Raw genomic sequence first — 130,436 nt, 5'->3', positions numbered from 1 at the left:
TGGTTGAAAACTTTCAACAAAATGAATGTGTGGATGATGTCATCCAAACACTCTCAGGGAGGTGCGGGCAGCATTTTACCTGTACAGGTGTGCAGACCGGCTCCAGAGTTCTCAGGCTGCTGGGTCAAGCTTGTTGTCAGGTTAGGGGAACAAGAGGTTATACACCTGTTAAATGAGCAGCATCTTGTATATTAACAGTTAACTCATTCTCTGTGTGTAGAACTTTAAATCCAGTGGACCTGGAGCATTGCTCAGTATGCTGAGTGTCTGTTGTGTGGAGGTGGGAATGGAAAACTGGGGAGAGGGAAGGGGAAATGCAGTGGAGTAAACTGCAAAAGGGGCTGGCTGGCCAGCCAGGGTCCTCAACAGGAGCGCCTCAAACGGCAGCATTCTGTGCAAGTTATGACTGCCACAATGGGGCCACGGAGAAACAAAAGGAAGTTATCAGCATGTTGAGGCGACCCCCCAGGTTTGCAGAAGTCCAACAGATATTTCGGAAGAGTGGGGGAACCTAAGGGGTTTCCCTAAATGTAGCCCAATGGAGACTGAACATGCTCAGTGGTCTCAGGGTGCAAAGTGTCAGAGTGGGAGGGAAATGGAGGAGGAGGTGAATGGAATAGCGTATTCTGGCGGGAACCCCAAACAAGCGCACTACACAAGGCTGCATGGTGTGGCAGGCGCCATGTCTTTCTCTTGGCTGTACTGTCATGTGCTTGCCTCAAGCGGGGAAAAGTTCAGTGGTTAGTGGTACAGGGTTTCCTTTGGCGGAGTACATGCTGGAGGACTTAGAGCAGAAGTGGCATCATGAAAACTAGGATCTACTCGTAGATTACTGGGCGACTGGGGAATGGGTGCTTTCTGACTACCATTGAAAAAAAAGCAAACACAAGGTAGATGTGTGTAAATCACATTGCTGAAATGAAGTGGGATTTGAAGTAGGTGTGTGTAAATTAGGTTGCTAAAATGAAGTGGGATTTCTGTGAGCCACAGTGTTCCACAACTGTAAAAATGGGAAGTTTATGCTTAAGACGGCTGACTATTTATTTATTTATAGCACTTTTATTCTGCCCTTCAGGAAAAAACACTTTTAGAGCAGCTTACAAAAATAAGAAATAAGACTCCCAGGCTTACAATCTAAAAGAAACAACACAAAAGGAGAGGGGAGTGGGAGGAAAGGGGGGGGAGGCGGGGGGAGGCAAATTCAGCCACTAGATTCTTAGCTGAAAAGCTCAGCAGGTCATGCAGCTGGATAGAAACACAGTAAAAGAGCTGCTGCTTCCTAACCCTCTGATGGTCCCAGGCTTAAGAACAGCAAGTTTAAAAACAAAATTCTGTGTCATGGTTGACTTTGAGAGTATGAGAGAGAAGCAATTAGCACAATGTTCCTCACCTGCAAAATGGGATAATTTCTCCATTGCCTTTGACCAGGTCTTTAAAAACTGGCCAGCAGAGCCACACAAAAGTTAGGGGCTGGAAGCCCTGCACAGGGCTCTCTTCACACGGAGCTTTTATCCTGCAATTGAGATTTGCAGGCTCTTTACATGAGGCTGTGACCCTCCGGCACTAAATGCCCTCTGTTCAGTTTTTAAATAGATCGCAGATTGTGAGCTATCAAATTACCCTGCTGTGTTCCACTTCAGTTTCCTCCATGAAAAGAGGAAAAGCAGCAAGAAGAGGAGCAAGATCAATGAAAGGTAATGGAAGACTTGGATACGGGGAGGGGGAGGGGGGAAATGAAGCACGTGAAAAAGGGAGTCGTTGTGATCCTGCATTTAAAATGGAAACAGAAAGTCCCATTTTAAATGCAGGATTTTAGGCTGGTGTAGAAATCCCCCAGGTGTAGATTTAGGGAGGCCATGTGTCCTCTTTTACAGAGGAGAGTTCTCTGTTTGAAGGGCTGCCAGAAGACCGTCCTCTATTTGAAGGGCTGTCCTCCTGTCCTGTTGTTGTTGTTCAGTCGTTCAGTCGTGTCCGACTCTTCGTGACCCCATGGACCATAGCACACCAGGCCTTCCTGTCCTGCGCTCTCTCCCGGAGCGTGCTCAAGTTCCTATTCATTGCATCCGTGATGCTATCTAGCCATCTCATCCTCTGCCGTCCCCTTCTCCTTTTGCCTTCAGTCTTTCCCAGCATCGGGGTCTTTTCCAGGGAGTTTTCTCTTCGCATTAGGTGGCCAAAATAGTTGAGCTTCAGCTTCAGTATCAGTCCTTCCAATGAGCAGTCAGGGTTGATTTCCTGTAGGATGGACTGATTTGACCCCCTTGCAGTCCAGGGGACTCGTAAGAGTCTTCTCCAGCACCACAGTTCGAAGGCATCAATTATTCGGCGCTCAGCCTTCCTTCTAGTCCAGCTCTCACAGCCATACGTTGCTACTGGGAAAACCATAGCTTTGATTAGACGGACCTTTGTCGGCAAGGCGATGTCTCTGCTTCTTACCATGGTGTCTAGGTGTGCCATAGCTTTCCTCCCAAGGAGCAAGCGTCTTTTAATTTCAGGGCTACAGTCACCGACGTGGTGATCTTGGAGCCCAAGAAAGTAAAATCTGTCATTGCTTCCATTTCTTCCCCTTCTCTGTGCCAGGAAGTGATGGGGCCAGATGCCATAATCTTCGTTTTTTTAATGTTGAGTTTCAACCCAGCTTTTGCACTCCCCGCTTTCACCCTCAACAAGAGGCTCTTTAGATCCTCTTCGCTTTCTGCCATTAGGGTGGTATTGATCCACACAATCAAAGGCTTTAGTGTAGTCAATGAAGCAGAAATAGACGTTTTTCTGGAATTCTCTTGCTTTCTCCATGATCCAGCAAATGTTGGTGATTTGATCTCTAGTTCCTCTGCCTCTTCGAAACCCCGCTTGTACTTATGGTAGTTCTCGGTTCACATACTGCTGAAGCCTAGCTTGTAGGATTTTGAGCGTAACCTTGCTGGCATGTGAAATGAGCGCAATTGTACGGTAATTTGAACACCCTTTGGCATTGCCCTTCTTTGGAATTGGAATGTAAACTGACCTTTTCCAGTCTTGTGGCCACTGTTGAGTGTTCCAAATTTGTTAACATATTGAGTGCAGCACTTTAACAGCATCATCTTTTAGGATTTTAAATAGCTTAGCTGGAATACTGTCATCTCCGTGTCAGAGTGGAAACTGAGCTGATAGAACCCCAGAGGAGTTCTGATTCTGAGGAGGATCAGTAATCCGTGGGAGAGGAGCCAGCTCATCCTTCACAGGCACAGCAGCTGGCAGAGATTCCTCCTGCCAGCATTCCTGAGATAGATAGTGATCCTGGCAGTGAGAGAGTGCGGGAGGGGGGCTTGCTAGATGCTCGAAGCAGACGCAGGGAGCGACGAGTGATGGAGGGTGTGGAAAGGAGGCATAGTGCCTGTTTGGTGCGCAAGCAACGGCCGCCTCCCGTGGACCCAAGGGAAAGAGGGAGGATCTCTCCCTAGCCCATAAGTTCAAGGTCTTCAAGTAATTCTCCTTCAAACGGGGATCAACTGCCTACCCAGAGCATAGGCTACTCTGCTGTTCATTGCTTAGTCACTGGTGATTAGCATCTGAAAGAGTCATTAAGTTGTAAAAGGATTAAAGCCTTGAAAAGAATCCTTTTGTCTGTGTCTTGAGTTGGCTATTGGAGTGTACTGAGAGAGGCCACTAGGGCACTCCTGAAAGCTTGATCCCCGTTCCTCTTTTCTCTCTCTCTCTCTCTCTCTCTCTTTCTTCTCCTACTGCCGAATGGAGGGTGCCAGGGACCCGGCGGTGCAAGCTTTGGTGCAAGAGAACCAGATTCTCCATGATCAAGTGGCTCAACTGACGACTGCCATACAGAATCTACAAGCTGCGGTTCAACCCCCACCACCTCCAATTCCCCCCCGCCACAAGTGCCCGGTGGCTTTGCCAGAGAAGTTTTCTGGTGAGAAAGGACTTTTTCAGATTTTCCGGGCCCAATCGGACCTGTGTATGCACCTTCTCTCAGGAATGCCTTGGCGGCCTCCCCCAGTAGATCCCAATAGCCAACTCAAGACACAGACGAAAGGGAGTTCTTTTCAAAGCTTTAATCCCATTACAGCTTAATGACTCTTTCAGATGCTAATCACCAGCAGCTAGAGCAAGGGACAGGAGCATGGCCTAAGCTTCAGGCAAGCAGTTGATCCCCGTTTGAAAGGGAGTCCTTTGAAGACCCTGAACTTATGGGCTAGGGAGAGATCCTCCCTCTTTTCCTTGGGTCCATGGGAGGCAGCCGTTGCTTGCGCACCAAACAGGCGCTATGCCTCCTTTCTGCATCCTCCATCGCTCGTTGCTCCTTGCGTCTGTGCCGAGCGTCCAGCAAGCCCCCCTCCAGCGCTCTCTCACTGCCAGGGTCACTATCTCAGGAATGCTGGCAGGAGGAATCTCTGCCAGCTGCTGTGCCTGTGAGGGATGAGCTGGCTCCTCTCCCATGGATTGCTGATCCTCCTCAGAATCCAAACTGCTCTGGGGTTCTATCGGATCCTTGCCCCCAGGCCTGAGTAGGCTGCCCCCCAAGCCTGTTGGGGGTCCCCAGTGTGGGGGTCGGCTCCACACCCGGTGGGTGCCTTCTGCAACCACCCCGCCCTCCCATCTGCTATTGCATGTTCACCTCTGCTCCTCCCAGTGGGGTGGGGTGGAGGCCCTGGCTTTAGTGGACTTGGGGGCTACGACCAGTTTCATGGATGAAGCGTTCGCCCTTTTCTAGAAGATTCCTACCCTGCCTCTTCCTGCCCCCTGGCAGTGGAGAGCATCGATGGGCGTCCCCTTTCTTCGGGCGTGGTGACCCGGATTACAGCTCCGCTCACTCTGCGTGCCCAGTCCCACGTTGAGCAGATTCAGTTTCACTTGGCTGGGTGTTTCCTGGCTCTCCAAGCATAATCCTCAGATTTCTTGGGAGCTTCAGCAAGTGGAGTTTGCGTCTCCCTACTGCCGGGAGCATTGCCTCCCGATTGAGGTGCCAGTCCCAGTCCAGGCCTTAACCCTTTCCTCCCCCTCCTCGTCTGCTTCTGGCAGTTCTTCAGCTACCATGATCCTCCCAGAGAAGTATGCGGTTTTTCGGGATGTTTTCAACAAGAAGGAGGCCGACCAGCTCCCCCCCACCACCGCCCATTTGACTGTGCCATTAACCTCATTCCGGGGGCGACCATCCCCGCCGGCGGCTGTATTCCATGTCGGAGCCGGAACTTTGAGCTCTGCGGGAGTTTTTGGACACAAACCTCAGATGTGGCTTCATTTGTCCTTCCTCCTCCCCCACCTGCACCCTTACCTTCTTTGTGGCCAAGAAATCTGGAGAACTCCGCCCGGTGCACGACTACAGAGCCCTCAATTCGGTCTCGATCCCTGAAAAGTACCCCCTCCCCCTCATACCGGAGATGCTGGCGTGTCTGGGGCAAGCCAAGATTTTCACAAAGTTGGACCTGCGTGGCGCCTACAATCTGATTCGCATCTGCGAGGGGGATGAGTGGAAGACCTGTTTCGGCACCTGGTACGGAGCGTATGAATACCTAGTGATGCCGTTTGGGCTCGCCTGCCCCCCCCCCCACATTTTCGCGTTTTATGAATGCCATCTTCTGGGACCATTTGGACTCTTTCCTCATTGTGTATCTCGATGATTTACTTATATTTTCTGAGGACCCCCACGCCCATCAGTGTCATGTCTCCGCCATCCTCCAGTGCCTCCGCGAGCACCATCTGTATGCCAAGCTGGAGAAATGTGCGTTTGACCTAACCTCTTTGGACTGTCTTGGCTACATTATCTCAGCTGATGGTATCAGGATGGATCCTGCAAAGGTCCAGGCTGTCCTCTCCTGGCAGGCTCCATCCACCAAAAAGGACTTGCAACGTTTTCTGGGGTTTGCTAATTTCTACAGAAAGTTCCCGCCCAGCTTTGCTCGGCTGACATCTCCTCTCACAGACCTCCTTAAGGGCAGGAAATCTCCTTTTTATTGGACGGCATCTGCCCAACAGGCTTTTGAGGAACTTAAGCAGCTTTTTAGTTCTGAGCCGATCCTGTTACATCCCAACCTGAAGAAGCCTTTTGTGGTGCAAACTGATGCCTCTGACTTTGCAGTGGGGGCGGTGCTTTTTCAGCCAGATCAGGCGGGCGGTGGGTTGCAACCCTGCGCCTACCACTCCAGGAAGCTGACCATGTCTGAAAGGAATTATACCATCTGGGAGAAGGAACTGTTGGCCCTCATGTCTGCTTTGGAGACCTGGCGTCATCTGCTGGAGGGGGCACAGCACCCAGTTGAAGTTAGAACCGACCATTGCAACCTCGAACATCTTCAGACAGCCCGTGCCTGAAACCAGCGGCAGATTAGGTGGTCGCTTTTTTCCCCCCGGCTCCACCTTAAGATTTGCCATGTGAAGGCCTCCGACAACCTACAAGCAGATGCTCTTTTTTGTAAGCCGGACCTCCAGCCAGGGGGTGAGGGAAATCCCCACCCCTCTCTGATTCTTCCCCCCCAGAGCCTGGCGGCAGCTGTGGTACCTCACTCTTTGGAGGAGCTCCTTCACTCTGCATAGGCTCAGGATGCTTTTGTTCACACAAAGGTGGAGGAATTGGGGCTAGCCTCTGCCCCCCCCCACTCTACCCCCTTCTCTTTGCGAGGTGGCCTGCTTTACCATTCCGGTCAGGTCTATGTGCCTTCTAGACCCCCCCGTGAGAAGGTCCTCCATCAGTGCCATGATTCCCCCACAGCTGGGCATTTTGGCTTCGCCAAGACCCTGCATGGAGTGACGCGGGATTTTTGGTGGCCTTGTGTGTGTTGGGACGTCAAGTCCTATGTCGCCTCCTGCTCAACCTGCCAGCGGGCGAAGGCCCCCTCAGGCAAGCCCACAGGCTTGCTTCACCCCCTGCCTATGCCCTCAGGACCTTGGAAACTGCTCTTCCTTGACTTCATCACTGACTTGCCTTGCTCACACGGTAAGACCACTATTCTGGTGGCGGTGGATTTGTTTTCAAAGATGGCCCATTTCATCCCCTGCTCTGGGTTGCCCACAGCCAGGGAGACGGTGGAGCTGTTTTTGCAGCAAGCAACGGCCGGCTCCCATGGAGCCAAGGGAAAGAGGGAGGATCTCTCCCTAGCCCATAAGTTCAGGGTCTTCAACTGATTCTCCTTCAAATGGGGACCAACTGCCTACCCGGAGCATAGGCTACTCTGCTGTTCATTGCTTAGTCGCTGGTGATTAGCATCTGAAAGAGTCATTAAGCTGTAATGGGATTAAAGCCTTGAAAAGAATCCTTTCGTCTGTGTCTTGAGTTGGCTATTGGAGTCTACATTGCATGTCATGTGCGCTCCAGACACTCCGCTAGCTTTGTTGTTAGTAATGCTTCCTAAGGCCCACTTGACTTCACTCTCGAGGATGTCCAGCTCAAGTTCAGTGAGCGCACTATCATGGCTATCAGGGACATTCAGATCTTTCCTGTATAGTTCTTCTGTGTATTCTTGCCACCTCTTCTTAATCTCATCTGCTTCTGTTAGGTCCCTGCCTTCTTTGTCCTTTATCATGCCCGTCTTTGCACAAAACGTTCCCTTGATGTCTCCGATTTTCTTGATATCTTCTTGAAATTTTATTTTTCCTCTAGTCTTTCCCATTCTGTTGTTTTCCTCGATGTCTTTGCATTGTTCATTTAAGAAGGCCTTCTTGTCTCTCCTTGCTATTCTCTGGAACTCTGCATTCAGTTGCATATATCTTCCACTTTCTCCTTTGCTTTTCTCTTCCCTTCTTTCCTCAGCTACTTGTAAAGCCTCATCAGACAGCCACTTTGCTTTCTTGCATTCTTTCAAATGTTGCTAGGTCTTCAGTCCATTGCGTTATAGGTGGTGGTCTTTTGACACAGTGTGATTTTATTTTTCCTATTTTTCTTCAAGTTGTCTTTCTAATGTCTCCTCATATCCACTTATATTTCCCTTATACCTTATATTATCGCTTTCATTAATTTCTCGCATTTCTTAAATCCACCTTTACTTGATTTTTGTCAATAAAGACCGCTTCCCTCTCTAACTTCTCTCCCTGCTCCTCGTAGATGACCTTGTAGACTTCAGATGCCACAATGAACTCTTGTCCTCTTTTGAAATGTAACAAATGTGGTGTGAACCAAATAGAATGCAAAGTTTGACCCTGAATGTTACATGAACTGTAAACATCCTGAATGTACCCTGTAACCCAAAACATTTAAGTGTCCATTGAGGACACTATGAAATGTGAAAGGGTTAACTTTTAACCATTCCATGTCATGTGCATATGAAGTATTCTAGCCCAGGTCAGGAAGAGGAGGTGTGAATGGAGAATGAATGGCTTTATTGCAGGAAGGCCAAATGGAGGTGCTCTGGTATGTGCTGATTGCCAAAGTATCAGTTACAGAAGATGGAAATGGGCCAATAAAAGAGCAAGACGGCACGTTATGACCACAGAAGCAACCTTGAGAAATGTTGGGGAGTCAGAAGGAGATGTCAATCTGTCAGTAACAAACGTCAGTCCTGGAAACTGGGAACATGATTATCAACAAAGAACATACTGAACCCCTCTTTGATCTCATGAGCCCCAACGGAGGAAAAAGGGTATAAAACCCACAAGCTCTCCAGTGTTCAGGAGGAGCGTGGTTGCCCCTCCTGAACACTGGATCGTTTGTATGCGCACATACCGACAGTACCCTCGATCCACGGGACACGTATCTGGCCAAGTACTTGATAGCGTGTGGTATGTATGGGGTAGAATTCAGGGAAAGGATTTTACTGTCCGGGGCTTAGATAAGGCACAGTTACCTTTGTTCTGACACATTTAACCATTTGGGTTTGGATATAAGACAGCAGGCTTGGGCCTGACTGACACTGTATCACCATTACCTCAGTGGTGTCAGGAGCGCCCTAGTGGCCTCTTTCAGTCTACTCCAATAGCCAACTCAAGACACAGACAAAAGGATTCTTTTCAAGGCTTTAATCCTTTTACAACTGAATGACTCTTTCAGATGCTAATCACCAGCGACTAAGCAAGGAACAGCAGAGTGGCCTGTAGCAGCCATATCGAGGGTCAGACTAAGTAGCCTCATGCAGTCTCATGCTTCATGTTCTTGCTGAGCTCTTGCTCTCTGAAATATATGTTTGTAAGATAACGAGACACAGGAATTTCTTATCTTGTCAACGAAGGCTAAGATCAGCATAGAATTGTATATCTTGTTCTCTGCTGTTTTCTTCTGTTCTCTGCTTATCATAGCTACCCTATAACCCATTTCTTGTATTATAAACAATGGTGCTAGGAGAAGAAATGTTGAGGACTGCAACCCCACACGGGAAGGAGAGGAGGAGCCGTTTCCTATGTGTCACAATATCTATAAAAACAATGTGCTGATGTGCCTCGGGGCTTCTGGCTCTTTGGAAATGATTCCAGCCTTAAGCCCGCGCGTTAAATAAAGAAACTCTTTTTCCTTCACTCCGTGGTCTCTCTGACTCTGAGTTCTGCAACATAAATGGTGCCGTGACTTGGATGTGGCAGGCTCTAAGACAGAGAGGTGGCAGTTGCCTGCTCTTTATCGCCGCACCGGGAGGGAGAGCTCGGCGCACGCCTCCCTTTCTTGGCGCCACTGACCTTTTTGTCGGGTAAACGGGAGGGAGCCTGCGCCGGGATCGCCCAAACGGCAGCGAGCAGCAAGAGAACCTTGGGAAGCAGAGGAAGGAACTTGAGCCCTGCCTGTATCGCAGCTGCAATTGAGTTGAAACCCACATTGGAAGCCTTCGGGAGAAAGGCAAGTATATGGAATAAAAAGAGGTCCCCGCCTTCGGGAGTAAGGCCACTGGGCAGAAAAAAAGAGGGCCCCGCCTTTGGAAGTAAAGTCAGTGTTAGTATGCGTATACAAAAGGTGACCCACCCGATTGGGGGTGGAAGGGGGGACTTGATCACTCCCCCGAGCAGGCACTAGTACTCAGCAAGGTGCTGAGGAAGCTGCTTCGCGCTAGTGGAAAAGTGGGAAAAGTGGGTGGCAGGGGCATATGAATGAAGTGGTGAAATTGATGATTGTGTGAGTGGCTACTGCGGTTTCTGTTGCATACCGTTGACCGTCCGGATGCCCAGGCCAGTAGCAAAGTGCGTGGTGTGAAATCCCTTTTGTGTCGGCCAGTGAGACCCCTTACTCACTGACCAATCCCCTTTCCCTCCTTGTGTCTGTCTTTATATTAGGAGGGAGGCTATGGGAGGTGGGGGAAGCAAGACTTGCACCCCCTTGAGATGTATGTTAAAAAAAGAAGGAAAAATATTTTTTTAAAAAGGATTCAGAATAGAGAGAGGAAACAGAAAAAGCTCAAGGTTGAGCTGAGAAAAAAAAGAACAAGATCTGAGGCTGTTAATTAGAAAAATGTTGCAGGACAGCCTGGCTTTTAACAAAGCGTGGGAGCGTGAGAGTGTGAGGCCGAAGAAGTAGCTGTTAGCCTAGCGTGCAGAGAGGGGGGGCAGGAAAATTGCCCACAACGTTCTGAGTTGTGCAACATCATCACCTCGCCTAATTGAGATAAAATCCCTAAAAAATGGAAACTGAAAATGAAGACCCAGAAGATGAAGGCGCAAAATGAAATAAAGGTGAAGAATCAGCCCCCAGGGCACAGGCTAGACCCCTCTTCGAGTGGAAAGTGTGCCATGCCCATAAGACGGTCCCAAGGCAAAATGAAGCGGAGAGACCATGATGAAGATCTCTGTCAAGGTAGCCGTGTTTAGCTTTGAACTGTCCTAGAATTTCATAGAGCCTGTAGACCATCAGCTATATGATTTCTGAAGAGCGTAACCATTAAGCTTTTGCCGTGGGATTCCCTGCAATGAAGAAATCTCACTGATTTGAGAGTCCAGTGTTACACTGCCTGAGTGTGTGTGCTGAAGAGACCGAGAAACCAGACAGCATGTTCCTGGCCAAGCCAAAATCACGCTACTACCATGCTCCTGGAAGCTGCAATAAACTGTGTAAGCTGGGAGACCCAACCGGATTGAGAAGAAAAGAAGATATTGGAGCAACTGTCTTGAAAAACAGTGAAATCTGTGTAGCTGGCTGGCTGACGCTGTCAGTGATGTTACAGCTTTAAATTAAGACTGTTTTCCTGTTTGAGACCCCAGCGAAGAAAGCTGACCCGAGTTATTTGTTGCCCGTGCCAAAGCAAAGATTTGGCTGCCCTGTTTTAAGCTTGGGATTTACAAATACAAACAAACTGAGAAGCTTGCCTTCGAAGTCCTGCAAATCACCCCACCGCCTCCCCGAAGAAGATTAATGGCTGCCTGAAAAATGCAAGTATAAGGCGATGCCCATCACCCCCCCAGTGTCCTGAGTTTCGGCACTTTGCTTTCATGTACCAAGTTGAAGAGGAAGAGAAGAAAAGAGGGGTGTGTGTGTGATACTGTAAATCCCTGGCTAGCTTGTCTAGTGATAGATAGCCCCGAGAGCTTTCTCCCCCCCTAATTGCTGGATCTGCTCCATCATGCCTTACCATGCAAAAAGTGTTTTCCATTCATTGTGTTAAATTGCAGAAAAAGTTTGTTGTGTATATCTTATGATTTCTTAGATATCATAAAATATATGTGATATTTGCAGATTAGTGTTAGTTGCAACTTCAAATGATACTGAGTGTGGTTCCCAATGGATGACAAGAGAAAAGACAAAGTCAAGTAGAGAAAGACAGAGGCAAGTAGAAAAGACAGAAATAGAGAAAGTGGCAGACAGATAGAGAAGGGAGAAAAAGAAGAAGAAAGAAAAGGCAAGAGGCAAAGAGAAAGAACATTTGTAGAGAAGAAGCATGGCCATAGTCGCCCCCAGGGTGAATTAGAAGCAGCTGATTGTGCCTGGAGCTTATTACCTGGGGTAAAGGAGCCACAATAATGTAATAGTTCTTTAAGATGAAGAAAATGTAACTAGAAGGAGAAGAAGAGCCTATCCCAAATGTGTGTCATTGGGACTAGTGTAGGGCAGAAAAGGTTTAAGTAAGTGAGTTTAACTTGAAAAAGACAAATGAAGAGACAAGGCTAGTGCATGGAGCAGAAAGTTTTATGTAAAAAGTTTAAAATATGATCTGCAATACAGGCAGATCAGCAAGAAAAAGAAAGCAAGAGAGAGATATTTCTGTTCCCATACTAATAAATGAAAGTGTTATCAAGCACCTTGTTTGGGAAGCGAAGTCTGTTTACAGGAAGCTGTGCCTGAGAACCAAACACTTCTAGCCTATGCTAAAAATGCTTGCTAGTGTTGTGCTGCCTCATGGGTAACATGTATGGTATAAAACCCATTTAGCCCAATAGCTCGTGGTTCAGAGAAGCTGTCTGATCCAACCATTAGGTACGCCTGTGTGCTGTAAGTTACCCAATAAAGTCTCCTTGTAAGTAACCCCCCCCCCTGCTGGAATCCCAAAACACAAGTTGGGCTAGAGCGCCTCACCCAGTATCAAACCCTGCTGTTAGAAGCCATGAAGGCAGGTATGATGAAGTCAGTTAATATGACCAAAGTGTCTAAAGTGCTGCAAGGTGCCACCGAAGCCCCCAGAGCGTACTTGGAGCGTCTTTCAGATGCCTATCGCCAGTACACCCCCCTCGATCCAGAGGCCCAAGAAGACGTGGATGAAAAAATAGAAGAAGACCCAGCAGAGGCAGAAGATTCTTAAGAAAGAACCAGTGTGCCCAGTGTGAACAAGATGGACATTGGTGGCATGAATGCCCAAATAAAATGAATCAAATACACAAAGGAGAAAACCAAAGGAGCCAGAACGGGTGAGGGAGGAGACAGTTTGAGAAGGGCCGTGACATTGACTTCATGATTGACACTGGAGCGGCATCAAGAGCAAGCAAACGTTAGCCTTAAACAAGAAGTCCAAACACTGGGCAAAGTTCTTCAAGCCCAGCGTCGCCTTGCCTTAGAAAATAAGCCCCCAATTCCCATCACAGAAGTTCATCCTTTCCAACCAGGAGATGAAGTATGGGTTAAAGAGGGAAAAATAACCCTTTAACTCCCAAGTGGAGAAGACCGAAAACTGTCATACTTTCCACCCCCACAGCTATAAAAGCAGCTAAAGTTAAACCCTGGATACATTGGCCACGAGTCAAAAAAAAGCAAAAAGGAAAGTGGACTGTAGCTGAAAATCCTTTAAAAATCATTCTGAAAAGGCAGTAAGAAGACTCAGGCTAGACCTTACTGTGGACACACCGGGAGACTGTCCCCCTGCATACGGTCAGACCTGCAACTGGAGAATTGAAGAAGGGGACTAGACCCTACTGCAGCTTGCCAGGTGAATAGCTGCCCGGCATACGGTCAGATCCCAAAGAAGATCAAACATGCGTGTTGTAGTGTTAATAGTGTTGCATTGTGTTTCCTTAATAAGGTGTGAAAAAGGGGGGTCTGCCCTAGAGAGGGAAATCTGTCCCAGCAATTCGCTGATAATTACTGACTTCACTTAGCTAACATCACTGGAGTAAAACATTTTTGTTTGCCAAGAGATATACCTGGTTTATTATCTTTTTCTCCTCCATCATTTAATTTAACTAATAATAGTAATGCTGTAGATGAACAGATCAACAATCTGCGCCATATAGTGGCTAACATAACAATGGGACAAAACAATTGGCTAAATTGGTTAACCCCTTGGCTTCCAGATCTTAGCTGGCTTAAGGCATTGTTCATCCTAATTCTACCAGTGTTGTTCATAGAGATACTGTTATGCCTTTGCATTCCTTGTCTTATGCGCTGTTTGATTACAGCTCCCACCATACCCAGTCAATGGTCATGCTGGCTGGGGATGATAGGAGTTGTTGTCCAATGCATCTGGAGGGCACCCAGTTGGGGAAGGCTAAATTAGATGGATATGGATCTAAGGAAGGCCTCTCTTAAAAGGTTTCTCTATAGAAAGTGATTCAGCTTAACCCCATTTCTTCCTCATTCTCTCTACAGCCCAGAGAGTCTGAACTTTACAAGTAAGTTTTCAAACCTAGCCCAGAATTAAGGCCACAAGGACTTTGACTGACCAACCCCTGCAGAGAGCCTAGTTGATTATTTCTACCACTTCTCATGGGCTTTCCATGGAAATAAGCCCCCCCTCCCCCCGCCCAACCTGGAGCAACCTCTGGTAGAATTTGCCACACCAAGTTGCAGCATGTCTTGTCCTCTTTTAGGTTTGAGGGAGGACTGGCTGCACAAAAGGCAATTCAGTTTTAGGTTCCATCAATGGAAGTATAGGTTCGAAGTTACGGGAAATAATAGTTCCACTCTGCTCTGGTCAGACCACACCTCGAATACCGTGTCCATAGTATGCTTTCAATATTAGGCTCTATTCTTCTCCCCAAACTAAGAACTTGGCTTGTCAATAAAACAAACAGGCAGTAGGTTCAGAAGATGGCAACTTTTCTCTTGTATGCAACAGAGTTTGCAGTGTTTACTGCCATGAGATACGGCCAGTGGTGGCTGGTGGCTCTGATGTAAGTGGGGTGGTGAATCTGCTCTGGGTTTCAGTCAGAACTCTAAAGGAGCTCTCCAAAGTGCGAAGCATAGAGCTCACCATGATGAGGTAAATGCTTCACACCTTGGAGAGCTCCTTTAGAGTTCTGACTGAAACCCAGAGCAGATTCACCACCCCACTTATGATGGAGCCACCAGCCACCACTGGATACAGCATTGGCCCCTGGCTTAGATGGTTTAAAAAGCAGATTGGACCAATTCATGGAGGAGAGGTCGACCTACAAGGGGCTAAACAGTGCCTAGCCCTGTTCAGAGGCTGACTGCTACTGAATACCAGCAGCTGGGAAACAAGGTGGCAGACGGCTCTTGCACAAAGGGGATAAAATGGCATTTTCCAGAGGAATCAGGTTGGCTTTGATGGGAATTAATAGCCAGGGTCTGATCTTGTCTGATCAGGGTCTGATCCACGGACAAACTGTGGGTCTGATCTTGTGGGACTGCTCTTCTATTCTTACCAACACTCTCCTGCAAGCGCTCCTAGTGAGGGATGATGGGTCATGCTGGTAAAGCCATCTTCAAGGAAAGCACTATCAGTAATGACTGGCTTTCCCCATTGAAAAAAATCCCAACTGGTGTTTTAAGAACTGTAAGTTTCTGTAGTTTTAATCTATTATATGTTGTATTTTCTGTTGTATTTGGGGGGTTTAATTTTGTGAACTGCCCAGACAGCTTCAGCTATTGGGCAGTATAAAATTAATTACTTAATTACATAAAAATAAGTTTCCCCTAAATAACCACTGCTTTAGAGTGGATTCCCTCACCACCACTTCTATTTTTAGAAGTCCTAACTTATGGATGGAAAACATAGCACAACCTTCCCAAAACTGGCACCCACCAGATGCATTGGCCTACAACTCATGCTGGCTGTGGATGATGGGAATTGTAGTGCAATACACCTGGCAGGTGCTGGGTAGGGGAAGGCTGGTGCAGTGCTTATTCAGGGAGAGAAACGAGAGATGGAAATTTGAGTGGGGAAACTCGGACCTCAGTTGCTAACAGCTTTTTGTGTATCCACTCTGTTCTGCAAGGTATAGAGAGCACTCTGTTGAAGAACTGGCTCAACATGATGGCCCTGAAGGAACTCAAGGGGGACATACCTATTATTCAGCTGCTGGCACCAATTTGCTGAATTATTTCTGTCACAAAAGAGCCAGATTTGACACATGAAATAAAATTATGGACATGACAAACATTGTTTGTCATCCTGCCAGTTATTCACACAAGCTTGCCACTGGTTCCATCAAGCTTTCAGCAGTGTGGAAAGGGGTTGTAGGTTGTTTGGGAATCAGGTGCTCCCTTTTTTTTTTTGTGCCTCCGGTGTTGAAAAGATTGGAGCCACCCTGTCTGAAGCACTCCACTGCCACAGTCCCGTCTCCCTGCTTGTGAGACTGTGATTTTCCCCTTTGCAAAATATAGGACACATTTTCCTCAGCCCAATCCACATCAGCACATAGGGGAGAGTGAAGAGGTGTTGATACTCAAAGGCCCTTCTCTGGATATCCTGCCACCAAGTTAGGGATCATAGAATCATAGAATAGTCGGGTTGGAAGGGGCTACAAGGCCATCGTGTCCAACCCCCTGCTCAATGCAGGAATCCAAGTCAGAGCATCCCCGACAGGTGGCTGTCCAGCCTCACCTTGAACTCCTGCAGTGTGGGAGAGCCCACCGCCTCCCCAGGTCATGGGTTCCATTGTCGTATTGCTCTTACAGTCAGGAAGTTTTTCCTGATGTTCAGCCAGAATCCGGCTTCCTGTCACTTGAGCCCATTCTTCCGTGTCCTGCACTCTGGGATGATCGAGAGGAGATCCTGGCCTTCCTCTCTGGGACAACCTTTCAAGTCCTTGAAGAGCGCTATCCTGTCTCCCCTCAGTCTTCTCTTCTCAAGGCTAAACATTTGCCTAAACCTTAGAGAGAACTAAGTTCTGCTGAGGGTTCTCAGGCCAAAGGCTCGAAAGCCTGGTAGAAGGAAAGGCAACCATGCCATCTTAATGGCTGAGGCAGAGCTTTAGCCAGTTTTGGAACCACAATGCCAGGGACCAGTATACCTTGAACTCCTCAGAGTCATGAGGCAATTCTTATTTTTTAAAACCATAGCTGTCTAGAGGAGCAAAGAGCTTCTGCTATTGTCCTTGGACTCCCGCTTGGCCTCTGAGGGCTCAGAAGAGTGAGGCAGCTCCCTAAACAGAACTGCTCCTCCTGTTTTAGTGGCTTCAGAGGAAAAAAGAGCAGGAAAGTCCTCAGCTAGGAGGGAATTTCCTTGTCTCAACCTTGACAAGCTCAGTCCCTTCCATTTCTAAGGGGAAGGGGTTTTAAAGCTCTCCACAGGAGAAAAGGGATTCTGGATTCACCAGAGAGTTCACCACCCCTTCTGTTTCCAAGCAGGGAGGTATCTGGCACAGTCAACCTCTTAATGTAGTGAGGTACAGACTTCACTTAAGCTGTACCAAACATGGGGTATCTTGGACTGATTGGCGCGTTTTGGTGGAATGTCCTTGTAACTCCCCAATTTTGTGGGAACACTGTGGGGTGATGTGTCAGAATGGGGAAAGAATGTTTATAGAAAATCTTCCATGATTCTGCTACCCATTTAGGTAGGCAGGTTTCTGCAACCCCTTTAAGCTCCAGGGATTTTAGCAGACAATTCAACATTCAGGCATATTTTTGCAACAAAGGCTATTTACAAATGTACCATCTGCACGAACATTAGCCATGATCAATGCCTTCTTAGCTGGGGAGTTTAACTTGGTTGAGAGCAAACCCTGGCTGCTGTCAGTGCAGATGTTAATGACTAACCATGGTTAAGGGATGGGGGAGTGAGTGTGTGTGTGCGAGTGCGTGTGTGCAATTATTTTCAAACCAATAGTAAAAATCAAATTCAGCTGGTTTTGAAATTTTATTGGATCGTCTTGACACAAAAAAATTGTTACAGCAGCTTTGTGCTATGTGTTTACTTCTCTTTTTTGGGGGGCAGGGAATGTTGACAGCAAATAAGATTTTTTTTAACATAACATATACATACTGTTTCTGAAGGTTCTAGAATTATGCATAGGGTTCTGTAAGAGAACAGATTCTACATGCTAAAGTGACAAGTTTCATCCAGGAATATATATTTAAATCCACTAATTCCAAGGAGCAGTTGCCCTTTAAGACGATTTCAAATATGCGCAGTTTCTCTCTCTCCCAAAAACACAACTCTTGACTAATCCACGACAGGGCAACCAATAACCCACACCCCAAATTTTTATCGCTTCATTAAGTAACAACACCTGCTGCAATATGGGGAAAGAGACTCAGATTCTTCTTGATAAATCAAATTCCATCAGAGTGAACACAGTGCTGCTCCCAATAGACACACTACTGCAGGTGTTCTTTAAAAACACCCCTAACCACAAACCACAGAGTACTGAGGCACCAAGTGTCTTGGAATAAAGAGGACATCAAAAGCAAGCAAGAGATGAAGGCTTTCAGCTTGTTCCACCCTCCCCTTCTTCCCCCCAATTTAGGATTGTAAAAGTGTGTGTGTGTGTGTGTGTGTTCGTTCAGCAATATTTGGCGATGGAAACATAAAAAAACAGCTAAGTGCTGAAGTGGAGAAATTTTTCATTTCCTTTTAAGAGCAGTCAAGCTGCTTGACCCAATTTTCAAATAAATAATCATTGATTAATTTCCGATCTTGTGGGAGGAGGAGAAGAGAGAAAGGTTTGTAGAGGGATAAAGTACAAGGGGGTGAGGGAGAGGAAGGGATGCTAAGGACTGAGTAGATTTTCAAAACACAGAGTTGTCCCCACATTTGTGTCCACCTGTTGATCTGAAGACATACTATTGCTTTAAACACCTGGACCTCTTCTGTGTACAGAGGCTTGAGGCACTGTAACAGGCATGGGCAATACACACATCAGGGCCCAGGGGAGAAGGGGGCTTTTTCGGGGGAAAACACATCCAAAGGAGTGGCGGATTCAGTCAGATCGTCTCTACCTACCCTGGGATTGGCTGACCTAACATGATAAGCCAAGTAACTGGCAAAAGAAAATAAAGACAGAGCCGCAACAAAAACCACACATGCATACACAAAGCCTTTGGATAGCCAGGTTTTTTTTGCTACTTTCTGTAGCTTCAGGAATGTGATATATTTCAGTGGACTTCACCAAGCAGAGATTTGCCAGGAGGGAAGGTTGATCAATCTTGCTTAGGGGCAGAGGGAGATGCACTGGAACAGTTATGGATTCCAACCTTGGGGGGGGGGGGGGGAGCCCAACTCAACCCAACCCAACCAGTTACGGGGGAGAGAAATTCTGACCAATCCTCATTTTGCTGCAGACAGATTAAAATTACAGGTTAAACCAGGTTGGCCAGCCACCAAAGGCAACTGAGGCTGTTGCCTGTGTTTACTCACAAATGCACCATGATGTCGCTGCTGATGAGAAGAGACTCCAACGTGGGTCCCGCGACTTCCTGAATAACTGTCCCACCCCACACACAAACCCTGCCAGGGTATCCATTTGGCAGGGACCTCTCTGGCCTGGAAATGGTCATCACCAAAAGTGGTCAAACAGTTCAAGATAGCGGGAAGGGGAGAGTACAGTTTTAGGATGTGTAAACTGCAACAAAAATAATAAAAAACACACAAACACCACAACCCAAGGTGGAGTGGAAACGAAATATATGTGCCCTGGGTACACTGTACATGCTCTCAGAGGAAGAGAGGAGAGAAATCTAATGCTCAGCTGGGTTCAGTCTGTGAGCCTCACATTGCTTCTCCCATAAAGGGTGGGGAAGGAGGGGGGACTGCGCCAGTTCCTAGGAGCATTCAGCACTTTGATAGGGTCTCCTTGAGCTCAGACAGTAGGTTGCCCAGTAAGGCTGAATTGTTGCATTTCCCATCTATGGACACTGAATTCTCTCCCTGAAAGAGAGAGGAAGGCGGTCAGGAAGCTCAGTAAATTGGGAGCAGCGTGGGGCAGGGGATGAGAGGAACCAACAGCCTACACCTTAGGGGCAGGCATGAGACCTCACGCCTAAGGGCAGGTGAAAAATTGGGCTTTTGCCCCTGCATCTCCTAGGAAACCGAAGTCATCACTGCGCCCCCCCCTCCCAGCCTCTCCTCTGAATGTGACAAATGGAGCTGCGACATCCCAAATAAATAATATGAAGTGTGGGCTGATGTACAAGGAAGTAAAGGACACCACCTGTGCCCTGCTGTTCCTCAACCCTTTGAGGGGCCCTGTCTCTTCCCCCTCACCTTTTTCACCAGCAGGCAGACATGATCACCCTGGATAGAACGGCTGTACATGGACGCGCAGTCCCCCACTCGTTCAACAACTGAAAGAAAGCTGGTGATTTATTATGAGGGTACCTTCCACTCCCCAAAAACAAGGCTTTCTTTTAGAGTGCGCATAAGTCAGAATTACCAGCTTTCAGAGGAGCCTGTTCCTCTGTCCATATCTGCAAGAGTCACTGATTTGGGTAGATCCTCCTGGCGGGAAGAAGGGAAGCCCAAAACAGGGACTCATGCAAAGAGGTGATGGCCAGCCTCCTCAAAGCAGGTGAATCCTGCTTGTCCTGGGGTGAAGGGACACCCCCCCCCCCACAGCTGGGACGCACCTGAGAAGTGATGGTGGAAACAAATTTTTGCCAGGAGGTGTTGGAAAGGGATGGTGATACTGTCGACTTTAAATGAGCTGGTGTGCAAGTCCCCTGACTCTAGTAGCTTGGCGAAAGAATCACTGCAGAAAACACAGGGAGGAAGCAGCTTGGATGAGCAGAAAGTGATGCTGGGAAGTGGGGGAGGACTGGCTTCCATCCTGCATTGCCCACTTCTGCCTGAGATGTGGCTTAAGCCTCTTCTGTTCTCTCAGTCTTACTGTGGTTACTTTTAATAGCCTTCAAGGTCTCTTAATCCCTTGAAAGACTCTGCCCTTCCTCCCCAGTATGCTGGGAACTACCTCCAAGAACACTTCATGATGTCCACTCTTACTTCCTTAAATTTCTCCTCAAAACCCTCCTTTTCGGTGAAGCCTTTGGCAGAACCCCCTACACACCCATACCCAACTGTAATCAAACGTAAGAGTTCATAAATGAAGTAACTGCATGTTCTTCCGCCACTTGCCCATGGGGCCCCCACTTCCCTTTCCCTCCTCTGTTTCCCCTGTGGTAGAATTTTGGATGGCAAGTTCATTGGGGCAGGGACCTGACCTCTTGTACTCTGCAAAGCTACATAAACTGATGGTGCTATAATAACGTTCATAGTTAATACTGCCTTTCTGTGCGAGTGAGGGACAAGTGCGGCATTTGCCAGAAGTGGCTCACCTGTAACAGGGCGTCATGATTAGGTAAGAGGCGCAGCTGAAGTGCAGCTTGAAGTCTAGCTTTTCGTGCGTGGAGCCATCCTCGTCCTGCGATAGACAGGGGGAGGGGAGATGGATGACAGCACCAGGAGCACCGCCCCAGCAAGCTGACAAAGTTGCTCATTTGAGGCACCCCTGAAAGAACCTCTTGCCATGTGCCCAAATGGGAGTGAGAGGGAAAGAAAGAGGATTTGGACTGACCCCCCTCCCCCCACCCCAAGTCTTTCAAATGCTTTTCACACAACTGGCAATCATCCCCTCTTGATATACACACAGCAAGGGAAAACCTACTCTGGCCTCCACCACTGACGCGAGGTTCAAAGGCCTCTGGGAGGTTGCACTCCCACTCTCCCGGGAAAAGCACCATGGCAAGGGGAAGCCCAGCCTGGCCCCAGATGGAGCACCTGCATGGAGTTTGTTTCCCACTTCCTTGACAAAGATCTCTGGTCCAACTGCCAGTTGCCTCAGGACTGCAGAACTGAGGATGGCACTCTGTCCTCTACCACTGGCCAGAGGAATAAGTACTCCTGGATAGTTGCACCACCTCTATCCAAGCAAAACCACTAGCAGATCAGCAGGTGCTCAGCTCGATAAATATATTTGCTGATAAAAGACACTTCTGTCTTGTAACGTCAAACTGATCCCCTTCCTCAACCTATTCCCTCCCACTATGCCTTATGGTTTTTATAGTTTGTAAGGTTGAGAGGGCAGGGCCTCTGCCTTTTAAAGAAGAACTGATGTGAGCTGCTTTGGAAGGCCATATTTGTCTGAGAAGCGGGATTAAAAAAAGTGAATAGTTTGGCAATCAAATAAAGCCCTTAACAGAAGGGCCAAGGCATGTTTTAGTATAAGCAACTATATGGAGTTTGCTATCACAAGGGCCACCAACTTGGACAGCTTTAGAAGAGGATTACACAAATTCACCAAGGCTCTCAATGGCTACTAGGCATGATGGCTATATACTACCTCCAGGATCTGAGGCAGTATGACATAAAAATGTAACGAACAGACAATACACACAGAGACAACATATATCTAAGAACAACTGTAAGTAATCAACCATAAAACAAATCAAATCCATAAACTGCATTCATTGGCGGAAGGTGAATGGGGCCCTTACTTTGACAATAAACGATAGGGTTCCTTTTAATTTCTGTGCCATCGCAATACTCTGCAGGATGAAGACAAACTGGGCCTCGTTTGAGACTCCTAAATTGAGAAAAGGGGGAAGAAATTAGTCCGGCACAGCAGGAGCATATGAACTCTTCTTATTTTAAAATGCCTTGCTTCTCCAGCTCAGATGATTTGTTGGTTGAAGACATTCAGCACACTTCTCCACTAAAGGCATCTGAAGTGGCTTGGAGGAGTTTAACAATAAGAAATCAAAAACTCAGCAGCAAGTTATTAAAAAGTTCGTTGCAAACTAAAAGCAGTAATGGCAGCAGCAGAACAACATTCAACAAGGTCACAAACCCAACAGAAAGAAGGCCCTACTTCTACCATCACCCACTTGGTCTCAGAAGGTAAGTAAACTAGAGGAATCAGAGCTAAGCCAAAACCCCTCCCTCCCATTTCACCAGTGGGGGTGCCATTAAATCCCACCCCCACACAAAAAGTATAATCAGTTGAATGAATCTATGCCGTGATCTCACATAATTCCAGGGGCATTTCAGGGAACTGACAAAGGCTTGCAGCAGCAAGAAGCTTGCGGGTAGTGGTGGGTTCTGCAGCCCCACCTTTGACATTCACCCCCACATTCTGAAATGCAAGAGAGGGGAGGCAGTTCCCTCCTCTCCCATACTGGATCCTTGAGATTTGGAGGAAATGTCTTAAGTTTGGCTGAGGCCCAATACAGACACATGGCCCCAGCCTATATCCTGCCTGGTAAAGATCCCTTAAAACAGGAGTGGGGAACCTGGGCCCTTGGCCTGGTTTCAGGAGGCAGAGTGAGCATGTGCATGCTACATAGTCCTGCAATGCTGCACACCCCACCCGGTGTTGGCTCTGGCCCCACTTGCTTTGGTATCTGACCCCTCCCCACATGGGTCTACTGCTTTCTCTACTGCTTTCTCCCCCAGACCTCCACTGCCAGGAGCCAGGTAGCTGTACCAGGAGGCAGCTGGAATGGGACAGGTATTCCGTTGTGACTTGAGGAGCCTTCTGGCCGGAGCATTGTGGTGTTGAGTGAGTCCAAGACATTCAGCTCCATGCTCTTCAGGAAGCTGCTGCTCTTGTTTTCAAAGATCACAGATGCGGCAACCTGGCTGTCATTCTGGAGGTTTCCCTGAATATCGTATGTCTGCAAGGAGACATTGGTAAGGGGGAGGAGAAGGAGGATCTGGAGCAGCACTGCTGTCGAAGAGACAGTCCTAGAGACACTTGTTCGCCATCACAGTTCAAGGCAGTCAAGGGGGGGTGGATGGGGAGGAACAAGAAAATACATACTGACACACTCACCATTTTAATGTACGCATTTTCAGCAAGAAGGCAGTAACTTGACATAGGCTGAAAGGGAGAAAAAACAAAAAACATTTCCGGGAAGGAAAGGAAATCCTCCATTTAGAGAAAACTGATAACAGTACAACAATGGAGCTACATACGTAACTAATGCAGGGATGGGGAACTCCTGGTCCATGGGCCAAATTCATCCCATCCATGTGGCTTGTGAAGGTCTCGGCTGAGGCCCTCCCTGTCAGATCAGGGAGCGGGAGAGCAGCTCCTGACTGAGCCCTGGTCTCGAGGTGCCAGCTTAGGGCTTTGCCCAACCCTGACTGGGCCTGTGCCTCAGGCGCCAGCTCACAGCTTTGCTGGCCCTTTGCCACCCTTGATCTGGGAAATTGAGGGATGGGCCAAGGCTTTGCTCCCGCGAGCCTTTCTAGGTGGCCCAGTCAGGAGCTGGATTGGGCCCTTTCCACTCGTCAGCTGACTGGCACAGGAATGGCTTTGTCAGAACTATGTGGGAACTATACACAGCTCTGCCATTGGGCTTCTGGCCCTCCCACCCACCCACCCACCAAAGCTCCTTACTGGCAGTGGCTCCTCCTCCAGCATCCCGTTCTGCACGGATTCCATCAGCGGCTCCTCCCTGCTGCCATGGTGCCTTTTGGACTTCTTTTCCTTGCATTTTTCTGCCTTCTTATGCTTCTTCTTCTTATGCTTGGACGATTTCCACTAGGCCAGGCAAACCGAGAGTCAGCCACTGGGACCCTCAGCTCCTTTCTGGCCCAGCCATTAAAGGCAAATGCTTGCCCTGTCCAAGACCTGAACCACCTGCCTGCCTGGGACAGCCATTAAAGCTCACCTCTTTCCACCCAGGTCAGCCTTCCCCCACCTGGCACTCTCCAGATGTATGGGGCCGCTAGCTAGCATGGTCGCACGCAAGTTGCAGTCCGATGCACCTGGAGGATGCCAGGTTGGGGAAGGCTGACCTAGAACCAGGTGGACAAAGGTGACTCAGGAATTACTGAATGCCTACAGCCATATTGATACCAGTCCAGGAGGAAAACACATGCCTCGCACCAATATTGGTGCTTGGCCAATGGGGATCTCTGCTCTGAGGCTGACTGGCAAATCCCACCTTTGGTGATCAGGACAGCAGTGCAGCCGCTCACCTTTCCTTTGTCTTCCTCCTCCAGCTCCTCCTCTTGGCCCTCCTTCTTGGCTCCCTCTGGTTCTCCATGTTCTGCTGTGTCTGTGTTCACCTCAGGCACACCCTGATGAAGAGGCAAATTGGAACGCTCAAAGCCAGCCAGGTCTAAGGAACAGGAGCTGGGAATATCTCCCCAGTAGGAGGTTCAGGAACAAGCCATCCCAGTGGGTCAGACCAAGGTCCTTCTTTCACACAGGCCCCCTTCCCCAACCCCCTTGGAAGTGGGGCACAACATTCTGAGGAAGGATCCTTCACAGCTGGTGAAGGAGCTTGCTTGCTTGTTTACTTGCTTTATTTATTTAAATTTATTAATCGCCCATCTGGCTGGTCACCCAGCCACTCTGGGCGATATACAACAACAAAACAGTTAAAACAATAAAATTCTACATTAAAAACATCATAAAAAATACCCTAACCCACCCCAAATACCTGCCTGAACAACCATGTTTTTAATGCGCGGCGGAAGCTCATTAAAGAGGGGGCATGGCAGAGTTCCCTAGGGAGGGAGTTCCACAGAGTGGGGGCCACCACAGAGAAGGCCCTCTCCCTCGTCCCCAGCCTTCAGCGCTGGAGTGATGTGATCTCGCCGGCGGCTGCCTGTAATTAGGCAAGCCGCCACGTTCTGTACCGGCTGCCGCTTCCGAACTGTCTTCAAGGGTAACCCCATGTAGAGCGCATTACAGTAGTCTAAACGAGAGGAGACCAGGGCATGTACTACCAATGGGAGCAGATGGTCGGGAAGGAAGGGGCACAGCCGCCGTATCAGATGGAGTTGATACAGCGCTGTCCGGTTCACGGCTGACACCTGAGCCTCCATGGACAGCTGGGAGTCTAAAATGACCCCCAGGCTGTGGATCTGGTCTTTCAAGGGTAGCCGTACCCCATTCAACACCAGGTCGACATCCCCCAACCTCCTCCTCGATGAACCACAAGTACATCGGTCTTGTCAGGGTTCAGCTTCAGCTTATTCCTCCTCATCCAGCCACTCACCGTCTCCAGACATTTGGGCAGGGATTCTATGGCCAACCCTGGTGAAGATTTGAACGAGAGGTAGAGCTGCGTGTCATCCGCATACTGATGACACCACACCCCAAACCTCCTGATGATCACCCCCAGCGGCTTCACATAGATTTTAAATAGCATCGGGGAGAGGATGGAACCCTGTGGCACCCCACAAGTGAGCAGCCACGGGTCTGAAACCTCCTCTCCCAGTGCTACCCTCTGGTACCTGCCGGAGAGGGAGGACCGGAACCACTGCAATACGGTGTCTCCAATGCCCATCCCCTCCAGGCGGTCCAGGAGGATACCGTGGTCAACGGTATCAAAAGCTGCTGAGAGGTCAAGGAGAAAAAGGAAGGAGCATTCGCCCCTATCCAGAGCCCTCCTCATATCATCCACCAGGCGACCAAGGCCGTTTCTGTCCCATGCCCAGGCCTGAAGCCCAACTGAAATGGATATAGATAATTGGCTTCTTCCAAGTGTGCCCTCAACTGCATCGCCACCACCCGCTCAATCGCCTTGCCCCAAAATGGCAGATTCGAGACTGGGCAAAAGTTGTTCAGAATTTGGGGATCCAAGGAGGGCTTCTTTAAGAGTGGTCTTATCACTGCCTCCTTGAGGGCTGATGACATCACGCCCTCCTCAAGGGAAGCGTTCACCACTGCCCTGATCCCCTCACCCAATCTCTCTCTGCAGCCCATAATGAGCCAAGATGGGCAAGGATCAAGTAAGCAGGTGGTCGGCCTTACAGATGACAGCACCTTGTCCGCTTCATCTGAAGGAAGAAGCTGGAACCAATCCCACAAAACTGGTTTGCCACAGACTGCCTCTTGCTCAGCTTATCTGGGTTGGGTGGGGCCTAGACCCATGTAGGGGCCCACTGAGAGTCTGTTCATTTATCCCAGCTCTCAACTGGCATGCATTCAAGGACAAGTTAAAGCACATCCTAAAGGCCTCTGATGTTGTATCTCTCTAGTGGGGGTCTCTCTAGGTCAGCTCTCAGGTATGTGGATCTACTTTGGGGTTTTTTAAATTAGGAACCTGAGATCTACCAACCAGAGCCTGGTGCAAAAAGAATCCTGAGCTCAAGAATTTGTTCTGGATACCAGAACTGAATGGAGCTCATGGCGTTTCTACACAAAAATCCATTCCCGGTTACCACTGGCTCTCTTCATTTGAGCAGTGCATTTGAGGGTGGTGATGGTGGGGAGTCATTTTGTTGCAGCTTTTCTTAAACAATTGGGAGCCAGAAATCCTTGCTGATCTAGTCACCAATAAGTCCACCAGTAGATCCACCCCCGCTGTAGTGTACTCAGCTTGCACAAACCATTCCATTCTACACTTCACTGGGCAGACCTCTACCAAGGGGCCCACAAAGAGACGCTCTGGCCTACAAGTCAGCCTCCATTTCTGCTCACCACCCCTATGTCCTTGGACACGTGTGGGGACAGAAACGAATTTCTCTCATTTGTGCCAAGGTTTGGAAAGAATACGAAATAGAAGACAGCAGGAAACTGTAGTGTGAGGGCCAACCTAGATGTGAAGTTAAGTGTATCTCTGCATATTTTTTAAAGCCTGTTAAATGGAAATAGCATCAGCTGAGGGGTGAGTGTGATAATTCTGGGGATTGCAGCAGGCATGTAGGAGGAATTTAACCCTTGCCCCCCTGCTGCAGCCCTGAGGAAAATCCCTCCTCCCTCACACTTGCTGGGGGTGGGGCAGGGGAGGAGAACATCTCCCAAATGGCATCAGCAGGGGATTTCCTCCCATTAGGAGTACCAGCTTCAGAAGAGGTATTTTCCTAGACTAGGAATTCAGAAGAGGTATTTTCCTAGACTAGTATTTTCCTAGACTAGGAATTCCTAAGACTAGAGCAGAGGAGGAAATGGTTCAATTCCGCCTGCATGCCTGCTGGGATCCCCATAATTATAGGCCAGTCCCCCCTCCCCCGCCAGCAATTTGATGCTATTTGCATTGGTTAAAATCTGCAGATTAAATGCAAAGACATATTTAAGAAGGGGGAAGGGGTGCTACTGGCCATCCTTCTCTCCAGAGGGCCGGAGTACCTGCCCCAGTGAGTGAATTTGTTGACCTCTCCCCCCTCCCAGTCTGTTTTAAGTGGATCTGCTTGGTAGAGCTCCAGTCCTCACTGCCCCAAATCTGGAACTAGACCCAGGGATTCTGAAGCAGCTGTGCCCCAGGTACCTCCCCCTGCCTCTTCGAAACACTGGGCATTTGTGAGAGATTTCATCACATGCTCTGTGATGGAGATACTCATCTTTGCCTCTGTAGTTACTGCAGGCGGTGGGGTGTCAGAAAGCCAGAAGTCCATTTCTTCAGCCTTCAATGAACCAGAGAAATAGCATTATGAGCCAACTGCAGCACATTTTGAAGCACTCAAAGCACATCAAACTCATTGCCTCAGTAATCCTTACAAGAGCCCTGTAAGGTAGGTCAGTATTACCATTTCCATATTGCAGATGGAGGAGCAGAGGCCAAGAGAACACAGTGGCTTGTCACCAAGCAGGTTCATGGCCAAGATGAGACTTTGGAAGTCCTGGGTTAGACTCTTAGCCCACTATGTCACAGGTAGCTCCTTGCCATTTTCTTTAATGCTGCTTTCACTGCCATGGCAGCAAAGAACATGAGATGGGATGTCCCTGGTTTAAGACTCTTACATGAACTCTCCTTTAGGGAAGCCCCATGTTCACCCACATGGCTGCAATATGGATACACTGACCTACCTTACTAAAACTCTAAGGATCACTAAGGTAATGGCTGCCTTCAGACCATATGTTTCTCATTTTCTAAACTAGGGTTGCAGGCCATGTTTTGATTATGGTTTGTTAGCCATTACATCCAAATTTGCAGAGAGAGGATGTGAGTAGGTGTAGTGCTCTGAGCGTCCCATGGATTTTTTCTTTAATGTTCCAAACATCTGCTGCCCACAACGCCTGCCTGTGATCCCAACTCCATAGGAACCTTGGTTTAAAGTGAGGAGGTATAAACTCTCCCGATTGTTTCCACAGATATATCTGTCTAGCTAGATAAGCAAGCTCATATGCTCAGGAAATTTCTCCACAAAAAGCAGGTATGTAATTTTAGGCTTCTCCAATTTTAGAGTTTTTTCACATCCTGCCAAACTTAAGCATTGTGCCCCTTTCAAAGTGCTATTGTCTATAAGGTGGTGAACTACTGTTCAAAAGACAGAACTATTGTACATCCCCCACCACTGCTGCTCTCCCCCCCCCCCGCCCCCCAACCTTTTTGGGAGAAGATCCATGACAATTCTCTGGAAACTTCTTGCTTTAATCCAGGAATCTTGTCTATAGCTGCAAATATACTATATATTTGGGGTATCTCTACTATGATGCCATCCACCTGAACCATTGGAACATGTCAGGCTACGTATCTTAAGATTCCTTGCAGGCATCTACATACATTTACAGGAATTTATGGCCCCTGTTAAGCTTCTCCTATTTCTAAACTGGTGCACAGAATCAAGGAGTTACCTTTTTGTATTCCTCCTCTCTTTTTCTCTCTTGCTCTTTCCTCTTCTCTTTTTCCCTCTCTTTCTCTTTGTGCTTCTTTTCCTTCTTTTTTGGTTTCTTGCTCTTCTTCTCAATGGGGGGAGGTTCTGTTTCTTGAGGTGACTTGAGACCATCAGCATTTTTATGCCTCTGCACAGGAAACTTCTCACTGTCTGCTAAAGGCCTTTTTTAAAAAAAAGAGGAGGATATGGGCTATTCTAGAGAACCATCAGTCTCGCACTAAGCTCATGCAGTGACCACCCAGGCTGCAAACAGCCCTTCAAGATCAGTACATCACTGCAACCTCAGTTGTTCCTACTACAATTTGGCAAAAACATGATTTTCTTCAATCACTTCAGCAGCAAGTAAACTTCAAACCTATGGAACAAATTGGTACGTGCCTAGGGTGTGATCCGAGGGTGGAGTAATGCTAGAGGAAGTTTTTTTGTGCTAGAATTAATGTATGGAACTAAGCACTAACCAACTGCTTATATTGTGCTGGAGGACCGTTACTGTGCACGTAACTAACTTTAAGATTGCAGCCTTGGGAAAAACAGCCAGGCGTCTGTGCTTAAGGATTGCAACCAGGTCTGTGTATGCATGCTGCAAATTCTGCACAAGTATGGAAAATGTAATTAGAAGTGGGCCTTTGCTGGCTGCATAGCTCCTTGCCCCCTCCCCCCCACCCCACATTACACAAAGTAGTAAAATAATTGCAGAATTGCACTATATACTACAATGAAGATTTGTTCGACCTCAAACCGCAAGCCCCAATTGATACAAGTTGAAGACGACAATCCAGCTTCTCTGCTTACAATTTAAGCACAAACAAAAAGTTCTCTCTAGCACAGAGTATACAGTACTCTGTCTATGGTCAACTCCACAGCTGAGCTACACTCTGTATAGTGTTTGAAAAAGCCCTGGGGAGACCTGAAGTTCCCTTGCATAAATGGAAAATATGAATTACAGCATGCTTCAGAATTATATAAACCCAAATTACTCCTTAAAAAGTCAAATACAGTTAAAAACAGTATGATCTCAGCTGTATATCACACATGGCTATTTTGCTAAATCACAGATGGACACCAGAGCAAAGTCAGAAGTCTTCTGAGCCGCTCATGGTATTGCCAAAGAAAGATTAATCATTCATGCTATTTCGAGAGCCCTTAGTTCTGATTGCAGCTTTTCTACACATATTCAGGAAAGTTTAGGGACTGATGCTTGCAGGCTTTTCATCTACTTACTTTCAACTCTACGCAGAAGTATTGCCATGCATTCACTTCAACTATGGTCCCCAAACTGCTTCCTGATGATCTGCCTTTTGACTAGTTAAGGCCAAATATAGTGTCTTTTAAAGAAGCCTTCATCACAGGTAGAGGAATGGGGCTCAAGACAAGTAGAAAAGGGAATGTGTAATTTGGTCACTGCTGATTCTGCAGCTTGCCAAGAGGGCCAAAGTCATCCCTGAACAACAGCAGCTCTCTTCTTTGTACAAGAATCTCATTTTACTGGGGGGAGTGAGAGGAAGCAGTCAAACACTGTAAAGCCCAAAAAGTTTATCAACCAAATCATATTTGGCTTCCTGCTCTAGAGTAACTTTGGGAGCACCTGGATGGGTAAAAGCAAGGCCACTGTTCCCGTGGCTCATATACAGCTACTCTCCTGGCCACCTATGGCCAAGGAGGATTGGATCCAGGCAACCAAGAATCATAAACTTGGTTCTTTTATTCCAGCCCACAAACACACAAATTTGGGTCTCTGTGGGCAAGGTGAGAGGTGTATGTTTTCTGGACTGTTTTGCAGGACCAAAGTAACAGGAGGTTTTTTGCTGCAATCTGGAGGCAAGCAGCTGGTTCTTGGCTGTGTTGTGGTTTACAGTGTTCAACAGAAGCAACTAACCCACACTGTTAGAGAGAGATCTTACCTGGCAGGCTTCCCTGAAACCAGACTGTGTGCGAAAGACAGAGAGAGAGAGAGAGAGAGAGAGAGAGACAGACAGACAGACAGACAGACAGACAGACAGACAGACAGACAGAAAACAAACCATGACGGCAGAATACAGCAACTGTGTATGAATGGAAAGAACAAAAGGCGAGTGAGAAAGAGAGATAAATGCTGAGAGGTCCCAATGATGCATTGTGGCACACACAGTGCAGAGAGACACACCTGCTCACATCTCCATCTGCACCAGCCAGAGGCTTCAGGGAAATTTTAAAGCAGGTGTGCAGAACCTCTGACCCTCCAGATGTTGCTCGACTCCAACTCCCATCAGGCCTAGCCAGTGCTGGTTCAAGATGCTTGCCGCTGCCTCCTCCACCCATGTTTTTGTGGGGCTGCACAGACGGTCTCCAGGGCCACCTCACTTGTGGGCTCTACAGAGCTCCTGCCTGACACCTTGCTCCAAGGGCTCCTTCCTTAGAGGGAGGTGCTGGGCTGGCTGGCCACCAGGCAGAAAAACACGCTGCCCTCTGGGCAGTGAATAAGGAGGTGCACAATCTGCTGCTCCTCACAATCCACTGCCTGAAGTGAGGGCCTCATAGGAGGGCCAGCTCTGGCCCTAGTCAGTAGGGCCAATGGTCAGGGATTATGGGAGTTGTAGTCTAGTTAGTGGAGGCCAGTGGCGCTGATGTCAGTGGGGCGGTGAATCCATTCCACGTTTCAGTCAGAACTGTAAAGGAGCTATCCAGAGACCTTGGATAGCTCCTTTAGAGTTCTGACTGAAACCAGGAGTGGATTGACTGCCTCAATGACATTGGAGCCACCAACCTCCTCTGAATCCCGTGGATTCCTCACCCCTGCTTTGAAGTGTACAGGGGAGCTACCAGCTTCCTGGCAGAGGATCAGTGCTTCTGAAAACCTGCTGTAATAATGGCCCACAACCCTGAGCATGTCTGTCCACCTACTTCTTCCTCCTGCACCGCTCTTGCCATCACAGGCAGGAGAGGTACTGCTAGAAAGCAGAGAGGGAGGAGAAGCTAACGGCCAGTGTTTGGGAAAGGTAGTGAAGAGCTAAGTTGGTGTGCTTAGAAATGCATTTGGTTTTTGTTTAATGGTGAGGAGTAGCTATGCCATATTGTGTCACACATGTGCACAAAGTCATGTTTCAAGCAGCTAAGAGTCCAATTCAGTTCATGTACAATGCAAGCCAGGTCACAAGCATTTTCCTGGTCTTAAGGAGGGGATGGGCAACTGTTTTTAAAAGTTATGAAGGAAGCATGCACATTAATGGCTTCACCCCAAAAAGGAGTGCTAGCTCCAGATGGTGAAGAACAGGTGGCTGTGTTTGCAAAAAAGTCTGAGGAATAATGTAGACACAGGAGCAAAAGATGGTTCACTGGGAAGGGGGTATGCTGCAAGGCACACACCCTGGTGGGGCTGCCCCCTTTAGGAAGTACTAGTGAGTAGGAACATCCATGTTCAACTATTGGCTGAGCCAAGACAACTTCCAGGCTACAGTTCTTGAGGGATGGATTTCACTATGGCTGGAATATTGCTTTAAGCCATGGGTGTTGAACCTCTTTCAGTCTGAGGGCCAAATTCCCATTTTGGGGAAGCTCTCGGGGGCTGCATTCCAGTGGTGGGTGGAGCAAAAGACAAAAGGCGAAGGGCCAAAAATATCAGCGTATTGTAGCTTAAAGCTCTTAGTGCCAGGAACAAAACCTTAGGAGAGGCATGTCAACCTTTTAGAATGGGGGAAAACTGCATAAAAGCCAGGAAACCACCAAATGATCGGTGGTTGGGTGAAAAGAGGTGGGGCCAGGGAAGGGGGTGTGGCCACCTGGGGAACCCCGGAGGGCCAAACTGGGCCCTCAGGCCTGAGGTTCTGCAGCCCTGGTTTAACCTCAAGGAGCTCTGCATTCTTACCACAGACCATGACATGGTACCACCTGTTTAGCTTTGGGAGGGACAGGGTAAAGATAAAAATCCCTAAATGGGACCCCTGCATGCCAGAGAGCAAGCTGTGTGGCCATCCTAGCAGTGTGTCTGGCCAGTCCATTGCCTTTAATTCTTGCATGTCCAAGAATCCAGACCAAAAGCTTGTTAAGTCCAGAGAACAAAAAGCCTCCAACCAAGAACACAAAGCAATGCCTGGAAGCTGAAGCCAACAAGTTCAAGGCTAGCCATGATCTGCATGGCCCAACCTTGGCCCTTTCCCATGTGAAGTAAAGCAGGAGCTCAAGAACCAAGGCCCAAGTCCTGTTCGCCTTGAGCTTAGCACTAGGCGCCTCCCTTGTGCCCTCTGGAAAAAAAAGCCAGGCAACCACCAGGAACAGAACAGCCGGCTCGGCTTCATGCTTACTTGTCCAGGTCGATGTCCAGCACCTTGTAGGGGTCATTGGGGTCCTTGTCATCCTCATCGCTGGGCAGAGCGTTCTGAAAGAAGCATAAAAAACAGAAAACGGGCAGGCATCAGAGGTGTCACCTCCCAAGGGAAAATCGAGGCCAAGCAAGGTCTGGCCTCAATGTTTGCAGGAACTGTTAGTGTTTTTTTTTTTTTTTAAATTATCTCAGCTAAAGAGTAGTGAGTTAGGATTTATCCTATTTACCCTGCCCTAAACCAACTTATGACCCCCCACTGCAGTTCCATTTGCCAGACCAATACTACCGAGTTACATGGGCCACTCTCCACCCCCACTTCGCTCTCCTCTGTATGTTCTGCAGAGCACTAGCAAACTATGAACACAAGAACAGCCATACTGGCTCAGACCAAAGGTCCATCTAGTCCAGCATTGTGTTCACACAGTGGCCAACCAGCTGCCTGTGGGAAGCCCACAAACAGGTCATGAGTGCAAGAGCACCCTTCTGCTCATGTTCCCCAGCAACTGGTGTACAGAGGCATACTGCCTCTGATACTGAAGGTAGCAATTAGCCATCAGGACTAGTTAGATAGCCGTATCCTCCTCAAATACCTGTATTATCTTTGATGGCAAGGCCGGCTGTGCAGAAGCTGGACTACTTGGCCGAGAAACCAACACCCTCAAACCATGCCACCCTGGTGAATTTATCTGTAACAGGATACGCTGTTGTCTCCTGTCTCCCATCTCCCCTCCGCCCTTTAAAATCTGCACAGCAACCCTGTAGAAGTAGGCTAGGCCAAGAGCTAGCGACTGGCTCAAGGGTCACAGTGAGCTTCATGACCGAGTTGGGGACCCTCCCATTTCCAAATCAATCCCCTACATTGCTGTTCCTCCCACCCCCCATTCTGAGAGGGAAGGCGTGCAGCCCTGCAGGCCGCCCAGCCAGGGCTCACCTCCGGCATCTCCTCTGTGATGATGTCCACATACTGGGCAGGCGCAATGTCCTCCTCGCTCTCCGTGTGCAGCGAGTTGTGGCACCAGTTCTTGCTCCGCTTCTCCTTCTTTTGCTTCTTCTTCTTCTTCTTCTTGTCTTTCTCCAGCTTCTGCTGATGTCTGCGCTCCTCCTCCAGCTTCACGTACTGGTCAGAGACTGGCATGCCTGTGTGAGGGACAGATGTCCTTCTCAGGAGGGGAAACTCCTGAAAATGCAAAACTTTGATGATGGGTGCCTGCATCATCCTAGAAGACGCACTCCCCCTTCTCTCACACAGCAGGGGAGTCCCCCTGTTGAGACGGCATTTGCCATCTGCAGGGTTCAAGGAGTACGTAAGCAGAGATTTACATCTCTAAAGCAAGTAAGCCAAAGCAAATTCAGTCAAGACATTTCCATCGATTAGTGGCTAAATGTCACAGTCCTCCGTTCCCCACACCTGTTTTAAACATCTGTGCCACTGCTGCCCCCATTCCACCAGATCATCTGCTCCACAGGCAGGTGCATGGAGATTGCAAGCATCTGTCTGTTGGGATAGTAACCTCACATGGGTGTTAGAAGACGACTTCTGACCCTCTCCTCATGCCACACACAGGGAGACGTGGAAACAAAGCAGCAGCTCCTTCTGAACCCCCTTCTCCCCACATCATGCTGGGCTCAAGGGGCAGCACAGGTGCAGACACTCTCAAAATCTAGTGAGGTTGCACTGCCAGGGGAAGTCCACGTACTGAGGTCCTAGCTGGTGGGAGAAGGGGGCTCCTGCCCCTGCCTTGAACTTTGTGTGCAATCCCAAGACAGCTGGAGCGTGTCATGTTGGGGCAGGCTGCTTTATATATTCTGTTGCGTTTTCTTTTAAATGTAGTACAATCTGAACATCTACAACCAGTAGAGAAGCAATCAGCTGCAGTAAAGCTTTTAAAAGGTACAAAATGACAATTGACTCATGCAGCCTTTCCCAACCTGGTGCCCTACTGGTATGCTGGACTACAATTCCCATCTTTGCCAGCTTAATTTTGTATGTGTACAGGGAAAGAGTATTTTTTATTGTTTCTACTGTTACTGGGAGTGAGAAATCCTTGCTGATATACGACAGATCACCCCGAGAACTACCAATAGATCCCAATCTATCTTCCGCCCAACCCTACCACAGAACTCTACTTGGAGCCACCGGGGACCAAGCCCACCCCACATAACACCACCACTCTGCCCTGCCCTGGTTCTACCTATTGGTCTAGAGTGGGTCAGAATGTCGGGAAATGGCTTTTGTGGAATGGGAAAAGTGGGACTAAACACAAAATTACCATGCAGAGTGCTGCTGCTCGGGTGTCCAGCTATCCCATTCCATTTCCCCTCCCCTCCACACTCATCTTCCGTCCCTCCACATATTCTCCATCCCCATCCCACTAGCATTACATGGCTAAGGAGCATGCTCAGTTCACAGGCTGTTTTGTCCCCCCCACAATACACTTTAAGGTTTTCCTCACCAGATTTTTTTGTACTTCTGCAAACCTTGGAGTTCCCAAGGCTACTGATACCACCCTCTTTTGCATGGGTGGTGCCGTTTTGGCTAAACACGGGAAACAGAAGGGACAACGATGTTAATTGTAGAATTCTCTTACCAGGAACTTTTAAGGGAACAGAGAGGTCGATCTGAACCACAGGTATATGCTCAACACCGGGGCTGTCTTGGTACCGCTGGGCAAGACAGAAAAACGGGGGACAGGGAAGAAAGCTTATGTACTAACAGTGACTGTTCGATTTGACAAAAAAGTGGGAGGGGAAAATCTTTGTAAATCAGCCATTAAAATAGTGCCTGGGAAGCCGCAGGCCGCCATGAAAGTGGCGAGTGGTCCAGTATGATTCCACTCCAAACAAGCCAAACTTACCTTCTGTGGGGAAGGAGAACTTTTAATATAAAAAGGATTGTTTGCTTGCTCCTGCTTCCGGACCTCTCGGCACTTTAAAGACACAAGAAAAACAAGAATTCCAGGGTAGGATTATCGGAACTTACTTGGTTTCATTGAAAAAAGGAGCTACCAAGGTGCCCCCCAACCCTGCACGAAATGCCCAACAAGTAGCAAGCAGCCCAACTGCACTGTTAAGCAACAGCTCAAGACGTGATCAAGACACAACCAGGAGGACACCTCAAGCTTCTCAATCACCCCTAGACGCGTTGGCTTACTCTGGCCAACTCCTCCTCATCCATTTCGGGCTGCCGGTGCCTGGAGTGCCTCTGCTCTTCATCGTGGAAAATGGTCTGGGGTTTCTTGTCCTCAGACTCGCTGTCTGAGGGAGGCTCATTGATCCAGGCATCAAGGTCCAAACTGTGGAAGTGAGAGAGCCTCTGTTTCAGGCGGTGCATTGAGACCACTGCCAAGCCATTTGCTCCCATCCTGCTCCTGCAACACAGACGTTGCAGAGGACCCTCTCCCGCATGGACCTCCTGGTCCTTTTAAGATCTATGGAGGAAGCCTTGCTCTGCCTTCCCTCGTCATCTTCCCTCAGACTGGCTGGGAGATGAGGGCAGGCCCTGGGCAACTGTCCCACACAATCCGAGATTTAACATTGTTACCCCTGGCAAAGGATGGGAAGAACCTTACCCTTCTGGAACTGGAACTTTCTTCTGGGCTTTGGGGGCCACGGGGTTGAGCTCCCCGGCAAACAAGGCAATCACTTCCTCAGCCACAGGCACCTCTTTGAACTGAAGCTTGTGGATGTATTTCATGAGCTGAAGGATGCAGGAAGCCTGAAGAGCAAAAAGAAGTTGTTTCAACAAGCGACCACCTATTTAGCCACAGGCCAGCAAACAGCAATCCTTAAGGCAGAGGTACTGAACCTTTTTCAGCCCAAGGACAGGATACAATTTCAGAGAAGCTCTCAGGAGCCACATTCCAACTGTGGGCAGGACTGAAGGCAAAAGGAGAGAGCTGAAGACCCCAAATACCAGCACATTGCTGCTTAAAGCTGTTCCTGCCAGGAACTTAGCCTTAGGAGAGGCATTTCAACATTTGAGAACGGGGAGAAATGGCACAAAAGCCAGGAAACTACCCAGTGATTGGTGGTTGAGGGAAAGGGGGTGTGGCAATTTGGGGAAAGGGGCATGGCCCTCTGGGACACCCCAGAGCGCCAAACTGGGACCCCAGGCAGGCCAGATTGGCCCTCGGGACTGAGGTTCTGCACCCCTGGCTTAAGGACTACTTCAGCCTGGAAAAACTTTGGACTGGTTTCACTCACCCTCTCTTGGACTTCGAGATCTGCGCTTTGCACAAACTGAGGCAGGTGCTCAATCACCATCTGCGTTGCCTCCTGGGCCACCTCCTTCTCCCCAGCCTGCTCCTTCTGCTGCAGGATTGAGGCATAAAGCTTTACCATGTTTTGAACGTAAACCGCCTGGATGTGGCCTGGAAGCATCGTCACTTTAGGCCGCAGCATGGCTTCAAGGGTCTGGTGCGGTTCCTCGAGGTGTCTGGAGGGAAGAAGATGCTTAGGGAGCCTCTCTGCTCTCAGGTCCCTTCCCTTCCAGAAGAGAAGGGGGCAACTACAAGAGATGTTCCAGGCATAAGGGCCAGCGACGGAGAACTCGTCCCCTGCCGCTGCAGCGCCTGCCTGCCTCAAATTGCCCCATGCTCTACCACTTACTCCGAGAACTCCCCGCATATCCAGGCGGCAGCATACAGCACCTCGCAGATCCCATTCCGCTGGGTGTTGCTGGCAAGCAGGTGGGCATTGTCCAGGAGCACGGCCATCTGTGACACGGCAAACGTGCGGATGGCCTTCACGCGGATGGCCACATCCAGCATCTGGGACGCAATGAGGTGGCCATGCCGGGTGCCCTCCAGTCGCGTCAGCTCCACCAGAATGCTGATGTACCTGGGGGCAGGTGAGAAGAAGAAGAAACTGTTGTCTTACAAGCAGACAAACTGAGAGAGAGCGAGAGCGCTTTGCTGGGTGCTTTGAAACAGTATATAAACGCTGTTCCATATTTATTGAGATTTATAGCCTGCTCTCTCCCATGCACTAAGAGTAGATTACGGCAGTTTTTCCTCAAAGTTAGTATCTTCTTCACCCTTGCAGCTCCTGGGCACTTGCATACTCCTCTTTGCTCATTCTCTTCCCCAGCTTGCCTTCTGCTTTCAAGCTCTTCTCCCTAGCCTAGCCCCTTCTCTTTCCTTCATTCCTCTCCACCACACCACTGCCTTTTTCACCTCCTGCTTCTTCTGGTCCTCCCTTTCCTAGTTCCATATGTCCAGCCTGCTCCCTAGAACCACTCAGCCAATGGCAAACTTTCTACCTATCCCCACCCAATCACTGCTGACGGCTTCATTGTTGTTACAGTCACCACAAAAGTCCCTTAAAGCCTCAGAATACAACGCATTTAATGTAGGGCCACTGTGATCATTACTAATTGCACACAATGCAGAGAAGTTACAATCCAAAGCTAAACTGGTTGGGGTGGGGGGAGGGGGGCATACTGAGGATGTTAGAGGCAAAGTCAAGAAGGTATGATGGAGCATAAGCAAGTGGGTTACATGAACTTAAGGCTTGGTTTCGTTACCTATAATAAAATTTACTTGTAGTTTTTCTATTAGGGGAGCAACCTAATTACAGACATCTTAACTGATCAATCGTAAGAGCTTTAGTTGGTTGGTCAGGCCATTGGCTAAATTTGTTCATGGGTGGAATATATTATTGAAGCAAGCAGCACACTGTTTTTTAGATGACACACACATGCACCATCCCAAAAGAGGCACTCTCTCCTATGTGTGTGAGAAGGGAGAACACCTCATAAGACTGCACCTGCCATCTGCTGTTTCTAATAAGCACTTGTATCAAAAACAGTTTTAGAAATCTGCAGCCCAGTTAATTGTGGGCATCTGTTCAATTATATTAATTGATCAAGAGTTCTTTTAATCTGGCAATCTAACTGATCAAATATTTTGGCTTTAATCATTAAATTAAATCATTATTTTAAATGCAACGAAGTAGCCTACAGCAAACACACATCATACAGAAGTGTTCACTTCAAGGAAGTAGAACAGGAGGAAAGAAAAAAGGGGCAGCAATGCGGACTGGAGAGTTTGAAGGCAGGTTTGAGAGAAGATTATGGTTGGGGCATGTATGCATTCAGGGAAGGAATCCCAGGCACAAGGGGCTACAAGGGAGCCGAGGCGAAGCAGTTTTCAGTATGCACGATTAGCAGCCGTTCTTTGGATCACAAGCCCCCCACCCCCACCCCTACTGCCTCCTTCACAGAATCATAGAATAGTAGGGCTGGAAGGGGCCTACAAGGCCATCGAGTCCAACCCCCTGCTCAATGCAAGAATCCAAGTCAGAGCATCCCTGACAGATGGCTGTCCAGCCTCGTCTTGAATGCCTCCAGTGTGGGAGAGCCCACCGCCTCCCTAGGTCATTGGTTCCATTGTCGTATTACTCTCACAGTCAGGAATTTTCTCCTGATGTTCAGCCAGAATCTGGCTTCCTGCAGCTTGAACCCATTATTCCATGTCCTGTGCCCTGGGATGATCGAGAAGAGATCCTGGCCTTCCTCTCTGTAACAACCTTGCAAGTACTTGTATCTCCCCTCAGTCTTCTCTTCTCCAGGCTAAACATGCCCAGTTCTTTCAGTCTCTCTTCATAGGGCTTTGTTTCCAGTCCCCTGATCATCTTCCTTGCCCTCCTCTGAACCCTCTCCAGCTTGTCTGCATCCTTCTTAAAGTGCGGTGCCCAGAACTGGACACAGTACTCCAAATGAGGCCTAACCACTGCTGAGTAGAGGGGAACTAGTACTTCCTGGGGTTTGGGAGCTATGCTTCTATTAATGCAGCCCAAAAGAGCATTTGCCTTTTTTGCAGCCACATCACATTGTTGGCTCATATTCAGCTTGTGATCTACAACAATTCCAAGACCCTTCTCGCTTGTAGTGTTGTTGAGCCATGTATCCCCCATCTTGTAACTGTGCAGGGTAGCTGCTTCATGGGCAACTGCTAACTGCCAGCAAGGGAAGACTGCTTCTGTCGTGGGCTGAGCGAGTTCCAGCTGCTCAGCCCCACCTCCCATGCCTCAGAGATCCCTGGTGGGGAGCTGCTGACTGAAAGACCAAGGACAGGAAATGCTTCCAGAATAACCCTGCTTCCATGTGGACGCCACATGGTTTCTGTTCGCTACATGGTTTCTGTTCTTGTGTCAGACTTAAGTGAGGTTTTAAAAAGGTTGGTAATGTTCTGTAAGCCACTTCGAGCACCTCTTGAGGCTGTGAAGTGGGATATTAAGTATTTTCAAAACACTGACCATTCAAAGTTTGTGATGTACTGGTAATTGGACTGGCTGCATATGTCAATGATTTTGGTCAGCAGCTCATCCCTGTAGGTGGTCCCTTCAGCTTTGTCCACGTGAATCATCAGCTTCTTCACTATTTCCATCAAGTTCTTCTTGGATACCTGCAGTAAGTGGCCAAAGGAAGGGAGAGAGAGACACACACATACAGACACTGTGAGCAAGAATTTGCTCAGCTACAGGGCATGCAAAGATACTTATGGTGACCTAAGCCAAATATGTCATCTACTCTATAGGCAAGAGCTGTGCATATGATGCAATTGTTCAGGATTGCAAAAAAAACCCCCAAACCCACAGGATGTTGTACTGGGCTACACCGGATTTTTTTTTGAACTGCCAGGTTGATCTCTCTCCTTTCCCAAGGTATGGTTTTCTTGCTGTACTGGCCTTAACTTTTTGGCTGGTTGCTCTTCCTAGTATCTTTTGAGTTTTTAACATGTGTTGTTCTTATTTTCTTGTTAATTGCTTTGAAGATTGAGTGGAATTTTTTAAAAATTAACCAGCAACAAACGAACATACCATTCCATAGAGGAGGTCCAAGGCTCGGAGGCGGATGGACTCGTCCTTGTCATCCAAGCACTGGAGGATAAGATCCTTATGAGACTGTACCGATTTAGGATGCGTTTTCAGGATTTTGGACATGGCCAGCAGTCCTAAATACTTCACTGGGGTGGGAAGAGAAGGAAAGGAAAGGAGTTCACACAGTGACACCTTGCGAGGCCATTCTCCATTTCTGCAAGATTAATATGCACATATGCTAGTAACTGAAGGTGGCCTTGGACAAAACTAGAGAGGATTAAACTGGTTAGAACTGGTCTTTCAGACAAGGTAGGAGGAACATAGCTCAGACCAAGGGCCCTCAACCTTTTTGTACCCATGGGCACATTTGGGAATTTGAGATAATGCTGTGGCCACTACCACAAAATGCCTAATCAGTGGATTGCCGCTTTTGTGTCTACTTGTTGTGTCTATGGATCTTAGGCTGTGTCTTATTCAGCAATAACTTTTGTTTTGTGTCTATTGGAGACTGCAACGTCTCTTTGATAAGGGATTGTCTAATTTGACTAATTGCTGGTGGTGCAATGCAGCTAATGCTTGTTTTAAACATATGTTTTGGCAATGTCCAGTAGTTGCTTCTTTTGGGGAGGAGGTCATTACACAGATAACTTTTGTACTGGAACAGTCTTTAATATTCACTGATGTACATTCTCTTTTAAATTATTTACCTGGGTCATGGAAATTAACAAATGGTCAGCGAAAATGGATCCTCTGCACTCTTTTGACACCTAAAGGCCTGATATGACAACACTGGAAGGATAAACACTCACCTCCTATAATGCAATGGATTGAGGACTTTACAACACTTTCAATATTTGAATGGGTGGCACATAGACACCACCTTCAAATGGATACTTATTTGGATGTTTGGTCGGCTTTTGTTGAAGCCCATGTATAATTGCTAGGAAGGTGTATGCATTTCATACACATACATGTATGTATATTTTAAAAATTGGGAAAATGCTATTCTTTTCCAGGTGCCCGTTGGGAACCCATTCACAGGCACCACTGGAGGTGCCTGTAGGCCCCATGTGGGGGACCCCTGGCTTAGACACTTGGTCCACCTAGCTTAGTATTGTCTGACTGGCAGTGGCTCTCCAAGGTCTCAGTCGAGGACTCCCCCAGCTCTCCTTGGAGAGGCCAGGGACTGAACCTGGGGCCATGTGTATGCAAAGCAGGTGCTCTAGCATTGAATCACAGCCCTAGAGAGGAAGCAGAAGGTGCCTTCCAGTCCAGCCCCAGGACAAGTATTGCTTCAAAAACCCTTGCCTCTGGGAGGATGGAGTAGTAGCAGAGCATCATGGTGCATGGACCAGTGGATGGAGGCAAGTAGTGACAAAGCACATACTGGGTTGTGTTTTGCAGCCTCTCAACATCACAAAAAGTATGCAATTCTCATTCTCCCCCCCCCCCGCCCCACCCTTTAACTCTTCCTTTCCCTTTGAATGTTTGCTTAAAATGTCATCTCCTCCTTCAAGGCCATCTCCAATTAATTTTCCTCCCATTTTCTCTAATAATTTGCCTCTTGTTTTGCCTACTTGTGGGCAGAACTGTGTGAATGCTGAAATTCTGAGGGAACTCCCCAAGAACCTCAACTTGCTTTTTATTTTTTGAAGACATGTTTCTAGTCCTTATTACTGAAGAAATACGCTTAAAAGCATGAGAGGTGCCATCTGGTGGATCTCAGATGCCCATGGAAAGGGGGTGGGCAGGAGGGCAAAGCTTCAGTGACCAAGTTCTGACAACACACTGTGGCACCCACAGGTGCCAAGTTACATAATCACCCCCTGCTTGGGAGCTGTCGTGTTGTGCGAACTCAGTGAGTGTAGGTTATGTGAGGGTTAAACAACCCTTGCATAACCCATGGTCTGTTTTAGGGTTATGCGAGGGTTGCTTAACCCTAGCATAACCCACACTTGCCGGATTTGCATGCTACAACAACCCCCGAGCGGGGGTTGCATATTCAAAATAGCGACCCTACACATCACAGCTTCACTGTGGATAAAACAACCCATGGTGGACTGTCGTGTCATGCGACCAGCGCCAGTGTTTTACATAGTTCCTTGCCCCTCCAGCAAAACCAAGGCAAAATTTTCAATTTCCATGACTTATAAGAGTTGCAGAATCCAGCTTTCCACTGTGTAGAATTTTAATGCTGTCTCTATCACACAAATTCAATTGTCACAGACTTAACTTGGGGGAATGACAAAAGTCCCCATACTTACAGTTCTGATCTGAATCTTCTATCAGTATCCTCAACTTCTGAACACAGAGCTGCAAAGAGAGCATGCACAGTTAACTTCCTTTGCAAGACAGAGAGAGGACTTCCCTGCCACCACCCCCATTGCACCAGAAAAAGCTCTCTGAGCTCCGGTAAAGTGTCAGTGGCCACTGCTAGCACTGGAAGGCCAATCTGCAACAGCCCCTCCAGTGGTGGGGCTGCGATAGCACAAAGGGAAAGGGGCACCTGCCCAAACAGGAGCACCTACATTGAGTTTTTGCAAACCAATACCACCCCCCAACTAGGGAAAAAAGCAGCGCTGTACTTTAGCAACCAGATAGTGCAGTGAGTATATCTCAAGAACACAAGGACTGCAAGGGGCTGGATCAGACCCGAAAGGTCTATCTCAGCCTTCCCCAACCTGGTGTCTTCCAGATGTTTTGGACTATAACTCCCAGCATTCCTGACCTCTGGCCACGCTGACTGAGGCCAATGAAAACAGGTCCAAAACATCTGGCAGGCATCAGGTTGGGGAAGGCTGCTCTATCTAGCCCAGCATCTCATTTTCCCACAGTAGCCAGTCAAGATGCCTCTGGGAAGCTCACAGCCAAGGCTTGAAGGCAACAGAATTCCCTGGCTGTTCACCACCCAATAACTAGTATATGGAGGTGGACTGCCTCTGAAGGTTCCATTTAGTGATCACAATGAGGAATTAGCAACACATCTATCCTTCATGCATTCTTTTAATCTTCAAATAGGCAAAAACCTTCCTGTTTTGACCCCAGCACCCGAGATTCAGAGGTAGACGGCATGTGAACATGGAAGTTCCTTCTTAATAAGCATAACCCACAAGCCCTCAGTGGCTCTACGCTCTGTGAATTGGTCTAATCCACACAAGTGAGTAATGCCTTGATGTCCAAGTATCCCACATAATTCAAGAACCGCCTTGCTGACTCAGACCAAAGTGCCGTCTAGTCCAACATCCTGCCTCTGATCATGGCTGGCCATGCATGTGAACAAGATGCATCTAGCCTTCCCCTGTTGTCTGCCTCTAGCTATCTGTGGATCAGGGGTGGATTGCATCAGAATGTGTCCTCCCCAGTTGTGAAATGAAGACAGTGTGGTAGACTCAAAGCTAAACACAACACAGAACAAAAAAAGAAGATGATCCCCAAGAGAAGGGCTGTACCTGGATGCTGGCACTGTGGTTGGGCATCCCAGATGAGAGAGAGATCAAAACTGAAAAGGGACAAGAATGCACGCATTTAATTCACAGCCTGCTCTTCTCCCAGGAGGACAACTACAAAGCACATAAAACAAAGATGGAGATGCACCTGGAAATGTCTTCCCTCACCTGCTATCACTGTGTTCACACACTCATAGAGAAGTGACATCGCTGAAGTGCTGAAGGGAAAGACAATGGAGTTACTGCATTACAAGATACTCAGAGCCCAGCTGAGGTATTACAATAGGAAGACGGCCAGCATAACTCCCCAGTTTTAGTCTCGGAGCTGGGCTTTTGCCAGGTGGAGAAAACACAATTTTTCAAATTCCTTTGCATCTTTTTAAAAACAACCTGGTTTAAAATAAAAACTATACAATTTATAAAATCTAAAATAATACCAGAATGATGGGCTACATTTATTGCTTATAACTGAATCCATAAGCTTCTACCAGCCACGTTACAGCCACTACCCTGTCTTCAGAGTGTTGCGAGACAGAAAATCAAATCAGGAAAGGTCACTAAGCCATTTAGTCCAGTAACGATACTGGAAAATACACGTGAACTTTGTAACTGCAAAAGAAATTATTTCTTGACAGACTAGCTTAATACACTAGATGTTGCGACGCCCAGCTCAAGGCAAAATAGGCTTTTCCCCATCCCCCGTTGTGAGACTAGCCTTATTCCAGGGGGGATCGGGATGACCACTGCAGGCACCACAGGACGCCTGCGTGTGGAGTTTTCAAGAAAGCCCCATGCAGCTGCCGTGGCCTCTTCCCAGGCTCTGACTAGGGGAGGAGCCATGCTCCAACCAAAAGCGAGCGGCGCGCCCACGGTCGAGCATGGTGCCTCCCACAACAGCCAATGCATGCAGAAATGAATGAAGAACTGACAGCGTGTATTCCACAACAAGCTTCGAGCCACCTCAAAGCACACACCTCCAGGAGTGGGTCCTCTACAAGATGGCACAGAGCTGCATCCTGCCCAGTGATTATGTTGGGCACAACATGCTTTGAGGGTTTGGGGTGGCCCAATGCTTACTCTGGGGTGCACGCCCCCTGTCCCTTATTAATGTCCACACACGTTGGCTATTATTGATATGGGGGCATGATACTTGCCCATTTGGGGCCTAAAGTAAGAGGGCAGGATGTGAATCTATGCCAGATAATTCTGACTGTGACAGGGGTTAAAACTGGTAGAGCAAAGGAAATTTACAAGATTAGCTTTAGAAGGATTAGAGCAGCCTCCCGAACTTGGCACACCTCAGATGTGTTAAGACTACAACTGCCACATTGCCATTGATGGAAGTTTTCAGCCAACACATCTGGAGGGTGTCAGGTTGGGAGACACTGTATTACAGAGGTTTTCCATGATTATTGTGCCAATAATAAATGAGCTTATGAAATGTTTGAATGTTTATATGTTTTGTTTTGGCTTTAAAAACTTATTTATATATTTATTTACACTATTTGTATAATAATTTTTTTAAAGAAAAACAAAACACAACAACAACATAAACACACAATACACATACACTAAAATATCTCTTAAGATTGTAAGAAATCTACCTTCGGCTCCCCTTACACAACAAATGCTTATTATTTTTCTCTACTTCTTACCTTAGTTGTATATCATACACTGAGTTCACAGACATTATCTCATTTCTCTCCTAAGTTTTAACAACAACAACAACAAAAGAGAACCAACCATCTCAAAGTTCAAAATCCACATACATAGATATCATTTTTCTCTATTTCTTGTACAAATTCTATAAAGGGTTTCCAATCTAACATAAATTTAGTTGTTGACCCTTCTTTAATTATAATAGTCAGTTTTGCCATCTCTGCCAGCTCCAGCATTTTCATGATCCATTCGCCCACAGTTGGTATGGTTTCATTCTTCCACTTTTGTGCATACAATAACCTTGCAGCCGTTGTCATGTAGCGAAAGAGGGTGAATGTTTATATGTTTGAAAAGCTTTTAAAAATTATTATTTTAAAGGCACCCATGTGAACCCATAGAGCAGGCGTGGGCAACGTGTAAACCAAAACAGCTGGAGGGCCGCAACTCTCACCATCTGTCACCACTGGCTAAACTGGCTAGGGCTGATGGGAGTTGTAGCTCTCCAGATGTTTTGGCCTTCCAGTTGCTCACCCCTGCCACAAAAACACAGATATTACAACATCGAGTGACTTCTCAGCTGTTTCCAACAACCTGGGGATAAGAAAAATGTTTTGCATCAAGCTGGATGCTGCAACTTTTAGCACGTTGTTTCTAGTCCAAATAATTCTTTTAAAATAATTGCAGAAGTTCAACGTTATTTTTACTAGACTAATTATATGCTTATTTGGAAGCTCAACCCATGATCTGTGCTAGCCATGGTCCAGCATCACATCTGAATAGAACCAATAAAATCCAGGGGTTATGATAAACCATAGCTAGCAAACTTACTTCAGACCTGGGTTTTTCATTTGTGTTTGCCAACGAATCATTGCAAATCATAGGATGTCAATACGGGCATTGGAAGAAAAATGTGTTGCTGCAGGAACGAATCACACCACAATTAAGAGAGAACTAAGCACGAACATGCTCACCCTGCCTCTTAAGGCATTGTGCCTCCTCTTTCTAGAGGGAGGGTCGAGTGCCAGTTCCTTGGTTTAACTGCTAGAAGCTTCCAATACTGGCTTTTGTGCAGGCCCCATTTCTGTGTGACTGCAGAGACCATGAAGTAGTAGTCCTATAGTTAAGCTTCCTTAGCCAAAGTTCAGTGTAATCAGTGAACTGGGCAGAAGGCTACTTTTCTATGTAAAAGAACAAGCTACAAGGAAAATGTATCTGCCTTTGAGGTCAACAATTATAAACATGACTTCCGGTTGGAACCAATGTCGCTCTGGTAGCATCCCATGGTAGCGGTCCGTGGGATCTTTCTCAAACAGCTTTTTAAAAGGTTGAAAAGCCTTTTCATTCCCCCCTGGAATTGAAAGGGGGGGCAAGGCAACATCTGGATAATATCTTGGAGAAAAGTACCCCCCTCGAGATAGTGGGGGGGCTGGATTCCAGGATTATCTCCCCAGAGCTTTACCAACGCAAAAGCTGTACTGAGACTCCTATTTCATAGGAGAAAACAAGGCTGACGTGTTCCACAATAATATATGCTTTAAGAAATATCAACAACTTCTGAGGGATGATTTAAGAAATGTTAACAATATTTGAGAACATCTGAGGACCTGCAAGATCTGTTTAAGAGAAACATGTCTGCGCCGAGGAGAAGAAAGGAGCCGGCATCAACTCCCCCCGCACCCCGTGTCAAAAGTTTTGAGAACAGAAGATATAGGGGAATTATTTACTCTGATAAAGACTTTATCTTCGCAATTTACGGAGCAAGCCAAAAGATTGGATTTAATCAAAAATTCCATCACCGTCTTGCAAGGAGCTGTAGATTTAATTAATGCGTCATGGCAAAAAATGGAGACGAAAATTAATGAGCTAGAAGACCGAGTGGCAGGAAATGAAACTACGACACAAATTTGTTTTAAAAATGCCTTTGATAGAATTTCTCAACTGGAGGCCTTCACGAGGAAATCCAATGTATGTATTATTGGGATTAAAAATCTGTCTTGTTGTTGTTGTTTATTCGGTCAGTCGCTTCCGACTCTTCGTGACTTCATGGACCAGCCCACGCCAGAGCTTCCTGTCGGCCGTCGCCACCCCCAGCTCCCCCAAGGTCGAGTCCGTCACCTCCAGAATGTCATCCATCCACCTTGCCCTTGGTTGGCCCCTCTTCCTTTGGCCTTCCACTTTCCCTAGCATCAGCATCTTCTCCAGGGTATCCTGTCTTCTTGTAATGTGGCCAAAGGACTTCAGTTTTGCCTTTAATATCCTTCCCTCCAGTGAGCAGTCTGGCTTCATTTCCTGGAGGATGGACTGGTTTGATCTTCTTGCAGTCCAAGGCACTCTCAGAATTTCCCTCCAGCACCACAGTTCAAAAGCATCTATCTTCCTTCGCTCAGCCTTCCTTATGGTCCAGCTCTCGCAGCCATAGGTTACTACGGGGAATACCATTGCTTTCACTATGCGGACCTTTGTTGTCAGTATGATGTCTCTGCTCTTCACTATTTTATCAAGATTTGTCATTGCTCTCCTCCCAAGAAGTAAACCTCTTCTGATTTCCTGGCTGCAGTCAGCGTCTGCAGTAATTTTTGCGCCTAGAAAGACAAAGTCTGTCACTGCCTCCACGTTTTCTCCCTCTATTTGCCAGTTATCAATCAAGCTGGTTGCCATAATCTTGGTTTTTTTGAGGTTTAACTGCAACCCAGCTTTTGCACTTTCTTCTTTCACCTTCGTCATGAGGTTCCTCAGCTCCTCCGCGCTTTCAGCCATCAAAATGGTATCATCTGCATATCGGAGATTGTTAATGTTTCTTCCAGCAATTTTAACTCCAGCCTTGGCTTCATCAACCCCAGCACGTCACATGATGTGTTCTGCATACAGGTTGAATAGGTAGGGCGAGAGTATACAACCCTGCCGTACTCCTTTCCCAATCTTAAACCAGTCCGTTGTTCCGTGGTCTGTTCTTACCGTTGCTACTTGGTCGTTATACGGATTCCTCAGGAGGCAGACAATTTATCAAAGCAAAAAATATGGCAAAACAAATGAACTTACAATATTACTTAAAATATCCTGCTACACTTTGTATTGTGTCTGAAGGTCAGATGAAGAAGTTTCTAAATCATGAAATGGTGGAGGCATGGCTGAACGTAAAAATGCGTGAGAATTCTGTTACAACCCCATGAACTGGAATCTTTAAACAAGCTTTGTTAACTGCTTGTGTTTAGTCTACATGATCCAGGCTAGGTCAGAAGATAAATGATTATACATATATTCATTTAATCTCTTTCATCTTTTTTTTCTTGCTTTTCTTTATATTTTTATTTCAAAATAGATATGGTATTCTGATTTAAATTTATTGTTTGAGGGTCATTGTGCACATGCATTTATATATAAAATATATTATTGATTGTTGAAGGTTTAAGTTTTATTATTATATAACATTATATTTCTTTTAATTATTATTAGTATTATTATTAATATAGGCTACTGGGAATGAACTGTAGACCTGTTTCTTTGATATAAGATTGATATGATATTGAAATGTAAGGTTGTTTATTAAATTGTAAGATTGTTAAGGTTATAGATATAGTTTTTAAAATAGAATGGCATTGGAGGCTGGGGGGTATTGGAATTTATAGTTAATTCTTTAAAGGGGAGGGAGAGGGGGAAGGAAGGGGAAAGAATCTTCTTTTTTCTTCACTTCCTTTCCTCCTCCCTTTTCCTTCCCCCCCTTTCTTGTTCCTTCTCTTTTTGTTATTGTGGTGTCCTCATTAGAATATTGTATTGTTGGGAAATTGTAGTATTGATCAGGATGTTGGTAATTTTGGTACTGTTTATTTCATTTATAAAGATAAAATAAATAAAAATATATTCAAAACCCCCCACCAATTATAAACATGAGAACTGGTGTGGTGTAGGGCCAGAGAGGCTGCTGAGCTAAGAACTGAGACATCCCCAGCTCAAATCTTACCTCTGCCATGTTCTAACCAGGTGGCCTCAGCATCTCCTTTTCTATCTGCATTATGGGGGTAAAAATACTTACTGCCCTACCTCAAAGGCATGTTGAAATAATAGCAAGATAATGTGAAGAATTTTGGAGTACTCAAAACTGATATTAAAAAGCTATTATTAGTAAATGTGGTGTAATAGGTCACACTGAATACCTATGGCTCTAAACGGTATAGGCAATTTCACCCACGTCCTTATGTCTAAGATACAATCCTGAAGTGCAACAGATTTGGGATGAGGGCCTTTAGCTCAGTGGTAGAGCAGCTGCTTTGCAAGCAGAAAGGTCCCTGGATTCAGTTCCTGGCATCTCCAGTTAAAAGGATCAGGTGACGAGAAAGACCCTTCTCTGCCTGAGGCCTTGGAAAGCTACCTCCAGTCAGAGTAGAAAATACTGGGCTAGATGGACAAACAATATGACTTGGTCCAAGACACGTACAAGTGACACAACCTGATATAGCTTAGAAAGGATGCCTTTAGCTGCAGGTCAACATAAATTCTTAATAGCAATCATTTGGCCTCCATCCCTGTTTAGGAACCACAGAAGTAACAGGAAAAAGAATGATTTAAAAATGGTCTTTTGTTGATGATTTCAGTCGCCAATTCCAACATTGCCATGGGTCAATCCACCCTGACGGTTGCTTTCTCACGTCATGACATGGCTAGCCATTTTAGTGAACGCAAAGGAGTTAACGCTGGTTGGGAAGGTGCCCCACACGTCCCATCTCCAGACAAGGCCATTTACCAAAGGAAACAACTGGCTTAACCACAGCACTCAGCCAGTGCCCCAAAGCCATACAGAGGTGAGGGAAAACACAAAGAATGAAGAGCCAGGACACATTTCTATAGAGCTAAGGATGGACTAGAGCGACGCACAGCCCTCCCTTCTGGTTTGAAGGCTGCCACGTAGGGAGCAGAGCCATGGCACAGATAGGGGGATGCTGCTCCACCCTGGGGCAGCAAGCCCTATTTGCCTGCCATCGGTCACCACCTGAATTGGTCGCGCCTGATGGGAAGCGAGAAGTGCCAGTCAAACCACATGGGGACTTGTATCTCTTGCACACTTGTTGGAACCAAAGTACCAGGAGAAACAAGGGCCAGAAGGCTACATCACCCCATGGTTCATCCTGTAATGGCGTAGAACCTGAATTTACTTTTCTTATTTCTTTATCAACATAAGAGCTGTGCTGCATTGGACCAAAGGCCTATCTAGTCCCACAGTGGCAAACTAGATGCCCCTGCGAAAGCCAGAAGCAAGACAGGAACACAACAGCACCCTCCAGCTTATGTGCCCCATATTCAGAGGTATGCTGCCTGACATAGCAATCATACTAAGTAGCCATGATGCCCCTTTTCCATTTGTATTGTGTCTAGCAGACTGCAAGCCATTCTTCTAAAAGTTGAACCACCTCCACTGCAGTGTAATAAATGTATGAACAAAGAAGCCACGGTTTCACTGTGGCCTGGCTTGCACATCACAACCATCCAGGTGGGTTTCTTGTTTTTATTTACACACACTGCCCGACTGCTCCCACTGAAAACGGGTGCAGCTAAACAACCCAGATGTGCTGCATCCCTGGGTTGTTTAGTGTTGCATCTGAACCCAGACCACTGGCTTGTCTCCCCCGCAACAAGAAAGAGGTCCAGGTTGTCCTGGAGTAGTTTAGTCACTTCCTCTTGCAGCAGGAGCAATTCGGCAGTGTACACCAGCATGCTGCCTTGTTCACGTCAACCAACAATTTTAAAAGGCTGTGGGTTGCCCTGAAGTGCAAAGTGGGCCAATATCTTTGGGATCTTAGCCAGGGTTATGTCAGGAGAGCCCTAGTCTCTTTCAGTAGACTCCAATAGCCAACTCAAGACACAGATGATAGGGTTCTTTTCAAGGCTTTAATCCTTTTACAACTTAATGACTCTTTCAGATGCTAATCACCAGCAACTAACCAAGGAACAGCAGAGTAGCCTATGCTCCGGGTAGGCAGTTGGTCCCTGTTTGAAGGAGAATCACTTGAAGACCCTGAACTTATGGGCTAGGGAGAGATCCTCCCTCTTTCCCTTGGGTCCATGGGAGGCGGCCGTTGCTTGCGCGTCAAACGGGCGCTATGCCTCCTTTCCGCGCCCTCCATCGCTCGTCGCTCCCTGCGTCTGCGTCGAGCGTCCAGCAAGCCCCCCTCCCGCACTCTCTCACTGCCAGGATCACTATCTATCTCAGGAATGCCGGCAGGAGGAATCTCTGCCAGCTGCTGTGCCTGGCTGTGCCTGAGCTGGCTCCTCTCCCACGGATTGCTGATCCTCCTCAGAATCAGAACTGCTCTGGGGTTCTATCAGCTCAGTTTCCACCCCGGACAGGTTAGTGCTAACCATGGATAAACATGTCCACAGCAGGCCCTCTTTTTTTTTTTTTTTTACACATACTTTTACACACTGGCATCTAAATCACACTTCAACTGAGAGACATTTTTAAAAGCACTTTCAGAAGCAGCAGTTAACAGCTCCAGGAAGCACACATTCAGGATCAGATGCGGCCCACCATGCTGACTCCATACTTCTCGTCCCCTCAATGTCTGGAAAACCACTTTCATCTCATCTTTGCCAGCGACACGGGGCAGCTGGCTCTGAGCATCAGGCATCACATTAACACTGAATCAAGAGTGTTAGCATGTGTGTCGACAGGGAATCTCACAGGTTCCTCGGCTAGGTGAGAAAGGCAGGAAGGAGACTGGAAAAGGGGAGGGGGGTGTTGAAGTATACATACTGTCCACTTTGCTGAATTTCTTGGAAGCAGACTAATTTTTAAACTTTGACAAAGTTCCCATGAACTCTACCCTCTTTAGGTAATTGGAAGAGCGCGTGCTGGCTGTTTGAAAAAGAAAGGAGGATTAAGTGAACTCTTTTCTCTGCTTAGTCTACTACCCAAAAAGGGGGGCACTCCCATTATAGAGATGGCACTGCCCTGGGGTGATTTTTTTTTAGATGGCCCAAGATAATGAAGGCAAGTGGCCAGCCCCTGGAGAAGTCACCCAGAAGCTGGTAGAGAGATCAGGAACGCTATGGCTACCCTGGCCCACAGGCACAAACAGTTTTGCTGGTTAGAAACGCTAGCACAATCTGAACTATTTTATACTAATGTTAAGAGACAAGAAATACGTACAGCTGGTGAAGAATTAACCCACTTACCTGTGTATGAGATTGGTCAGGGGCTCTATTAGCTTCTTTCCCAGCCTGGGTTCCAAAGGAGTGAGAGCACCAAACTACAGGGAAAAGGAGAGAAAGTTGCTAGCTGCCCCTAGCTATCCCACAGTTTGGAAAGGATCAGAATGCACTAGGAATAGTGATAAGAGATATCATGGTGGCTTTAAAGGGGGATTAAACAAATTCATGGAGGATGAAGCTATCAATGGCTACTAGTCATGATGGCTACAGATAACCTCCAGGATCAGCCTCTCCCAACTGCTGGGGAACACGAGCAGGAGGGTGCTGTTGCACTCATGTCCTGCTGTGGACTTCCCATGGGCATCTGGTTGGCCACTGCGGGAAGCAGTATGCTGGAGTCGAGAAGTCTTTGGCCTGATCCAGCACTGAAAAAAGTATGACTTGTTTGGAACTGGCCAGAGGATCCAGCATTTAGTCTCCAACAGTGGCCACAAAAGGAAACTTAAGAAGAGGCCTGCTGGATCGGAGCAAATGTTCATCCACTCTAGTGACCCAGTTCACACGATCACCATGGCTTAAACACATGGGCCGTTGCTGGATAATCTGAAGTTGTTTCCCCCTCCAACAAGACATGCTGCCCAGGTTTGGACAACATGGCGAACCATGCCTGGGTGAGTGATCAGGCAAATGGTACTGGGCATGGGCCACAGCTTAAACAAGCCATCGTGACTTGTTTAAGCAACAGTGATTGTGCAAACCAGCCCAGTAACTTCCCATAGTGTCCAGCCAGAAGCCTCAGGGAAATCCACATCCAGGAGCATGGAGGCAATACCCTTCTCCCACAGTGGTTCCCCAGCAACAGGTACTTTGTGGTATACTGCCTTTGAAGATGGAGGTTCCATCTTATCATTATGACAAATAGCCAATTGTTTCCTTCCTCCATGGAGTTGTCTCATCCCCTTTTAGAGGCACCTAACCCAGTGGCCATCATGGCTCATCTTGTGGCAGCAGACTCTATAAGGACACATTCCTGTCCCAAATGTATTCATGGAATTCTACAACTGCTTCTAGAAGGGTTAGGTGCCCCTGAATGTCTCAATCCCCCCACCCATTTTTATGGGATGAAGTTGCAGACCCCTTTGCTGTAGCTGTTCCAAAGGTGGCCAGCCAAAAGCCTCTGGAAAGCTCACAAACAGGGCACAAAAGGCAGTGAGCATGCGGTTTGTCTGCTCACCTGGTCCTCAAAGGTATGTTGCCTCTGTACCTGGAGGTTCTTTTTAGCTATCCTGGCCAGTAATTGGCCAACAGGTCTACCCCCTCCCCCCATTAATTTGCCTCATCTGCTTTGAAAGTAACCTAAGTTAGTGGCCATTGCTGTGGCAGTGAGTTCCTTAAGTTAGTTAAGTGCAGTGAGATTCCCTCATCCCCCATTCTGAATGCACTGCAAACCAATTTACATGTGTACCCTGCAAAACTGTAGTATGACCAGAGAGGGAGGGGGAAAATGTTCTTTCTCTCCCTCCGTTAAGGGAGATTGAGGGCTGCGATGAAGAATGCTAAGATTACAGAGGGAGGGGCCATGGCTCAGTGGTAGGGCACCTGCTTTGTATTCAGAAGGCCCCAGGTTCAATCTCTGGCATCTCCAGTTAAAGAATCTCGGATGGCATGGGTGGTAAGAAAGCCTCTCTGCCCAAGAGGACAGCTACTGCCTGTCAGAGAAGACAGTGCTGGGCTGGATCCACCCGTGGTCCTAACCTGGTGTAAGACAGGTTCTTGGGAATCTTTCCATTAATTCACATAGCGACCTTTCCCTTAGGCGCTTCCGGCAGCTGCTCCTAGCAATGTAGGAAACTGCCTCATATTGAGGCAGACCGCTGTTCCAACTAGCTCAGTATTGACCTGACTGGCAGCAGCGGCTCTCCAGGGTTCCACTTAGGATTCTTTCCTAGCCCTACCAGGAGATACCAGGGACTGAACCTGGGACCTTCTGCACGTGCTCTGTCATTGAGCTTTGGCCACTCCCCCATGCACAGCTATCCACAATGCCATGCGACAAGCCTTCCCAAACCTGGCTGCCCTCCAGATGTGTGGGACTGCAACACCAACGCAGCTGGAAGGCACCAGGCTGGGGAAGGCTGTCATACATCCTCAACGCTGTTCTACCCTTAAAGGTGGCCTGAAAATGACTTTAAAGACATAAAAAAATAAATACCAGTCTCACCCCCCCTGCGCCAATTACAACTATTTGCAGCCCGAGAATCAGACACCTCCCCACAAGCCAATTACGCAGGCCGTCTGCTGCTCTTCCTTCCTCTCCGTTTGTGTTGGCTGCTACACCTCTTAAGTGTCAGAAATTTTGTTTTTTCACACCCAAGACACTGCTAACGAAGACACCGCTAACGAAGACACCAGCCACCAGGACCTGCTAAAATACTTGCCAATTTTATGATTTTAATGAGGACCCAGTTGTTGGTGGATGACGTCATCAGCTTAAAAAAGAGTGGAGCGAGGGAAAGGTAGTTTTTTGGGTTGCGCCTGGCTAGCTCACATATGACATTCACAGCAGCTGACTGGACGCCTGGAAAGGAGGGGGGGGAAAGCATCTGAATGAGCGGACTTGTAGAACCAGAGGGCTCACGGACAAAGCAGAACTATACTTCTGGCTCTGAACTGAACATGCAGGGGAACTTCTGCAAAGAAATCTAGGTGAGGGTGCCTAGAAAGACCTGGGGAGATTCTCTTCCTCCCCCCCACATCCCCCCAATTCTGCAGTATGCTCCTGTCCTGCATACTGCAGCATTCAAATGAAATCTGGAAGTGACAGATTTCTGTTTGTCTTTGGAACTCACACAGGAAACCACTGAAAACTGAAGATCTCTGCTCCTCCTTTCTATTGGGCTAGTGCTGAAACTGCTTCAGGTCTGGGTTCATGTTTCCTGTCACTGCTAGTCAAGATCCTTATCACCCTTATACAAATAAGAAAAGGGATAAATGACTTGTCCAAGGCTACCAAAAGAGCAGAGACCTGCATTCAAGTTCACTCTTAGCCACTGAGCCACACTGCAAGCTGGGGAGTGCAACAGCTGGGAGAGGGCAGAACAGAGCTGGACCTAGCTCCAGCCTAGGAAAAACTGGGGTAGGAGACTCCCAGGGAGACCTGTCCGGGAGAGAAGGCTCTCAGACAAAGTCCAGTGGCAGAAGAGAGATGCTGCCTGCTCCAGCATCTGACTACTTTAGAGGAGCAAAAGTAGATATGACAGAAAGGTTTGGATGCCGCTGAAAACAGCGGCATGTTTGTCTCCTCCTTCACTCTCCCTGCCCCCAAATACTTTCCCATGTCTTGATGCAACAACATTCGGTATTGCCCTGCTGGTAGGCAGGCAAGAAGTGCAGAAGGCCACAACGTGAGGACACAAATAAGTTCTACTAGACACGGGGGTGGGAGGCAAACTATGTGTAAAGCTGCTTTGTTTGGTAGCAGCTGTGTTTACCCTCACATCTAATTTGGCCCAAGCAATGAAACTGATCATGCATTTGGTCATGGGGAGGAAGCCAAATCTCTGGAGGCCTAGCCCATAAATCCTCCATCGCCTTGACCTTGTCTTGAAGTCCCATAACTCTCACACCATGACCACCACCCCTGCCAAGCCCTTATTCCATTTTACTTAAATGTGGGGGTAGTATACCCTCGTGCCCCCAGTTCAACTACAGAGAGCAATCTCAGAATCTTTTGGATCCCATTCATCCAACTTACTAACCAGGATCTGAGTCTTCCAGCTTCTCCTTAAGGCGGGGGAATGCAGGTCGAAGGGATTCAGGGTATTTCAAGAATACTTTGTACATGATCAACACTGCTTTCTTCCTGATGTAGGGCTTCGTGTGAGACATCTGACGGGGGGGAAAAGGGACACAGGAGAAAATGTTCACAAAAAATTAGCCACAATTTCTTTATTCCACAGCTCATCAGCAATACTTTTTCTCCCTGCTTATACTGTTCAGGGACTGCTGTGGGGGGGAGAAGGCCCCCTTTGGGTACAGGTTTTGATCAAGGCCACGCAGATTCTTGTGAAGCTAGTGAGAGATGCAATAACGCCAAAACGCTTGATGTCTGCCTCAGGAGCATCCGTATACAGGGTATGAAAGTGTTCCTGCTAGAACATAGGTGCTGTGCTTTTTGTGTAGGGGCCCCAACCCACAATCCTGTGTAGCAAATGCAACCGCCAAAGGCCACATGGTCCTGCTCATTCTGGTAAGGCTGCTGCAGCTGGGAGGAACCATTTCCCCAGCCCTCAGCCAAGAGCTCCAGACCTGTCAGGTCCTGAAAACCTAACTCTGTGCTTTTCGAACTTTCTTCCTTTCACAGCACCTGCACTGCATTTCCAGTGCATTGCAGAGGATTCTGGTGCAACAAGTCACCGGAAGGTTGTGAGCATCCCCACCCACCCTGCGGGAAAAGCACAGCAAGGGGAAGGGCAGCCCGGCCCCAGCAGTTAGCCAGAGAACAGGGAAGGGGCTTTCCTTCATCTGCAGGTTGCTCTCTGACAGCAGAAGAGAGAAGGAAGACCTTGCCAGGAAGTTTTATAATAACAACAACAACATTTTAATCCTGCTTTTTCTTCAAGGAACTCTAGATGGTTCTCTCCCTTTCTCTGAATTCTCACAACCACCCGATGAGGAGGGTTAAGGTCAGCGTGTGTGACTGGCCCAGTGGTGCCAGGTTCAATCCCCAACATCCCAAGGTTGACTGCAAATCAGTGCAGACAATACTGAGACACACACCAACGGTCTGACTCTGTATAAGACAGCTTCCTACATCCAAGTGGGGATTTGAAGCTGGGTCTCCCCAGCCTGACTGTGACACTAACCACACCACCACACTGTCCCTTTCTGTGTCCTTGTGGTCTGGTTTAAGCCAGTTAAAGATCATTGGACTGAAAGACAGGGGATGTACAGTCAGGGCCAGAAATATTGGAACAAGGATAACCGTTTTGGCAGTTGGCCTCTGTACACCACCACATTGCAGTTGAAAGGAAACACACCCAGATGGGAGCGAAGTCAGGACTTTCAGCTGTAATTGAAGGGGCTTGACAAAAGTGGGGCACTGACCATTCAGGAAGGACAGCCAGTGGCACGCACACACACCCGTCGTTAGGGGCTCATAAGTAATGGAGCAAGCCAATGTCATTTCAAACTGAAGGATCGCCTTCAATACCTGGGTGAAAATCCTTTGCAGTCAATGACTGCCTGAAGCCTGGAACCCATGGACATGACCAAATGCTGAGTTTCCTCCCTCGAGGCACTTTGCCAGACCTTCACTGCAGCTGCCTTCAGCTGCTGCTTGTTTGTGGGTCTTTCTGCCTTCAGTCTTGTCTTCAGTAGGTGAAAAGCATGCTCTACTGGGTGGAGATCAGGTGACTGACTTGGCCATGGAAGAACATCCCACTTCTTTGCCTGGAGAAACTCTTGGGTAGCTTTTGCTGTATGTTTTGGGTCATTATCCATCTGCAATATGAAGCGGCGTCCTATCAGTTTGGCAGCATTCGTCTGAATCTGAGCAGAAAGTATAGCCCTATACACTTCAGAATTCACCCTGCTGCTTTCATCAGCAGTCAGGTCCTCAATAAACACCAGTGACCCGGCTCCATTGGCAGCCATACATGCCCAGGCCATAACACTGCCTCCACCATGGTTGACAGATGATGTGGTATGCTTGGATCATGAGCTGTTCCTTTCCTTCTCCATACTTTTCTCTTCCCATCATTCTGGTACAACTTAATCTTGGTCTCATCAGTCCAAAGAATCTTATTTCAGAATTGGGCAGGCTTTTTTAGGTGTTTGCTGGCAAAGGCTAATCTGGCCTGTCTGTTCTTGAGCGTGACCAGTGGTTTGCACCTTGTTGTGAAGCCTCTGTTTTCACATTCAAAAAGCCGTCTCTTGACTGCAGATGTTGACCGTGACGTGCCTACCTCCGCAAGGGCGTTCTTGACCTGGCTAGTTGTTGCTAAAGGGTTCCTCTTCACCATGAGCAGCGTTCTGCGGTCATCCGCTTTAGTTGTCTTCCGTGGTCTGCCAGGCCTTTTGCTGTTGCTGAGCTTGCCAGTTAATTCCTTTTCCAGGATGCTCCACACTGCTGTGTTGGCCACTCCCACTGCTTTTGCTATCTCTCTGATGAGTTTATGTTGTTTCCTTGGCCTAACGATGGCCCCCTTCACTCGCATGGACACCTCTTTGGGCCTCGTGTTGGGGTTCCAGTGAACAGCTACCAGATGCAAATGTAACCCTCAGAACCACCTCCAGGCCTTTTATCCGCTTGCTTGGTCATGGGGCACCCAGGAAACAGGCCGCCCCTGGCCATGCAGCTGCTTGCCAGCCATTCGTTCCATTACTTATGAGCCCCCAACGACGGGGGTGTGTGCGTGCCACCGGCTGTCCTTCCTGAATGGTTAGTGCCCCACTTTTGTCAAGCCCCTTGAATTACAGCTGGAAGTCCTGACTTCGCTCCCATCTGGGTGTGTTTCCTTTCAACTTCAATGTGGTGGTGTACAGAGGCCAACTGCCAAAACAGTTATCCTTGCTCCAATATTTCTGGCCATGACTGTATCTTTAATAAAAGATTTTCGGAAGCATATTAAGTTCTCATGAGGCACTGGCCTGACCTGCTGGGCCTCACTATAACTCCACGTGAACTGAGATAAGACCCTAGAATGCCACTGCTTCCCAGGAGATACAAAAGTAGTAGCGGTAGCTCTCAACGCACTCCACTGCCTATTTGTTCTTGGGGCAGTTCTTCTTCACTTGAAGAACATTTGGAAGTAATGCAGACCTTAGCTGGGGGACAGTGACTTCCAAAGAGCTTTGAAGGGGCAGCTGAAACCTCAAAGAGGCTAGCCAGAGGAATGAGCAGTGCAAGCAACCAGCCCCCCTCCAAGGACTCACCAGAGTCATGATGTCATTCGCCAAGTCTCTGGCAAGATCAGGAGTCACAAAACAGGACAGACCAGTCAGTGCAACTCCTGTGTCATACTGGTTGGGGCTACTCAAGTCCTAGAACAGCATGGCAGGTGAAGAGGGGTGGAGGGAGAAGAGATACAGTCTTTAGTCTTTCTTGCAGTACTTTGCAAATCCATTTATAACAGAGCATCAGAATTCACACCATGCAACTTACAAAGTCACACAGACCTATGAAAACTTTAACCAAGAAGTGACCCATTAAAAACATATATAACCCTCTGCGGTTTTTAAATGAAGGGAGCAAGTTTTCAAAGGGCTGCTTTCTCCCACATGAACCTGCCCACATTAGAGGTCCTTCCCAAGGTGGCTCTGCCTTCTGGAAGAAAGCAGAAGGCAATAGAGGCAGCCTTCTTGGCTGCAGCACCCCCACTTCTGGAACGCTCTTCCTAGGGTACCTGGCTTGAGGTCTACTCCAACGGACATCCTTGTGCTGCCAGGCAAGGACTTTTTTTTACAGATCTTAATTGTTTTTAAAGATGTTGCTGTTTTGTTGTTTTAATGTGCATGCTTTATTTGATACATTATGAATTGTCAGCTGCCCTGAGAGTAAATAGCAATGGGAAGCATATAGATTTAAAACATCAAGAAAGCACAGACAAGTGGAGGTTCAACAGAAGAGCTCAAGATGCTATTGCATGGGTGATGGGAAGCCATTTTTTTTTTTAACTTACCTTTCGGATCTGGTTAGTCGTCAGCATGATGACATCTGTCCCTTCATGAAAGCACTGAGAGGCAGCCAAGTACCCAATCCTCTGCACAATTAAGAAAAAGGGAGTCACTACCTAGGGCTGAATGGGCCTCCTGCCGCCATACACAGGTACAGGAGCTCTAGTAGCATTCTAGAAAGTCTGGAGCACTGTCTAATCTAGTGGTTGGTGCAAGAGAAACAATTGTGGCAGGACAAGAACTGAGGCTGTGGGTAAGCTGCAATTCAAGTGGGAGCACAGGGTGGGTGAGAAAGATACAGAACAAGGTCCTGCAGGCAAAGTTCAGATTCCTGAGAAGCTTAAAAAATCTTTCTAGCTCTAATGGCTGTGAAAATGCACTTGAAAAAAATTCAGAAGCCAGGGAGAGCGCTAAATAAGGCTTCCAGTGGTACTGGGGTTCAGTGCCTGGCATAGCTCTTGGCCACTCTCGATGACAAACAAAACCAGAATTAGGGGGGGAAAAAGAGAGATTGTGCAAACAGATGGCAGAATTGGGCTTTTTTAGGAGCAGGGCTTGGACCACCCACTTGCAGATTTTACAAGGTGAGGTTCATACTGTCCTGGTTCTGACTTCTTATCAAGCAAGGGTATGTGGGAATGATAATCCTGAACAGGAGTGAGCTACAGAACTCCAACAGAGGCCTCAAAGAAAATGGGAACGGCAGGAGGAATGCTAGGTGGCTTTTAACAGCCCACGTTTCATGCAGGCCACTTACTTTGAAGGTGAACTTTGATGCACTCATGACTTCAATGATGTTGAAGGCTGCCCAGCTGATGTCATAGCCCAGCATCTGCAACTGTTGCGGGGGGGGGGGGGGGGCAGGGAGAGAAAAAAGGCCAAGATATAAATCTAAGCACAGCAAGGGACCAAGGCAAACTTGGGTTTTTCATTCTCCTCCCACTTATGAGCAGAAATACTTCTTGCCTTTATTCTTTGTACCCAAGGCTGCACCCCTGACCCTGAAGAAAAGATTCTGTACAGAATATGTCCCTTTAAGCCTTTCAGAACCAGGACCAGCCTTTCCCCCTTACCATGTGAGCCCCCCACCCCATGGCTTCATTCTTTCCAGACATTCTACATCTCTAGTATTTCTATAAAAATGTTCTTATTATATAGGTTTTAGAAATCACTGGGGGGGGGGGAGTAAAGGCTGGGCAACAGTATATAAATACTTTGTCTTAAATTCTAAAAAAAAGTATTTCATAATCTAAAGCTGCTCAATTGGGGGCGGGGAACGGTCCTCCGAAAAAAATGGGGGGAAATTTTTTTTCTGAATTTTTCCATTCCCCCCCCCCCCCAGGCCTTTACATCTCTAGTTGTAGGAGGAACCTAAGTTGAGGAACACTGTTCCAAGGCAACCAGCTGCTAAAGGAGGGCTCCTGGAGAAGTGGGAATCTGGGCAGCTGAAGCATCTGTCAACCCCATATAACAACCTGCAGTCGCCACAGTGGTCTGAAGGCACAAGGTGCAGCTACCTTGCTAAAGCTAAGGCAGTCTGGGTCTGATCAGTGCCTGGATTAAGGCCACCTGGAAATCCCATATGAACAGCCTCAAGTTCCATGGAAGAAAAATGGCATGTAAGTGTTGTTTATACTTCTCCTCCTCCTCCTCCTCCTCTACCATGTCTTCCAGAAAAGGAAAATGCTGCTGTAGCATGCATGAACTGCTTCAAGCCACTCAAGAGCCCATCTCAGGATGCTCCCCAGAGGAACAGGTATCTGCCTGCTACCAGGTTGCGATGAAAAGCAATATAACCTGACACCTCAGCGAGTGTGATACTTACGTAGGTGAGCTTGCAGACCGCATTTGCTTTCACTGCAATGTTATCCTGCTTCAGCTCTTGCTTGATCTCATCAATGCACTGAGAGATGTACTTCGCCTGGAGGAAGAGAAGGACAAAGGAAGGGGTCATCAGCAAATTTCTGCAAGGCAAGTATTGCCTAAAGGTCTGACAGCTGGGACACACTTCACTTCTATACACAAATATTTAATTTGGCTACCCTGAGCACACTCTTCATAATTCTGAGGCTGAAATGCAGCAGGATTGCCCACTCTCAGAGGAGGTCACCCACTGTCTCCCTGTGCAAGTTGCTACTTTGGGTTATCCCTGAGTGCCAACAGGCAGGCCCAGAGGAGAAATGCATACAGACACACAGTAGGTGACCTCCAAGGCCAGGTGAATCAGGAACTTGTCTGCACAGGGCATCACTGGATCACCTGATCAGAGACACAGCAGGGTTACTTGCCTTCCAAAGAAGCTGCCTGGAAGGAGGCATACCTAAAGCCACACACGGGACTGTGATTAACCAATGCATTTCTTGCAGAACACTAATAGTTCTCTCAAGTCATATTTGGGAAGAGTCTCATGTGGTTTAGGGATCACTGCACTAGGGACAATCTTTAGGGGAAAGGGACTCTGCAAAACCTCCCCCACCCCATAATTGAGGCTGCAGCTTGCCTTGACTGACTATAGAGTTATGGCCTGCTCTAACATAGGGGTTCAAGGTGGGCTTCAGCCAGCAATTTGGCAATTCTGGAAAATACTGAATTGGAAAATTTGCCAATGTACTAAAATTGATTGGGATGTGATCTAGCATGTCTGCCTTATTTCGGTCAACAGAATAAAGAAAATTATACCATGTTAATTTTATATGCTGTACAAGATCTTTGAAGGTTTTTTTCCCAATTGCCAGAAGTGTTCAAACTGGAATATGTAATTAGGGAAAACAATTGCACACCGTTAGCATGGTTTAAATATTATATTCAAAACCAATACAATACTTTAGTTGAATTTTTTAAAAAATTGAATACTTGTTAATATTTTAAGACATGACAACTCAGTAGCATTTTAGGGTGCAATCCTATGCATGTTGAGACAGAAAAAAGTTCTCTAATTCCCAGCATTCCTCCAGCCAGCATGGCTAGCTGGGGAATGCTGGGACTTGCAGGACTTTTTTCTCCTGTCTAAACATGCATAGGATTGCACCCTTAAAGTCAACATACAGCCCCTTTCTATGACAGAAGTCTAAAAATATTGAAAGAAGCAATTGTGGGGCTTCCGGCAGATAGGACCGGGTTCCCCAATGCCTGACCTTTAATGTTGGATTGGCAAGATATATGGAGGGTCGTGCAAACTACTCATTCAGCCTTTGCTATGGTGTTAACTTGGCTCTATCCTGTGCTTTATACACTTCTCTGCCAGCTGGTTTCAGATTCTCCTCCTGTCCAGACCCCAAGAGTGCAGACTATTTGTCTCTTTTCGAAAACACTGATGTGACCAATGTGCTTCCAGTCATGGGAATTTGCCACAGCACATCATAAAAGCACATGAGGCTGCTACTGGGAGATCAGATCAAGACCAAGATGAAGACGCTGCAAACATCAACCCTCAAAGAGTTAAAGGCAGAGACTGCATATAAACTTAAGACAGCACTTTCCAGCCTTCCAAAATTCTTTGGCGGGCCCTAGGGATGTACGAAACCCCGCTTACCTGGCTCCGCCGGGATCCGCTGAGGGGGGAGGCGCTCCGTCCCTCCCTCCCTCCCTCCCTCCCTCCCTCCCTCCCTCCGGAATCCTCGCCAGCTGGCTCCGCTCAGTGGGGATTCCGCAGAGCCACCGGCCAGCTCGGCCAGCAGCCGGACATCCGGCCGCTGGCTAGCAGGGACGCAAATGGCAGCGGCCGTAGCCACCGCCATTTGCGTTCCTTATTTTTGGCCATCTTAGTCTACGTAAATATTTACTTAGACTAAGACGAAGACAACGAAGGGGAATGCAAATAGCGTAGCGGACACTATTTGCGTTCCCCTTTATTTTCACCGTCTTACTCTATGTAAGTATTTACGTAGAGTAAGATGGCGAAAATGAGGGGGAACGCAAATAGCGTCCGCTACGCTATTTGCGTTCCCCCTTAATTTTGCCGTTTTAGTCTACGTAAATATTTACGTAGACTAAGACAGCCAAAAATAAGGAACGCAAATGGCGGCGGCAGCTGCGTACGAATGTTTGTTTGTTTTTTAACCCAGACGTGATAGGCTACGTAAGTCTTTACGTAGCCTGTCACGAATGGGAGAAAAAAAAACAGACTGCAAATGGCAGTGGCAGCCAGTCGGAAGACCAGCCACTGCCGCCAAAGCCGCCGCCCGGAACATCCGCCCCAGGTAAGTCTCGTCCTGGGGGGGATCTGTGGGGGGCGGCAGGCCGTTCCGCCATGGAGTTCGGGGGGCCGAATACACTGGCATTCGGCCTCACCGAGATCCGTGGCAGAATTCTCTGACATCCCTAGCAGGCCCATAGTTTTGAAGTGAAGCACCTGATTTGCATGCAGGAGGGTACAGATTCAATCCCCAGCAGCTCCAGTTAAAAAAGGGACTCGAGTGGCAAGGCTGCAAAGAGACATCTGCCTGATACCCCCTAGAGCTGCTGCCAGTCAGTGTCGACCAACTTTCGCCAACCTGGTACTGTCCACTGGCCATGCTGGCAGGAGCTGATGGGAGTTGAAGTCCAAAACATCTGGCACTAGGTTGGGGAAGGCTGGGGAAGGCTGGAGTAGACAATACCAGACCAGATGGACAAATAGTCTGACCTGGTATAAGGCATCTTCTTAGAACCTATGATAGCAGAAGCACAATTTGGAGTTTCAAGTTTTCAATTCAGACACCTCACGCCTAAGCCAAAAAAGATTTAGAGTGTGTGAAACAAAGAATTACCTGCACATAGAGGAACCCATCCACTATTTCTCTGCAGGAAGCATTCTGGATATGCTCCCCAACAACTGGGAGCAGCTAGTTCTGCCACATCTCTGCATGGGGAAAGACTGGATGACTCTGAGGCTATCAGAGGGAGATGAAGCAGCAGCCAGGCACTCTCCATCTTACTTGGATCCAGCTCAAGCTGACAGCCTCCTCCCTCCAGCTACCCAATTGCCACTGTTGAGGCCATGAGAGTGAGAGGAAGGAGCAACCCTTCCATTGTGCTTGGATCCAACTCCATGACCTGCTGAGCTATGCAACTAAGAATGAGTGCCTGAGTTTATTCTTTTCTTTCTCCCTCCCAAACCCTTTTCCTTTTGGGAAGTGTATTTTAGACTGTAAGCTTCCTGATCATTTTTAATGGGCTTTGGGGGTCTTTGGGGGCTGAAAAGTGGGGTACGAATGTTTTAAATAACTAAAATAATGATGATCCCATCACATTTGATGCAAAGACATGACAGAAGTGACTGTCCCACCCCTCAGAGGCCAGAGCAGTGAACCATGCAGAGATTCAGCAGGAGGCTTCCTTTGAGGGCAGTTCAGTCAACCATCTCTCTCCAGCGGAGAGATGCAACAGGCGGCCTCCAGTGTCAGGGAATGTTGGGGCTCATGGGAATCTAAGTTTTCATGGCGCCACATTTGGGAGCTACTGATTTAAGGAACTGGTGTGCAAAATGGCAACCGTGCAACAGAATCCTTGAATATTTGAATGACATTCTTCAAATGACATGAAAGTCAGTCAGCTCACTGACTTTCATACTGGAGGAGTGTGAAAGGCATAGTGGACAGGTAAGGAAGACTGAGCTTCAAGTCCTTGCTCAGCTATGAAGCTCTCTGGGCAGCCTTGGAACAATTGCCATGCCTCAGCCCAACCTACTTGGCATAGTTAATGATGAGAATACAACTGGATAACCCGATCCATGCTGCCCTAAGCTCCTTGGAAGAATAGCAGATACAAATGTCAGACAAATGGATTCCACAGACCTCCTGAAAAGGGACAGTGCTGCCATTTCTGGAAGAGAGCATTAACTACTTTAGTCCTGCTTAGCAGAAATGGCTGGCTAGAAGAGTCTCTTCCAAGGCATCACCTGCCATTACCCAACGCAGGCAAATACGGTATAGTTACTACTTTTCCCCAGTGCTTCAGGGCATAGCAAAGAGAACATCATTTTAACAGATACTGAAAGCAGCAGCAGGCATGTTGATTTGTTTTCTGTACAAGTTTAAAACACAGAAGAAAACCCCATGAACACAACTTGAGGAGGAGCACCTGGCATGTATTACTGAGACTTGGGTGGGTGAGCTGGGTGGAGTCAACCTGACTTCGCTCTGCCCACCTGGGTACGCAATGCAGCACCAACATAGGTTGGAGGACTTGGGGGGAGGGGAGTCGCCGTGGTTCATAGGACCTCCATCTCTATCACCAAGAGACCACTCCACCTTGGAGCGGACCTTGAGGGGTTGCACCTGGTGTTGGGCCATAGAGACAGATTGGGGATGCTGCTGGTGTACCGCCCACCCTGCTGCCCAGCATCCTCCCTGACTGAGCTGGTGGAGGCAATTGCAAGTGTGGTATTGGAGGAACCCAGGACGGTGGTTCTGGGTGACTTCAACTTCCACACTGAGGCTGTCTCCGGAGTTCCAGCTCAGGACTTCATGGCCTCCATGACAACCATGGGGCTATCTCAGTATATCATCGGCCCAACACATGAAGCAGGGCACGCCCTTGATTTGGTTTTTGCTCCAACTTGTGAGATGGGTAGTCTGAAGACTGGGGGGCTCCAAGTAACCCCTTTGTCATGATCAGACCATTTCCAGGTGAGATTTGAACTTATGGCGTTACTCTCCTCCCGCGGGGGTGGGGGACCTATTTGGATGGTCTGCCCCAGGAGACTGATGGAATCCAATGGATTTCTGAATTCTCTTGGGGATTTTCGAGTGGAGAGAGCTGGTGATCCAGCCGAGGCCCTAGCCTCACCGTGGAACAGTGAGATGTGGAGGGCCATTGACTTGATTGCACCTGAGTGCCCTCTCTGGCACTGTGGAGCCCGTTCTGCTCCCTGGTATACCGGGGAGTTGCGGTCAATGAAACAGGCTGGACATCAGCTAGAGTGGAAATGGCACAAGACTCGAAGTGAAGACGACCGAGCACGCTCTAGAGTGCATAATCATGCCTACTGCGTGGCAGTGCAGGCAGTGCGGGCAGCAAAGGTTTATTTTGCTGCCTCCATTGCATCCTCAAGTAGCTGTCCAGCAGAGCTCTTCCAGGTGGTCCGGCGGTTGTTAACAACTTCCCCAGTAAATAGGGCCTTGGCCCCGTCGAGGACTTGCTGTGACCTTTTTGCATCGCACTTTGAAGACAAAATCACTTGTCTCCACAGCAAACTTGATGCTGTTGTTAGTGCAGTACCAGTCAAGGTGTCTGATGCCACCATCTGCTCAATTTTGTGGGATCAGTTCCAGTTGTTACGGCCTGATGATGTGGACAAGATGCTTGCAATAATGTGACCAACCACGTGCCCTCTTGTTCCCTGTCCCTCCTGGCTAATAAAAGCTAGCCAAGGGGGTATGACTGGGTGGGTCCAGGGAGTGATAAACACTTCCCTACGGGAAGGGGTGGTCCCTGCTGTCCTTAAGGAGGCAGTATTGCAGCCACTCCTGAAGAAGCCCACTCTGGACCCAACATTATTAGACAACTACCGCCCAGTCGCAAATACCCCTTTTCTAGGGAAGGTACTTGAGAGGGTCGTGGTGGACCAACTGCAGGCACTCTTGGAGGATACTGATTATCTGGACTCATTTCAATCCGGGTTTCGTCCTGGTTATGGGATTGAATCAGCCTTGGTCGCCCTAATGGATGACCTTTATCAAGATAGGGACAGGAGGAGTGCAACCCTGTTAATTCTGCTCGATCTCTCATTGGCTTTTGATACCATCAACCATGGTATCCTCCTGGATCGACTCCGTGGGATGGGTATTGGAGGCACTGTGCTACAGTGATTCCGGTCCTACCTATGGGGCCGATTTCAGAGAGTAACATTGGGTGACTATTCCTCGGCCCCTTGGCAATTGAGCTATGGGGTGCCGCAGGGTACCGTCCTGTCCCCAATGTTGTTTAACATCTATATGAAGCCGCTGGGAGCGGTCATTAGGGGATTTGGAGCGAAATTCCATCAGTATGCTGATGACACGCAGCTCTATCTCCCTGTGAGATCTGAATCAGGAGAGGCTGTGCAAGTCCTGAATCAGTGCCTAGACTCAGTAATGGGCTGGATGAGGGCCAATAAACTGAAGCTGAATCCTGGCAAGACGGAAGCCCTGTGGGTGAGTGGTTCCCGGGTCCGGGAGGTAGGCTCATTGCCTGTTCTTGATGGGGTTGCACTTCCTCTGACAGATCAGGTCCGTAGTCTGGGGGTACTCCTAGATCCATCATTGTCACTGGAGGCCCAAGTGGCTGCGGCGGCTCGGAGTGCCTTTTACCAGCTTCAGCTGGTTCACCAGCTATGGCCTCTCCTGGACAGGGATGGCTTGACCACGGTGGTACAGGCATTAGTAACCTCAAGACTGGATTACTGCAATGCGCTCTATGTGGGGCTTCCCTTAAGGCTGGTCTGGAAGCTGGAGCTAGTGCAGAATGCAGCAGCTCAGCTGTTGTCGGGAGCTGCCCCTTTTCAGCGTGTAATTCCTTTGCTGAGGGAACGGTACTGGCTGCCTATTCGCTACCAGGCCAGGTTTAAGGTATTAGTACTAGTGTACAAAGCCCTAAACAACTTGTGACCAGGACACCTGAGAGAGCACCTCCTTCTTTACCAACCTGCCCAGTCACTGAGGACATCGGAGGGCATGTTCCTGGTGGTTCCACATGGATCAATGGCCCAGTTGGCATCCACTAGGAAAAGAGCCTTCAGTGTGGTGGCCCCCTTCCTGTGGAATTCCCTGCCTTTAGAGGTCAGGCAGCTGCCAACACTGTGTTCCTTCTGGCACCTCCTGAAGACATTGTTATTTCAAGAGGCCTTCCTTGCATGACCAGCCGTGGTTTGTTAAATCCCACTTTGTTGGGGTTTGTCTTTTTAAAAAATGTTTTAACTCTTTTAACCTGCTGTTTTATTCTTTTACCATGTTGTTCACCGCTCCAAAATCTTCTGATGTGGAGCGGTACATAAAATTTGTAAATAAAATAAATAAATAAATAAATAAGCAAGCAAGCAAGCAAGCAAGCAAGCATCTACCTGCAAACCATGAGCTTTTTACAATCCCATCTGAAACAAGGGATGCTGAAAGATCCCCCTTGTACATTATGCAACAGATCTCTTAACACGTTGTACCTTGCGGTGGCTGTGTTGCAGCAGAAGAAAACAGATGGCATGGAATCCATCACATCTGTATCTGGTTCTCTGGGTGGGGCTACATCTGCACTTGCCAACAAGCCACTGCTCTGTTGTGCAAGACGTAATTGCCCAGGCCACAATTAATGTGATGGTTTAAGATGCGTGTGTGGTTAAATTCGGTAACAGCAAGCCTTCAAGTCAGGGGTGTCAAACCTCTTTCTGCCCGAGGACCACATTCAATTCTGGAGACACTCCTGGGGGCTGAGTGGGCAGGGAGAAAGGCAAAGGGGGTGGGGCCAAAATAGCAGCAATAGTTCAGTTTCAAGCTCTTACTGCCAATAACTAAGCACTTCAACCTTTTAGAATGGTGTGCGTGAGTGAGAGAGACAGACACGACAACACAAAAGTCAGGAACCCACCAAATGATCGGCAGGCAGGGAAAATGGGGTGACCTGTAAGGATTTTCTTGGGCCTTGCAATTTACATTTGAGTACAATATGGGTACCATATTGAGTACCATACTCAAGTACATTTTTGAGTACAATTTGGGTACCATACAATATTTGAGTACCATATTGTACTCAAATTTACATTTGAGTACAATATGGTAGTGGGCTGCGGTGGCTTAGTAGTTAAGAAGCTGAACTGCAGACCGGAAGGACAGCAGTTCGAGACCCGAGTGCCGCGTGATGGAGTGAGCTCCCGTCTTCAGTCCCAGCTCCTGCCAACCTAGCAGTTTGAAAGCAAGAAACTGCAAGTAGATAAATAGGTACCGCTTCGGCGGGAAAGGTAACAGCGTTCCGTGCACCTCGGTGTTCAGTCATGCCAGCCACATGGCCACGGAAGCGTCTTCGGACAGCGCTGGCTCTTCGGCTTAGAAACGGGGATGAGCACCGCACCCTAGAGTCGGACACGACTGGTTGGGGACACCTTTTTTTTTTACAATATGGGGAGGGGGTTAAAGCTAATGGGCAACAAGGCAAGTAGGGGAGTAAGATCCACTGTATTAAAAGCATGATTGATGCTGACAAGAGAATTTTGATAACCTTCCAACCTTATCAACTGTGTCTTCCTTATAAGGAAACTGGGTAAAAAGTAAGAGGTCATAGATAACGTATTGTGGTTTAGGATTCCGCTGTCTGGAAATAAAGGGAAGAAAAAAGGAGCTGTTGACCACATAAAAAGAGAACATAGACCTGTTTTACAGTAAACAAGAGGTAGAAGGGAATATTTGGGAAATGTGTCATGAGATGGGATGTATAGAATGACATGGACCAATAGTTGTAAAGATTTTGGAATATGTATTAGAGGGAAGGACACCAACTTTGAGAGGGTATATAATGGGGTAAACAGAAGAGATCTGGGTCTTCTTTCTTTCCTCCGGGTTGACCCTGCTACACTGTGGTCTATGTTATAGGCCATGGTTGAAGCCAGGGTTTGGGCTGGGAGAGAGTCCCTTTCCCGTTTTGGGTAACGTAGCGCTTTGCGAGTATGGCTTTGCTTGGTTGAAGGTTTGTGTGCTTGTTAAACTTTTCTTCATCGTTCTTTAATAAATGCATTTTGCTTATGTCATTGTTTTAAACCTTATTTATAGAATTTAAGTAAATCTGGATGAATGTAAACACTCTGGTCTCAGTCCCCAAAGAAACCTCGCCTACCCCATCAGGGCCAAACTGGGGCTGTTTAAAGTAGGTGTGCCTAGGTACCCAATACCAGGGACCCTGACATTTTAGCCTCCAGTTTTTCCCTCACAGACCCTCTGGTGAACTCCAGAGGGCCAGACTGGAACACAGGTAGGCTGAATTTGGCCCATGGGCCTGAGGTTTGACACACTTTCTTCAAGTGAAAAGACCTTTTCAATCGCAAGCACAACTGAAGTTAAAAACTGAGGGGAGAAACGCCCAATCGTTGGGTGATATTTATGTAGTGCCACAGTGTTTTGTAGAGCAACATAAGCCAAAGGCAGGCCCCTATCTCAAAGAACGTACAATCTGAATTTCTATAAGGGAAGGGAGAGGCAAGGGTAGCAGGGACGAAGCCACAATGGAGAATAGGCAGCCATTTACAAGTGCAGGAGACCTCTGGGCAGCTGAGGCGGTTATAGAATTTGAGGAGTGATGTCAGGGTTCCTTTTACCCACACTGAACTTCAAACGCCAAAATCAATCACAGACAAGAGACTTGGCTCTGCGTCTGTGCCTTGCATCTATTAATTCAGACTTGCCAAACACTGCCTCTCCCTGGTTGCTGTCTCTCACAGGGGCAGGTGAAGAGGGACCTTCCTCCTGCAGCTGGACCTCTGAAACCTGAGGAGTCTGCCTAGCCATGTCTGGACTAGCCTGGGAACATACCTCCCCCATGTCTGGCGGTTCTTCTTCAGAATCTGAACTACTCTGCCACTCCCTGCGCTCAGAAGCACTCCTGACAAGATGCACCAAGAACTTTATGTTTCTAGCCCTTATGGCTAGAAACATCAGCCAGAAAAAGCATGGTGAAACCTTCAGACTGTGGGGTGTGCACTCCATTACTGCCTCCCTCAATGATTTAGAGCAATATAGATTTTGCAAATGAAAGCACACATACATGTTGGCTTATTTATAGAGCTGGCAGAACTTTGCTTTTCTGAGAGCAGATTCTGAATAACCTTGGTACAGAATTTAGACTCTTGCGTAGCACTTAGGAATTCCCCTGAAAGTAGGACATGTATAAGCCACTGCTATATAATCAGAGGACATAGTCTACCTTTACGATAACAGCTGACCTTTGTGACGGTTGGAGTAACCTAAGAAAATTATCTCAGAAGACACTCTCTCATGATTCTAAGCATACCTGGGAGATCAACCAGAGTTCTTGTTGCCTGTAGGTATGCAGGATCCAGCTCCTGTGAACACTTTAAAAGGCCTTGTGTGTAGTGGTTCTGAAATTGTAGGGTAATTCCCCTCCTGGGGTGAGGGCACAGAGCACCTGGAAGTAGTGCGTGTGCGCTCTCTCTCTCTCTCTGTGCGTGTGCACATGTGTCTTAACGTCCCCTGGCAGAGAACCCTCCATTTATCCAACCTTGGATGGACAGGCATGACTCAGTGGCCCATCATCTCAACCTGCTTTGGGAAGAAGGACATGTTTTGTCCTTATGATGTACCCTGATGCATGATTTTGGAAAGAGCATATTAGACATCTTGTTCTACTCATCTTGTAATGCAAACACTGGATAAGTACATCCGTGCAACAGAACTTTGTGCACAGGAGTGAACAATTGGCAGACTGGGAGCCTAGGAGGGCTGGATTTGGCACCTGGGCCTGAGGTTCTGCACCCCTGCCTTAACTGAGTATTCTGTATTTTTGTTTTATTTTTACACAAAAAACATAAATGTAAAGTTACTGCTGGCCATCACGGCTAATAATTTTATAAGGGTTATAGGCAATCAAATAAAGACTACCTCATTTATCCACTCCAGATATTAACATCCACCCCTTGTGGCCCATGGACTAGAAATTGAATTGCATTAGCAAAGGCAGGGGGAGGGGGGGGGGAGAATCAGCAGCATGAACTCTGTCTAAGCCTCTGTGTAAAAAAAGAAACACTCAGCCTCTCTTCCCAAGTATGTCAGTCTCTCTTGCCCTCTCCCCACCCAAATCACACTTTGCTTTGTCATGTGAAGCTGCTGAAAGTGAGGTGTGATTTTTGCCAGCCTTAAATTTAAGGAGTCTAATTCATTAACCGAGCAGCCTCTCTGGAGCGTGCGTGTCATTACATTTAGATCTGCAGTTGGCCCAAGGGGAGTATATTTTAATTTATTCTAACATGTAAATTATTCCAGTTGAGCAACAATAGCTCATCTAGCAGTTGAGAAGATAAAGTATTTAAAACACAGAAGGAGCAAAAAATTCAGGCTTGGCAATTGTCACCCAGTGCTTGGAATCCTGAAGGTCAAAACATGTAGATGAGATGAACTAAGCAATCACCCCAAAGCCAGGCAGCCATGACATCTGGCAACAAACCAAAAGATAATTCCAGCAAACTGCATTAAGTCTACCCATGAGCCTTGAGGCAGCGAGGAAGGAAGCATCTGGTTTTGATATGCTGAGCTGGCCTAGTGTAATGGGGGTGTGGGTCAGGCAGGAAGAAAGGTTTCTAGCTGCCGCTAACCGAGCTGCCCAGATCATAGAGGAGGAGGAGGCTTAAGGACCTAGAAGAGAAGCATGCAGAGGCCTGAGGGAGGAGGCTGTGATGGGAAGGAAAAGTGGAGGGGGAGAAAAAGCAGAGAGGTGAAGAAATCTGAAAAGTACTTAGTCAGCCTCTAGTAGCTTAATAAAAGTACCCACAATATCCATGAAAAATACGGGGGGGGGGGGGCGAACAGATAAGTTACTCCCTTTTTGGCTGTAGACCTTCCAGTAACAGCCCTCACATTTCTCTTTGCCCAATGAAGTTAGGTCACAAGACTAAAGATGGGTGCTGACCCAGTCCTGTGCAAGGCGAAAGAAATGAAAGGACTCACCCCTGCCCAACTCGTCTAACCACTCTTGGCTTGGTGCTGTAAGCTACGCCCTGGCTTGCCTTGCCACTATTGTGGATTGGCATGGATCTTTCATGCACAAAGACAAATTCTAGAGCAGCCAGGACTGAATAAGGCAGCACAGGTGCTTCTCACAAGGCATTGTGCAAAATGAGGCACATCTCCCATTAGAATTAGGCCAGAATTAGGGAGACAGCACAGAAGCTCCCAGGTAAGCAGGTAGACAACCTTGTGCCCTACAGATGTTTTGGACTACAACTCCCATAGTCCCCAACCACTGGCCATGCTTGCTGGGGCATATAGTCCAAAAGAACTGTGGCTGTTAATTTATAATACTTGAAGTCCAGGCTGGGCATTATTTCAGTCTCTGCAGTCTTCTCGTTATCTTTTATGGCACAACTGTGGAAGTGCACAATGAGCTGTATGAGCAACACGCTGCTCCAGTACAGAGATGTTAAGACTCATCAAATCCTCATTCATGGCTAGAAATTCCTAACAAGCCCCTTCTAGAGGTTTCCCCAGGGACCAGTCTGGGGTGGATAGCCTTCCACAGGTAAAACTCACTGAGGCAGCAGCTCTGCCTCCAGGTGTCAGGGCCCAGCTTCAGTACTGCGGTGGGCCTTGTAGGTTATAGCCAGGATCTGATTGGAAGTAGCCTGGAAGGGCTGGGGCCTATTCAGTTTCTGGAATGTCAGCGTCTGTGTGAGCTTCTCTCTGTCAGTGCTCTCAGAGCAGAGCCAGGGGGAGTCACCCAACTCCCTGTCCGCCTGCTGGTCTGGCCTTGGCAGGCAGGGAGGCTGGAAGCTGTCGGTGAGAACCTGACACAGGTGGGGCGGGGTTTGCGGAAGGGTCGCCCAGGTTGAAGCGTCACTGCTGGAGGGCTGAGCAGTGCCGCCCTGTTTAGACACGGGCCTTGCTGAAAGGCTAAATTAGGCCCTTGTCTGTCAAGGGATCTGGAGGGGGTGTCTTACAGACACGCCTTCCCTTTTAAGCTGATGCAAAGGCAAAGAGCCTTTGCTAGGAACATGCTGTCAGGTTTCCTGATCCCCCCAGTGCACATGCTCAGGCAATCTGACACTGGACACCCAAATCAGTGAGATTTCTTTATTACAGGGAATCCCACGGCAAAAGCTTAATGGTTACACTCTTCAGAAATCATATAGCTGATGGTCAGTAGCTATAGGTGCTGTGTAATTCCAGAACAGTCTAAAGCTAAACACTACTACCGTGACTGAGATCCTCATCAACGTGGTTTCTCCGTTGCCATCTCCACGGTTCTGAACACAAGGGAAGGGACTCTGGATTCCTGGGTACCTAACCCAGACAATCCTTTCACGGGGCCCCAACCCTGGACAGGAAAGGGAATGATTCCTGGAATGAACCCATCAGGCAAACAAGGGGTAACTTCTTGAAGGGCTTAAGCAACCCACACCCATAGAGAGTCCAACTTTGAATCTTTTGTTGTTAACTCCAGGCTACCTGGTCAAGGCCCATCAAGGTCAAGGGAAGGGCATACCCACACACGCAAGGAGTTCCAGGCCACCGCTTTTGCATTGGCAACTCCACGCTGCATGATTTCTGGCAGAGAGAAGTCCAAAAGTCATAGGTCAAACCCAGCCTGCCGTACACTGAGCTGACTACAAACACAGACACACAATCCACAGCAATGAGAGTTCAAGTCTATGAAAAGCCTCACAGTACTTTTCATGGCAAGTCCTTAGCAATCCAAAGTTCCAGTCCATGTGCAGACAGCCTCCAAAAGCCCAGACGATGATGGATCCAAACAGAGAAGGCTTTGGGCAATGAAGGTGAGATGTGCCTAGCAAAGGCTCTTCGCCTTGGCATCAGCTTAAAAGGGAAGGCGTGACCATAGGACACCCCCTCCGGATCCCTGGACAGACGAGGGCCTTTAGCCTTTCAGCAAGGCCCGTGTCTAAACAGGGCGGCACTGCTCAGCCCTCCAGCAGTGACGCTTCAACCTGGGCGACCCTTCCGCAAACCCCGCCCCACCTGTGTCAGGTTCTCACCGACAGCTTCCAGCCTCCCTGCCTGCCAAGGCCAGACCAGCAGGCGGACAGGGAGTTGGGTGACTCCCGCTGGCTCTGCTCTGAGCACACTGACAGAGAGAAGCTCACACAGATGCTGACATTCCAGAAACTGAATAGGCCCAAGCCCTTCCAGGCTACTTCCAATCAGATCCTGGCTATAACCTACAAGGCCCACCGCAGTACTGAAGCTGGGCCCTGACACCACAGCTTGATCTGGGGACTTCCTGCACGCAACATGTGTGTGCTACCACTGAGCGATGGCCACTCCTCGAATGACAATGCCAGAGTTGAACTTCCCGGTTGTCAGCCCAACTGCTCATCTGCCTACCCTGTCTCTTGGTGGAGATTCTGCCATGCTTCTGCTGGGGGTCAGACTAAATGATCTTCAGCCTCCTTCCAATCCTTAAAATCTTATGATTCTGTTAGTGCAAGCCTTGTGCGTGGTGACCAGCTCTTGTTAAAAGTGCTATCCTAGTTGTTACTTTCCACAGTTTGCTGAAAAAGTAACAAGTCTGATTTAATTGTAATGAATCATGCTGCTGCTTCATTTTACTGGTTTTTTCAATTGCTTTCATTGTTGTTGTAGTCTAAATTGTTTTTAATAGTATTTTAAGCTGTGATTTGAATATCATCATATGTATACCACTTAGAGATTTTATTATATTAAGCAGTGTGTGTGTGTGTGTGTGTGTGTGTAATTCAAATAAAATAAAATAAATAATACTAATGGCAATTTTTTCTCTTGTGTGTTCCCCCTTCTCCCCCTCTCCTTTCTAGACGATGGACAAAGAATTCAGAAAGTGGATGAAATGGTATGGGAAAAAACACGCAGATTACACAGTGAGTGAAACTGAACCACAACGTTTACCGTTAAAAACAAGCAACTCTTCCCCCAACCCTAATATGGATAACATTTTTCCTTTTGGTGTGGGAGCTTCAAAGGCTACACACCAAGTACTTTACAGGCTACGATGATGAAATCCGGACTCTGAAAACCCGAATGGGGTTCTAGTCCTTGTGACAGTGAAGGAAATTGTTGTTGTGTGAAAGCCTCGTGTCATCTATAGGTCTGAAATTTAAGGGAAAGGGTTCTTCTCTCTTAGAAAAAATTCAGAGGCTAAACTTGCAAATATCAGAAAGAGCTCTTTCGCCACCGAGCTTTAATCAGTGGCCACATTCACACATCAGCCATGAATTATTGCTTAATAAACCAGAATGTGAACAAGCTGCATGCTGGTGCACACAAGCCATTTACTCCCACTTCACCCTTTCCTTTGCATGAGTGGGGTAAACGAATGGGGAAAGGGAGAGCCTTGTGTGACATCCGAACCTTGCATTATGATTTATTGTGCCCAAACAAGCCGGGAATTGTAATGCAACAACAAACCCTGGTTTATCATAGAATAGTAGGGTTGGAAGGGGCCTACAAGGCCATCAAGTCCAACCCCCACATTGTTTAAAGCCGGTCTACAATCCTAGCTTGTTTGAGCAGAGTAAACAAGCCGCGTTGGGATATCACACACAGCTCTCCCTTTCCTGGTTGGTTTACCTGCTCGTACAAAGAGCGGGGTGGAGTGAGAGTGAGAGGGCTATATGCACCAGCCCAGTGCTCGTTCATGTTCTCGTTTATGAAGCCATTGTTCATGTCATAAAGTGACATGTGAATGCGACTGCTGGCTCAAAAGCTCAGCAGCTAAAAAACTCTTTTTGCCACGTATGGCAAGTTTAGCCTCTGAATTCCTTCTGAAAGAGGCACCTTTTTCCTTAACTTTCAGATCCTCCGGTGATTTAGAGCTTGGCTAGATGCTCCCTCTGGGCATTTCTGCTTGTGTTTCCGTTAATGAGTTAAGGCGAAAAGCTCTTCATTGCAATTAATACAGACAGATGGCGTTCTTGTGGTTCCTACACAGAAGTATCCCCCACTGAACGCTAGCCAGGTATCTCGGGGCAGTAAAGTGGTTATTTTTAGCATGTCTGTTGTAATGAGGTCTCTCTCTCTTCCCTTAATGCTTCTCACCTATTGCCTTCCTCCCAATTTCCCTAATAAACTAATAAGTTGCTCAATTATCTGTATGCTTTAGGAGAGGAGATGGACACAGATATACTAGTACAATGTACAATGGGAGAATTATAATCGGCTGCTACGTTAATAATGTTGAATTTTTCCTTATGCGGGCTGGATTAGATATCGGGGTGGAAGGTATTCGGCACGGAGATACTGTCCTGCCTTCCCCTTTCTGGATTCTTGCTGAAATTCACCTCCCTAATCTGAATGAGGAGAAATGCAAGAAGTTGAGTTGCTACAACTTCTTTTTTTCAGGCAAAGGGGAGAATGTCAAGGACTCCTTGGCGGCCTCTTTCAGTCTAATCCAGTAGCCAAGTCCAGACACAGACAAAGGGATTCCTTTCAAAGCTTTATTCCTTTTTTACAACTTAACAACTATTAGCGACTAGCTATGAGCAGCAGAGTACCTATGCCCTCAGTTGGAACAGTTGGTCCCCGTTTGAAGGAGAATCACTGGCAGACCCTGAACTTATGGGCTAGGGAGAGTCCCTCCCCTTTTCCCTTGGAACCTCTGGGCGCAACCGTTGCTTGCGCGTCAACCGGGCACTACGCCTCCTTTCCGTGCCCTCCATTTGGCGCCGCTCCCTGCGTCGGCGTCGTGCATCCAGCAAGCCCTCTTCCTGCGCTCCCTCACTCCCGGGACCGCTATCTATGTCAGGAATGCTGGTGGGAGGAATCTCTGCCAGGTGTTGGCCCTGGGAAGGATGAGCGCGCGCCTCTCCCAGGAGCAGCTGCTCCACCTCAGAATCAGAACTACTCTGGGATTCTATGGGCTCAGTGTCCACCCTGACAGAGAAGATGTATTGTGAATGAGTAAATATGATATGACTTGGTTGGGGGCAAAGTTCAGAGAGCTAGAATTCCAAAATGGGGTGTGGGGTCGGGTCCAAATTGCAGGGATTGGCTGGGGAGACAGAAACCACCGTCTCCCCTACCGATTATTCTGTATCTTTTCCCAGACGTGCACCTTACCTACTGCTCCGAGCTTTGTTAGCATTTCCCAATTAGTTGGGGCTTTTTGCAGTCTCTCCGCGCTCTCTGCCCACCCCCCTCCACCCCTGTGCAAAAGGGCAGTTTAACGGTCTGCTCTTTTGCTGCAAAACAGCCAGCAGGATATTAACTTGTTCCAGATAGATATACTTAACGCTCCCTTTTCAGCGGGAACTTTTCAGCCGCTCAGATATTTGAAAAAGCCCTCCAGTGCCTCCTGCGGCTTTGAAACGGAGCCATGTCCCACAGCATTGGATTCCTGCTGCTCCTTCGGGTTTTTAAAAATTATTATAATTATTTTAAAAATAGTTGTGTGTGCTTTTCCAGGCAGAGCAAACAATTATTTCTGTGCCAAGTGTACTGCATGGAGGCTGCTGGAACGAGATTTTGTGCATGTAGTGTCATGCACTTAGCCAGTCAGCCTGGCCAGAGCTCTTCCCATGTGTGCGTGTGTGTGTTTGTGTAGGGCACTGTGTGCTGGTTTCTTTTTCAGATTTATTTTGGAGTCCAAAACTCTAGAAAAGCAGACTTCTGGAAAGCTGCTGCTTTCTTAATGTGTGTAGTCCTCAAGTCGTATGTTTTTCCATTGCCTCCACTTGAGATGCCAGCTGCCTCTCATGGCCAAGGCTCAGACTCTGGTTGCCATGAACATCATTTCCACAGACTCTTCTGGGTAGGCCTACCGGGGGGGGGGGGGGGGGAAGAGCGTAACCTGCCTCAGTGCTGCGGCCTAAATTTGGAAAACTCCTGATGAATTGGAGAAGTCGCACTGAAATAGGGAGCTTAAATAAATATCTGGAACAATATCCACTATTGCATCATCTGCATTGGCTTCTGGTCTGATTCTGAGCCCAGCCCAAAGTGCTGGTTACCTTTTTAGAGTCCTGTGCTGTTTAGGACTATGGTATTCAAAGGCCCAACTTCTGCATATTCTTGCTCAGCCACTCAGGTTCTTGGGGAAGGCATTGCTCTGCATCCCATCCAGGGCTGCAGTTGTGGGGGAAGGGTTACTCCCAGGTTTTGGAATTCTCTGCCACATGGGCTGTTCTTTGACAGTGTTTTGTTGTTTGGTTTAACAGCACTGTTGTTCCAAAGGGCTCTTGGACTGTATGCTCCCCTCCTTGGACACTAATGCTGTGTGTGTGTGTGTGTGTGTGTGTGTGTGATGGAAATGTTAGCTGCTTTTAACATTCCTTAGTGGAATGGAAAGTGTGGGACCCAAATATTCTAATAAATTAAATAAAAGGGAAGTGGACAGGCAGTGCTCTGAAGTCTGTCTTTGTTGAGCCAATTACAGTTCGATACATCGGGGCTCCTTCACTGCCTAGGAAAATGAAAAATATCTGTTGCAGATAGTCCCGTCTATGCATTGCTCACTAAGGAGATTAAGTTTCTATGTCTGAGACCGCAGAAACGAGATTGTGGGGAGCAGTTTTTATGGAGGCCACATATGTGGCAGCGGCGGCTGCTGCTCCAATTATTCTGGCATGCTGCAGCTTCCTGATATAATCTTTGCCCCCAATAGAAAAAAGTCAGGCAGAAGATAGAGGTGTGTGACCACTGTGCACCCCCCCCCCATTTCAGCGCCATGTTAATACCCGAAATATATTCACAAAATCCCACTTTTTATAAATGTATTTAATTCAGGCTAACAGCCTCAAAATGTTTTTAATAGGCTGTTGAATTGTAGCTTGAGTTGCATGAGTGCCTTGAAGAGCCAGCCATCTTCTAGTTTCCAGAAGCTTTTGTGCCTATGGTCACCTGGAGGTGATCCTTCCTCGCTGCAAGCAACCAGGTGCTTGGCCTTTAACAAGCCTGGATTAATTAGAAGATTCCAAGCTGTTACCGGGGGTGGGGATGGGGGGTTGTATATCCTTACAACAATCCTGTGAGGTGCGTTAAGCTGGGAGTGACAGCCCCAAGGTCACCCAGTGAGCTTCATGGCTGAGGATTTGAACCCGGGTCTCCCACAACCTGGTGCCCTCCAGATGTGTTGGACTGCAACTCCCATCATTCCCAGCCAGCAGGGCCATTGGGAGTTGCAGTCCTAATACATCTTAGAGAGCACCAGGTTGGGGAAGGCTGCTCTAGACGCTACACAATACTGGCTCAAAACGTTTGGCAGGCCCTTACGGACAATAACAACCTTCTCGATTCGTAAGGTTTCTACAGCCACAGAAAGAACAGCCTGGCTCCACTGGCTCCCAGTACTAGGCTGGGTCCTACCACAATTCAAATACTAGGTTAAGAGTAGATACCAAAACCTCTAAAATCTTGTAACTATATATTGGCGTTCGGGGGGGGGGTGTACACACGTGCGTGCGCGCTCCCCCCCCCCATTTTTCTTCTATCAAAGGCAGTCTTGGAGGTGGTACTCCTGACCTGTGGGGGTGAGCGACGCTGCTTAACTCTTCCACCTCTGGCTGTCCTGCTCAAAATCCACCCTCCCCAGCTATGAAAGGGAAAGACTATGGCTACCTGTCTCTTTATTCCATGGTGGGTGGAATTGCAACTTCAGGAGGTGGTGGTGGGAGATACTGGGGAGTGGGGAAATGGTTGAAGGGGAAATGGTTAAACAGCCCCCCCCCCCGCCCAAGACTGTAGCCTCCGCAGCTGCTTTTGGTTAAGCAATAAAAAAGTCAGAGGAAAAAATAGACTAGCATCGTGAGATCTTAGATGGGCTTACAAACAAGACAAGTGACTGGTTATGTTGCTGTAGTAATTAATGTGGTATCAAAACAGAGGATTGAGGTTGGATGAATGGTTGGCAGAAAGAAAGTAATAGAACCAGCGAGGACTTGGACTCCGTAGATGTTTTCTTTCTGTCTCTCCCTCCCTCTCCTGGGGCATTGTAGTTGATATGTAATGCTAACACTGGCCAAGTTAAAATGGGAATTTCAAGATCCGTTCTTCTCTCCTGTCATTGTAGCTGGAAAGAGGAGACTTCCTCTCAGAAGAATGGCGCGAGAGAATCGCAAACACAAGGTACAGTGATGGTGGATTTATTTTTGACGTAGATCTCCAGGACCGCCACGGCAGATGTGAAATGGCTTTCCCTGTCTCGTCTCCCACCATGGGGGATTGCAGTCTGCTCTTCTGCCCCTCCTGCTACGGGATGCTAGAAGGTGGCGCCAGTGTGCATGCTCCCTGCTTCCTGGAGCAGCAAGAACTTTCAGGGGTAGTGCTTCTTTGGGGTTTGTGTTTCCTTTGGGGGCAAATGCCTTGGAGGCATTAGGGCATTTTTGGAATATTTGACTTATTTCCAAACTTACAATCTGGTCCCCTCCAGACGTGTTGGACAAGTTGTGGTCCAACACATCTGGAGGGCAACAGGTTGCAGAAGGCTGAAGTAGGGCATAAGTCCAGGCAAAGAGCACACGCTGCTCTCTGATAGCAGATCCGCAACCCGCTCATCAGATCCTCAGAGAGAGGCCCAGCACCACCGAGATGCCTGCAGCCAACTCCCCTTATCTGTCTGATTCTGCCTGTGTGCATGAAACACTCTCTGGGTGCTTCCAGAAAGAGGGCTCCTAGCTTTGAACTGTTCTGGAATTACACAGCACCTATAGCTACTGACCATTGGCTATATGATTTCTGAAGAGTGTAACCATTAAGCTTTTGCCGTGGGATTCCCTGCAATAAAGAAATCTCACTGATTTGGGTGTCCAGTGTCAGATTGCCTGAGCATGTGCACTGGGGGGATCGGGAAACCTGACACCAGGAATCAATTCTTCAGTCAACATGGACACACACACGAGAGAGAGGATGAAGCACGTGGGTGGCACGGCACTGTGAGAAGTGCAGTGTCATATCTGGGAGTCATTTAAAAGTGCTCCAAACAACCACCTCAGTCTCTCCAGTGATATTATTCCCAACACCAGCTTCTATGCTAATGGAAGCAAATGTTCCCACAAGCCTTGCACAAGGCAGGGCTGCTAATAAGTGAGAAATCATTTTCCAGTAGCCTGACAAATCCAATCCTACCTCAAAGAGACACTGATGTGGGACAGTCAATGGTTTCCCCAAATTTCAATCACAAGCTGTTACACCAGTAGCACCCGAGCTACATACCAAGGCACAGATAGTATTCCACTATAGATCAGCTAGAGCAGCAGTGGGGAACCTCTTTCAGCCTGAGGGGCAAATCAAATTTTGGAGTGGCTCCCTCGGGCCTCATTCCCAATGGGTGGGGGCAAAGGGGTGGAGTCAGAGGTAAAAGGGTGGGCCCCCAAATACAAAAAATACTAGCATTTTAGTTTAAAGTTTTTACTGCCAGTAACTAAGCCCTGGGAGAGGCATCTCAACCTTTTGGAATGGGGAAAACTCTGCACAAAAGCTGGGAAGTCACCAAATGATTGGTGGTTTGGGAATGGGGTGGGGTCATCTGGGAAACCCCAGTGGGCTGGACTGGGAACTCAGGAGGGCCAGATTTGGTGCCTGAGGCTCCCCATCCCTGAGCTAGAGTGTCTCATGAATTAAGTTCAACATAAGGCTTCTGTGAGCCAGAAATAGTCACCCACAGGAGGATACCTGTTGCATCTCTTCATGATCCACAGCCCTGGCTGTACCTCTTTCCAATCAGTCCTTTCTGGGGATGGGCAGTTCTGCCCAGCCTCTGCATTGGGTGTGACTGCAGCATTTGGTTACTCCTGATGCTGCAGGAAGAGGGTGCCTGTTGCGTCTCTCCACAAGTCATAGTTCTGGGCTTGCCTCCTTCCAAACAGCACACTCAGAACAGTGATTCATACAAAGGCATAGGAGATGAGCTCCCCTGAGGGCAAGTAAATCTTCCACATTCCAAAACTACACTTTTTCAAGCACAGGTGCACAGCACATCTTTTACTTTTAATCCAGAAAAAGCACACCTAGTAGCACTAGGTAAGGAGCTGCCATATAATGAATCAGTACAACCACCTCAGCTAACAGCACTGCCTATACTGATGCTCTCCTTAGGCAGTGTGCATTCCTATGCATGTCTGTTCAGAAGTCAGTCTCCCTGAACTCTAGCTGAGGCCTGCTGAATGCGACCCTTTACATGGCAACACCAGAGACCTTGATCCCGGTACTGCTACAGCATCCTGGCAAGCAAACTGCAAAAGGTGATTAGTGCAGAGACATACAAGTGTTTTAACCATCTATATAACACACAGATGGCCTCAATACAGATACTTTCCATTTGCAAATGCTTAATAAATATTATTTCTCCAATGCTTAGGACCTAAGCAGTTTATGAAAGTTATGACATATCCTGCCCGCAGGCTCACAATCTGAAAACAAAGAAAGAAGGAAACACAATGAAGGGTGGCATCTTATACTTACTTGCCATAGGTACATGGCTATTTACAAGGCTACCTCTACTGCACAGGCTATAAAATTCAAGATTTCCTACTTCTTCTCCAGTATGGCTGTGAGAGTGGAAGCTTTTGCTTCCATTTTTAATTACAACTGCATCGTCCAAATCCAACGAATTGTGGTGAATCTTAACTATAGTTTGTTTGATACAAGGCAACTTCAAACAATTTATGAAGTTGGTTTGTTTCTAATAATCATAGTTAAGACTGACCACAGTTTGGCATTGTGTGCGAACCTAAACTGTGGTTAATCAGAAACCGAAATGAAAGCTACCAACCTCCTTCTCGCAGCCAGTGCTAGAAAAGTAGGGGGAAGCACTTTCAGCTGAGGGGCAAGTTAGGCTTGATCTTGTCACACTAAGCCATGATTTATTGCGATGTCAGAACACAACCAATACTTGTGTTCCAAAACACATGAATATAAGCACACATATTTCCTTCTGTTAGAGAGGCTGCACAAGTGCTTCAGGAGTCATTACACCACATAGTGCAAAACGGCCTGTCAAGGACACCAAAAAGACACGATGTACCAACAGACCACCACCTCCACCCAATAAAAAGCTACTTTATCTCTGTTTTCATACAATGAGCACTTTTAAAGTCTGACCACATTGCAAACACTTCAAGGACACAAAGCTCTCTAAGGAAGAATGATGAGATTTCCCCACCGCTTGCCTAGTACCCAGGTGTCCTCAGATACACAGAACTGCTAAGTGGAAATGGCAGGTAACCAAACCAGTTTTATCAGAAGAAAACTCTTCTGGGTCGAGATGCAGCTCAGCATTTTTGTCAGCTAATTATTCAGCTCCCTCCAGTCAGTTGGTTAATAATACAACAGATTATATCAGGTGCTGACAAGCATTCACCTTAAAATTAATCAGCAAATTGAATTTCCAAGAAAAAAAATGTTTTAGAATTCAAGCATCGCTGTATCAACTAAAGTTTCTTTAACCACAGCTGCACCCGAGACACCATTTTGTTACAGTTTTAACAGACTGTACTCTTTTCCAAACACTTCTCTCCACTCGCCAAAATTCTTGTAACTTCCTTTTCCCAATCAACCCATTTATTGCAGATTTTCTGCAGCAGTTCCTCTTTTGGCCTGCAACCCAAGGGCATGCTCTGTTCTTACTCTTGCCAGTCAGCAGACACTCCCAACTTTCTTGTTAAGATGAAGGCAAGATTGTTTTGGGGAAGGCCTGTAGCTCAATGGAGCACACACTTCGCATGGAGAAGGTCCCAGGTTTGATGCCCACCATCTCCAATTAAAAAAAAGACTCCCATCTGAAATTCTGGAGAGTTTCTGCCAGTCAGCATACCTGGACAATACTGAGCAAGATGGACCAATGTACTGACGGAGATGAGAGGAGGAAGCAGGGCAATTCCACCACCCCTGCTCACAGATTCCCACCCCACCCTCCTTGTTCTTTTTTCCTTGTGTGTCATGTCTTTTTGGATTGTAAGCCTGTGGGCAAAGACTGTCTTGTTTGATTATTTGTAAGCCACTTTGGGAGCCTTTTTTGGCTGTGGAGTTGCATAAAAATACTTCAAATAAATAAAGCCAATTGTCTTCTATGCATGTTTTAGGAAAGCCGATTTTAATAAACTCAGAGCAAAGATCAGTAATGTCCCATGGCAAGTGACGCTAACGAGAAAAGGAGTCCAAGATGGGTGGGAGCTTTTAAAAAAGGAAATTCTCAAGGAACAATTACAAACAATTCCAACAAGAAAAAAAGGCGGAAGACAACAGAAGAAGCCAATGTGGCTTCACAAAAAGCTTAGGGATGAACTGAAAACAAAAAAGGACACATCTAGGAAGTGGAAAGAAGGCCAAGTAACAAAGGAAGAGTACAGGCAGGTAGCACAGAATTGCAGGGGTGGCGTCAGGAAGGCTAAAGCTGAGAACGAGCTGAGGATAGTGAGGGATGCTAAAAACAAAAAGGCTTTCTTCAGCTACGTGCACAGTAAAAGGCAGAGGAAAGAAAGGGTTATTCAGCTATTAAATAAGGATGGCAAAACGATAACAGATGACAAAGAAAAGGCAGAGGTGCTCAATTCCTACTTTGGCTCAGTCTTCTCCCAAAAGAGGGTCTATGAGCCCCACTGGCAAAGGCGAAGTACAGGCTGAAGGAGCGGGATTGCAGCTTGAGATCGATAGGCATATGGTCAAGGAACACCTAATTACTTTGAATGAGTTCAAATCTCCAGGGCCAGATGAACTGCATCCTAGAGCAATAAAGGAACTGGCAAAAGAACTCTCAGAACCACTGTCTATTCTCTTTGAGCAATCATGGAGGACGGGGGAAGTGCAAGATGACTGGAGGAGGGCTAATGTTGTTCCTATCTTCAAAAAGGGTAAAAAGGAGGAACCTGGGAACTACAGACCAGTCAGTCTGACATCAATCCCTGGGAAAATTCTGGAGCAGATCATAAAGCAATCCATTTGTAAGGACCTGGAAAACAATGCAGTGATTACTCAAAGCCAACATGGATTTGTCAAAAACAAGTCCTGCCAGACAAATCTGATCTCATTTTTTGATCAAGTAGCCTCCCTTGTAGACCATGGGAATGCTGTAGACATCATATACCTTGACTTCAGCAAAGCTTTCGACAAAGTGCCCCATGATATCCTGATGAGCAAACTAGCTCAAAGTGGGCTAGATGAAACAACGATCCGGTGGATCTACAGTTGGCTACAGAGTCGGACTCAAAGAGTGCCTCTCAATGGGACCTTCTCCAAGTGGGGAGAGGTAAAGAGTGGGGTACCGCAGGGCTCAGTCCTGGGCCCAGTGCTCTTCAACATTTTTGTTAATGACATGGAGGAGGAGGTGCAGGGAATGCTGATCAAATTTGCAGATGACACCAAATTGGGTGGGATAGCTAATACTTTGGAAGACAGAAACAAAATTCAAAGTGATCTGTATAGACTGGAGCACTGGGCAGAAAACAACAGAATGACATTGAATAGGGATAAATGCCAAGTTCTGCACCTAAGAAAAAGAAACCAAATGCACAGTTACAAGATGGGGGCTACGTGGCTGAACAACACTACAAGTGAGAAAGATCTTGGAATTGTTGTCGATCACAAGCTGAATATGAGCCAACAATGTGATGTGGCTGCCAAAAAGGCAAAAGCTATTTTGGGATGCATTCATAGAAGCATAGCTTCCAAATCCCGGGAAGTACTAGTTCCCCTCTACTCAGCACTGGTTAGGCCTCATCTGGAGTACTGTGTCCAGTTCTGGGCAACACACTTTAAGAAGGATGCAGACAAGCTGGAGAGGGTTCAGAGGAGGGCAACAAAGATGATCAGAGGACTGGAAACAAAGCCCTATGAAGAGAGACTGAAAGAACTGGGCATGTTTAGCCTTGAGAAGAGAAGACTGAGGGGAGATATGATAGCACTCTTCAAGTACATGAAAGGTTGTCACAGAGAAGAAGGCCAGAATCTCATCATGATCATGCCAGAGTGCAGGACACGGAAAAATGGGCTCAAGTTACAGGAAGCCAGATTCCGGCTGAACATCAGGAAAAACTTCCTGACGGTTAGAGCAATACGACAATGGAACCAATTACCTAGGGAGGTGGTGGGCTCTCCCACACTGCAGGAGTTCAAGACGAGGCTGGGCAGCCATCCGTCAGGGATGCTCTTACCTGGATTCCTGCATTGATCAGGGGGTTGGACTCGATGGCCTTGTAGGCCCCTTCCAACCCTACTATTCTATGATTCTATGTGCAAAGACACTTCCCTTTCATCACACCCACAATGGATTTTGGCATACTTCTTATGGAACAGCTGTACGGATCTACAAATAAGGACTGTTGCACATGCTGTTGCTGAGAGATATACATAAAAGTCACAAGAATGACATGGGGACAACAATCCCTCATTGTCCCCCATACCTTGCAACATCTAGCCCTTGCAGGTAAGCGATCCCTGAGGATGGAGGTTCTATTCTAAGCCTTAATCCTCTTTTATGATAAACCTTAATCTTCTATGATTATTTTCCAATTCTTATGGAAAAATAGAAAATAAGACAGCTGGAGAGGGTGGGAGAACAGTTAGTATGATAAACTCAGCTCCTGCCTGATATAGAGAAGGCCTACTTTACAGGGCTGTTGTAAAGATTATAGACCTAATGTATTGGAATGCTGCTTTAAATACATAAAAGGAACTATGTAAATCTCTGAGTCCAGGAGATAGACTCATTGCCTGTTCTGGATGGGGTTGCACTCCCCTTGAAAGATCAGGTTTGTAGTCTGGGAGTACTCCTAGATCTATCACTGTTGCTGGAGGCCCAAGTGGCTGTGGTGGCTCAGAGTGCCTTTTACCAAATTCAGCTGGTTCGTCAGCTATGGCCTCTCCTGGACAGGGAGTCTGGCCACAGTGGTAGAGGCGTTGGTAACCTCAAGACTGGATTACTACAATGCGCCCTATATGGGGCTGCCCTTTGAGGCTGCTCCGGAAGCTGGAGCTAGTGAAGAATGCAACAGCTCAGCAGCGGTTGGGAGTTGCCCCCTTTCAGCATGTGACACAGTGTGATTTTATTTTTCCTATTTTTTCATGTTGCCTTTCCTATATCTCCTTATATCAACATATATATTTCCCTTATACCTTATATTATCGCTTTCATTAATTTCTCGCATTTCTTAAATCCACCTTTACTTGATTTTTGTCAATAAAGACCGCTTCCCTCTCTAACTTCTCTCCCTGCTCCTCGTAGATGACCTTGTAGACTTCAGATGCCACAATGAACTCTTGTCCTCTTTTGAAATGTAACAAATGTGGTGTGAACCAAATAGAATGCAAAGTTTGACCCTGAATGTTACATGAACTGTAAACATCCTGAATGTACCCTGTAACCCAAAACATTTAAGTGTCCATTGAGGACACTATGAAATGTGAAAGGGTTAACTTTTAACCATTCCATGTCATGTGCATATGAAGTATTCTAGCCCAGGTCAGGAAGAGGAGGTGTGAATGGAGAATGAATGGCTTTATTGCAGGAAGGCCAAATGGAGGTGCTCTGGTATGTGCTGATTGCCAAAGTATCAGTTACAGAAGATGGAAATGGGCCAATAAAAGAGCAAGACGGCACGTTATGACCACAGAAGCAACCTTGAGAAATGTTGGGGAGTCAGAAGGAGATGTCAATCTGTCAGTAACAAACGTCAGTCCTGGAAACTGGGAACATGATTATCAACAAAGAACATACTGAACCCCTCTTTGATCTCATGAGCCCCAACGGAGGAAAAAGGGTATAAAACCCACAAGCTCTCCAGTGTTCAGGAGGAGCGTGGTTGCCCCTCCTGAACACTGGATCGTTTGTATGCGCACATACCGACAGTACCCTCGATCCACGGGACACGTATTAAGTGCTCTGGCCAAGTACTTGATAGCGTGTGGTATGTATGGGGTAGAATTCAGGGAAAGGATTTTACTGTCCGGGGCTTAGATAAGGCACAGTTACCTTTGTTCCGACATATTTAACCATTTGGGTTTGGATATAAGACAGCAGGCTTGGGCCTGACTGACACTGTATCACCGTTGCCTCAGTGGGCCATTTGCGGCGTGGACCGATCTGGAGCTGAGCAACAAACAGGGGCTAACTGTATACTTAGTCATTTAATTGCACCACATTTGGGTAACTAAGATTTGACCAAGAAGTGTGTAGCTTCTTGAGACTTCTTTTGTGTTAAGCTTGTACCTGAGAGATGTGTAACTTCTTCAGCCTCAGAGAGCCTGAAACTCTCTGGGGGAGGTTCTACTTTTGCTTATTCCTTTTATTTCAATAAATCCCCTTTTCTTTCATCTACATTGGTTGTGTGCATGTTCTTCTCCACCTCATAAGATCCCAAACTCCTCAGCCTGATTAAGTGAGTGGTCCTGGGTAAACTGAAATTGATATTTCACACATGCAATTGCTGAGGGAACTGCACTGGCTGCCTATCTGCTACCGGGCCAGGTTTAAGGTTCTAGTACTAGCATACGACGTTCTAAACAACTTGAGACCAGGATACCTGAGAGAGCTCCTTCTCCCTTACCAACCTGCCTGGTCACTGAGATCATCGGAGGGCATGCTCCTGGTGGTTCCACATGGGCCTATGGCCCGACTCGCGTCCATGTGGAGAAGAGCCTTCAGTGTGGTGGCCCCCTCCCTATGGAATTTCCTGCCTTTGGAGGTCAGGCAGGTGCCAACGTTGTGTTGCTTCTGGCACCTCCTGAAAACATTGTTATTTCAGGAAGCTTTCCTTGTGTGACCGGACAGGGTTATATCAGGACAGGGTTATATCAGAACTTGGTTTCATCAGATATATAAAATATATAAAATTATATAGGCCAGATATATTCTGGCCTATATAATGTGCCAGAATATCTGAAGTGATACAGAACTACGGGTAGTCATTGTCATCAGGATTACACAATCTCATCAGTCACAAGTAGCATCCCCCCCTACCCAATTTTGGCCTCACCCCTGAACTAGTAATATGGTATTTTATTACGAGTTTTACTGGTTCAACCACTGTTTGTATTACTTCTTGTATTTTATTGTACTTATTAAATATTTTATTTACATTGCACAGTTCAGCAAGACAATAATATTGTAAGCAGCCTTGAGGCTTTTGTGATAATGTGGATTAGAAATGTTTTAAATAAAATTAAATTCATGGGGGGAGGAGAATAATAGTAGCCACCTACCTTACAGGGTTGAAAGAACAGTAACAAAGTAGCAACTACATTAAGTATAATACATGGATATAATACTTAAGCATAACAATACTTATCTGAGAACCCCACACACTAGTCATCGTTAATGACCTCATCCACACACCCCACAGGTAGACCCTCCCTTGCCCCATCTCTCTATGCTTAATTCTTCAGCTTGCAAGAGCGTGAGAGACAGAGACAGCGTGTGTGTGTGTGTGTGTGTGTGTGTATATACACACACACACACACGTATGGGGAAGATAATAGCACTTGCCTAACTTACAAGACCCCTTCATGGATCACTGCCTTGTTGTGGCGAAGGGGCTTGCGTAACTCAGTGAAGCCATAAGCTATGCCGTGCAGGGCCACCCAAGATGGACAGGTCATGGCAGAGAGTTCTGGCAAAATGTGGTCCACTGGAGAAGGAAATGGCAACCCACTCCAGGATTCTTGCCAAGAAAACCCCATGGAACGTATCACAAGGCTAAAAGAGATGACGCCGGAAGATGAGCCCCTCAGGTCGGAAGGTGTCCAATATACGACTGGGGAAGAGCAGAGGGAATTTCCAAGTAGCGCCAGAAAGAGTGAAGCGGCTGGGCCGAAGCCGAAAGGACACTCAGCTGTGGATGTGTCTGGTGGTGAAAAGAAAATCCGATGCTGTAAAGAACAATATTGTTTAGGAACCTGGAATGTCAGATCAATGAATTAAGGTGAGCTAGAGGTGGTCAAACATGAGATGGCAAGACTGAACATGGACATCTTGGGAATTAGCGAACTAAAATGGACAGGCATGGGCGAATTTAATTCAGGTGACCATCATATCTACTACTGTGGGCAAGAATCCCTTAGAAGAAATGGAGTAACACTCATAGTCAACAAAAGGGTGGGAAAAGCAGTACTGGGGTACAATCTTAAAAATGATAGAATGATCTCAGTACGAATCCAAGGCAAACCATTCAACATCACAGTAATTCAAGTCTATGCCCCAACCACTGAGGCCGAAGAAGCTGAGGTTGATCGGTTCTATGAAGACCTACAACACCTTCTAGAACTAACACCAACAAAAGATGTCCTCTTCATCATAGGGGATTGGAATGCTAAAGCAGGAAGTCAAGAAATCACCAGGATAACAGGCAGGCATGGCCTTGGTGTACAAAATGAAGCAGGACAAAAGCTAATAGAGTTTTGCCAAGAGAACACGCTGATCATAGCAAACACTCTTTTCCAACAGCACAAGAGACGACTGTACACGTGGACATCACCAGATGGTCAATATCGAAATCAGATTGATTATGTCCTTTGCAGCCAAAGATGGAGAAGCTCTATACGGTTGGTAAAAACAAGACCTGGAGCTGGCTGTGGCTCAGATCATGAGCTTCTTGTTGCAAAATTTTGGTTTAAATTGAAGAACGTAGGGAAAACCACTAAACCTTTCAGGTATGACCTAAATCATATCCCTGATGAATATACAGTGGAGGTGAGGAATAGATTTCAGGGATTAGACCTGATAGACAGAGTGCCTGAGGAACTATGGACAGAGGTCCGTAACACTGTTCAGGAGGCAGCAACTCAATCCATCCCAAAGAAAAAGAAATGCAAGGAAGCCAAATGGCTGTCTGATGAGGCTTTACAAGTAGTTGACGAAAGAAGGGAAGAGAAAAGCAAGGGAGAAAGGGGAAGATATATCCAACTGAATGCAGAGTTCCAGAGAATGGCAAGGAGAGACAAGAAGGCCTTCTTCAATGAACAATGCAAAGAAATCGAGGAAAACAACAGAATGGGAAAGACTAGAGATCTCTTCAAGAAAATTGGAGATCTCAAGGGAACATTTTGTGCAAAGACGGGCATGATAAAGGACGAAGAAGGCAGGGACCTAACAGAAGCAGATGAGATTAAGAAGAGGTGGAAAGAATACACAGAAGAACTATACAGGAAAGATCTGAATGTCCCTGATAGCCATGATACTCACTGAACTTGAGCCGGACATCCTCGAGAGTGAAGTCAAGTGGGCCTTAGGAAGCATTAGTAACAACAAAGCTAGTGGAGATGACAGTATTCCAGCTGAGCTATTTAAAATCCTAAAAGATGATGCTGTTAAAGTGCTGCACTCAATATGCCAACAAATTTGGAACACTCAACAGTGGCCGCAAGACTGGAAAAGGTCAGTTTACATTCCAATTCCAAAGAAGGGCAACGCCAAAGAGTGTTCAAACTACCGCACAATTGCTCTCATTTCACATGCCAGCAAGGTGATGCTCAAAATCCTACAAGCTAGGCTTCAGCAGTATGCGAACCGAGAACTACCGGAAGTACAAGCTGGGTTCCGAAGAGGCAGAGGAACTAGAGATCAAATCGCCAACTTTCGCTGGATCATGGAGAAAGCAAGAGAATGCCAGAAAAACGTCTATTTCTGCTTCATTGACTACGCTAAAGCCTTTGCTTGTGTGGATCACAACAAACTGTGGCAAATTCTGAAAGAGATGGGAGTACAAGACCACCTTGCCTGTCTCCTGAGAAACCTGTACGAGGGTCAAGAAGCAACAGTAAGAACCAGACATGGAACAACCGAGTGGTTCAAAATTGGGCAAGGAGTACGACAAGGCTGCATATTGTCACCCTGCTTATTTAACTATATGCAGAGTACATCATGAGAAACGCCGGTTTGGATGAATCACAGGTCGGAATTAAGATTGCTGAGAGAATTAGCAACAACCTCCGATATGCAGACGATACCACCCTAATGGCAGAAAGCGAAGAGGATCTCAAGAGCCTCTTGTTGAGGGTGAAAGAGGAGAGTGCAAAAGCTGGTTTGAAACTCGACATTAACAAAACGAAGTTCATGGCATCTGGCCCCATCACTTCCTGGCATATAGAAGGGGAAGAAATGGAAGCAGTGACAGATTTTACTTTCTTGGGCTCCAAGATCACCGCAGACGGTGACTGTAGCCATGAAATTAAAAGATGCTTGCTCCTTGGGAGGAAAGCTATGGCAAACCTGGACAGCATAGTAAGAAGCAGAGACATCACCTTGCCGACAAAGGTCTGTCTAATCAAAGCTATGGTTTTCCCGGTAGTAATGTATGGCTGTGAGAGCTGGACTATAAGGAAGGCTGAGTGCCGAAGAACTGATGCTTTCGAACTGTGGTGCTGGAGAAGACTCTTACGAGTCCCCTGGACTGCAAGGAGGTCAAATCAGTCCATCCTAAAGGAAATCAGCCCTGAGTGCTCATTGGAAGGACAGAGACTGAAGCTGAAGCTCAAATATTTTGGCCACCTAATGCGAAGAAAAAACTCTCTGGAAAAGACCCTGATGCTGGAAAAGACCCTGATGCTGGGAAAGACTGAAGGCAAAAGGAGAAGGGGACGGCAGAGGATGAGATGGCTAGATAGCATCACCGATGCAATGAATATGAACTTGAGCACGCTCTGGGAGAGAGAGCAGGACAGGAAGGCCTGGCGTGCTATGGTCCATGGGGTCACGAAGAGTCAGACATGACTGAACGACTGAACAACAACAAACTTAGAAGATCAGCTAAGGATAATGCTATGTAATGTATAAAACTACAGAGCATTTTAGGCTGCTTTAAGGGTCCCTAGTGCCACACAAAAAACCCCATTGATATAATTATAACAATATCATAATGATTACTAGTATTACTTTTATAGATAAAATTGTGTCTACCAGCATTAATAGTATCAATACCAGTATAATTGGTATTAAAAACCCATTATGCACCCACCCTTCACCTTCAAATATGGGGGCAGGGCAGGAACACCACCAGAAGCCATCCAACCTGGGCCCAAGACATCAAGGGCTTTAAATCATCACCACCACCATTATTCTCCAAGACACCATAACAGCAAAAGATGGAAGGAACAGGGTATATTTGGCCTTAAGAAGAGAAGACTCAGGGGGGAGGGGGATATGATGGCACTTTTCAAGTACCTAAGGGTTGTGACACAGAAGAGAGTTGGAACCTCTTCTCTGTCATCCAAGACTGTGGGACACTGCAAGCAGAATCCAACAGGGTGCTTACACCCTTGCAGATTCTCTTGTGCAAGTGGTGGGTCCCTCCAATCTCATTGCACAAGCAGCACCCACCGCTTCCACAAGACAGATTTAGATTGTCAGAGAGGAAGCCCCGAAACAGACAGACATGCTCGTTTCTCAACTGGGACAGGTTGGCAGATCTCCCTTATACAAGCTGCCCCGTTCCAGAAACAAGCATTTTTACTAATTTCCGGTTGCCCCCAGAAGCGCTAAATCCTTGTTCTGCAAGCAGTGGGTGGCAGTTATGGATGGGAATTGGCAAGGCGCAAGAGAATTGGTGGGGTCATAAGCATCCCGTTGGATTCTGCCCATGAGAGGAAAATAACTTGCCCTGCAGGGCTGTTGTAAAGATTACAGCTAGATGATGCATATGAAGCACTTGGAACATTTGAAAGCTCCATCATTTATCATTAAAAGCATTTTTACCCTGCTTTTTCATTAAAGAAAGGAAACAGATATAGAGCAGTTTACAAAGATCAGTAGTAAGACAGTCCCCTGCCCTCAGGCTTACAATCAAAAAGACATGATGCAAAAAGCAAAAAGGGCTGGAACGGAGGAGGAAAAAAACAAACTCAGGCACTGGTTCTTTTTTTTTTTTAATTCACCCCACCCCCTTACATGCAGTAAGTTTGATATGCCTGGATAGTCCAGGCATATCAAAAATTATAATAGGTTAAGTCAGAAAAATATAGAATACATTGTTCACATAAATCAGAGAAGCCGATATACTACAGGCAGAGTGTTATGAAGTTGAGTATTGCCAACATAAATAATAAATTGATACCAATCCATAGTAAATGTATCTTGTTTCCCACTTCTTTTCACCATTCATAACTTATTTGTTAGCTTTTCCGTTAAGGCAATTTTCAAAACCCGGGCCCACCAAGCATCCAATGAGACTCCTCTTAAGTCCTTCCAAATCTGAGCAATAACCAGTCTAGCTGCCGCCAACAAAAATCCAGCCAATGGATTAAAGGAACAATTTCTATTATTTCCCAAAAACACTCCTAAGAGTGCCAACTCTGGTGTTCTCTCCAATTGCTGTCCAAGTATCTTATCAATTTCACCAAAGAGTGCAGTCCAAAACTTTGCCACTTTTACACAGGACCGCCACATATGCTGGGTTTATCCTGGTACCTTGCACCCCTCCAGCACAATCTTGACAGTTCCTGATGAATATGAGCTAAACGAACAGGAGTCATATACCATTTTTGAAGAACCATCAATGCTTGTTCTCTCATATTGATAGATACTGATTTAAATGGGAATTTTTCCAACATTGTATTCCATATATCATCCTCTATTTCTATTTCCCAATCCTGTTCCCACATTCGTTTTAAACTGTTAGTTGAACTCATATCTAAATCAATTAGCACTCTGTAAATAAGTGCCACCAGGCCTTTCTCCCCCTTACCTATGAGTTTGAGTAGAGATTCAAATGGTGTTAAAATTTCTTAGGGCCTGTTGTTTGATATCCTGTCTTCTGAAGAACGTACCTACTTGATACCATGCTAACCAAGTTATTCCAACCACCTTCAAATGAGTCCTCCAGAACTCTCTGGGGAGAGGCAGGGCATTTAAATACAATTCTTTCAACCTATAAAGCCCCTTCTCTTTGAGGGGTAGTATATCCATAGGTCAGTCCTCGGAGCAGAAGGTCGGATGACAATGTAAGGGAGTCATAGAAGATATCCCTGGTAGTAATTTTTCTTTACTCCCTTTCCATACCTGTAAAATTGCTCTCAATGTAGAGGTTTCACTCACACATATTCTCTTAAGTCATTTGTAATATATAAAAATGAATCCACTATCTGTGATGGTAACATTGTTCTCTCCACCTGTACCCAATGATTATTAATATCTGTCGATAACCAACACAGGAGGTGATGTAACTGATATGATTCATAACATATTAGATTAGGGATACCTCATCCTCCTGCTGTACATTGCCTATATCTAATAACTTTGGCTGTATGTGGTTTCTGACTTTTAAATATAAATTGCTCTCCTCTACTCTGCCGAATTTGTAATGTCTTATATTGAACTTCTGGGGTAATACATAAAACAAATATGTTAACTTAGGAAGAACCATCATCTTAATAGCTGCTATTCGATTGAAAAGTGAAAGATTAAGTTTATCCCATTTACTTATATCCTTCACAATATTTTTCAATAGCTGCCCATAATTTATTTTAAAGAGCTTTTGTATATTCCTAGATATATAAATCCTTAAATAGCAAAAATAATTATTTGCTAATGGAATCCCTAGTCTTTGTGAAACTCTTAGTTACTCACCTAGAGGAAAGTTTAAACAAAAAAGGTCCGATTTCTTAAAATTAACCCTCAGGCCCGCTGTTTCCTTAAATGTATCTATTTCTTCTTGTAGACCCTGAATTGCATATAATGGATTACTGAATGTCAATAACATGTCGTCGGCATACAAACTAATGAAATGTTCTGTATTACCCACTGCAATTCCACTTAATTGTGGGTGAGCTCCAAGTCGATTTGCCAAAAATTCAATTACTAGGGTAAACAAAACAGGTGGCAGCAGGCAGCCTTGTTTGGTACCACTATACAAATTTATATTACAGGAGTCTAAATTATTAACACGAATCTGTGCCAAAGTTGGAGAGTAAATAGCTTGAACTGCATTCAAAAATTTAGCACCAAATTGATAATGTTAGAGCATTTTTTAAAAAACGCCGATTTACACAATCAAAGGCCTTATACAAATTGAAGGCCAAAATTGCTATCGGAGATTTATGCTCCTTACAAAAATGTATCAAACTGAATAACCACCAAATAGGATCTGCTATAAATCATCCTCGGAGAAAACCATATTGGTCTGCATGAACAAGTTTCCCCAAATGCCTTTTCAGTTGGTTTGTCAATACCAGAGTAAAAAGTTTGTAGTCATTATTTACTAATGAAATTGGTCTGTAAGAGTCCATCTTCAGTCGGTTCTTTCCTGGTTTTAATAATACTACAATTTTGGAGCATGCCCAAGTCTCAGGAAGTTGGGCACCCTCCAAAATTCCACTGAAAACACTGAAGATGCGGAAGTAATATTTCTTTAAAATGTTTATAGAATTCCGCAGTAAACCCATCCGGGCCTGGGGATTTATTTGTCTTAAGGCAAGAGAGCGCCTCCTCTATCTCTTCCAACATAATGGGTCTATCATGCCATGTCCTCACTTCATCCACTAAAGGAGTCACCTTCACTGTAACCTGATATTCCTCTGTTAATTCTAGATCACTGTCTACGTTTGCATAAATTTGTTCAAAATGTTCAGCAAATAAATTAACAATTTTTCCAGGATCCAAATGCTTAACCCTGTGATTATCTTCAGTTGCAATGATTTTATTTCCTGCCCTATGCTGCTTCAATCTATTAGCTAATAACCATGACCCTTTGCCATCAAATTCATAAAATCACTGTCTAGCATACAGCATCCCCACCACTGTTTTATTAATATCTAGGTTCTGTAGTTCTGCATGTTATCCAATAGTCTCCTAATCTGAGTTGTTCCTGTACTCCTATATTCCTCTGTTAAGGATCTAATTTCCCTCTCTAATAGTAAAGTCTGTGCTCTGTTTTGTTTTTTCATCGTACTTAATTGTTTAATACATACTCCCCATATTACAGCCTTCATAGTTTCCCATCTCAAAGTAGAGCTTATTGTATCTATACAATTCTCTTCAAAGCAGTGCTCTAAACTTTCTTGTATTTTTTGCGTACTCTGATTAGCTGTTAAGAGTAGAGGATTAAATCTCCATACTGGAGAACCTTTTATCCCAGGAGTGAGGGTCAGATGTAATGAAATGGCTGCATGATCTGTAACTTTTATAATCCCTAAGTCTGTTCCCTGCAACCCTTGTAATAATTCTTCTGACAATAATACTGTATCATTCCTAGAGAAGGATCCATGTGGGCGTGAATAAAATGAAAAATTAAGATCTCATGGATATAACTCTGCCCATGCATCCCGTAACTGACAGGTTTTGAAGACTTCAAACATTTTACTTGCCTGTCGATATTTTCTGAGAGAGACATTATCACCTTCCCCTAAAATTGTGGTTCCTTCAAGATTATCTGAAACCTTCGGGGGGGGGGGGTTCCAATTAAAGTCACCACTTAAAATTACTGGGCTAGTCCCAAACTTTTTAAGTTTTGGAGAGAGCAATCCTATGGCATGCTAGACAGTGTCTAGCGGGCCACAGGATATGGTCTATTCCAGGAACTGACCTCAGAGCCTGCGCTTTGAGGTCGGTTCCTGGAGAACCGACCTCCCTCCTCATCTGCGCTGCCTCCAGCGCTGCTCAGAAGTTGAGCGCAGAGCAACTGAAAAGGGGCGGGGCTGGGGGCATTCCAGGGCAGGGAGAGCGGAGCTGCATGTACGACACATCCTATGTGTCGTATGGCAGCTTCCTCTCCCAGCCAGCCCCCTGCACTAGACAGCCGAAAACGGCTGTCTAGCAAAAAAGATCAAGGCAGGAGGTTGGAGGCGGCCGCCTATCTACTTCGGATTGCGTCCTTAAAAACTCTGTGAACGAACCCTATTTGTTCCTCATTTGGGGCATATATAGTAGCAACAGTTAATAATTGTGATTGATTGTAGAGTCCCCTTAAAAAAAGAAAACGGCCTTGAGGGTCCCTCAAAATCTTTTGTGTAACGAAATCTACATCATCATGAAACACCATTGCTACCTCCCTTACTTTATTAAATCCAGGGGCCACATATTTATGAGACCATTCTCTACCTGGTATAAGAACATCCTTTCCAGTGATTTTATGAGCTTTTTGGAGTAATAAAATAGAGGAACCCAATTCCTTCACTAAATTTCAAAGTCTCGCTCTCTTGATAGCACACCCCACCCCTTTTGTACTTAGAGAAGTGATTTTTATCTGAGGAGCCATCATTTAGAAAAAATTAAAACTAATTAAAGAATTACCATGCCTTTCCGGTTTTATGTCCATCTGCCATAACAAAATACGTAGCCTTGGCTTTTCGTATGCCCAAACCCTCCCCGCTATGTCCAGATTGCTTACACATTCCAAAATTATTCCATACATTTCCCAACAGTGTTTGCCCCTCCAGAGACCCCCTCCCATATCAGAGTCCCCAAGAAGAGCCTAAGGATATGCAAATCACTATTCCCCACAGTAATCAGTTGCCTAATGCAACAGGGGGCTGACAGTCCTAGTTATGTCTCCCCAAATGTTACACCTGAAACGCAGGATTCAGGGTAGATTACACTTCCGCCTTCATTATTGTGGGGTATACCTCAAACACCCTTTATTCAATTTATCCAAAGCCCAACTTAATATCTTATACTTTACACTATCATTTAACCTTTTTCCAAGCTTAGGCAAAAGTTACACTTATATATGTCCTATATTTTCTGAAGAAGTTATCTCAGTGTTGTCTACTAGTAAGCAGGTGGAGTGTTCTCTGTGAAAGTGATGTGCCCTCCGGAGTAGAACGGCTTGCCCTTTTCTTGGCGGTCCTTTTTCCTTTTACTTTCTCCCAACGGCCTTGTTCTTCTGTATTTGCCACATCATCCTCCTTAAGTAAATCCGCTGCTGCATATCCGAATGGGAATTCCAATTTAAGAGCTATAAACAATTCTGCCATTTCTTTGAGCGAGGAGACTGTATGTGACCCACCTTCACAGGTAATCCTCAGTCTAAAAGGGAAGCCCTTCTCTTGCAATTTAAATGTAAAGGGGCGTAACTCTCTCCATCTATGCAATGTTTCAGGAGCCAGGTCTTGTAGCACCGTCATCGGATTGTTATTATACTTGATCCCCTTCAGTCCCCTCAAACGTCTCAATAATTCCTCCTTCAAAGTAAAACAAGCAAAACAGATAACTACGTCTCTGACACCCGTTCCTCCCACAGGTCGAGGCCCTAAAACTCTGTGAGCTCTCTCAAAATCTTCCACCAATACCGGGAAATCCAGAAGTAACGTTGCAAACCATTGAGATAGAAATGCTTTCAAATATCCTCCTTCTGCATCTTCAAAAATTCCAGGTAGGTGAATATTCTGGTGTCTGGAGCAGTTCTCCGCCTCCTCCAACTTATATTTAATATGCAAAGTCTCTCTTCTTAACCTATTAATACTTTCTTTATTTCCAGCTGCCATATCAAAAGCCTCAGAGGCAATGGTTTCAACGGCTTCTATTTGGAATCCCAGCTCTGACAGTTTCTTGTCTAATAAATCAGCCATCCCCAGCATCAACTCTTTCTTTAATGTCTGTAGTTGTTTTACTAAGTCCCCTCTTATCTGACCTACCTCCTCCGTTTGTAAATCTTTCTGCAATATCTGAGTTGTGGTCACCATCTTATCTGCACTTATAGTGTCCAGAGCTTGAGAGATGGCTGTCCTTTCCAAAGGCTTAAAGAAGTCTGGTATGCTGGCATTTCTGCTTCTGAGGGTTCTCACCAATTTGCTCTATTTGTTCAGCTTGTCAGTCTATAATTTATGCTCCAAAAAATGAGGTTTTAGGGCCAAAGTGTTACTATGGGCAGAGGAGCTCTCACCCCCAGTATTCTGCATCGACTGCAGTTAAGCCACGCCCCCCAAGCACTAGTTCTTCATATGCTTCCAGATATGGATAGCTCGTAGTACTACCAATCAAAAGACACTGTACAGCTACTCCACCTTTCCCTCCTTAGCAGATTTTTTGTGACAAGAAAGACCAACTGAAACCAATGGGGAAACATGGGAGGATTACAAATGCAAAATGTTGGGCTGGTTCGCCTGACTGAACAGCCCACCATGGTGTGTGGCCATTTTGAATATTCAACTCCCGACCGCTTGTTGTGTTGTGTGAACCTGGGGCCTATGGGTTATGTGAAGGTTAAACACTGCTCACATGACCCATAGGCTGTTGTTGGATAATGCAAGGGGTTGTTTAGCCCTCACATAACCCATGGCTCCCAGGTTCGAACGACAAGCTGCAGCTGGGCATTGAATATGCAAATCCCACCTGGAATGCACCGCAGCCCACCATGGCTTAAATAAGCCATGGTGGGCTGTCTTGATTGCATAAAACAGTTTATTGTTTGTGAAACAGTTTATTGTAAAAGTCTGTGAAGAAGGCAGGATGACTGCACAATAAAAGTCTTGTCCGGAAGTACCCAAAGTTATGAAGTTCTTATAAAACAGCTTTCCCCAACCTGGTGCCCTGCAGATGTGTTGGACTATGCTTCTCATCATTCTCAGCCAGCATGGCCTGCTAGCCGGGGGTGACAGAAGCTGTAGTTCAACACATCTGGAAAGCACCAGATAGGAGAAGGCTGTCATAAGCATTCCTTCTAGTACAGAGGTTAAGGGAAGAAAGATCCCTGCAGCCGCTCTTTTTCTGACAGATGGATGGGGCCAGGTTGGTCTTCCTACACTCTTATGAGGTTTTCTTCCTGGGAGGCAGGGGTGCAAACTCAAAAGGAAAAAACAATGGGGAGGGAGAAAGGGTGTGTGCGCCAATAGCCCCTCTATCTCAGTATCATCTACAGCACCCCTCTAGAGTCTGTAGACCTCCAGATGTCTTGGGCTACACCTCCCATCATCCCCAGCCAGCATGGCCAACGGCACATCTAGCTAACGCAGAAGATGAAGAGACCACCAGGCTGCTATAGGTGTTGGGAGAGGATGATGGGAGTTGCAGTCCAACCCATCTACAGGACACCGGCTTGGGGAAAGAAAGGCTGCCTTTAAAAAATTTCCAGACGCTTCCGGGATACTTATTGGCCCCACCACGGCCAGCACCTTCAGCACTACTGCCGACATGACGGCTCCCCTTCTCGACGCCCCACGCACACCGCGAGCGCGCTGCCGACCCTCCCTGCCTCACCTCATCTTCCTTGTGGTTGCGGATGCCCCGCACCAGGTCCTGCAGGTTCTTGTCGAACATGCGGTCGATGCTGCCTTTGACCATCTTCAGCGCCATCGTGGAGGGAGCGCCACCAGCGGCGGCAGCGGGGGGGGGGGGGAGAGGAAGGGGGGAAAAACACCGCGTGAGACCCCAGTCAACGGATGGCGGAGAGAGAAAGCAGGGAAGGCGGCGCTCTGGGAAGGCCAGGACTGCTGAGGAGGGCGGCAGCAGCTCACATTCCTCCCCCGCCGGTCTCGCCTGCTCGTCCTGTCAGCGCACCTCTGAGGTAAAAGCTGGAGCGGCCGACAAAATGGCAGGCGGTCAGCTGAGAGGATTCAGGGGGCGGGTAACGCCACCTTCCCTTCCTCGCGCGCTTCCGTCATCACGCAGGCATGCACGATGGAGGCGTGACGTCATGTGTCACGTACAGACCCGGCGCACTCAGCTTGGACGATCTCCGACCCTTGTCCGTAGCTGCCCCATAGAGATGGGAAGGAAAGAGTGGGAGAGGGGAATCGTCACATCCGGTTGCCATTTGGACACCTCTCCGTCTATGCTTTAATGTAGGAAAAGGTGTACTGAACCGCTCTACCCTTCACACCTCCCTCAATCTCGATGGTTCGCTGTTTTCTTTTCCCATTGGACGCCGATGAGGGATTCCTATGCGTCACTTAGGCCCCGCCCCAAAGCTTCAGCGCTGTAGCTATGCCCCCGATCCGCCCATGCCTTGTTTGGACAACGAAGAGCCCTGTGCAACCCTAAGGACTAAGAAGTGAATTTCAAAATTGGTAGCCTTTACGGTACCATAAGACTCTTCGTTGCTTTTTAGTCCAACAAACTAACAACTTCCTTTGACCCGTTAGGGAATGTGACTCTTTTATGGCTGTCTTTGCTGTCATGTTTTTAATTATTTATTATATTATTTATTATATTATTCTTTATATTGTATTATATATGCTTTTTAGGTTGAACTGTTTAGAGATTTCATTATATTAAGTGGTATAGAAGTATTATAAATACATGCATAAACAAACAAATCATTCTGGGAAATGCCTTACTAAGTTGATCTTTGTATAAATGCTATTATTTATTATTCCTGTCTTTGCTCTCAGTGATGAGATTTCAGAATATTTTACCGGCTGCTTCTGTGAAATATTATTTTAATGCTCTTATGTGTAAAGTTTTTATTTCTGCTTTTTATTGTTTTATGCTTGTATACATTTTTGTTTTATGCTTGTATATTTTGATGGATTTTAAATTTTTTATTTTGTTGCATTGAGCCCTTTTGGTGGAAAAGTGGGATAAAAATGATGATAGCAATAACATATATTTTAGAAGAAGTTAGTACTGGTACTGGTTATTGTCTGGTCTAAAAAGGTAAAAAATAAAAATAAAAAATAGTAATTTTCAGGCGCAATCCTATGGCTACTAGTCAGTGGCTAGACGGCCATAGGATAGGTTGGTTCCCTGAGAACCGACCTCCACCCCCTCCTGCACTGCCTTGTAGGCAGCACGGATCGGCCTTGTGCTCCGCACTTGTAAGAGCAGCACAGAGAAGCGAAAACGGGGCGTTCCAGGGGGGCAGGATAGGGAGGGAGGAAGTGGCTTTCCAACACTTTCTATGCATTGTCTGGCAGCCGCCCCCCCCCCGACTTCCTGTGGCTAGACAGCTGAAATCAGCTCTCTAGCCGCGAATGCAGGGCAGCTGAAGCGCAGAGGGTAAGGTCCTCTCCATGCTGCTCCTGCCCTGCATTAGATAGGCAGTCGCCTATCCCAATAGGATTGCGTCCTTAATTGTTTTTTAATCTTTGAAGAATCGTAGAGTGCCAAGGGACAATCAGACTGTATCGGCATGATGGCTTGCTCATGAATCCACATGGTAAGAATATGTTTTATTCCCCCTACCCCCTTTTGAAATTCATGTTTATGACACCAAAAACATTGTCGTCCAGTATTCTATTTTATAGGGCTAGAGAGCTACTTATAACAGTATCGTTCCACGTTTTTTTCTTCAGGTGTTTTTCTTAACAATGGGTTTTTTCACATTCTCCTTCTTTGTACACAGTTTCCACCTTTCTTTTTTGAAAGGCCCTTACGTTGCAACGCTCTTGGTGTTTTCCTGCAAGTATTATTTTCCTGATGTGATTGTAGCCTATGGCTTGTGTTATATGGAGGGGCTTGCATTCCATCTTCATCCAAGACTTAAGTTCTTTCCTTTTCGCTCACCACATGTTCTCCCCAAATCTGCACCCTCAGAAAAGCCAACTTTGCATTGAAAGTAAGGATTGTTGCCAACATATCTTTGTTTCATTTGCATTCATGACACTCTTACAACATTTTGAAATCCACCTCTCTCCTCACCCTTTGCTATTTTCCCCTCACATTGTGTTCCACCTGCCATGTTTTATACTGAAATATGGCGGCGGATGTTTCTCTTCCTTACCTAAAGAGGAATGCTTTATCTTATCCGAGAAACAAAATCTTTTTAAAAGAACCAGTGTAACACATTATAATTACATATATACAGTCAGGGCCAGAAATATTGGAAAAAGGATAACTTTTTCAGCAGTTGGCCTCTGTACACCACCACATTGAAGTTGAAAGGAAACACACCCAGATGGGAGCGAAGTCAGGACTTCCAGCTGTAATTCCAGGGGTTTGGCAAAAGTGGGGCACTAACCATTCAGGAAGGACAGCTAGTGGCATACACACGCACCCATCCTTGAATTACAGCTGGAAGTCCTAACTTCACTCCCATCTGGGTGTGTTTCCTTTCAACTTCGATGTGGTGGTGTACAGAGGCCAACTGCCAAAACAGTTATCCTTGCTCCAATATTTCTGGCCCTGACTGTATGTTTAGTATTTGGGCTGATAATTTGTATGGAAAAGTAGGATACAACTACCGCTGGTATATGTGTATTTTCACTGCATGTAACACCTTTTCTAGCAAAGTTTGCGAAGACTGTTCTGAAAAAACAGTCCTGCCTGACCTCAACTCCCAGAGAAAAGGCCTACAGCTTTCACCAGTCCTCTCAGTTTCCTCTTTTGAAGTGAAATGCAACTGTGTTGGACTTCCTGGGGAGTTTTCCACTTAAATATACATTACATCTGATAGCACTGTGATCACTGTTTCCAAGTGGTTCACAGCATTTCCATCTCATACTAGGTCCTGGGCAATACCACTTAGGATTAAATCCATGGTCACCTCCCCTCTGGTCCGTTCCATGACCAACTGTTCTAGGGCACAATCATTTAGGGCATCGAGAAATTTAACCTCTTTGTTGTGGCTGGAACATGCATTTATCCAGTCAAAGTGGGGGGTAATTGAAGTCACCCATTCTTCCTTGTTTGGAGGCCTCTCTGATTTCGTTTTCCATCTCAAGGTCACTCTGAGCATTCCAATCTAGGGGATGATAGCAAGTTCCTAGCACTAAATTAGTGAAAAGGAAGTTAAAAGGGGGAGTCAAGAGGATTAAATCCCTTGAAAATGCTTGGAGATTACTCAAAACCACAATAATGGAAGCCCAGCTAAAATGTATACCACAGGTTAGGAAAGGTAGCACAAAGTCCAAGAGGTCTCCGGCATGGTTAACGAGCAGCGTTAGGGGAGCTTCTAGAGAAAAGAGGGCTTCCTTCAGAAAATGGAAGTCTTGCCCAGGTAAGGAAAACAAAAGGGAGCGCAAGCTTGCACAAAGGCAACGCAAGCAGACAATAAGAGATGCAAAAAAGCAGTTTGAAGAGCATATTGCTAACAACATCAACAATAAAGAATTCTTTAAATACATCAGAAGCAGAAAACCCGCTAGGGAGGCAGTTGGACCATTGGATGACAATGGAGTTAAAGGAGGACAAGGAGATTGCAGAGAAGCTGAATGAATTTTTCTCATCCATCCACACTGCAGAAGATATAGGACAGATACCTGTGCCTGAACAGATGTTTTCAGGAAGGGAGTCTGAGGAACTGAGGCAAAGAGTGGTGACAAAAGATGACGTTCTATTACAGTATGGGAAGTGCAGACAGCATCTCTCTTCAGCTTTTCTTTGACAAGATCCATCCACAAAACATACACAATCTACCTTAGTCAGCGGCTCTTCTGACAAGTCTGGACGTGGCTTTGCTAGGTGCTCAACCGCTTCTAAACAATCATAAGGGATACTTTCAGAAGGATCAGGCAGCAAAGAAGCAGGATTTAGAGTGGAACAATGTTGCACTGTAATATGACTGTGAGAGAGAAGCAGAATTTCATACCTGAAGAGGTATGATTGAGATAGGTGCTGAGTCTTTGTTTAAGTAGAAGAGCTGCCACTGAGTGAAGTACACAAAGAGTTAAAGGAGAAATTAACACAATATTTTCAGAGGCTTGAACAAGGAGGGCAGCGGCTGCAGAATTAAGGAAAGTACTGGAATATGTTACTGGTCAGTTCTTTTGTTGTAGTTGTTCAGTTGTTAAGTCGTGTGCTTTTAGGTAAGCACACAAAGAGCACAAGAATTTTTTTCATAACAGAAGAGAGTGAATGGAATAATCAGGAAGCCCAAGCCACTTGTTTTGGAGCAGCGGAAATAGATTCAGCTTTGGAAGACCAGGGAAGTGGCTCAGGAATATCTGAATATATTCTGTCAGGGAACAAAGATAGCGCAACCAAGTTTACACAGAAGGTCTCTGGTCAATAGAAAAAGGTGGGCGTTGATGAAGTTACAAACCTCTCGGCTGTTTTAGAAGTTCAGGGGAGGAGGGGGAAGCAGCTGGGATGTGTGAAGTGTATCTATCGGCTGGCCATGCCGGTGGGGACACTTATTTTTCTAATGCTCAACTTGGCTACAAAAAAGTCTTTAGACGATCCATATAGTCTGCTGTAGTCTCACTTTTGTTCACAATTGACAATTTTTAGCCTCATCAGTTTTCTGCAGACAAATTTCAGGGATTGTTCCTAGGAGTCTGATGTATACTTGTTCTAAAGTATTAAGATCAGCTGGTTCTTGATTTGGCCAATTTGCTTGTTCCTTTAGTGTGCACTTCTTGGGGCAAAATAACTCACATGAGTTGGTTCATGCTGGCCAAATTAGGATTTTAAAAAGTGATCATTGTTTGCAATTCTTCTCTAAATTTCTGTGGCTTTTCTCTGATGTTTCAAAATTTGACCTGGTCTTTCACTTTTTCTTGGGAGTCCTTAAGACTCCGCTCCCCAGGATGTAAGTGACCTTTTTGATGTCTCAACATACCAATCAAAGAATGCATTCCCATTGACCCTGTGCCACCTTAGACCCTGAGATTCCAAGGCCCCCTTTAAATGCACAATTCTGTCCAAATCAAAGGTCTCAACCAAGGGAAATTGTTTGGACGGGTGTAATGGCCCCAGGCCTGTAACCTGAGTAGCCAGTAGTTTTAGAGAGACTTAGAGATCCATAATGCTCTTTGCTTTGGTTCATTATTAAGTGCAATTTCCTCGCTAGCGGGCCTCTGAGCTTGTGAGATGAGTCAAAGGTCGATATCGCTGTCTCAGTACATTCCATGCTAACGAGCTCTGAACCATTTATCTTATCAGGGCCTAGGATGCGCCTGAGAAGTGAGACTATGTTTATGCTAAGCTCCAGGTGTCTATGCTGGGAAAATTGCAGATGAACGCTAATTAACGCTTGCTGCTGTCATGCTGCTTCACTGCTAACATGTATGGTATAAAACCCATTTTACCCCTTGGCTCTGGGTTCAGAGAAGATGTATGATTTTATTTATTTATTTCATTTCTATACCGCCCAATAGCCAAAGCTCTCTGGTCCAACCATTGGGTACGCCTGTGTGCTGTAAGTACTCAATAAAGTCTCCTTGTAAGCAAACCTGGATCTGGCTTATCACTATCTCGGCACCTCTAAATCTTGTCAGCCCACTGCTGCGGCAATACAATGGGTCAAGTTCCATTGGTCCAAAACTTGCAAGTCTTAGGTCTGTAATTCCTGTACGTGTACATTGAAGGCATTCCTTTTGGGGCAGCGGAATTCCTTTGTAAGACTCTGACCCCACCCTCAATTCACACAGGAGCACACAGGAAAACCATCAGGAGGTCTCCACAGGTTGCGAGAAACGAAAGGCACTGCCAAATTCTGAGGTACAGTCAGAGACCGACTCCCACTGAATTGGAGGCATAGTCAGTCACTCGTGGTCCAGGGAGCTCATACCATGGCAGGGAGTGAAGGAAAGGTCGGGTTACGCACTGCCACCTCCGTTCATTCAGGAATGATTTATTCAGGAGGTCCGTGCCTTGCTGGCTGGTTCATACCATGGAGGGAAGGGGGAAAACTCACACAAGTTTCCAGCGCCCTCCTCCTTTTGCCCTGCTCCTTTTTACCTCAGTTCATACCAGGCAACTCTCCTTCCGTTCTTTTCCTCAATTCACACAAGGCAACTCTCATTCACCTGAAGCCATATCCCACGGACCTCTGTGACCCAAACAACCCAACAAAACAAAAACTTACCAAGTGCTTAAATGACTGACTGTCTCTTTAAAGGTGGTATCTAGTCAGCCAAGGCAGAATCGTCCCACGGGCAGCTTTCAAAATTTCATAAGGTCTCTTACCTTGGTGCGCGCTTCTGGGATGTTCAGCGAATGGCGGTCCAAATTGGTTCGATCCACCTCAGCATTTGGGATCTGAGTCACGGCACCAAATTGTCAAGGAAATATCCAAGGCAGGTTAGGTTGAACAGTCAGAAATGTATTAAAGCGTATCAACGGCCGTGGGAGAGACAGAAGAAACTGTGTCTCTCCCAAAAAAATGAAAACAGGACGCATTTATGCAGACTGAAAGTTGGAGAACAAAGAAAACACACTACGCGTGCTCAGAAACCAATTAGTACTCAGCAACAGTCTTATCAGCACAGCGGCCTTCTTATCTTTACAGATGAGTTACTTTGGTGGATAGGAATTCTTGCTTACGAGCAAGTTATAATTACCGTCTCATGGTCAGACACGCACACACTCTCTCAATCCCATTAAGACACCTCACCTGAACCAAACTACTTACAAGGCCTAGTCAGGCCTACCTTCACAATTGCTACGGTTTTATTATTGGTTTCTATCTATGTTTTTATATTTCATGATCTGTTGTTATTTTAGTGTAAGCTGTCTTGAATACACTTAGGTGTAGAAAGGTGAGATAGAAATTACTTAAATAATAGCACATAAATAAACAATGTTGACAATAGTACTATTATTTCTACTTCTTAATAATGATAATGGAGAATAATAAGCATGATCATGTTGGTCCAATGAGCAGCCACAATATTGTTACTCTGCCTGCCCAATTATTTTTATATTTATTTATATTCTGCCTTTTTCCCAATACTGGGACTCAAGGTGGCTTTACAACATTAAAACTTGTACAATTAAAACCTGTAAATAGAAATATAAATACAAGTGTACAAGAGTTAAAAAATATAATTAAATCATCAATATTAAAATTGTAAAAATATCAAAACATTAAAAGACAACAAGAAAAGTAGTATCCATCCGTCATATTTTCACAGGTCCAGACTTGTTGTTGTTGTTCAGTCGTTCAGTCGTGTCCGACTCTTCGTGACCCCATGGACCATAGCACGCCAGGCCTTCCTGTCCTGCGCTCTCTCCCGGAGCGTGCTCAAGTTCATATTCATTGCATCCGTGATGCTATCTAGCCATCTCATCCTCTGCCGTCCCCTTCTCCTTTTGCCTTCAGTCTTTCCCAGCATCAGGGTCTTTTCCAGGGAGTTTTCTCTTCGCATTAGGTGGCCAAAATATTGGAGCTTCAGCTTCATTATCTGTCCTTCCAATGAGCACTCAGGGTTGATTTCCTTTAGGATGGACTGATTTGACCTCCTTGCAGTCCAGGGGACTCGTAAGAGTCTTCTCCAGCACCACAGTTCGAAAGCATCAATTCTTCGGCGCTCAGCCTTCCTTAGAGTCCAGCTCTCACAGCCATACATTACTACTGGGAAAACCATAGCTTTGATTAGACGGACCTTTGTCGGCAAGGTGATGTCTCTGCTTCTTACTATGCTGTCTAGGTTGGCCATAGCTTTCCTCCCAAGGAGCAAGCGTCTTTTAATTTCATGGCTACAGTCACCGTCTGCGGTGATCTTGGAGCCCAAGAAAGTAAAATCTGTCACTGCTTCCATTTCTTCCCCTTCTATAAGCCAGGAAGCGATGGGGCCAGATGCCATGATCTTCGTTTTTTTAATGTTGAGTTTCAAACCAGCTTTTGCACTCTCCTCTTTCACCCTCAACAAGAGGCTCTTGAGATCCTCTTTGCTTTCTGCCATTAGGGTGGTATCGTCTGCATATCGGAGGTTGTTGATAATTCTCCCAGCAATCTTAATTCCGACCTCTGATTCATCCAACCCGGCATTTCTCATGATGTACTCTGCATATAAGTTAAATAAGCAGGGTGACAATATGCAGCCTTGTCGTACTCCTTTCCCAATTTTGAACCACTCGGTTGTTCCATGTGTGGTTCTTACTGTTGCTTCTTGACCCTCGTACAGGTTTCTCAGGAGACAGGTAAGATGGTCTGGTACTCCCATCACTTTAAGAATTTGCCACAGTTTGTTGTGATCCACACAATCAAAGGCTTTAGCGTAGTCAATGAAGCAGAAATAGACGTTTTTCTGGCATTCTCTTGCTTTCTCCATGATGCAGCGAATGTTGGCGATTTGATCTCTAGTTCCTCTGCCTCTTCTAAACCCAGCTTGTACTTCCGGTAGTTCTCGGTTCGCATACTGCTGAAGCCTAGCTTGTAGGATTTTGAGCATCACCTTGCTGGCATGTGAAATGAGCGCAATGGTGCGGTAGTTTGAACACTCTTTGGCATTGCCCTTCTTTGGAATTGGAATGTAAACTGACCTTTTCCAGTCTTGTGGCCACTGTTGAGTGTTCCAGATTTGTTGGCATATTGAATGCAGCACTTTAACAGCATCATCTTTTAGGATTTTAAATAGCTCGGCTGGAATACTGTCATCTCCGCTAGCTTTGTTGTTACTAATGCTTCCTAAGGCCCACTTGACTTCACTCTCGAGGATGTCCGGCTCAAGTTCAGTGACTGCACTATCATGGCTATCAGGGACATTCAGATCTTTCCTGTATAGTTCTTCTGTGTATTCTTGCCACCTCTTCTTAATCTCATCTGCTTCTGTTAGGTCCCTGCCTTCTTTGTCCTTTATCATGCCCGTCTTTGCACAAAACGTTCCCTTGAGATCTCCAATTTTCTTGAAGAGATCTCTAGTCTTTCCCATTCTGTTGTTTTCCTCGATTTCTTTGCATTGTTCATTTAAGAAGGCCTTCTTGTCTCTCCTTGCTATTCTCTGGAACTCTGCATTCAGTTGGATATATCTTCCCCTTTCTCCCTTGCTTTTCGCTTCCCTTCTTTCGTGAGCTACTTGTAAAGCCTCATCAGACAGCCACTTGGCTTTCTTGCATTTCTTTTTCTTTGGGATGGATTGAGTTGCTGCCTCCTGAACAATGTTACGGACCTCCGTCCATAGTTCCTCAGGCACTCTGTCTATCAGGTCTAATCCCTGAAATCTATTCCTCACCTCCACTGTATATTCATCAGGGATATGATTTAGGTCATACCTGAATGGTTTAGTGGTTTTCCCGACGTTCTTCAATTTAAGCCGAAATTTTGCAAGAAGCAGCTCATGATCTGAGCCACAGTCAGCTCCAGGTCTTGTTTTGACTGACTGTATGGAGCTTCTCCATCTTTGGCTGCAAAGGACATAATCAATCTGATTTCGATATTGACCATCTGGTGACGTCCATGTGTAGAGTCGCCTCTTGTGCTGTTGGAAAAGAGTGTTTGCTATGATCAGCATGTTCTCTTGGCAAAACTCTATTAGCTTTTGTCCTGCTTCATTTTGTACACCAAGGCCATGTCTGCCTGTTATCCCGGTGATTTCTTGACTTCCTACTTTAGCATTCCAATCCCCTATGATGAAGAGGACATCTTTTTTGTGTGTTAGTTCTAGAAGGTGTTGTAGGTCTTCATAGAACCGATCAACCTCAGCTTCTTCGGCCTCAGTGGTTGGGGCATAGACTTGAATTACTGTGATGTTGAATGGTTTGCCTTGGATTCGTACTGAGATCATTCTATCATTTTTAAGATTGTACCCCAGTACTGCTTTTCCCACCCTTTTGTTGACTATGAGTGCTACTCCATTTCTTCTAAGGGATTCTTGCCCACAATAGTAGATATGATGGTCACCTGAATTAAATTCGCCCATGCCTGTCCATTTTAGTTTGCTGATTCCCAAGATGTCGATGTTCAATCTTGCCATCTCATGTTTGACCACCTCCAGCTTACCTTGATTCATTGATCTGACATTCCAGGTTCCTAAACAATATTGTTCTTTACAGCATCGGATTTTCTTTTCACCACCAGACACATCCACATCTGAGTGTCCTTTCGGGTTTGGCCCAGCCGCTTCACTCTTTCTGGCGCTACTTGGAAATACCCTCTGCTCTTCCCCAGTAGCATATTGGACACCTTCCGACCTGAGGGGCTCATCTTCCGGCGTCATCTCTTTTAGCCTTGTGATACGTTCCATGGGGTTTTCTTGGCAAGAATACTGGAGTGGGTTGCCATTTCCTTCTCCAGTGGACCACATTTTGTCAGAACTCTCTGCCATGACCTGTCCGTCTTGGGTGGCCCTGCACGGCATAGCTTATGGCTTCACTGAGTTACGCAAGCCCCTTCGCCACAACAAGGCAGTGATCCAGGTCCAGACTAGTTATCCCCAAAGGCCTGCTGGAACAAAAAAGTTTTTAGTCGAAAGCGGCTGTCTAGCCAAAAATGCAGGGCAGGAGGAGTGCAGAGGGAATGATCCCCTCCGTGCTTCTCCTCCTCTGCACTGGATAGGAGGTCGCCTCTGAGTTTGGAGGAGGCTGCCTATCCCCATAGGATTGCGCCCTAAGATCCTAAGAAGAGCACTGCTGGATCAGACCAAGGGTCCATCTAGTCCAGCATTTTGTTCACACAGTGGCCAACCAGCTGTTGACGGGAGACCCACAAGCAGGACACGAGTGCAACAGCACCCTCTATTTTTTTTTTTTACATTTCTATCTATTTACGTTTCTACCTCCCCAATCTACCCAACACAGAGCTGGTATAGAATATAGGACATGGTTGCACTCCCCAACACACTAGGGAGCAAAAGTCTATATGTTGGCTGGGGCCGATGGGAGCTGCAGTTGAACACATCTGGAGGGCACCAGGTTGAGGAAGGCTGCATTAGACAAACTGACACTCTGCTTCACTTCCCACCTGCAGTTTGCATATAATATTAGTGACCTACCTACTAGTGTTCTTGTAGTGTAAGACACTACAACAACACTATAAGGTAGGTCACTAATATTGTATATTGTAAAGAAGGTCACTAATAGGAGTACACTATATGGTACGTAACAAATAGGAGTCAATCCAGAAAATGTATATGAAGTACTATAAACATATTTCCATCATGTTGAAAACCATGCTTGATACCAAAAACATTACATTGCAACAGTGTTCTTTCTTATTTCTGATGTTCAGGCAGTGAGTGCAGATCCTTATGTAGCCAATATGGCTCCATCCACTGACAAGACTGCAGGCTCAAGGAACTCCAAGGTTTATAGAAATATAAAACAAAGCATTTGGAAAAAAACACCTGTGTGTGTGTGTGTACGGTGTGTGTGTGGGAGAATCCCAAAAATAGTCCAATGAGACATAGACTACTGACAGCCAGCTTTGGTGGGTGTTTAGGGGATGGCAAGTTAAATAGATGGAGTATGCTGGAGGAGGGCATCGCTGACTGCCTGGAACAGTAAACAGGAGCCCTGTGCCCTGCATAATTTTGTTGCAGGTCCCACACGTTATTTTCCTCATTGTCATTATTTGTATGGTGCCCCTGGGAGTTGCTGCCCTCAGTGTCTCCCCCACAACTCACCAGCCATTACACTACTACTGGATCCAAATGAAATATAATACCTGCCTGTGCAGCGCAATCCAATCCATGTTTTATCAGACCTTACGCACCTTACTTGTACTCATTGTGGCTTGCTCTCTAGTAAGTATGTAATCCTGTGCATATTTAGACAGAAAAACTCCTACAACTCCCAGCATGCCCCAGCCAGCATGGCTGGCTGGGGCTGTGGTAAGAGGGGCAAAAGGGCCCCTCAGTTCGGTTTGTTGGCTAGCTGATGGTCCAATGAATCGACTAGACATGGGTAAGCTCTGGATCAAACACGTGTGTATTGCTTGAGCCATGGCAGAGGTCTCAAAGAGAAATCAGCCCTGAACAAAGGGCGGTACGCATTCTTATACTGTGCAAGAAACAAGTTGCTTCAGAAAAAAAAAGTCCTGTTGCCAGGCAGGTTATATTCCAAGCAGTCAGTAAATCCTATCTCGATGTCAGGGTGGAAACTGAGCCGATAGAACCCCAGAGCAGTTCTGATTCTGAGGAGGATCAGCAATCTGTGGGAGAGGAGCCAGCTCAGGCACAGCCAGGCACAGCAGCTGGCAGAGATTCCTCCTGCCGGCATTCCTGAGATAGATAGTGATCCTGGCAGTGAGAGAGTGCGGGAGGGGGGCTTGCTGGACGCTCGACGCAGACGCAGGGAGCGACGAGCGATGGAGGGCGCGGAAAGGAGGCATAGCGCCCGTTTGACGCGCAAGCAACGGCCGCCTCCCATGGACCCAAGGGAAAGAGGGAGGATCTCTCCCTAGCCCATAAGTTCAGGGTCTTCAAGTGATTCTCCTTCAAACAGGGACCAACTGCCTACCCGGAGCATAGGCTACTCTGCTGTTCCTTGGTTAGTTGCTGGTGATTAGCATCTGAAAGAGTCATTAAGTTGTAAAAGGATTAAAGCCTTGAAAAGAATCCTTTCGTCTGTCTCTTGAATTGGCTATTGGACTCTACTGAAAGAGGCGGCTAGGGCGTTCCTGACACTTACAAACTTCAGTGAAGTGATTTAAGCCGTTGGGGGAGAAAGGAAGTCAGTTCCTGTAGAAAATGTGAACGGACTGCAATCTGCCACATTATCTGAGAGCTGCATCTGGCCAGGCGCCCATTAACATTCCATAGTGCTGACTCACTGGGTGGGAGGACAGTTTACAAGAACAAAAGACATTTTGCTGATACCTGCTCTTTGGCACTTATGCTTTTCCCATCGTGCCATGGAGAGGGGAAACACAGGTCAAACATGGAGGGGTTTTGGTTCCCTTTTCTCTTCAGGGCATCCTGGGATTTGTAGGACTTTTCTCTGTCTAAACATGCATAGGGTTGCACCCTAAGTGTCTTTAGGACTGAAGCCATGGAAAGCCCATTGCAGAACAAATCCTATGTGTATTTATGCAGAAGCGCCACAGCGTTGAATCAGGCTTACTCTCAGGTCAGTGTGCATAAAATGGCAGCCTTAGATTGCAATCCGATGCACACTTCCTGTTGAACAAAGTAGGACTTCTGAGTAAATAATCCATGCATTTTAAATAACAGTGTGCCACAGGAATGGGGCACTTCAGGCCCAGGGGCCAAATCTTGACCTCCTAGGATCCTAATTTGGCCCTCTGGGGTTCCCTAGATGGCTCCACCCCCTTCCCCTGGTCCCATGGCCTTTCCTCCACCCACAGTTTGTGTGGTGGCTTCCTGGTTTTTGTGCAGCCCCCACCTCCAAGCTACGTTACTGGCAGGAAGAGCTTTAAACTAAAATATGCTGGTATTTTTGCCCCCGCCCCTTTTGACTTTGGCCTCACCCACCACTGGAATGCAGCCCATGGGAGCTTCTCCAAAACTGAATTTGGCCCTCTGGCTAAAAGGAATTCCCCACCCCAGTGTACCACATGAATCTTACTGATGGTTTGGATTGATTATAGCTTGTCTTTCCATTACCCCCCCCCGCCCCAATATTTAAAAACAATGAGCCCAGAAAATTAACATGGGGGCAGAGAAGAACTTTAGGCTAAAAATACTCAGAATCTTTTGCCTCAACAGCTTGTAGTAAAAATGTAACCTAAAAGCCATTGTATGTGTCTTAAGCAGCACATAGTACTATAAGAGCTGCGCATGCCTGGAATGAGCAGACAGTAACCCTAAGATAGGGTAGCCAGGCAAACCGCTGGCAACCCATCAAAAGTAACACGCTGGCTGAGGAATGCAAGCTAAGTGATAAAACTGCAGCGCGGGGGTTGCCGGGGGTCGACTCTGCTTTGAGCGTGAGCTCCTTTGTCGAACTGTTTGCAAACAGTAAAATCGAGTTGGACCCAGCCTGAAGTGGACTCTCCTCTTTGGGGCAGATTGGACCAGCCTCCAGGGGGCGAAACTAGCATTTTGTGCAACAATCTGGCGAGCAGTCAGGAGTCCCTTGGACCACCCTGGGGTCAAACGACAGAACCGGCAAAGGTGCCTGTGGGGCGCGCCGGACCGCCTTTGAGTTCTGCCACGGCACCAGAGAATGGGGGTCGGGACACCCAGGAGGTTAAAGGCGTGGACTCCATTGATTGAGCCAACCAGGCTGAACGGGTCTGAAGAGACGGCACTAGGGTGCTGGGCGGAGTAAGTACTTGATTTCCCTTCTGTCTTTCTGTTTGAGTTGCCTTCGGAGCGTCTGAGGTTTGTCAGACTCCGTGTAAACGTCTGAGGTTTGTCAGACCCCGTGTCAGTGTCGGAGGTTTGTCAGGCTCCGTGTGTGGTTTCAAATAGAGGCAGGCACAATGGGGGCGGGTAGCTCCCGTTTAGAAAGCTCTGCCACTCCCTTGGGATGCATGCTAAAGACCTTTAGCAAAGTCAAGCGCCTGAGGTTTGTCAGACTCCGTGTACTAAGATGTCGAAAGGCAAGCTGGTTACACTCTGTCAATTGGACTGGCCAGCATTTGGAATTAGTTGGCCAGACATAGGATCCTTTGGTGTAAATCTTGTAAATGCTGTATATAAAAATGTGGTGAATAATGGGCAATGGGATCAATTCGCCTATATTGAAGGTTGGTTGAATTGGTGCGGAAAGAATCCCCCTTAGTTACAGAAGTGTAAATGTGCAAATGTGTTACTGGCAAAGGACCGCAGGGGCAAGAGACCCCGGGTGGTGTCTGAATCAAGTAGTGAGAGATAAATTTGCCTCAGGGAAGGTGAGGTTATCAGCATTTGGATGAGTGCCGACCAAAATCCACTGAAGGCGAGAAAAGGTTGAATATAAAGTTCAATATTGTAACGTCATGATGGTACGCTCCGAGGTGAAGCCCAAAGCCCCTGTTCCCCCCGATTCAAGCCCCACGGAAGGAGCTTGAAGACTGGGAGACCCTGCCCCAGGTGCCCTGAGCTCCCCCCGGTCTGATTCGGCCTGTTAGGTTGGGAGGAGAGGTTGTTGGGGGAGAGAGGGGGCCCTCCAGAGACAGTTTGTCTGCCACCGTATCCACGTTTGTTAGAAGAAGCAAAAGCAGTTGAAAAACGTTGCAACTTCTGAGAGATTTGTTTGACGTCTTAAAGACTGTGGCAAAATCAAGAAACAAAGACAGAGCAAGTTCTTAAAATATCAGGGTCTGTGTGAGCTTATCTCTGTCAGCCTGCTCAGAGCAGAGCCAAGGGGGACTTGCCTAACCCCCCTTCGCCGCGGCTGGTTTAGCCTTAGCAAGCAGAGAGGCTGGAAGGTGCCTGTGAGGACCTGACAAAAGAGTGAGATTTGCAAAAAAAAACAAAACAAGAAAAGCATCACAGCTGGAAAGCTGATCAGCACTGCTCTGTTCTTATCTGTGGAGGAATCTAGAAGAGGTGTAAGGTTACACCTTCCCCATTCGAACTGATGAAGAGACACAGAGCTTTTGTTAAAAACATCCCTTCTTTATGGGCCAAAGCCTTCTTTGTTAGAGGCACTCTGCACATGGACTGGAACTTTGGACAGTTAAAGACTTGCCGTAAAAAGTACTGTGAGGCTTGTCATAGCCTTAAACTCCCGTTGTGGTAGATTGTGTGTTTGTTTGTGATCAGCTCAGTGTACAGTTTGATTTGTGATTTCAACACTCAGCTAAAAAGCTGCCTTTGACTGAAAGAACTGGGTATATTTAGCCTTGAGAAGAGAAGACTGAGGGGAGATCTGATAGCACTCTTCAAGTACTTGAAAGGTTGTCCCAGAGAGGAAGGCCAGGATCTCTTCTCCATCATCCCAGAGTGCAGGACACGGAATAATGGGCTCAAGTGACAGGAAGCTGGATTCCGGCTGAACATCAGGAGAAACGTCCTAACTGTTAGAGCAATACGACAATGGAACCAATTACCTGGGGAGGTGGTGGGCTCTCCCACCCTGGAGGCATTCAAGACGAGGCTGGACAGCCATCTGTCAGGGATGCTCTGATTTAGATTCCTGCACTGGGCAAGGGGTTGGACTCGATGGCCTTGTAAGCCCCTTCCAACCCTACTATTCTATGATTCTATGATTTCCAAGGCTTTGATTTCATTTACCCTAATGAAGCATACAGATACAAATTGCTAGAGATTCATAGACTACAAAGGAAACAGCCTTCAAAAAGTTCAAAGAGAAACTACGAAAGTTAGTTTCCCTTTAAAAGGGGGGCAGCAAATTCTCTTAACTTAAGAGGTGAGAGAGAGAGAGTCCCCCACTCTCCCGTGATACTTCTAAGCCCAGCTGTGTTTCTGAAGCCTAAGAAAGTTCCTGCCCCATGTGTTCCAGCTCTTTCTCAAAATCTGAACTGTTCTGACGTTCCATTTGCTCAGAGGCAAACCTGACACTCTGCCAAAACTCATGCAGTGTGGAGTTGCCGATGCAAAAATGGTGGCTTGAAACTCTTTCCACATATGAGAACGCCCTTCCCTTGATTTTGATGGGCCCTGACCATGCAGTCAGAGGAGCAGTATAATGGTTAGGTCTGCTCCACCATGCCCTACTATACAAAACAAATGTTTTCCAGTCATGGTGTTAGATTTTAATGATATGAAAAAGGTATAAAAGAAGGCAGAAGAAAGTAGCAGACAAAAAGGCTTAAAAAAGAAAGAAAGCTTATCCCAAATGTGTGTTGTTGAAGATCTAAGCAAGCGAGTCTCTGTCGAAGCAATGGCAAACAGCCTAACTTGCAGAGAAAACAAAGAGTTAAAACTGGTGCATAGCACAGAGAATTTGAAACATGATTTGCAGAACAGGCAAGCCAAAAGATAAGTGTGCCTGTTACAAGAGGGAGGCTATAGTAGCCATAAAAAGGGGTGAAGCCCCCGTATGAAGCTTTAACAAAAATATTACCCACTAGAAGTGGACAATTAAAATAAAAAAGGCTTTTCTTAAATTGAAGCAAGCCTTAATATCACCGCCTGCTTTAGCCTTATCAGACCCCAGATCATGAAGTTTTTAGAGCTATGGTGCACATGAGAGCACATGAAAAAGTGCCATTCCTGGAAAAAGGAAAAGGCAATGCTGGCAGCCACCATGGGCGGAGATATAAACAGCAGCTTGAGAGCACAGAAGCGACCAGAGGGGGGGGGGGCAGAAAAGGAAAGGGCCAACCGGGGCTCAATAAATGTGCGTATTGCCGAGAGAAGAGACATTGGAAGAAAGATTGTCCAGAGCTGAAAGAAAAGAGAAAAGAGACTCACCCTGAAGGCTGCCAAATGCTGGCAGGGTCCTCCAGTGGGGGGGAGTCTAGCTGAAGGGCCACCACCCTACGAACAAACGCTCGGGAGAATCCCAAGGTAAAAGTAAGGGTTGGTGGCGAGGACTGTAAAGCCCTAGTAGATACTGGAGCCACACTTTCTATGTTCCCTGTAAAGCCCCCCGGCAAGAGAAAGTGGAAAGCATGTAACTATAGAAGAAATTAAAGGGGAAAAAAACCAAACTAAATTGCCCCTGTGTAAGCCCCTCCTCACGAAGACTGGAAATAACATACTGGAACATGCCTTTGTAGTTTCATCTGCATACCTGGTTGCCCTCTTGGGGCGGGACTTGTTAACAAAACTGCAAGCTAAAATCTTCTTCCGTGATAATCAGATTGTAGTACAGCTGCCAGCAATGCAGGGCTCAAATTATCGAATGGCCCTTCAAGCAATCAAGATTGTGTCAGAGGCCAAAGGGACTGAGATTTTAGAGAATGTTAATCCATGTGTGTGGGCAGACAGAACCCCTGCCCGACCAAATGCATAAGACAAATTAAAATCTTCTTTAAAAAGGGAGAGCCCTGTGTGCGTGAGGCAGTATCCTCTGAAGAAAGCCACCTGTGCAGGCTTGAAGCCGCTCATTGAGAAGTTCAAAAATTATAGTTAGCTAATAAAGGGATCGTCCCCTTTTAGCACCCCGATTTTGAGTGCGCCCGAGGCAGATAGCACCTCCTTCAGGTTGGACCAAGACCTGAGAACAGTGGCTGACTGCCCTTTGTGCCTCAAAAATGATTCAAAGATGCTTGAGCCCCCAGCTCAAATGAGAAGTCGCCCATGCGCTTACTATCCTTTTCAGAGATTTCAAATTGACTTTTCAGAGTTGCCCCAGACTCATGGCTGTCGGTACCTGCTAGTAATGATAAAAGCAATTGACTGCACCGCTCAGACAGTAGCCAAGATCCTGTTAAAAAGTAATCCCTAAGCTCTTGTTACCTAAAGAGAGTGAATCAAATCAGGGGCTCCATTTTGTTGGACAAGTGACGCAAGTAGTGGCCCAGGCATAACAAACTAACTAGAAGCTACACCCCCCTTGGAAACCTCAATCTACAAGTCAAGTTGAGAAGATGAACCGCACCTTAAAGACAATGCTCACTAGAATTTGTTTAAAGATTAAGTTGAAAGGCCACAGGCCTTGCCAGTCACCTTGACTCGAGTACGGTGCACCCCCAAGAGAAGTATTAAATTGACACCTTTTAAACGTTCCACAAGTGCCCACCTCGGATATTACCTATGGCTGATAGCTTAAATGTGAATTTAGAAGTAAGAGTTTTAAGATTCAGGGTTATGTTACTGCTTTGCAGTCTGTTTTGTTTTCACAGGTTTGCGCCACCGCACCAATCCTGGCCTTTAGATGCTCCAGTGCATAATCTCAATCCCAGCGATTGGGTGCTAATCCAGTCCTGGAAAGATGAACCACCTACCAAGAAGCAGAAGGGTCTGTTTCAGATCCTACTTACCACTCCCATTGCTATGGAAGTCGCCAAAGAAAAGAAGTGGATTCATCACACTGAATAAAGGCATCACCCGCACCAGAGAGGGTCACACCGGAAGCTGACCCACCTGAAGGTCACCGTTGGAATAATGAACCCCTGAAAGGACTCAAGTAGCTCTACAGAAAGAGGGTGCTCTCGTTTCAAGGGTTCCTGATGAACGGAACAAAACTGAGTTCCAAAAGTTCAAAAAAAAAGTGTTTTTGTTGTCAACATTCTAGTAGCTAGAACAAAGGCATCCTAGGCCTCACTTGCTGTTTAGAGAAAACCGTCAATGCCACAGTGATAATAGTTTGCGCCTTTAAGTGCGCAGTCCACCGCTGGACCAAAGAGAGTATAAATTTGAGAAAAGCCTTTTGCGGGGGGAATTGTAGTAAAAATGTAACCTAAAAGCCATTGTATGTGTAAGCAGCACGTAGTATTGTAAGAGCTGCGCATGCCTGGAATGAGCAGACAGTAACCCTAAGATAAGGTTGCCAAGCAAACTGCTGGCAACCAATCAAAAGTGACATGCTGGCTGAGGAATGCAAGCTAAGTGATAAAACTGCAGCGCGGAGGTCGCCGAGGGTCGACTCTGCTTTGAGCGTGAGCTCCTTTGTCGAACTGTTTGCAAACAATAAAATCGAGTTGGACCCAGCCTGAAGTTGACTCTCCTCTTTGGGGCAAATTGGACTAGCCTCCAGGGGGCGAAACTAGCATTTTGTGCAACAAGCTCACAGCAGCCTTCCCCAACCTGACGCTCTCCAGATGCTTTGGAGTACAAATCCCTTCACTCCAATCAGGATGACACCCGTGTTCACTGGGGATGGTGGGAGTTGTAGTCAAACACATCTGAAAGACAGCAAGTTGCAGACAGGCTGTTTTACAAGATTGCCATTTTTTGGCAGTTTGGAGTTTGCTCCACTGGAAAGCACAACCCAACATCCCAGCAGTGATAAAAAGGGAAAGCAGTGTCTTTGGAACACCCAAAGAGGATCCACAAATTAGCACGTTATGTTTTTTAAGTGTATGCCTAAAACAGTGTTTCCCAGGCTTCCGCATGTTTTGGACTCATAATTGGTGGCATGCCTTTAATCTGAAAAAGCGTTCCTTTCATAGTATGTAAATATAAGAATTGCCCATCTCCAGGAAAGAATATTTGGAACACTAGAGCATGTTCAGTCCCCACTGGGCTGTTTTTGGGGGCTTCTCCCCAGAACATTCCCCCCCTTAAATACTTTTTGGGACTTCTGCAAACCTTGGTGTTAGCCCAGACCTGCTAATACCTCCCTCTTGTGCGTGGGTCCAGCTGTTTTGGCTGCATAAGCACTGGCACACAGAGAATGGAGATCAGTGTTAATATATAGGATGTAGTAGCAGAAAATATTTTAGTTGCACGTGTGGTCTTTTATTTCATTAATTTATTTTGCATCAGACACTAGGGTGTACACCTAGATGAGGCCTTTTTGTGCCATTGTTCCTGCATTATTCACAGAATGTTACTGGGGTCCAGACAACAGTGTCTTATTTGTGCATTTAGAGCACAATCCATACATCTTTAGACAGAAAAAAAGTCCCACAACTAGTTTCGCCCCCTGGAGGCTAGTCCAATTTGCCCCAAAGAGGAGAGTCAACTTCAGGCTGGGTCCAACTCGATTTTATTGTTTGCAAACAGTTCGACAGAGGAGCTCATGCTCAAAAGCAGAGTCGACCCTGGGCAACCCCTGCGCTACAGTTTTATCACCTCAGCTTGCATTCCTTAGCCAGCGTGTCACTTTGATTGGTTGCCAGCAGTTTGCCTAGCTACCTTATCTTAGGGTTACTGCTCACTCATTCCAGGCACACACAGCTCTCACAATACTACGTGCTGCTTAAGGCACATACAATGGCTTTTAGGTTACATTTTTACTACAATTCCGCCCTCAAAAGGTTTTTCTCAAATTTATTCCTTTTTGGTCCCACGGTGGACTACACACTTAAAGGCGCAAACTATTATTGCTGTGGCATTGACGGTTTTCTCTCAACAGCAAGTGAGGCCTAGGACATCTTTGTTCTAGTTACTAGAATGTTGACAACAAAAACACATTTTTGGATGTAAGTCTGGAATTTGAACTTTTGGAACTCAGTTTTGTTCAGTTCATCAGGAACCCTTGAAACGAGAGTGCCCTCTTTCTGTAGAGCTACCTGTGGTTTTCTAATTAAGGCAGGCAACAAAGTAAAGTTTCTGACAGTTGATGGGTGTTCATAATAGAGAGCAAAATCATCTCTATTCTGCTTAAACATAAGCTCAACATGCCTCTTAAACTAATGTTTTTTGTTGTTTTTTACTTGAGTGGGGAGTGTTGAGGCAACTAAACTTAAGAAGGAGAGAATAATGCACATGAGTAAGCATTAGGAGAAAGCTCTCTCATGAACAAATACTTGAGGCCCTCCAGGGGTTCATTATTCCAATGGCTGCCTTCAGGTGGGTCAGCTTCCGCTGTGACCCGCTCTGGTGCAGATGATGCCTTTATTCAGTGTGATGAATCCACTTCTTCCCTTTAGCAACTTCTATAGCAATGGGAGTGGTAAGTAGGATCTGAAACGGACCCTTCCACTTCTCGGTAGGTGGTTCATCTTTCTAGGACTGGATTAGCACCCAATCACTGGGATTGAGATTATGCACTGGAGTGTCTAAAGGCCAGGATTGGTGTGGTGTCGCAAACCTGTGAAAACAAAACAGACTGCAAGGCAGTAACATAATCTTGAATCTTAAAACTTTTATTTCTAAATTCACATTTAAGCTATCAGCCATAGGTAATATCCGAGGTGGGCGCTTATATAACGTTTAAAGGGTGTCACTTTAATACTTCCCTTGGGGGTGCACCGTACTCGAGTCAAGGTAATTGGCAAGGCCTGTGGCCTTTGAATTTAATCTTTAAACACATTCTAGTGAGCATTGTCTTTAATGTGTAGTTCATCTTCTCAACTTGACTTGTGGATTGAGGTTTCCAAGGGGGGTGTAGCTTCTAGTTAGTTTGTTATGCCTGGGCCACTACTTGCATCACTTGTCCAACAAAATGAGGCCCCTGGTTTGATTCAGTCTCTTTAGGTAACAAGAGCCTAGGGATTACTTTTTAACAGGATCTTGGCTACTGTCTGTGCGGTGCAGTCAATTGGTTTTATCATTACTAGCAGGTACCAATAGCCATGAGTCTGGGGCAACTCTGAAAAGTCAATTTGAAATCTCTGAAAAGGATAGTAAGCGCATGGGCGACTTCTCATTTGAGCTGGGGGCTCAAGCATCTTTGGATCGTTTTTGAGGCACAAAGGGCAGTTAGCCACTGCTCTCAGGTCTTGCACAAACCTGAAGGAGGTGCTATCTGCTTCAGGCACACCCAAAATTGGGGTGTTAAAGGGGGATGATCCCTTTATTAGCCAACCATAATTTTTGAACTTCTCACTGAGCGGCTTCAAGCCTGCACAGGTGGCTTTCTTCAGAGGATACTGCCTCATGCACACAGGGCTCTCTCCCTTTTTAAAGAAGATTTTAAGTGGTGTTATGCATTTGCTCAGGCAGGGGTTCTGTCTGCCCACACACATGGATCAACATTTTCTAAAATCTCTGTCCCTTTGGCCTCTGACACAATCTTGATTGCTTGAAGGGCCATCTGATAATTTGAGCCCTGCTTTATTGGCCGCTGTACTACAATCCGATTATCACGGAAGAAGATTTTAGCTTGCAGTTTTGTTAACAAGTCCCGCCCCAAGAGGGCAACCGGGCACGCAGATGAAACTACAAAGGCATGTTCCAGTATGTTATTTCCAATCTTCGTGAGGAGGGCCTTACACACAGGCAATCTAGTTCTTTTTTAATTCCTTCTACAGTCACATGCTTTCCACTTCCTTTAGGCAGAGGGAGTTGCAGAGGGAGTTTCATAGGGAACATAGAAAACGTGGCTCCAGTATCTACTAGGGCCTCACAGTCTCTGCCACCAACCCTTACCTTTACCATGGGATCCTCCCGAGTGTTTGGTCATAGGGTGGTGGCCTTAGATTCCGGTCCCCTTCAGCGAGACTCCCCCTTAGAGGACTCTGCCCACATTTGGCGGCCTTCGGGGTGAGTCTCCTTTCTCTTCTCCTTCAACTCTGGACAATCCTTCTTCCAATGTCTCTTCTCTCAACAATACGCATATTCATCGAGCCCCAGTCAGCCCTTTCCTTTTTTCTGCCCCCCCTCTGGTCGCTTCTATGCTCTCAAGCCACGGTTTATATTTCCGCCCAGGGCGACTGCCAGCATTCCCTTTTCCTCTTTTCGGGAATGGCACTCTTTTCATGTGCTCTCACGTGCACCATAGCTACTTCTTTTGGCTTCATCAAGGCGTCTAAAGATTTCATGACCTGGGGTCTGATAAGGCTAAAGCAGGTGGTGATATTAAGGCTTGCTTCAACTGAAGAAAAGCTTTTTTTATCTTAATTGTCCACTTCTAGTGGGTAATATTTTTGTCAAAGCTTCATACGGGGGCTTTGCCCCTTTTTATGGCTGCTATAGCCCCCCTCTTGTAACAGGCACACTTATCTTTTGGCTTGCCTGTTCTGCAGATCATGTTTCAAATTTTCTGTGCCATGCACCAGTTTTAACTCTTTGTCTTCTCTGCAAGTTAGGCAGGTTGCCATTGCTTTGATAGAGACTCACTTGCTTAGACCTTCTTACTAATCTCGATGACACACATTTGAGATAAGCTCTCTTTCTTCTTTAAGCCTTTTTGTCTGCTACTTTCTTCTGCCTTCTTCTATACCTTTTTCATATCATTAAAATCTAACACCATGACTGGAAAACATTTGTTTTGCATCGTAGGGCATGGTGGAGCAGATCTAACAATTGTACTGCTCCTCCGGTTGCATGGTCAGGGCCCATCAAGATCAAGGGAAGGGCATTCTCCTACATGCAAAAAGTTCCAAGCCACCATTTTTGCATCGGCAACTCCACGCTGCATGAGTTTAGTAGAGTGTCAGGCTTGCATCTGAGCAAATGGAATGTCAGAACAGTTCAGATTTTGAGAAAGAGCTGGAACACATGGGGCAGGAACTTTCTTAGGCTTCAGAAGCACAGCTGGGCTTAGAGGTATCACGGGAGAGTGGGGGGGAACTTTCCCTCTCACCTCTTAAGTTAAGAGAATTTGCTGCCCCCCTTTTTAAAGGGAACCAACCTCCGTAGTTTCCCTTTGGACTTTTTGAAGGCTGTTTCCTTTGTAGTCTGTGAATCTCTAGCAATTTGCATCTGTATGCTTCGTTAGGGTAAATGAAATTAAAGCCTTGGAAATGCAGCCTCTTATCTGAGTGTTGAAATCACAAATCAAACTGTACACTGAGCAGATCACAAACAAACACACAATCTACAACAACAGGAGCGTAAGGCTATGACAAGCCTCACAGTACTTTTCATGGCAAGTCTTTAACTGTCCAAAGTTCCAGTCCATGTGCAGAGTGCCTCTCAAAAGTCTGAACAATGATAGATCTAAACAAAGAAGGCTTTGGGCCATAAAGAAGGGATGTTTTTAGCAAAAGCTCTCTGTCTCTTCATCAGTTCAAATGGGGAAGGTGTAACCTTACACCTCTTCTAGATTCCTCCACAGATAAGAACAGAGCAGTGCTGCTCAGCTTTCCAGCTGTGATACTTTTGGGGGGGTTTTCTGCAAACCTCACTCTTTTGTCAGGTCCTCACAGACAGCTTCCAGCCTCTCTGCTTGCCAAGGCTAAACCAGCGGTGGTGAGGGGGGTTAGGTAACTCCCCCTTGGCTCTGCTCTGAGTAGGCTGACAGAGATAAGCTCACACAGACCCTGATATTTTAAGAACTTGCCCTGTCTTTGTTTCTTGATTTTGCCACAGTCTTTAAGACTTCAAACAAATCTCTTTCTTCAGCAGTTGCAACTTTTTCAACTGCTTGTGCTTCTTCTAACAAACTTGGATACGGTGGCAGACAAACTGTCTCTGGAGGGTCCCCTCCCTCCCCCAACAACCTCTCCTCCCAACCTAACAGACCGAATAAGATGGGGGGGGGCTCAGGGCACCTTGGGCAGGGTCTCCCAGTCTTCAAGCTCCTTCCGTGGGGCTTGAATCAGGGAGAACAGGGGCTTTGGGCTTCACCTTGGAGCGTACCATCATGACTTTACAATATTGAACTTTATATTCAACCTTTTCTCGCCTTCAGTGGATTTTGGTCAGCACTTATCCAAATGCCGATAACCTCATTTTCCCTGAGTCAAATCTATCTCACTACTTGATCCAGACAGCACCCGGGGTCCCTTGCCCCTGCGGTCCTTTGCCAGTAACACATTTACACTTTTTACTTTTACACTTCTGTAACTAAGGGGGATTCTTTCCACACCAATTCAACCAACAATCAATATAGGGGAATTGATCCCAATGCCCATCATGCACCACTATCTTATATACAGCATTTATAAGATTTACATCAAAGGATCCTATATCTGGCCAATTAACACCGAATGATGGCCATTCTAATTGGCAAAGAGTTATCAGTCTGCCTTTCATCATTTTTGACTCCAAAATCTCCTTTGAACTTCCTAAAGTTCCTGAGCATGCATCCCAGTGGGGTCGTGGAGTTTTCTTAACAGGAGCTACCCGACCCCATTGTGCCTACCTCTGTTCAAAACCATACATGGAGCCTGACAAACCTCAGACACTCCAAAGGCAAGTCAAACAGAAAGGCACAAGGGAAATCAAATACTTACTCCGCCTAGCACCCTGGCACCGTCCCTTCGGACCCGTTCAGCCTGGTTGACTTAATCGATGGAGTCCACGCCTTTAACCTCCCTGGTGTCCCGGCCCCCGTTCTCCGGTGCCATGGCAGACCTCAAAGGCGGTCCGGCGCGCCCCACAGGCACCTTCACCGGTCTTGTCGTTCAACCCTGGGGTGGTCCAAGGGGACTCCTACCTACTCGCCAGATTGTTGCACAAATTGCTAGTGTCGCCCCCTGGAGGCTAGTCCAATTTGCCCCAAAGAGGAGAGTCAACTTCAGGCTGGTTCCAACTCGATTTTATTGTTTGTAAACAGTTTGACAGAGAAGCTCACGCTCAAAAGCAGAGTTGACCCTGGGCAACGCCCACGCCACAATTTTATCACTTCAGCTTGCATTCCTCAGCCAGCCTGTCACTTTGATTGGTTGCCAGTAGTTTGCCTAGCTACCTTATCTTAGGGTTACTGCTCACTCATTCGGGCATGTGCGGCTCTCACAATACCACGTGCTGCTTAAGGCACATACAATGGCTTTTAGGTTACATTTTTACTACAGTTGGATTAGACAGCTTCTCTGAACCATGAGCCACTGGGTAAAATGGGTCTTATACTCTACAGGTTAGCAACAAGGCAGCATGACACTAGCAAGCACCCCTAGTGTTCATTCTTAGCATAGGCCTACAGTGTTTGGCTCTCAGGCACAGCCACCTGTAAACAAACTTTGCTTCCCAGGCAGAGTGCTTGATAAGGCTTCCTCCTCATTAGTGAGGAATGCTCCAAGAAGGCTGTTAT

At 46.6% G+C, this 130,436-nt stretch overlaps 1 protein-coding gene across 5 annotated transcripts; it reads right to left on the bottom strand.

Annotated features, from left to right (window-relative positions):
• Positions 1-16,575: 16,575 nt before the first annotated feature.
• LOC146334127 (AP-3 complex subunit delta-1-like) lies at positions 16,576-104,309 on the bottom strand. 5 transcript variants are annotated; one of them, XM_084825228.1, is made up of 33 exons: positions 104,070-104,308; positions 103,770-103,853; positions 62,887-62,982; positions 61,819-61,899; positions 61,067-61,147; positions 60,321-60,428; positions 57,143-57,272; positions 55,823-55,962; positions 53,409-53,482; positions 44,751-44,800; positions 44,586-44,635; positions 43,401-43,449; positions 41,137-41,282; positions 40,573-40,721; positions 37,924-38,154; positions 37,519-37,750; positions 36,885-37,030; positions 36,467-36,608; positions 36,171-36,242; positions 35,904-35,979; positions 34,247-34,452; positions 33,296-33,369; positions 28,978-29,179; positions 27,746-27,806; positions 24,429-24,532; positions 23,845-23,988; positions 23,275-23,322; positions 22,927-23,116; positions 21,938-22,026; positions 20,780-20,865; positions 20,075-20,196; positions 19,713-19,792; positions 16,576-19,376 (listed from the first exon to the last, which is right to left on the bottom strand). In XM_084825228.1, the coding sequence occupies exons 2-33, from the start codon at positions 103,851-103,853 to the stop codon at positions 19,281-19,283; spliced, it is 3,639 nt and encodes a 1,212-aa protein (XP_084681354.1). In that variant the 5' UTR covers positions 104,070-104,308; the 3' UTR covers positions 16,576-19,280. The 5 variants fall into 5 exon arrangements, 4 of the variants coding, with proteins under 4 accessions (XP_084681354.1, XP_084681355.1, XP_084681356.1 ...); XM_084825229.1 differs by lacking the exon at positions 104,070-104,308 and adding an exon at positions 63,741-63,807 and having other exon boundaries at positions 103,770-103,844; XM_084825230.1 differs by having other exon boundaries at positions 24,429-24,530; positions 27,720-27,806; positions 103,770-104,308.
• Positions 104,310-130,436: the final 26,127 nt, after the last annotated feature.

Source organism: Heloderma suspectum, chromosome W, assembly GCF_057233095.1.
Source record: "Heloderma suspectum isolate Gila_16-S chromosome W, 16-S_ref, whole genome shotgun sequence".
Classification (NCBI taxonomy): domain Eukaryota; kingdom Metazoa; phylum Chordata; class Lepidosauria; order Squamata; family Helodermatidae; genus Heloderma; species Heloderma suspectum.
This window is presented reverse-complemented; position numbering and strand designations above follow the sequence as displayed.

What these genes read in the sequence shown, in the direction of transcription:
- LOC146334127 (XM_084825230.1), bottom strand. Translation starts at nt 103,865, where the DNA reads ATGGCGCTGAAGATGGTCAAAGGCAGCATCGACCGCATGTTCGACAAG. An exon ending in AAAGTTCCAGTTCCAGAAGG is followed by an intron (nt 36,609 to 36,884) that starts GTAAGGTTCTTC and finishes TCACTTCCACAG; the next exon opens with TTTGGACCTTGATGCCTGGA. An exon ending in TCTGCCTGCTGGTGAAAAAG is followed by an intron (nt 19,377 to 19,712) that starts GTGAGGGGGAAG and finishes TCTCTCTTTCAG; the next exon opens with GGAGAGAATTCAGTGTCCAT.